The sequence below is a fragment of the Manis pentadactyla genome, chromosome 1 (genome assembly GCF_030020395.1).
Source record: "Manis pentadactyla isolate mManPen7 chromosome 1, mManPen7.hap1, whole genome shotgun sequence".
NCBI classification, from domain to species: domain Eukaryota; kingdom Metazoa; phylum Chordata; class Mammalia; order Pholidota; family Manidae; genus Manis; species Manis pentadactyla.
In genome coordinates, this window is record NC_080019.1 from 21,565,152 (window position 1) to 21,709,330 (window position 144,179).

The window sequence follows — 144,179 nt, forward strand, 5'->3', positions numbered from 1 at the left end:
AAAAGAAACTCACCTCAAACCCAAAAACATGCACAGACTAAAAGTCAAGGGATGGAAAAACATATTTCAGGCAAACAACAGGGAGAAAAAAGCAGGTGTTGCAATACTCGTATCAGACAAAACAAACCTCAAAACAAAGAAAGTAACGAGATAAAGAAGGACATTACATAATGATAAAGGGCTCAATCCAACAAGAGGATATAACCATTATAAATATATATGTACCCAATACAGGAACACCAGCGTATGTGAAACAAATACTAACAGAACTAAGGGAGGAAACAGAATGCAGTGCATTCATTTTAGGAGATGTCAACATGCCACTCACTCCAAAGGACAGATCCACTGGACAGAAAATAAGTAAGGGCACGGAAGCACTAAACAACACACTAGAACAGATGGAACTAATAGACATCTACAGAACTCTACATCCAAAAGCAACAGGATACACATTCTTCTCAAGTGCACATGGAACATTCTCCAGAATAGACCACATACTAGGCCACAAAAAGAGCCTCAGTAAATTCCAAAATATTGAAATTCTACCAACCAACTTTTCAGAACACAAAGGTATAAAACTAGAAAAAAATTGTAGAAATAAAACAAAAAGGCTCACAAACACATGGAGGCTTAACAACATGCCCCTAAATAATCAATGGATCAATGACCAAATTAAAATGTCGATCAAGCAATATATGGAAACAAATGACAACAACAACACAAAGCCCCAACTTCTGTGGGACGCAGCGAAAGCAGTCTTAAGAGGAAAGTATATAGCAATCCAGGCATATTTAAAGAAGTAAGAACAAACCCAAATGTATAGTCTAATGTCACAATTATTGAAGTTGGAAAAAGAAGAACAAATCAGGCCTAAAGTCAGCAGAAGGAGGGACATAATAAAGATCAGAGAAGAAATAAACAAAATTGAGAAGAATAAAACAATAGCAAAAATCAACAAAACCAAGAGCTGGTTCTTTGAGAAAATAAACAAAATAGATAAGCATCTAGCCAAACTTATTAATAGTTAAAGAGAATCAACACAAATCAACAGAATCAGAAATGAGAACGGAAAAATCATGACAGACTCCACAGAAATACAAAGAATTATTAAAGACTACTATAAAACCTATATGCCAACAAGCTGGAAAACCTAGAAGAAATGGACAACGTCCTAGAAAAAAACAACCTTCCAAGAATGACCAAGGAAGAAACACAAAATCTAAACAGACCAATTACCAGCAACAAAATTTAAGTGGTAATCAAAAAACTACCCAAGAAAAAAAAACCCGGGCCAGATGGATTTACCTCGGAATTTTATCAGACATACAGAGAAGACATAATACCCACTCTCCTTAAAGTTTTCTAAATAAAGGAAGAGGAGGGAATACACCCAAACTCATTCTATGAAGCCAACATCACCCTAATACCAAAACCAGGCAACAACCCCACCAAAAAAGAAAATTACAGACCAATATCCCTGATGAATATAGGTGCAAAAATACTCAATAAAATATTAGCAAACCGAATTCAAAAGTATATCAAAAGGATCATACAACATGAACAAGTGGGATTCATTAAAGGGATGCAAGGATGGTACAACATTCAAAAATCCATCAACATCATTCACCACATCAACAAAAAGAAAGACAAAAACCACATGATCATCTCTATAGATGCTGAAAAAGCATTTGACAAAATTCAACTTCCATTCATGATAAAAACTCTCAGTAAAATGGGTATAGAGGGCAAGTACCCCAACACAATAAAGACCATATATGATAAACCCACAGCTAACATCATACTGAACAGCGAGAAGCTGAAAGCTTTTCCTCTGAGATCGGGAACAAGACAGGGATGCCCACTCTCCCCACTGTTATTTAACATAGTACTGGAGGTCCTAGCCATGGAAATTAGACAAAACAAAGAAATACAAGGAAACCAGATTGGTAAAGAAGAAGTTAAACTGTCACTATTTGCAGATGACATGATATTGTACATTAAAAACCCTAAAGACTCCACTGCAAAACTACTAGAACTGATATTGGAATACAGCAAAGTTGCAGGATACAAAATTAACACACAGAAATCTGTGGCTTTCCTATACACTAACAATGAACTAATAGAAAGAGAAATCAGGAAAACAATTCCATTCACAATAGCATCAAAAAGAATAAAATACCTAGGAATAAACCTAACCAAAGAAGTGAAAGACCTATACCCTGAAAATTATAAGACACTCTTAAGAGAAATTAAAGAGGACACTAACAAATGGAAACTCATCCCATGCTCTTGGCTAGGAAGAATTAATATCGTCAAAATGGCCATCCTGCCCAAAGCAATATACAGACTCGATGAAATCCCTATCAAACTACCAACAGCATTCTTCAACAAACGAGAACAAATAGTTCAAAAATTCTTATGGAAACACCAAAGACCCCAAATAGTCAAAGCAATCCTGAGAAGGAAGAATAAAGTGGGGGGGATCTCACTCCCCAACTTCAAGCTCTACTACAAAGCCACAGTAATCAAGACAATTTGGTACTGGCACAAGAACAGAGCCACAGACCAGTGGAACAGAATAGAGACACCAGACATTAACCCAAACATACATGGTCAATTAATATACGATAAAGGAGCTATGGACATACAATGGGGAAATGACAGTCTCTTCAACAGATGGTGCTGGCAAAACTGGACAGCTACATGTAAGAGAATGAAACTGGATCACTGTCTAACCCCATACACAAAAGTAAATTCAAAATGGATCAAAGACCTGAATGTAAGTCATGAAACCATAAAACTCTTAGAAAAAAACATAGGCAAAAATCTCTTGGACATAAACATTAGCGCCTTCTTCATGAACATATCTCCCCAGGCAAGGAAAACAAAAGCAAAAATGACCAAGTGGGACTATATCAAGCTGAAAAGTTTCTGTACAGCAAAGGACACCATCAATAGAACAAAAAGGTACCCTACAATATGGGATAATATATTCATAAATGACAGATTCAATAAAGGCTTGACATCCAAACTATATAAAGAGCTTGTGCACCTCAACAAACAAAAAGCAAATAATCCAATTAAAAAATGGGCAGAGGAGTTGAACAGACAGTTCTCCAAAGAAGAAATTCCGATGGCCAACAGACATATGAAAAGATGCTCCACATCACTAGTTATAAGAGAAATGCAAAGTAAAACCACAATAAGATATCACCTCACACCAGTAAGGATGGCTACCATCCAAAAGACAAACAACAACAAATGTTGGTGAGGTTGTGGAGAAAGGGGAACCCTTCTAGACTGCTTGTGGGAATATAAATTAGTTCAACCACTGTGGAAAGCAGTATGGACGTTCCTCAAAATGCTCAAAATAGACATACCATTTGACCCAGAAATTCCACTTATAGGAATTTACCCTAAGAATGCAGCAGCCCAATTTGAAAAAGACAGATGCACCCCTATGTTTATCGCAGCACTATTTATAATAGCCAAGAAATGGAAGCAACCTAAGTGTCCATCAGTACATAAATGGATAAAGAAGATGTGGTACATATACACAATGGAATAACAGCCATAAGAAGAAAATAAATCCTACCATTTGCAACAACATGGATGGAGCTAGAGGGTTTTACGCTCAGTGAAATAAGCCAGGCAGAGAAAGACAAGTACCAAATGATTTCACTCATATGTGGAGTATAAGAACAAAGAAAAACTGAAGGAACAAAACAGCAGCAGAATCACAGAACCCAAGAATGGACTAACAGTTACCAAAGGGAAAGGGACTGGGGAGAATGGGCGGGAAGGGGAGGATAAGGGCAGGGAAGAAGAAAGGGGGTATTACGATTAGCATGTATAATGTGGGAGGGGAGAAGGGGAGGGCTGTGCAACAGAGAGAAAACAAGTAGTGATTCTACAGCATCTTAGTATGCTGATGGACAGTGACTGTAATGGGGTTCGTGGGGGGGACTTGGTGAAGGGGGACCCTAGTAAACATAATGTTCATCATGTAATTGTAGATTAATGATAATAAAATTTAAAACAAAAAAATTTTAAGTTAAAAAAAAAAAGCTGTGGAAACAAGAAAGTGAATAGAAGCTCTTTGAAGAGAAACCTCAATTCCAGTCCATATAAATGAATGAACATAATTTATTTCTAATTTCTTTTTTAGAAGAATTTAAAAATCAAGTAAAATCCAAATTTCAAGTGCCATATGGCTATCATCTCCTAAAACCTATATTCAATATTTCTTCCATGACACATTCTGCATTAGGACTCAACTCTTCAGTTCCAATTTAAGGCATTCTGTTGATTTGTCTTTTAGATGCACTTTTCCTCATTTCCCTCTTTTCTTTATTCTTTCTTCAGCAAAGTGTCTTAACCTCTTTGCAACAATAAATGATTAATGGTTTTCTACATATGTCAGGAGATTTTACAATACATCTCTACCCCCAAAAAAAATCTATGTTAATATTTCTCAGAGTGGGTTTAGGTTGCTAGGGAGATTTAGGGAATCCAAGCTCATAGTTATCAAGACTTCAAATATAATTTACTAATCATGAGCATGACCCAAAGACAAAATAAAACTATTGAACATTCTCCTCCACTTTTTGGATCTTCCTCCCTTTCTGCCTGTGGATAAAGTGAAGGTTCCTGTGGCCAGGATTCTCAACTGGCCCTGGCTGGCTAGCTCACAACACAGATGTGGGCAATGCATCGTTATTGACTCTATATAAAGAGCCCTGCCCAGTGCTTGGCACGGCTGCAAGGCTGCAGGAGAGCAGAGCAGAGGACAGACACTGGGACGGCTGTGCGAGCAGAAAGGCCCAGAGACTGAGACCAGCTTGCTGCATGCAGACTTGCTCTGAGTGGAAGAGATTCTAGTGAGTGACCTGCCACCAAGGAAATAAAGTTGGGTATAAACCCTTTCACCCCAAGAACATTATACTGTCATTTCTTTTGTCACACTGAATCCATAGCAAACTTTCCCAGGACTGAAACCCATTGGCCAGACTCTGCCCTTTCCATCTTGGAAATGTGCTGTGTTAACCAAATAGAAAGCTAAAGTGATCCATACAGTGCTCTATTCATAAGCCTGGACAGAAGTCAGTTGGCCTGAATCATATACTGTCTGGGGTCATAAGAGACAAGGGGATGTAGTACAACAGGAAATTTTAATAATCCCAGCTCTACATGCAGCATTGTGTGTTACTCAATCATGCTACCTAAGCCTAAATGTAAGGTTACTTGCAGTGTTGCCAAGTCTAGACCAGCTCTAAAAGAAATACAACGGGAGCCTAATATGCAATTTTAAATGTACAATTAGTCAAATTTTTAAAAGTGAAAAGAGGTGAAATAACATGATAATTATAGGTATTTTACATAAACAAAATATATCCAAATACTGTCTGTGGATAAAATGAGTTTCTGTGGCCAGGATTCCCACTGGCCATGGTTGACGAGCTCACTGCACACCTGTGGGTAATACATGGCTGTTGACGCTATAAAAAGAGCTCCGCCCAGTGCTCTGGGCACAACACGGTGGCAGGGCTGCAAGGCTGCAGGAGAGCAGAGCAGAGGCTGAAGTGGTGGCAGTGCCGAGGACAGAGGCCCAGAGGACAGCTGTGCAGGATGACTGTGCAGAGAGGCCCGGAGGATGGCTGTGGGGGACGACTGGGCAGAGAGGCCCAGAGGACAGTTGTGCAGACAGAGGGGCCCAGAGGATGGCTGTGCAGACAGAGGGGCCAGAGGCAGACACTGGCCTGCTGCATGCAGACTCACCCTGAGTGAATGGGATTTTAGTGACTGACCTGCCACTGTGAGAATAAAGTTGGGTATAACCCTTTCACCCCAAGAACGTTTTGCTGTCATTTTCTTTGGTCACATTGAATCCATAGCAAACTTGCCCAGGGCTGAAGCCCATTGGCAAGACACTGTCATTTTGATATTAAACAATCCTAAAAATTAATGATGAATGGTATGGATAAAGTGAAGGTTCCTGTGGCTAGGATTCTTACCTGGACCTGGTTGGCTAACTCACTACACACATGTGGGCAATACATCGTTATTAACTCTACATAAAGAGCTCCACTCAGTGCTCTGGGCAACATGGTAGCACAGCTGCTGCATGGCTGCAAGGCTGCAGGAGAGCAGAGGCTGGAGTGGTGGCAGTGCCAAGGACAGAGGAAGAGAGAGACGGCTGCGGGGGGCAGAGAGGCCCAGAGGCAGAGACCAGCTTGCTGCATGCAGACTCACTCTGAGTGGATGGGATGTTAGTGACTGACCTGTCACCATGGAAATAAAGTTGGGCATAACCCGTTCACCCCAAGAACGTTCTACTGTCATTTCTTTGGTCTCATTGAATCCATAGTGAACTTGTCCAGGGCTGAAACCCACTGGCAAGACAAACAGATAACAAAGATCTGGCACATATACACAGTAGAATATTACTCAGCCATAAAAAAGAATGGAATCTTGCCATTTGTGACAACATAAACAGACCTAGAGGGTATTATGCTAAGTGAAATAAGTCAAACAGAAAAGACAAATACCATATTATTCCATTTATATGTCTTAGAATTATATCTTAGAATCTAAAAAAATAAAACAAACTAGAATTATACTCATAAATACAGAGAGCAAACTGCTGGTTGCCACAGGGGAAAAGGATATTTGAAACAGGTAAAGAGAATCAAGAGAGAAAAACTCCCAACTACAACATAAATAAGTCTCAGGGATGGAAAGCACAGCATAAGGAACATTATAATATTATAGTAACTTGAATGGTAACAGATGGTAAGCACAACTATTATGGTAAGCATTTCATAAGGTATATAATTGACAAATCATTATGTTGTACACCTGAAACTAATATAATGCTGTATATCAACTATACTTCATTCAAAAAATTAAAATGAGATATTTTTATATTTTTTCACTCTATATTCAAAACCCTGTATATATTTCACATGTACATATATCTCAACTCAGATACTAAATTTTTCTCAGAAATACTTGATCTGTATTTATATTTTATACAAACATCCACTTGAAAAAGCAGTTCACATACCCAAGTTGCTTCAAACATGATTAAAGGTTTTCAATAACAGAATTAATCAGTTTTTACACTGAAATTAAAATGAATTAAAATTAAATATTCAGTTCCTTTCTTTCACTAGCCACACTTCAACCACTGAAAAGCCAGATGTGGCTAGTGGATACAATATTAGACAGCACACTAAGTCAGAAGTTGGTATAGATCTCTCATAAGTTGGTATATTCAGATAAAGGGAATGAGATGAGCACTTACAAGGTGTGCCAATAAATTTAGCACACTGAGGGTTAACAATTAATAGAAAAGTTTCATTAAAGCTGCTGGAGTGTCACTCATTGTGCGTTGAATTGTTAGGGAAGTGAAGATACTCACCTTCTGTTTCATCAGGCAGGACGTCTGCAGCAGCCATGATGGGCAGATAGGTGATTTTTTTTGAAAGTTGGGCTCCAGGTCCCTAAACATAATTGCATTAAGTAAATTTCATGATGATAAATACTTATTTTTAGTTATTTCTTACATTTCCTCATGAAAAAAATAGGATGAATGTCTAACACTTTTTATACATCACTCCTCTGTTCTAAGTAAAGCCTTCAATGCCTTCCCCTCCAAAAAGCAGTAATAACAATAGCTAGCAGTGAGTAGGGCTCAGTAGTTAATCAAATGTTTATATACATATTAACTTACTGGTTTCAAATAACCTGATAGGAACTACTGTTCCACTTTTGGCAGATGCAGAAACTAGAGCTCAGAGAAGTGAAATAATTTGTCAACATAAGCAGTTATTTAGTGGCATGCATAGAACTCAAATCCAGATCTTGGGGCCAAAGTCCCTACACAGGCCCACCAGATTTCCCACTGTTTTCCAACTAATATCCACTTTATACCTGGCACATACCTTGCACACTCTTGTCTTGAGCATACAGACTTGAGCTTGGATTTATGCTTGTCTTTATGTTCTGTTACCACATCTTTATTTTTATCCTACCCACCCTTAAAGCATAGGTTCAAGTACTCCCTCCTTCATCATCACTCCCAGCCTCTAGCTGACCTATTGTTCCCCTTTAAACACAGTAGTTATGTTGTTCTTATCTCTCACTTGGAAAATGCATGCTTCTGTGTAAGGAGCTAAAAAAAGAGTGATAGATAAAAATAGAAGGCCTAAATTTTCCAATTAGACTATAAGTACCTTGAAAACAAAACTACACCAGCAGTCCTCAACCCTGGATGACTATTAGAATTGCCTGAGGGAAGGGGGTTAAAAATATATCAAAAGTCTAGAAAGGAGCCTAAGCAACTGTATTTTTAAAAGTTTCCCCCATAACTTAAATGTTCAGTTGGAGGAGTGAACCCCTGCCTGGTACCTCAACCCAGCTCAGAGTATCTCATTCTGGAGGTCCTCAGTAAAGGGCTGGTTAATGGGTTGATTGAGTTAAGCCTTTCCTCCAACATTTGAATTATCATTACTTCCAAAGGATTATCCAAAATGCATCAAATGTTGCCTCTACAGCCAGGGAATCAGTTACACCAATGCATACCACTGCATGCTCACTGCTTTGTAATTACAAGTAGAATACTTAATGTTTTACAGAGTCCCATGGAGCCTCTTGTTCTAAAGCTCTAGGTATACTTTTCAGTTAGCTGAGTAGAGCACTAAACTGTGGTGAAGTATTCAAGACCTGTAAAATAATTTAAGGATTATCTGAGTAAATCCATAAGCTGGCTTGGCCCAATGGAAGTCGTGACTCTGTAGCTACATGCTCTTTAGATAAAAGGCTACGGCGATTTTCCTCTGCTTCTACCCAGAGGGGGGATACTATTACAGTTGGTTTTAAAATACCAAATCTGGAACATCTAAAAATGATTAGTTCTCAAATTGTCAGCATTGTACCATGGGCAAGAGCACAGAACATGTACCTTGTCTGCTCAGTTCTACAAATGAACTGGGATAAATTAAAATACTGCACCTCCCTTAGCAATTAACAATCTTCTGGTCTGGCTTAATTACTGTCTTCTTTGCAGTTAGAACAGAAGAAAATAAAGGCGTTTTGTGTTCTGTCATTTTCTTGTTTTAATCTCCACAGAAATGGACTCTTCTCTGGGGCAATTGGCTCCGCCACCTTAATTCAGTGTGCCAGGAATGTCAGCTGCATTAACTTGGCTGCCAAGCAATACATCCCAGTCCTTTTAATGCAAAGAACTAGCCAAGCATCCTAGGAGGTGCTGGCATGGTAATGCTCCCACAAACCAGAGGTGATGGGAGAGGACTGTGACACAGTGACTGGGGGGGGAAGAAGTCCTTGGAGGAAGAACTGCTTAAGGATGAGCAACACACCAACATAGTATCAGCAGACAGGATCCCTCTCCATTTAAGTCCCCAGCAGACAGTTATGAGAAACTGAGCCACTCTTGATGCACTTATCAATTAAGAAGTGCATTATCTAGTGTCTGAGTTTGGCAAGGGGCAAGCCATCTATTTTGGGAGAAAAGGCAAAAGTATAAAACAAAGTTTTGATGTACACATGGAATACTTTAATTCCATTTCTACATGGATAAAAGGCAAACAGAAGAGGGAACGGTACTTCCCTACCTTATATCCTTAGCTGGTCCTTCCAAAGCAGATGGCTGACAGGATTTTGCTGTGGTGTGACTAAGTATCTTAAGACCAGCCAATTGATACTTGGCAGGACTTGGAAAACAGCTCATAGTCCAGGGATGTAGACAGGCAGTTGCAGCTGTTGATGTAAAGGTGAGAGCAAAGCTTCATTTTTGACCCCCAATTTTCTCCCCACTGTCCCTCCACCCAAATCCTCCTAACATCCAATGTTACATTCCACCTCCCCACTCCTCCATGTTAGCAATTTTACTTATATCCACCCAGTTGCTCAAGCCATAAAACTTTGATTCCTCCTGTATTTTTACCAACCACATCCAATCAATCAAGTCTTTTATATTTTAACTTCAAAATATTTCTGCTTCTCATTTTCCCTCTCCCAGCCATAATCATTCATTCCTGGAATGATGAAACAGTCTCCTAACCACTCTCTTGATTTCTACTCTTATCCTATTCCAATTCATTCTCCACACAGCAGGAGTCATCTTAAATGTGTATTCGATCATATCATTTCCCTTCCATGACTTCCAACTGCATTTACAATAAAACCTATCATCTTGCTCTGGGCTCTTCTTTCTCATACAACTGAGTAAATATGGATGAAAAGTATATGACTGGCATCCAACCATGTACCCAGGACTGAGCCAAGGGGCTTGCTTTCATTTCTCTTTACCTTAGTTTCATTTGCAAAGTAAAATTACTAGGCAAGAGAACCTCAAAAGCCCTATGTGTTTCTATAATTCATTATTTCACTGCTTTTGTATGCAATGCTAACAGGCCCCAAATCTCGAAAATCGACTTCACAGTTAAGAGTTCTAGCCTCTCTCCTATCTCTCTCCACTCTGCTCTGTTCTCTGGAATTCAGGAGCAGCATATCCAGGGAAGTGGCCGAGCGCTGGCCCCCTCTGGTCATGTGCCCAGCTGCAGCCTTCCTCAAGGGCCTCTCAACGCTTGGCCATCGGGGACTCCTCCGATTTTGTCCTCTTCACTGTTTCCCTTCTCTGATACGTGTGAGCCCTCCACCGCTTTCCTCTTCCAAGTCAACAAAGACCTTTAGGTCATTTCCCAGACTTGCTTCCTGACTGACTTCTCTCTGTCAGGTCTCCATGTCCCTCTGATCAGACAGCAGATATGCAGGCACCAAGCACTAGTAATGAGAAAAGAGGAAGGAGGGCAGGTGAGGAAAACAAAACAGAGTAAGTACTAACTAGGTACTAGTTAGATGCCAAAATTAGGCATCTAGAATAGGTAAAAAGGCCTATCAGACAACAAGAGAATTTAAAAATATAGCGAATAATTAAGATTATAAACCAACTTAGTCAGAGAGCCATAAAATGAGACGGAAAGAAGATATTCTATGAATTCATGACCATAAGCTGCACTGCTGGGGAACACATGCAACAGTGGAAGCACACGGAGTAATCCTCCTTTCCTGACTCAGAAACCTCCCTCTGATTCTCTAATTAACTCAGGTTAATATATTTCTCAGAGCCAGGAAGTAGGAAGAAAATGGATATAATTGATTCATTAGGCTATTGCTCCAGCTGACACAAAATTAGAGTTTCAGAGCACCACAGCAAAAGCAAAGCTGGGCTTCAGTCCTGATTCTGCAATCGCCAAAGTGTGTGATCTCAGCCAAACCATTTAACCTCACTGAATTGCACCTTCTTGTCTGCAAGTAAAGGATTTAAAATGGACCCACTATTTTAAAAAGAGCAGCTTCAACCTAAGTTTAAAGGAACTCTTTCGCAGAAGTCAATGAGAAAAGCAGATGAAAGCCTGCTTGTTCTGACTTTAGAGGGTCTCACAGTCTCACTCCACACCACCTGGTCACTGACCCACCCCTAATCCCAGCACTCCAGGAACAGAGAAGTCCAGTCGATGATTTCACAGGTGCCTTCTGCACAAAAGCTTCACTGTTTCACACAATAGTTGTGGGCAAAACTGCAATATTTCCAGAATCTCTCGCCTGGCCTTAGTGCATCTCCATATCAATAGGAGTTTCCACAGGGCAGAGAGAAGTAGTCCATCTCCTTATCGATAGATGATTACAAGGGGCATGAAGAGCAAGCACACACCTGGACTGGAGAGGTTCAGTGGGGCTTTCACAGCTGGGACATGAGACACACAGGCAAATGGGAGTAGACAACTTCTTGTACACAATAAACAGGTTTCTTCCACTTTATTTTTCCCTTTGACTGATTCTGGTTTCAAAGATACATTTGCCCCAGCCTGGGAACACATTTTCCCCAGGAGTTACACCTGGAAGTCGTTGGCAGGACCTCTGAACTCCAAATCTGGATTCATAGGTGCAATGCTTGGGAGGGCTGCCCCTAGAGATGGTGGGGAGATACCTGGAAACCCTCCTGTGGATGGTGGGGAGGCCCCAGTGGCTGCTGCAGGGGGTGACCACCCTGTGGATGGTGCGACTTCACCCAGGAACCTCCCACCTGTGGAGCTTCCACTCAGGGAGCCCATAGTGGGGAATCAGTCTAGGGTAAAACACCTCCTAGATGGGTGGGCCTTCCCCAAAACTGGGAAAGGGTGGAGACACCAGAAACTATGTAATTAGCTCTCCGTGAGATAGAAGACTGCTTAGAGGCCCTGAGTGGCCATGTGGCAGCTGGGATTGTGGGAATTTTTGTTTCTCAAGATAATGGAAAGATTTATTGAGGAGAGAGACAAACTCCAGCATTGCCTGGATGAGCTGGACAATGACCTACGGGAAGCCCATAAGAAAGAGAGACAATTATTGAGAAGATCATGCTCTGAAAGATATGTTAGCAGTGAGGGAGGAGGCAGCCAGAGAATCTGTGCCGCAGGAGGCGATTGGGGAGGGGGAGAAAGAAGTGGTGCCTTCAGCCCCGGAGATGGTAGAGGAGGTATCAGGGAGGATGAGGGAGTGGAGCTGAGAGCCAAACTCTTGCTGAGGCCACTGCCTGAGGTACCAGCCTCTCCCGTAATAAAGGCAGCCCCGTTATAATTAAGAAAATAAAAATGCAACAACCGCAGGCTTCTCAGGGAGAGGAGCAGCTCCCTCCTCAGGTTGTGGAGCACTCCATGCTCCACCCCTACACCCAGGATGAGCTGGTGGATACGCACCCAGTTTCCGCAGAAGCCATAGGAACCTCTGCCTACATGGCTACTGCATATTTGGGATATGGGGGTGGTAAAGATTGTTATGTTGGGTTCTGAAATGGGTAGACTGGCTTCCCTGAAGACTCACCCCTCCCTCCGGCAATGGTTGTTATAAGGTGCCTATCATACCCCAGGTAATCAGGCACTTCTGGATTGGCCTAATCGGGGTGATTTTCCATACTTATCCACTAGCTAGAAAAAGTACACCAAGCTCCAGCAGGTATTAAGGGAGCTGGGCATTAAAAATATCTAAACTATGAACCCCCAGGGCCCAATGAGGAGTTGTTCAACACAGGAATGAGAAATCTGGTGCTCCAGACAGCTCCCCTATCTCTCTTTGGGTCCCTAGTGACTATTCTTGCCCTCCACATAGGGCAACCCATAAGTAAGGTTACTCATACTTTAGCAGATCTGGGGGAGGTTGAAACAATAAGAGCCTGGAAGGAAGTATGGGCTATGACTGAAAGGAGAGGTGCAAAAGGCCCTGTGAAGGTCTTAAGGACCCAGATGTGGGTTGATTTGATAAAGGCAGGAGTAGTAAAAAAAAAAGAAATTGGTGGGCAGCCCAATAGGGTATTGTTAGAACTGTGGAACCAATTAAAGCCAGAGCAGCAGTTCTGGCCACTGAGGTCCAGGACATGGAAGGAGAGGCAAAGCCCCATGTCCGGCCTGTATCCCTGTGGGACTTCCTGAGGGACAGTACTCAGGCACCACGAGGACCCTCGCCCCCACAGGAGGATGACTGGGTGTTGTAGTTTGATTGAGGGGGCATCAAGGTCCCCACCTTGGGGGACGTGGTGGGGACCAGAGACCACATGTAGAATTAGCAATTCATTGGTCTCCCATGAATGTACAACATATGCTGGTGCGGTGGACACAGGAGCTGAGTGTTCTCTGATTTATGGCAACCTGAGCATTTTCCTGGAACCCCTACTGTGATAGATGGCTATGGAGGTAAAGCGATTAGAGTGAAGAAAGCCTAAATCCCATTGGGAATAGGGTGTTTTCTCCCAAAGGAGTCTACTATGTACATTTCTCCCATTCCTGAATATATTTTGGAGTAGATATCCTGCAGGACCTGCCGTTATAGACAGCTGCAGGTGAGTTCAGACTGAGGTATGCGTGATAAAGGCAGTTCTGAGAGGACGTGCTCAGCACATGCCTGTAGCTCTGTCTGTACCTCAGTGGGTGATAAATACTGAACAGTATAAAGTACCTGTGGGATCCAAGGAAATTGGAGAAACTCTACAGGAGTTGGAGACGGTGGGCATCATAAAGCCACCCATTCATAGTCCTCTTAATTCCCTGGTGTGGCCAGTCAAAAAGCCAGGCTGCTCCTGGCATACAACCATGCATTACAGGGAATTGAATAAAGTGACACCCCCTTTGTATGCTGCTGTCCCCTCTATAGCAGCCCTTATGGACACCCTCAGTCATGAACTAGGGACATATCATTATGCTGTGGACCTTGCTAATGCTTTCTTCTCTATTGACATAGCATAGAAAAGTCAGGAACAGTTTGCCTTCACATGGGAAGGCTGGCAGTGGACATTCACTGCCCTTCCACAGGGATACCTCCACAGTCCCACCATTTGTCATGGACTTGCAGCCCAGAACTTGGCCACATGGAAGAACCATAAATGGTGCATCTGTATCACTACATTAGTGATGATATTCATGTCTGATTCTCTTGCAGATTAAGAAGGGGCAGTTCCTATACTGCTGCAACATCTATAGGAGAAAGGATGGGCTGTGATCAGCACCAAGGTTCAGGGCCTGGTTTGTCAGTAAAGGTCTTGGAGGTTGCCTGGTCGGGTAAAACTAAAGTTATCCCAGAAGTAGTCATAGACAAGGTCCAGGCTTTCCCTACCCTACCAATATGACAGTCTTACAAGAGTTTTTGGATCTTTTGGGCTACTGTAGAAGGTTTATCCCACACTTGGTACAAATTCTGAAGCTCCTATACTGGTTAGTATGAAAGGACATCAGGTGGGACTGGGATGAAACATGTGCAGTTACCTTTACCGCTGCTAAGCGAGCAGTCAAAGCCATACAGGCCTTGAGTGTAATGGACTCATCAAGGCCTTGTGAGCTAGATGTTCATGTAAATGAAGATGGTTATGGTTGGAGCTTTTGGCAGTGGCTTGAACAGACACACCAACCTGTTGAATTCTGGTCACAACTATGGAAAGGAGCAGAGATCTTGTAAACCTTGATAGATAATCAACTGGCTGCTGTGTACCATGCCTTGCTGGCTACAGAGCCCATCACTGGAACAGGTCCAACCAAGGTAATTAACCACCTATCCCATTGTGGGGTGGGTGCAAGACTGGATGCAAAGGCTAGAGTGGCATGGCACAGATGCCTACACTGGCCAAATGGGGCACATATTTACAGCAGCATAGACCTTTTCACTAGTCCTTTAAGTGAGGAACTCCAATGCTTATTGGGGCCAGTGACACATACTAGTGGAAAGCAGGAAGAATTTGCTTTTGAGCTATTGGTAGCCAAGAGTCCTTATCATGAGGGAAAAGCCCCTATACCTAAAAGTTCTTGATATACAGATGGCTCCAGTTGTGGGCAGACACCAAAGTGGAGGGCTGTGGCTTTCCATCCTAAGATTGAAACAATATGGATGGAGAATGGAGAGGGGAAGAGCAGTCAATGGGATGAGTTGCAGGCCATATGGCTCATGATCCCCAAGGAGCCCTCCAGTATAGTTGTCTGCACTGACATGGTACCATGCCAACTGGATGGTTGGTCAACAGCCCCTTTGGGGGCAAGACTTGTGGCAAGACCTATGGGCCTCTGGTCAGACTAAGACAATTACCATTTATCATGTGACTAGCCATTTGCCTTTGGCATCCCCCGAGAACGATAAAGCTGACACACTGGCACAGGTGCATTGGCTAGAAGGAAAGCCTGCCTCTGATGTAGCCCAATGGTCACATCAGCATTTATTGCATGCAGGACAAAAGACAATGTGGACTATAGCCCATCAGTGGGGCTTGCTGTTGACCTTTGAAGAAGTCAGCAGAGCCCGGAAGGAGTGCCTTATGTACTCTAAGACGGACTTGCACCAAGTCCTGCAGCAACATGGGACAATAGTAAAGGGGCTGATATTCTTGTTAGGTGGCCTCTGCCCATATCAGAAGGATATCAGTATGCCATAACTTGTGTGGATACAGCTACTGGACTGTTGATTGCTTTTCCTGCATGCCATGCTGATCAGAAATGACCAAAAGCAGCCTAGAGCATCTCTTTGCAACCTATGGCCAGCCACAGGTTATTGAGAGCAATCAAGGCACCCACTTTACTGGACATGCATTACAAAAATGGGTACAGAAATTATGGATAAAGTGGAAGTTTCATGTACCATATAACCCTACCAAGGTAGGTATGATAGAGAGGTACAATGGTTTGTTGAAATCTGACCTGAAGTCAGACACCAATAGTCTATGGGGCTGGTCAGTTCATTTATGGACAGTGCTATGGCATTTGAATAAGAAGCCCCGAAAAGGAGCTTGAGCCCTGTGGACATGCTAACACACATTGCTGCCTCTCCTATACAACTGTATGTGCAAACCAAAGAGGAGTTATTGAAGCCAGGTTACAGCCAACAGAGCACCATCCTGCTGCCAGCCCCAACTGTGTTAAACCCTGGAGACTCTGCTGAGTGGACATGGCCCTGGACATTTTGACATGTGGAGCAGTGATGGCTGACTCCTCTGGAACCCTGGGAAAAGGCCTGGAAATTGGACTCCCATTGTTTCTGGAGTAACAACAGAGTGACCCCATCATGATAGTGTACCCCAAATGGCCAGAAGATAAGAGCATCTCACAGGGAAGTTTTGTTTTATCTTTATGGCCAGTGCATGTACTTCCCATAGCCCTATATATTGACCCATCTGTAACTCCCACAGGAAGGGGGGTGAAGGTCTGGTATACTAGACCAGGACAAGATCCCATTCCTGCCACTGTCCTATCACAGGACCACTCTCTTGCATGCATCCTACCTGATGGACAAGATTTACCAATGCTGGTATCATTAAAACATGTATCTTATCACCCTTAAGGTTATTTTCTTCTACAGCCATTGTCGCTTGGACGTGCCCGCTTGCTGAGTACGCATGGAACTCCCTATTGGTTCAGCTACTGGCTTCTTGTGGAGCGGGCAAGCTATGGACTTAACCTGCATAGGACTTTGAACATAGCTGGATCCTCTGGCTTGAGGATTATCAAGATTTTACTGCTGTTGTTACTGTATGTTATTAGTACGGTTACAGTGCTCCAGTTTTCTCACACAGGGGCCATCGAGGAAGGTGGGAAATGAATAGATGGAGAGGCAAGATTTCTGGAGGGGTGGGCTGTGGGTAAAACTGCAGTATTTCCAGAATCTCTTGCTTGGCATTTCCATATCCATAGGTTTCCAAGGGGTAGAGAGAAGTAGTCCATCTCTATCTCAATAGGTAATTACAAGGAGGGTGGAGGGCGAGCACTCACCTGGACCAGAAAGATTTGGTGGGGCCTTCACAGCCAGGTCGCAAGAGACACAAGCAAATGGGAGTAGGTGACTTCTTGTAAGCAATAAATGGGTTTCTCCCACTTTATTTTTCCCTTTGGCTTCAAAGGTATATTTGCCCCAGGGTGGGAACACATTTTCTCCCTGAGGTTACAGATGTAATGTTCTATCTCCTTGTGGGCTTGCATGGACACTGAAACTAATTAAGAGATCCCAAATATTCCTGGTTTTACATAAAATATTTAAATCACAAAAGAAGCCTATTAATTTCATTTCAGTTCTCAAGTCATTAAACAGGATATGCTAAACTGAGAAGACTCACATTACACTTTAAAAGTATTTCTCTTTTTACCTAAAAAATAAATCACATTTTGCCTCAATGTATAAAAGAAAACTGGTCTTTCTGAACAATATTCAATATGCTATGGAGTTTTTCTACATCTTAAGTTTTTGATATAGAGATGTACAAGGTAGGATTTGGTAATACATAAACATCTACATTGAGGCCACTGAGAATCAAAAATTGCCAACAGGAGATGATGGGTTAGAATTGGTAAGATAAGACTATCCTTCCACAGTGGTTAAGAGGTGTAACTTGAAGGGAAGAGGAAGTGATCAATGTCAGATGGAGCCATACCCAAATAAAGAGATTAACTACCAGAGGGAATTAAAATACTGAATTTTTGCCCCTCTGTCTTCCAAAATTTTAAGCCCAAACATAACACAGACAATATAAATAACTTTCACAAATCAATCAAAAACACAGACAATCCAATATAAAGTAGGCAAACAATTGCGATAGGCACTTTGCAAAAGGGATTTCCAAATGGGAAATCAGCATGTAAAAATGTGCTCAAAATTCATTGTTCATCAAGGAAACACGAAGTAAAACCACAACTACCACATAACCAAAGGAATGGCTTTAACAAAATATTAAGTGTTGACAAGGATACAGAGCTACGGAAATATTCATATACTGATCACCAGAGTGTAAATTAGTCATCTTTAGAAAGCCATTCAGCAGTATCTTCAAAACCTAAATCTATACCTAACTACAAGACAGCCCTCCCACTCCCAACAGAAATTCTTTATAATGTACACTGAAAGGCACATACAATAATCAACAGCACTATTTTGTAACAGGTAAAAACTGGAAGCAACGCAAATGTCCCTTGACAGTAGAGTAGATGAATAAACTTCACTTTATTCCTACAGGGTTTCACAGCAGTAAGAATGAACTACTATATACAAAGATGTAACTGATTCTCACACACATAATCTTGAGAGAAAGAAGCCAACACAAAGAGGACACACAGTCTGCTTTTGTTAACATAAAGCTCAAAAACAGGCAAAACTTGTCAATGATAATGGATACCTTGGGGGAAAGGGCATAGGTCTGAAGGGACACAAGGTAAGCTCTCAGTTGCTGGAAATATTCTACTTATTGGATGGTGGTTAAACAGGCATGTTCACTTCGTGAATATTCTATGAGCTGTATACTTAGGAACTGTGCACGTCTTTGATTATCTGTGATACATCACTTGTAAAATAGCCCACACTATTTTACATTTTTCTCACCTTAAGCTCCCATCCAGTCTTTGAATTCAACCTCCAGAGGCCAACAGAAAGGATCTGGTGGAGGTCATAAGGAGGGTGGGGTTTTTCTTGAGTAAAATGTTAAAAATAACTAGAAGTTATATACTATCATAAATTTTATTTGAGGAAAATTTTGTTTAGAAACATATCAGATACGTGTCCCGGAACAACAAGAAAAAAGGTTATACTGCCTTATTTCTTAAGTACTCTATTTAATCTGAAATGCTTTCAAAATATCTTACGAAGATTCCCATGTCAATACATGCAGTTATGCCTTCGATGATTATTGTGGCATGTTGTGACTGTTTTTCTGGTGGTTTTCACAGATCAAAACAGTGCTGTTATAAAAGTACATTCTCTCAGCTATTAATCAGTCATGCCTTAAATAGAAGACATTAACATTTTATAAATAACAACAAAGAGTGAAAACTTGATTTACAAAGCAGTTCCTGCTGAGATGTTTGGGACATTATATAAACAGTTAAAGACAACAATGAAAACACCATAAAGTTAATTACCACAAATTAAATAAAATACATTAAGAGCCAAAACTGTTAGACTGTGGCAATGAAATTTTGCTGTGCTCAGAAATAGAAATTTGAGAAAAATCATGAAATATTGTAAATCCTGGCATCTATGTTGTATTTCTTCTTCCTCTACGACCTTGCAAATACCAGCTAATATTTATGGGCTTTGAAATGGTTTTGAAGAATTTATATTAAGGGACAGATTTTAAAATTGGAAATAGTCTTTGGAATTGTCTGTCTCCTTGCTAGCCCCTCATTTTACAGGTGAGGGAAAGAGCAGCATGGGGATGTAAGTGATTTGTTCTACTCAACACTGCTTTTGTTAACCAACTGGAACCAAATTTCCAGTCTCCTGACACCTGATAAAGCACAATTTCCCTTGACAGAATTCCTTCCATGAAACAGTATTTAATTTACCCTCATGAAATCTTTCATGCCTTTCTTCTACCTCCTTTTTCAATCAGTCCTTTTTTTCCACTTTGTTCTAATGGGGACAATGTATTACATCATTGTGAAAGGCAAAGGCCTTAGGCTCAAATAGGCCTGGGTTCAAGTCCAGATTGCACCACTTCTTAGTCTTTGACCTTAGGCCTCAAGACACCAATTCATCCCAGTTTGCCTGGGACATTCCTGTTTTTAAAACTGAAGGTCCTGAGTCCCGGCTGCCAACTCAGTCCCAAGACAAGCTACTTACTTAACTCTCTGAACTTGAGTGCTTTCATCTATAAAATATGAATAATAATTTAAGCACTCATTTCCACATCTGTCACTTCCTCTTGGGTCTCTTCTGTGTTGGATACATAAATTTGAAAGATGTTTAAAACAAAGGTAATATGTAAAGCCTAAAGAGAGAATGAGTTTTCTGAGAAACGGGACAAGCAGCATACTCACGGGAGGTGCAAAGTACATAAAAGAAAGAGAACCTTACGAAGGAAGGAGAATGCCGCGAGGCTGTACTGGTCAACATGTACAAGCAGGCAGGGAGTTCCGGGGCATTGCCAAGCATGCAAGGGCTTAGTAATAAATTCTACTATTGAGTCTATAAATATATGTGTATTCTATAAATATTTTTTTAAGTAAGAAGGAAGTGAGGATAAGGGATAGTTATTATATTTTGTCCATTTCATGGGATACCTTTAGAAACATGAAGACTCCTCAAAAAAGCCTACAGTGTCCTCAATGACCATGTCACTGAAAGAGTACCACATCTAGCATTTATATTTTTCTAAGAAAAACTCTGAAAGGAATAACACACTGAACAACAAATATCAAAGCGCCTATCTTATTCTCACCAGTATATGCTTAAAAAAGCTTTTCCCTAAGGTATGACACAGGCATAAGTAAGATAGGGATATACTTTCAGTCATCTTCAAGAACCAGAAACAGAAAATAAATGCAGAGTGGTGATGGGACTGAAGTTGTAGGTGATGTTCCAGCTCCTAGATGCAGGCAGAGCAACCTGGAGGTCAGCTCCAGTAGGATACCCAGACCTTGGCACAATTTCCACGTGAAGTAGGGAGACAGGGCTTTTGAATTCAATGATAAGAGGCAGAAAAAATACAACCCAAACTGTTGCTTGGGGACAAGGGCTTATCATAAGCTCTGTATTCAGGAGGCAGAAGTTACATTCAGGTCTCACCACTGGGACCGATCCACGTCAGCCACTGACTCAGAAACAGGATTGGAAATATCATCAATGCCACAGGGGCAGGAGACCCAGGGAACCAATATAAGACCTGGTTCTGAAATGGGAAATGTAGAGATAACTACAGTACTGTGAATCAAAAAGTGGTGAGCGTAGAAGTGAATAAAATATAAAAATATAAACTTCCATTCTACATAAGCCTGAGAATTATTATAAAATAATTTTTAAATTATAAAACACAAGTCCAAAACAAACATTCAGAAAGACAGCCAAGAAAATCAACAATTGGAATAGTAATTCACTCCATAGGAATGAAAGCAATAAAAGAATATGAGAAAGAATTTTAAATAAATAGGTTAAGACTCCACCAAGAGACATAGGAGGAAATATTCCTTAAAAATATATGAAAATATGAAACAAAGCAGCCAGAAATAAAACAGGGATATAAAAAAAGAACCAGTCAGAGTTGAAACTTTATAATCACTATATATAATAAAATCTAGACTAGATAAAGTGTAAAAGAACCAGTGAATTAGAAGATAATACAGAGGAACTTCCCAGAAGTCAGCAAAAAGAGATAAAGATAGTAAGATGAAATAAAAATTAAAAGATATAAAAGATGGATTGAAAGATCACAACATGTGTATAAAGGACGGTCTAGGAAAAATAAAAGAAATGGAGAAAAAGGAATATTTGAAGTGTCAGTATTAAAAAATGACATGAATCTTGAGGTTGAAAGTATTTTCTAGACGCCAAGCAAGAAGAATAAAAACAAATGCACGTCCAGACATTTCCTATGAGCATCAGGAATGAGGAGAAAAGAGTCATGTGGGTTCCTTGTGCCTGGTTTGTCTTCCCGTTCTCTTCTGAATGCACTCTCCTCGGTCCTTTTCCCTTGCCACTGCATCTAAACTGCTTCGAATGGACTCTGTGATGAACCACCCAGAGTCTCCGGAAGAACACAGCCCCAGCTGCTGAAAACTGTGCCAGAAGACAGCCGTCGGCAACAACCCTTCTCACATTGCATCGGCTGTGGAGTCACTTTGCTCAAAATCATGCTCCTTTCTGGGGCAGCCCACTTTCAATGACTAGTCAACAAAAATATAAACCAGATACCTCATGCCAATCCAGGATGACTGTGAAGGGGAGCTCCCCATGGGGTCTGCGGTATGACTGTATCACAGCCCAGCTTCTCCCTCTACTTCCTGCTTCCTTCCCTTCCCTTCCACAAATGGTGATTCCAAAAGCATTTCCAAACTAACCTCCTGTTCACTGCCATCTCAAGAGTGGCTTTCTACAGGACACAGCCTGCCATCCCTTTTATCAAGATCATTGACAGTTTTCATGCTGTTAAATCTAATTGTCAAATCTGAGTCCTTATCTTAGTTTACCTGTTTATAACATTTTACATATTTATCACCGACTCCTTGAAATAGTTTCTGCATTTTGTTCCTAGGAACCCCTACTGTCCTAGATTTTCTGTTAGCTTCTCTTACCTTCTCCTCAGTCTCTCTTGCTGGTTCCTTGTCATCTCATTGACCTCAAAATATCAAAATGTCCCAAGGTTCAAACTTTGAATCTCTTTTCTTTTCCAACACATGTTTACTTAATTTCCTCCAGCCTCATGACTTTAAATATAATCTCTTTGTTGATGATTTACAAATATATGTTTTTAGCCTGATCCTCTTCCCTTGGCTATTTCCCATTTCCATTTGGATGTCATAAAGGCATCTAAAATTTTACATACCAAAACTGAGTTCCTAACCTTCCTCTGATAATTTTCCCAACCTCAGCAAATGAATCCCACAATTCAAGTCAGTGAGGCCAATCATCTTTGACTCTTCATTTTTCTGTACGAGTTAATCCTGTCAGCAACACTTTCCAAATACATTCAGAACTTGAAAGTTTCATACACCTTCACTGTTACCACTCTAGCCGAAACCATCATTATCCCTCACCTGGATTATTAGACAAACCTCCAACTGGCCTGTCTGATTCTACTCCCTACCCCACCTATCATCTATTCTCAACACAACAACCAAAATTATCCCACTAAAACCTAGGCCAGTCACGTCCTCCATTCAAAATCCACTGATGACTTCCAGTCACAGAGCCAAAATGGGAGTCCTTACAATGGCTCACAGAGCCTACATTATGTTACCTCCCTGACCTTATTTCTATCCCAACCCCTGCTCACTCTCCTAGAGTTACACTGTTTTCCTTGCTGCTCTGGTCAGGCCAAGCTTGCCCCCAACTCAACACATTTGCATTTGCTATTTGCTATGCCTGAAATGGTCTTCCTTCAGATCTCTACAAGGTACCAACCCCTTGCTTCTTGCAGGTGTATACTCAAATGCACCCTCTGCATAAGGACTCCAGCAGCCACCAGCCACCTATACATAATCATGACCCCACTTACCACAACCCTCCCTAGACCCCTCCTTGACTTATTTTCCACCTAGGCACTAATACTATTTAGCATAGTGTATGTTTTACTTATTTATTATTTGTCTTTCCATGGCAGAGACTGCTAACAGATCCCCAAATGTGTTTCTCTTCCTCCTGGGCCCACAGCTGAACTACTTTTCTCAACCATCCTTGAAGTTAAATGTGAACAACTGGATGAGTTCTAGCGATGAGAATGTGGGCCATTTCCAGGCCTGGTCCTTAAAAACCTCCCATGTATTACTCCATGCTCTTTTCCCCTCTTTGGCTGCTAGAATGTTGGTCACCCCCAGGACAGCTGGGGTAAATGGTAAAGAAGGCAAAGCCACAGAGTGGAAGCCTATATATCTCAAGAGCTGTGCAGGAACATCCGTAAGAGACAGTTTAATAAATACAAAATAAAATTGCAAGGCATTAAGCCAGTGATAATCAGAGATTTAGTTTATTACAGTAGCTAGCTTTACCTTATGAGTGTAGGAATTTTTGACTGCTTTGTACATGGATGAATCCCCAGTGTCTAGAACACTGTCAATCAATAAATATTTGAAGAATAATGCATAAATGAATGAAAAACGTAAATTTCCACATAGAGAAAAGATAGCCTATCTAGAAAGGGATGACAGCTTTGACAAACCTCTCATTAGCAATGACAGTTAACAGAAGACAAAAATGTCTTCAAACATCTGAGAGAAAATCACAATGCATATAAAATCCTCAGTCTAAACCATCATGCAGAAGAGAGAACAAATGAGGATTTTTAGAAATTCTAAGTCTAAGAAATCTTACACGCACATGCAAAGATGCCCCTAAGATGAACTGTTAAAGGACGTACTTTCAGTAAGAAGAGCCCACAAGGAATGAATGGAATGCACAGAGATTTGATAATGTTCTTAAATTTAAATAACTGTTACTTACAAAAACTTATACAAGCAGTAAACATGGGTTTTTTCCATGTAGAACTGAAATTTTACATACAGTATCTAGGAAAGAAGGGAAGACACAGAAGGGAGCATTTTCCATGGATTCAGAGTCCAGGGTCCTTTCTTGTTTAGGAAAAGAATAAATATACTGAATAATTTGTAAAGAAAATATTAGCAACAATTATTTCCACTAACATGTAAGGATAACTTGTAATAGAATGTAAATATAATGTCTAGCTTGCAAACTATCAGGAATCACAAAGTAATTATTGAAAACTTTAGCCAAAAGAAGTCAGGAGATGAGAAAAAAAGCAATGAAAAAAAAAGAATATAAACAGAAACCTAAATAAGGTGGTAAAATAACTATAAATTATCAATAAGTACCATAAATATAAACAGATCACACTCATCTATTAATAGACAAACATTATCAAACAAGATAATACAAATAAAATGCAACTAAAGTGTTGGTTATAAAACCAAAAAATGCAGGAAGATTGAGAATTCATGAAAAAGCACTTACCAGCAAATAATTTTTTTAAAAACTGTTGTAGCATTAGTACTATCAAAGACAGACATCAGATGAAAACTTAGTAATAGAAATTAAGAGTTACACTAAATCATGGTTAGAAGAACAATGCTTCAAGAAATTAGGACAACCATGAATTTGTATATACCTAACAAAACAGTTCCAAACTTTTAAGGAATAGAATTACAAAGAAATGTTGATAGAGCAACTATTAGGGAGATTTTAAAGCACCACTATTAGAAACATAGATTAAGTACACACAAAATAGTAAGGATACAGTGTCTCACCTAAGGGTTTCAGGCCTGGACAAGTTCACTAGGGATTTGGTGAGACCGAATATCAACAGAACATTGGGGGTAAAAAGGGGCTCATACCAAGCTTCATTCTCACGGCAGTAGGTCAAGAGCTAAAATCCCATCGGCTTCTGTCTCTGCCCCCAGCCCAGCCCCTGCCCAGGCTCTGCCCTCACTTCCAGGCTCTGCTCTCCTCCCTCCTTCTCTCTTGGTCACTTCGCTAGGACCTCTTGCTCTCCCAGCCTCCGCTCTCCAGGCTCCCTGCTTCTGCTTCCAGCTCAGCTCTAGCGATGTTAATATAGCAACACAGGCAATAATGGCTGATGCCCAATGGGTATGCAAGTATAGCTAGTGCAGGAGGCTAGGTATTACATCAGTGCATGTAAACAGTGGATATCAGGTGAGAATCCTGGCCATGGAATTTCCATTTTCCCTACATATGATTTAACATTAGATACATGCTTGATTTTAATACATATTTTTAGAATCCTATACAAATAGAGAATACACATTCTTGTCAAGCATATACACGGCATTTAAAAGAATTTTCCTTATACTCAGTGACATGAAATATCTCAATAAATGTTAAATATCTGAATAATACAATTGTTACAAATCAACAATAAAGATAGTTTTTAAAAGTGTACTCCTGAATACCTCCATTAAAGAGTATACCAAAATAGATATTATGAAATATTTAGAATGGAGAGTAAAGGAAAACACAACAAATTAAACCTTTGGAATTCAGGCAAAATGGTATTAAGAAGTAAATTTATTGCCTTAATTGTTATTTACTAAACAAAATAGGAAGTACTTAATATAGTTTAACATTCAACTTCAACAGATATAAAGCAAAAAATAATTAAATTCAAAGAAAGTAGAAGAAGGAAACTAATAGACATAAGAACAAAAATGAATGGAATATAAAACAACTGGAAAAATGAAACAGTAGAGACTATCAGCAAAATCAAAAGCAAATCCTTGGTAAACACCGACAAAAAACAGAAGCCTCTACATACCAGAAAAAGAAAGGAAGGAAGAGAGAGAAGAAAGAAGGACAAATAAGCAGTATAGGAACAAAAGGAAAGGTTGAAGAGGATGAGGAGAGAAGCCTAGATTTGGTAGGGTGCTGGATGGATCAAACAGGTCTCGGCAAGGCAGGACAGTGAGGAAGGCTCAAACATCCAAGAGCAGCACAAAAACACTTGAGTCCTGCATCGAAGAAGAAATCACTGAGAATGAGGGAAAAAGACCACAGGGAAGAGCATGAAATGCTTTAAAGGGAGAGAGGCAAGTGAAAAGCAACATAAGGTACACAAATGTTAGCTCTTTAAGTATTTTTCTTTCCAAGTAAAAATCCAACATCACATAAAATAAAATCAATTTAGAATAAAAAGACTTTATTAAGAACTATTCATATAAGATTAAAATAATGTAGCAGAAGGCTGAGAGTGAACTTAAATTGTTCTTTTACACATCTGAATAGCTCAACAGAAATCAAAGTATTGATTAAGAAAAACAGCTGATTTTCTCTGGAAGAAATCCAACTACCCACCAAAGTCTGGTTCCTGATTTTGTGTGGCAGGAAACACCTTTTAGGTATGAAACACTGATCAAATTGCATAATAATTACCAATAAACTCACTGTGTTATAGTTACATATTTTATTTACATATATAGATACAGATATAGAGATAGAGATAAAGATACATTTGACATATTCCTGAGATATATCAAAACAGGGTTAGGTAAAATTGTGAAGTCAGTAAAAAAAAAAAAAAAATCAGTGTTTGTCCAGATACTCCTCTAGAAATGTTCTTCCTCTTAGAGATATCCTTTCCCTTCACAGGGCTCTCAGAATATGTCCAGAGGCTTTTGAAATTTTAATAAGGGAAAATACATCAGGATATTGATCACTTGCCTTTAAGGAATATGTATAAGAAGTTATTAGATATTAGGAGACAGAGATTTTGTTAAGTCTTTGTAAAATGAGCTTCCTAGAATTCCTAAGATCACAAAATATTGAACCACTACTATTCTGTTAATTCCCTGAGCCAAAAATGCCTATGATATATAGGCCAGGATGTAAAATTGAGTAAGAGTGTTCGAAACCAAATGATACATAATTCAGCTCTTCCTTCATACACCTTATTATTCAACATCCAAAAAAAAAAATCATAATTTCCCTTAATCATGGACCTATGCATTCATGTTCCTGTTTTGATCAGTGTCGGTGTTTATAAAATAATATAATAATATAATAACCCAAAGCCACAAGACCAACTCTAAATCCCAACATCTCATTTATGCATAGCAAGCAAGGTTCCCATTTCCTATTCCCACCAACACCCTGTGCGCTTTCCTTCTTCCTCAGTTTTGCTTATGCTGCTTTCTTCACCCAGACATCAACTTCCCTATTTCCCAGAGAGCAACTAATCCTGATTTTTCCTTAGAGGAACATATCAAATGACTCCTCCCAAGTTTTCTCCTTCTCCAATAAGAAGTATTCCTTCTCTCCTAAGAATACAAGTACAAATAGCACTTGCACCATCTCTCATTTATGACACTTGTTCTTTTAAGTCTTGTATTAGGGTTATTTGTGTGCAAATGTTATTTCCCTACTACACTGCAAAAGTCCTAAGGATAATACTCCTGTCTGAATTATCATAATATCCCTAGTAGTTCCTTGAAACATTCTCAAAACATTCAAGTGTCCTAAACATTCAAGTGTTCAAAACTTACTTGTAAAATGATTGTAGCAATAAATTACAGTGATTTTATTAGTAGTACAAAAAAACAGTTCCACAGAAATATGTGCCACAACCAGCTACTGACTTCTTGTATGACATAACCTGTTTTCTGAGGCCTCAATTTCTCAAATACATAGCCTTACACAACAATAGAAAAATCTTCTCATAAAATTTATGCAAAAAGTACTTATATGCTATATAAAGTGAAAATTTCCTACCTTAGAACTAAAGTAAATATGATAAGTACTCCCAAAAGAAACAGATGGGTAGCTTACAGTATAGAACTGAGGAACTGATCTCCAGTAACAAGGCTTAATTATCAATTGGGACAATATATACAGGTAAGGAGAAAACACTTTAAATGAAAGATACAAGAGTGAGAAATCACAATTTTTAAAAAATTGATAATAGGTGGTGTAAGTTTCCCAAAATAATCACGATTAAAGAATAAAAGGTAGATCAATGGAACACAACAGAGAGCCCAAAATAAAACCCTGCTTATATGGTCAATCAATATATGACAAAGGAAGCAAGGATGGGGAAAAGACAGCCTTCAATAAATGGTGTTGGGAAAACAGAACAGCTACACACATAAGGATGAAACTCAATCACTTTTGTCTTATAAACTATACAAAAAAAATAAACTTGAAATGGAATAAAGACCTAAATATAAGACCTGAAACCATAAAACTCCTAGAAGAAAAAACAGGCAGTAAACTCATGAACACCAGCATCAGTAATTTTGTTCTAGATATGTCTCCTCAAGCAAGAGTAATCAAAGTAAACATAAACAAGTGGGACTACATCAAACTAAAAAGCTTCTGCACAGCACAGGAAACCATCAACAAAATGAAAAGGCAATCTACTAAATGAGAGACCATATTTGCAAATGATATACTCAATAAGGAGCTAATATCCAAAAGAAATATAAAGAACTCATAAAACTTGATATCAAAAATCCAATTAAAAAATAACCAGAGGATCTGACTAGACATTTTCCAAAGACAGTGAGAATATCCAACAGACATATGAAAACGTATCTGTTAATCATGAGTCATCAGGAAAGTATCAGTGAAAACCACAATGAGATATCCCTCATACCTGTTAGAATGGCTATTATCAAAAAGATAAGAGATAACAAGTGTTGGCATGTGGAGAGAAATGAACCCTTGTACATTGTTGGTAGAATGTAAGGAGGTATAGCTAGTATGAAAAACATAATGGAGTGTCCTCAAAAAATTAAAAACAGAACTACTATATGACCCAGCAATTCTACCCTTTCTACTTCCCAAAAAGGGTATTTATCCAAAGAAAATGAAAACACTAACTCAAAAAGATATATGCACCCCCATGTTTACTGCAGCATCATTTACAATAGCCAAGATATAAAAGTAACCTAAGTGTCTATTGACAGACAAATGGATAAAGAAAATGTGGGATAAATATACAATGGAATACTATTCAGCCAAAAATAAGAAAGAAATCTTTCCATTTGCAACAACATGGATGGACCTTGAGGGCATTATGTTAAGTGAAATAACTCACAGAAAGACAAATACTATATGACCTAATTTATATATGGGATCTAACAACAAATTTAAAAAATGAATTCATTGATACAGAGAACAGATTGATGGTTGTCAAAGGCAAGGACTGGGGGTAAGTGAAATGAGTAAAGAGGGTCAAAGGATACAAACCTCCAGTTACAAAACAAGTAAGGCATACGGTTGTAATGTACAAAATAACTATAGTTATTAACACTGTACTGTATATTTGAAAGTTGTTTAAGAGAGACCTTAAAAATTATCATTACCAGAAAAAAACATATATATAATTATGTATGGTAACAGACATTAAATGGACTTGTGATCATTTCATATCTTATACAAATATCAAATCATTATATTATACACTTGAAACTAATGTATGTCAATTATATCTCAATTTTAAAAAAGAAGTAATAAAGTTAAGATACACTAAGACAATTTTAAGTAAAACATCAAGAAAAACTGCATGATATTTTAAGTAAAATATAAGAAAACTGTCTAATAGCTTGAACAACATGACAGGAGAAATTCTTCATTGAAGGCGAAATTTAGGAATACGTGAGTTAAAAAGTAATGAACAGAACAAGATCATATTTGGAGAATGATCCTTCTCAGTCAGGCTCACAAGCTTTTCTTCTCTTAATGACAAGCTCAATGGAGGAGGATGGTTTAAAAGATAACCACCAGGATACACTCTGGGATAAAAGTTATCTGCTTCCAAGCTTCATATTCAAATCACCACATAATTACAGCATTGTGTTTCACAACAAACTGTATCAAATTCTTAAAGAAAGTTATCAAGCATTTTATTTCGGCATCTGTGCGGCAGCAATAAGAGACTAATTGCAAACGACATTCTCCCTTGTATAGTCCTCTCATTAGGGAGATGTGCGCATTGAGGATAAAGTTTGTAGCATTTCTGCATTATAAAGGCATCTCAATCTTGCAAGCGCTGCTCCTCTGGCCCTCTCTATAAGGCAGTCAGCGCTGCCAGGAGGAGAATTAAATTTAATTGCCTTATTATTTAATAAGTTTTGGTACAGTTTCACATGAGGGATTAGAAAAAAATTATTTCCAGTTCAGATTAATTTATAAAAACCTATTTAGTTGTAATTCAGGGATAAGGTTCTCCACAGATCTCTACAACCTCTAACAGACAACAGACTCTATTTAAATCACTTTTCCTCATTACTCATATTAGAGGTTCCCAGAGATGTTAATCCCTTTGCCATGCAGCAATTCTCAGTAGCAGCTTTAGTAAAAATGGTAGATTTAAATACATTTATACATGGAATGCATGTACACACACACACACACACACACACACAAACCAGTCCTTACTCTGGTAACACCATCTGAAGTTTGGTAACAAAACTGTCAAGTACAGTCAATGAGTCAGATTTAAATATAATTAAATTTAATCTAATACTGATCTTTATCCTAAAAATATGATGGCTTCCTATTTATATAGTCCATCATCATCACGGTCATCATCAGAAAGCAGTAATTTAGACAATACACCATGCTGCAGGTGTACTGTACAGTATATCATGATTTATACACCAGAATGAATAAAAACATTTGCAGTCATTGCAAAGTTCTATTTGTGCAAGTTGAGTCAAGGTATATACATAAAGGCATGGAAGACATGGGATTTTACAAGCCTCCTTAAAAGGAGGAAAAGAGGTTTGGAAAAGAAAAAGAGCCAAGGTTTTCCTCCCCAAATGGGAACATTAGAATCTCACAAAAATTTATGAAATAACAGTATTTGGTATATGAAGCCCCCAGGGTCTGATCTTCATTATGCTATACTGTTTAAATCATGATTTATTAAAGATCCACAACAATGCTCCGCCCTTAGAACAATCTCAACTTCCTTCTCGATACTTCTTACATAGAGCATAGGGGCTTACACAAGCAAAGGTCTAGTAACTTGTCTCAGTTCAAAGAACTACAGGTGGCAGAGCCGGGATTCAACCCTGGGCCCTCTGACTGGAAAACTCAAGTTTTAAACATTGAGCTTGCTGTGTCTCACAATGAAAGGAATGGAGAAAAAGTCCCACAGAAAGATGCAATGCCTAGAGAATCAGGAACTTACTCTTTTTAATCTGGAAGATTCTCATTCTCTGTAATGAGGAAAAGTAGGTGAGAGCAAAAAGTGCTTGGTGTCAGTGTTAATGTTAAGCAATGTGCCTTATGTACCAGGGAAAGGGTGCATTTTCCTAAAAAAATAAAAATCCCAAGTTGACCTTGTGACCAAAGTTCCTGACGGCAGCACTGTGGGTATTCCACAAGAATGCTGCTGTATGTCCTAGTGCAGAAACAGGACCCACAGACATCACAGCTAGGTAAAAGCTTTACATCCTACAAGTCATTTCTTAGCAAAAATTTAAAGTCCCAAGCCACTTATCTCTGTTCAGTGAAGGTTTGGATGGTTCGCGCAAAATTTTACACTTAAGTTGTTACTACTGTAACCTTAGCTCAAACTCATTAGAGGCATTGCTTTAACACTCCAAACTGAATGTTAAAGAAATCAGGAATTATCACCATAGGATGGTCTTAGAGCGATGTTTGGGTCTGCTACCATCCTAGAAGTGATAAAAGAGGAGTGCAGCTGACAGCTTCTAAACATAGGGAAAAAATAATGTTTCCCTCTACCTAACCCCCTACCACCTCTGAACCACTTTAAACATGAAGAGCATCAAAAAATGTATTTCTCCAAGAACTATACTTGTAAAATTTAGATTATAACTAAACACTTGTGCATTTTATGTGCTGGCAAATGCTGGGATCCGGGCAACCAAGAGAAGGTCAGGATGTTTCTGGAAAAGTGTTTGCCTAGAGTGCTCTTCAGGAGCAATACGGAATAAAGATGGCTTTATCATGAAGTAGGAGCCTGCAGATAATGACCAAGACAAGGTAGTGTGAGAACCATGAGAGAAAAATCAAAGATGAAGTAATTTTGAAGATAAGGAGAAAAAAAGATAAAGAGCTCAGTGTTAATCATTATTTTTATATTCCATGATCTGCTAAAAAAAAAAAAAATCACAGAGCATTCAATATTTTGCAACCATTACTCCCCAAGTGGCAGAATTATTATGAAGCAATCAACCTAACAAAGATGGTTGATGAAAATAGGAAATTTGGTGGGTCCGCATTGGTATGGGATTTGGTTCTCATGTTTGCAAGGTTAAAAAACTCTCCAATTCCTAAATTTAATATCACTGCTTCTATTCTTTTCACTTTAATGGGAAAAATGCTGGAAAAGAAAGGGATTAATAATGACCCTAATAGTAGTAATCATATTTTTTGTTACTTTACCTAGGGCTAATTGAAATATTTTTACCTAATAATATTATTAACAAAAACAAGTGTTAGATTGCAAAGTAATATAAGAAATAATCATATTGTGTAAAATATACAAATAAAATTGTATTTGCAATTTCATGATCTTTCTTATTTTTATTTTCTAATTTTCATAAAAACAACATGCATTATTCATGTAATTTTTAAGAGAGGGAACAGGAAGAAGTAAAATCTAATGAAACAATTTTCATTAACTAACTAAAATCATCTATCACTAAAGGGCAATTTATCCATTTCTTATAGTAACTATCATGAAGCTCTTCATGAGGACAGGCATTACGCAGACACTACTATCAGACCATTAAACCGGATGCCATCTTGCCTGAGAAACCCTGGTACACAAAGATTTTTGTGTTTTTGTTGAAATACTTACTCTGCAACTCCCAATTTTCCAAAGATCCACAAAAGAACATTCTGTTTATTTCAAAATATCTCCATAATGTATTTTTTCATTACATTTAACTATATCCTTAGTATAGTTTGTTCCTGGTATCGGAGTTAGCTCCCATCATTTCAAAATTACACTAGATGAGTCACTTCTAAAAGACATGGCTATAAATAGAATATTCTACCTAGCATTTTAGCAGGTAATATTTCCCAAACTTCACCTAGTTTTAAGAGTGTATTTTGTTTAAGGGCATGTGGTCTTCTCTCCACTTTGTCAGTTGGAGTGAAAATTTCCATACTGTAACTGTATGTTTTAGCTTGGAATATTAAATGATCTGTTGAGCTGTGTCATCATCATTGCTGATCATTAGTCTTTGCATTAGATGACAAGTTAAAGTGGTATTTAAAGAAGTGTAATCTTTATGTGTAAATACTCTTGAAAAATAAGAGAATGAATGGGAATGTAGGAGACTATGGATGTATTAAAAAAAGAGAGGGAGAGACATAAAATGTCCTTTTATAAATGTCTATATCCTAAGGAGATCTGCTTCAGAGTTTAGGCTATCTTAACCTATAAATCTGGCCTAATTTTAGTTATATGGGCCTAGAAAAAAATCTATCTAATGACTACAACTACCAGCCCCATGTCTCAAGGAAAGTAATTCACAGCCCTGATATAAGAAATATTATAAACCAAATTTCCTTGAAAGATAATTCAACAGACGAGGTTCTTTTTAACACATCTTGCATTCTGCTTCAAATTAAACTTTCATTTCCCACACAAAAAATGTGAAGTGGTAAGGAGATTAAACAGTTAGAAATCACGCCTTTAGCAGAGATATAACGTCACAATTACTATGAAGCCTTCTACAATTTGGAAACTGGATTAACTGCAACACCAGGAGGCAGAATGACCTTGCCCACTTCACAGTCTCTGTAATAACAAAACCAGGATTAAAAACGGAAATGTTTACTCACTATATAAATCATTTATAATGAATCACCTGATTTTCTAGCCTATCTTTGGATTGTTACAGGCATAATAAATTACACTGATCAGAAACAACAGGCAACAAGAAAAAAAATTTAAAGTAGAGATACTATGGCAAATATTTCATCTCTTGAAAAATTTCACTCAAGTGCATTTTACAGTTAAACTATAATCCTATTTAGGATCAATTTTCTGAACAGCCCTCAGGAACTTGAGTATCTGTTGCCAAGACTTGTAGAATCCAGTCTATGACATTTCAGTCTATAATGGGATTATCTCAATATTTTCACCGACCCTAATCAAAGTAAGGTTACTCAACAACAGGAGCAGTTCAACACATATCAAGGATCATTAAGGAAAACACTCAGGAGATTTGGCAATTGAATCACATATTTACTGAAGGTTTAAGATATGTGACACCTCTGTGGCACTACTTGGCACTAAGAGGTATGAACAAAACAGCTGACAAATTTAAGCCTTTGAGCACTTTATGTAACTTGTACATCAGGACAATTGAATTCTTTGCAGCATCTGAGACTAAATGTAGAAACATACTTATGGATAACTTAAACTATTTAGGGTGTTGATTTAGATCAAATATTTAACATAGTTTCAAATTTACTCATGAACAGACCTGCTTGGTGAGTAAGCAAGGAAATTCTTTAATTCATAATGAATTTTTATGACAATATACTTTTATTACCTTTATTAGAAATCAGTCATGTTAAGGGATTTTTTTTTATTTCTAATGGGGATAGCATTGGAGGAATTTAAAGTGGGAAATAATCATATTTTCTCTTAGTAGGATGACCTTATTGAGTTCAGTCTTTGTTTGGACATACTGTTCCAGTTCTGTTCAGTTTAGCATTTGGTCTGGTAAAAGTGTCCTGACTTAGATGATATATGGCACCCTATCTTTTAGAGAGATTACTCTCAGATTTAAGGAATGTTCATGTCTTTTGATTCAGTAATGCTTCAAGAAATCTATTCAAAGGAAATAATCAGAGATGTAGATATGTAAATTTGTATGCAAATATGTCCATTATGAGATTATTCAGTCACAAAATGTAAACAACTTAAAGGCCAACAATAGACAAATTATTAAATAAATAATGGTTCATAAATAAATGGAGTACTACGCAGCCCCTAAACATTTGTTTCTAAAAATAGTTGACTGAGAAATACTCAACATATAATTTTGACAGAAAAAATAAAGTACAAAATGTATTTGTAGTACAATCCCTACCCTATTATGTGTATTTCATAAACACACACACACCATCCAGAAAAACAGAAATATGCAAAATGATGAATGGTTATCTCTGGATAATGATTATGAATAATTTTTTCTTCAAATTCTGCTGAATTTTTCAAGTCTTCTTTAATAATGTATCACTCAGAAAAAAATAAACATGACTCCAAAAGCAGAAAAAGAATCAGAATGATGAAAGATATACTATACCACTTAGGAGTTTCGGCAGTAGAGAGGCCAATGTAAGAAAGTAAATGAAGCATATGGCAAGAAGTTTCTTTAACAATAATACAATAACATTTGTTAGTGACACTGATCATTTACTGTGCTGTCATCCTTTTCAGAGGTTACTAATTCAAACAGAAAAAGATGTCTAAAACTGGAATGGATAGTATATAGTCTTACTTAAACTTGTAACAGCACAAAGTCACCTTGAGTATTTAACTGTGGGCACTTTAAAAAGAAATTTTTTTAATGGAACATATTTAAAGGATAGCAACTAAGATAAAATTTTTTAAAACCTTGAATGTTACATGAAAAACACTTAAAGACAGTGGGAATGTTTATACCAGGGAAGTGAAAATTTAAGTGAACATCAGTTTTGTGTCATCTAGTGAACAGCTAATGGTCTGAGCTAAGGATGAAATAGGATCTTTCCACAGGCAGTGAGCTTCCCCTTTCCAACCACTTGGGAATTGTACTGTCCACTGTATACAGGGAATGTCACTGTGCAAAAGAACCTTCACGGCAACCACTTTGGAGTCTGCTGTTGTTCATGAAGATATCCTTCCTAATCTTGTCTGAGAGAGAAGCTAGGCATTGATGGGAATTTAGACTTACTGTTCTCTAATGACCCCTCCAGATTGGCATGATATGATGTTACTATTCCTGAGATTTCATCTGCATTACTCACAATTAGTTTTACTTCAAACTGTAAGATACAGCTGTTGTTTTATCATTTAATGGTCAAGTGATTATTCTCAGCCACTTGACTGTTCATTAGCACTCCCACTAAAGGTGGAGGGGGCCGAGAGGAGTTCATTCAGATAAGCTGACTCTTGTGCATGTTGAAAGTTAAAATGAAAGACTTCATGTCAACATTTAATACCACTGGCCAAAGAGATAAATGAGTATTATGAGAGTGCTCTCTTAACCACTTATCCCTATTAGCTACCTCCCTTAGCTTTCACTATTTCCTGGTTGCTAACTAATTATACAATTAAGGATTTAGAATGTAATTGTCATCTCAGCTTCCGTGAAATGCCAGTCTGTAACAACAATAAATGACAGTGCGGAATTCATCTAGCCTAACTCAGAGTTCTGATTTTACCACAATTGAATATACATTTTGCAAATGACTGATCCTTTGTCTTGCCCTACCTCCAAGGTAAATGTCATTCATTCCAAGAGAATGGACCATAAGTATCCCTAGACTTCATTATTGTAGATTTCTGGATAACTTCCTCAAGCAGAGAGTTTATTTGCAGAAAATAGACTACATTGGCCAAGCAAGAATTTGCTTTTATTATTATTACTATTATTATTACTATTACACACACACACACACACACACACACACACACACACACCCATAAAAATATACCACCTTAACCATTCATTCATAATAATCCCATTTTCTTTCAGTAGGTCCTATTCAATAGTTAATACTGAATAGTAATGCACACTGTTGCTAAACAGATCCCCAAAGCTGTTTCTTACAGAAGTTTATACCCATTAAACAATACCCTATCCCCCCTACCTGTTTGTCCCTGGTAACCACTATTCTACTTTCTGTTTTTAAGAATTTGTTCTTTGTATATATTTTCTCATATTTCTAATATGTTTTTGAAAACAGGGAGAAAATGCACACTAATGTTTCAGCTCACATCAGTTTCTCATAAAATCATAGTCATTATTGAAATACTAGGTTTCTCTGACTGCCATAGCATACATTGCACTGATGCTACTATTGTAACTATAAAAGTTATTTGAAGATAATGGGCATTTTTTCCTTATCACACTTGAAAAGTGATTGTTAGAAAAAAAACTGTAAAAGGCATTTAGTAGTTTTTCTCCTTAGTTCTGTTCAGATATAGCAAGAGTATAACTAACTGGACAACCTGACTAACTTCATAATATACATCACCTCCACAATCTGCAGCAGCTTTGCAATAAAATAAAAATCTCTACTTCCTTAAAAAAATTACATTCAGAAAGATGAAATAAAAACACCTCCAATTTTCTCTTTCCCAAGAGGAAAATATATATAAGAGAGAGGATAGAAAATATTGTTTCCAATTTTTTTTTATTTAGCAAGTTAAGATGCTGTAATAATGAGGAGACACTCATTTTTCTCACCACTAAGTAATCACTTCCACATTATTGGTCAGCTTCATGGGTTTGACTGCTTCATTGCCACTTAATGATCCTGGCAATAAGCCAACATTTTTCTTGGGCTCTTTTTGCTCAAAAAAAAAAAAAAATCCAAGAAGTTACTTTGGCAATGCAGCAACTCAGGTACTTCACTTTGTATTATTCCTCCTTTTTGTGAACATTTAGAAGATAGATTTCTTTCTTTCATTCTACCCTAAATTTAAAGTTTTTTTTAAGAGATAGACCTCTTGATTTTACCCATGTTCTCAAGATGATTAAATGCAAGAATCTTCTCTGAAATAAGTATCTGATTGAATGTTGCTTCTTCCAAAGCAAATGTTTCAAGATATGACCCAGAGTATGTATTTCTCAGACCAAGTAAAAAAGTAATGCCTCAAGTCTTTAAGATCTACAGAAAGGAAGCTAGTAATAACCCAGCAAGTCATGCACTGCAGCTCAACAGAACCTTTAATCTGTGAATAAACAGACAAGAAAATGGATCCCTCAAATGACTAAAACGTAACTACTTAATCTGAGATGAAACCATCATCTCTTAATTTCCATTTTTATATGTTCTTTTCAGGCATTCTATTTTTCAGCACAGGTCATAAACTCACTATATGTTGGACAGGGCTTTTAAGCAAATTAATGATTCTAAGACCATATTTTCCAATTCACAGCAGGTACATTTCTTAAATTATACTTTGCTTGTACATGGTGAAAAAGGTAGTATGTTGTATAGCTGCAAATTCCTCCCATTCAACGTAATTTAAGTTCTGATATCAGCTATGATAATGATGTTCATCACAAAACACTACCACAGGATTAATTACCTATATACGTAACATCATGAATTCTGGGCTAAAAGCACCCTGAGTGAAAGGCACTGGGCTAGGTGGTGCAGGAAACAGGGAGATGGGTAAGTAGCCCTGCCCCCAGTCAGCTGCAACTCACCCAAAATGACAGGTTTAAAAAAAAACTTTATTTTGGGTGACAAAGTCCCGAGTATTATTCAAACTAGGACACTGTGGAAAGTGAGAGAAGTGCTTTTAAAACTTGAGGACAGGGAACAAATGAGTCTGTACAAGGAATACTTATCATGCAGTCACCCTAACTATGGTATACAATGCTTTGTAGTTTTCTGTTTTTCAAAAATCTTATTTTATTTTTTTCCTGGAAACAACGCCATGAGATAAATAACACAACACTATCCCCACTTCCAGATAGGAAAACTAAGGCTCAGAGAAACTGAATAATTCACCTAAGGTCATGTGTTTACAAATGATGGGTTCAAGGATTGAGCTGAGATTTTCTAATTCCAAATCTAATGTCTTTCCCTTATAACAAATTGCCTCATCAGTAACTGTAACCACTAGATATATAATTAAATTCTGCAATCACAACATGTGGGGAGCATCATTCTTCTGATTATAATACCCATATAGAGATACAGGGAGAAAACACTTAACAGGATGACAGTATTACTGTTTTCATGACAAAATTTATGTGGATAAATGAGGGCAGATTAATAAAGGGAAACTGTATGACAAAAGTTGATTTATTAAAAAAAAAAGGGTAAAACTGTTTCAAGTAAAATCAAACTTAAAGAGGAAGCTCCTTACCACTGTTACTATTTGAAGTTGTCTCCTAAGTAGTGATGAATAAATATGGGATAAAAAGAGATTAAAATCTTTTTTTGTTAATAATTCTGTACAATGACAGTGATAATGGCTAGAATTTTTTAAATTATAACATAGCTAGACTCAAGATAAATATTTTAAAAGTCAGTAATATCTCTGTCTTCTGACAATAACCTCTCCTTCCTGTCGATCTCAGACTCCTCCAGACTACTTATTCTGTATAGACTTCTGCCTGGTTTTATCATATTTTTACAATCTTGAACAGAATACCTAAGGTTCTGTTAGTACTATCTGGTTTGGATTATTTCTCCAAACTCCAGAGCTCTCACAAAACAGTGACTTATCTTATATCTCTGACAGTACTTACTAAAAATCTTCCCTTCCAGAACAAAGAGACTGATTCTAAGACAAAATTCTACCATACTCTTAGAGCCACTGGCAGGTAATTCCTGGACATTTTAAAACTGTAAATTTGTCTGTTTCCAATCTTCAAGAATGCAAAACTACTGACATCGAGTATCAGAGCATTCGTTGCAGACAAGGGAAAACGTGTCCATTATATATAAAGACATGTATGTATGTTTTTTTGAAACTATCCAGTTCAATATCAGCTCCCTAACAACCTGATACAACTTATTTTTTATGCCTCTCTTTCAGTCTTTACAATATCTTTATTTCCAAAATGACAGTTTCTAAAAAACTCAAAAATCAGTTGATTCATCAGTGATATTTACAAGGCATCCTTTTAAAGAACTATGGTCACATTAAAATAATTTTCATTTCATTGCTGTGTTGAGCTCTATTCCCTGATACTTTTCACCTTTTGTGCCTATAACAAGCATATGGGACTCTCCTTGGGGGCTTGATGAAGTGAGCAGCATACATGGGCAAAGACCTGCATAGCCTCGAGGAACTGTGCACAGCCTCTAGACCTGAGGGGATCTCCAACCAACAGTCAACAAATAATTGGGTCCCTCCATTATACAACCATAAGGACATGAATTTTGCCAACAACCTGGATGAGCTAGGAAGTGCTTTTTCACCAGTCAAGCCTCCAACTGAGAACGTGGCCTGGCGAATAGTGAATGAAGCCTTGCGAGACCTTGAAACACAAACACATTCAAGTCATGCCTGGAATCCTGTCCCACAGAAACTGTGAAATAATAAATGTGTATGTTCTTTCAGGCCACTTAATTGGTGATAATTTGATAATTTGCTAGGATAATAAAATCATTATTCTTTTAGAAAATAATAAAAGATTGAAGACCCAAGTTAATGTAACATCATGAAGGTCAATGAACAAGAGTATTTTAAGAAGAAATAGGTGATCAATAGTGATAAATTCAGCAGAAAGTTCAATAAGTAAGGAAACTGAGAAAAGGCCATTTGGTTCAGTAATTGGACGAGCGGTACAGCTTCTACAAAGTGGAGATGGAGAAGCCAGATTACAGGTGTCAGGCAGTGAGTGAGTAGTGAGACAGTGGAGAAAATGGTTTAAACCACTTATTTGAGAAATTAGGCTCTGAAAGGTTGGTATCTATTCCCCAGTACAGCTCTGAGAAGAACTGGAAAATTGTTCCAACTTTACTCTTAAAAAATAACTCAGTTACCTGAGGAAATAAAATATCAATGGATAGAGTAATAACAGGCCAACATCCACAAAAGGAGAGAATGGGTTTCTACCCTTATGTAGGAGACTGGAGATAATATGAGATAAAAGAACAAAAATGGATTCACTTTTCCTGAAAGTAAGTGGTCTTTTTCCTACAAAATAAAGTTGCTTCAGAGGATAAGAAAAAAGACACCTTAAAAGTAGTTGATTAAACGTAGAGAACAGTGTGATGAAATTAACCTTACTGTATTATTTAGACTATTTTTTTTTCAAGAGTGCTTTGCATACATTACCCAAATAACTTCACGCTTTCCAAAATCTATCTATGCGTAATTTCAAATTGTTCTTTAAGTATGTTACTGTAGATGCAATGGAAATCCCATCTCCCACCACATCCTCAAGAGTGTTTATCCTTGGGCTTCAATTTTTCAACAAGTAAATCAGTAAGCTGATTTCAGTAAATGTAAAAAATTCTCAGGTGTATCATATTAAAATTCATATCCTAGAGACATTTTTAAGATGACTTTTAAATTGCCAATCTATATTTAGACTCCTTTTTTAAAAAAAACCTCCTGAATAACCAGTAAATTTATATTATTTTTCAGTGAAAATACCTACTGTCATAGCATCATTTATCTATTTGGGAATACTTCAGAATTTCTCGTGCATTTCCCCGAAGGAAATGTTTCAATGTAATCACATGTTAGAGTTAATTTGAAAAGAGGCAGATGATTCTAACGGTTCCATATTTTTGTCTCCTTAGTTTTTCTGCTGTAACTGAATGAAGAGAGTCAAGTGAATGCTCTGAGTCCTCTCTTTACATCCCATATAGTTCACTGACAAACCTTCCATGCAATCCCTGGGCTTTTAGCCTCAACCTGGCATGTTTCCTCAGCATATTTAGCTGGGTTCATGCCCTTAGTAATCTAGTTTTAAAATATAGAGGTGAAGCATTGTATCCGTATCTAAATTTCTTCTTCATTAAAGAACTGGTTGTAATGTTCAGCATTTTGGTCAGTAAGTCATGGTATATGGCTTTCTGGTAATTGATACTTCTCAGGCAAGTATCTGCTCAAATTTATCAGTCATGTACTACAGAAAAGGGCAAGTATTCAGATCAGGAGATAAACATCTTAATCACATATGAATGTTGGAAAGCATCTGTTGATTTGAGCCACTGATTATTTTAAAAAATAGCTCATTAAATCAGTAAAGTTCTTCATATCAACTATCCCTATATAACTCTGATATCTTAGACCAACCGTACTTACAGCATGTCATTTTAATCATTCAGAAAATACATAATTTGGCATTTAATAAAAATCTGATTTTTATTTTATCCTATATCACTGTTTAATATTCACCATCTACTGATTCTTTGTTGCTGGCTTTCCATAAACAAAGAAAACTGGGTCTCTTTCTGAAGCAGCTATAGAGAGTAAAGTAAACTTGAGGTCAACAAAAGAGGAATGCATAGGCTCATGAAATTAAAGTCCAAAGTAAAACATTTAGGCATGCTTGGCTCTAGGGGCCTGAAAATTGCATCAGGCCTTACTTTTCTCTCTTCCCATCAGCCCTTACCTGCGTTGGCTCTACCCCCAGCAAGATCATGACACACAATGAAGAGATGGCTTCCAACAGTTCTAGGCTTATTTTGTTGGAGCTCAGGATATCCCGATTGCCTTAGTTTTAGCAAAAGTCCATGGATAAATTATCACGGGCTCTGCAGGCCTTGGCTTGGCCACATGTTCTGTTTGGTCACGAGTGGGTTATACCCTCCTCTTGAGATATACCCAAACCACATGGAATAAAAACAGATGATGTGTAATTCACTAAGAAATGTCACAAAAATATTACCAAAAGATGAAAAATAAAAATCAGCTGGTACCAGAAACTTGGATTTTCACTATCCAAGGCTATTAGCCACATCATATACAGATCAAACTGTGGCCTCTACAGAAACACCATGATACTAATATCCCTTCATTTTAGGCTGTCTGGAATTCATGTTTTAAAATATACACTAGAAACTGCCATGTTCTTATCTGACAAAATATGTCCGAAGAAGCCAAAGTTCCTAATGAAAACATTCTGTGTTAAACACTACTAATCTTAAGGGGTGAAAAAAAAAAAAAAAGAGATAAGTGTTTCAGATCCATACCTATTTGCTGCACCAGACTGAAGAGTAAAGCGTAAGGCAGATATAAAAGTATCTAATACAAGCAAAAAGCAAAACAAATGACATTTTTGCTGTTTCGCCCAGAAAATCAGTTTAGGAAGAGGCCTCCGACTATCACTCCTTCATCCTTCTAATTGTTAAATCTGAGACCTCTCATCCCCCACCTATAAGCTCAGGCCTACACCAAGATTACATAATCTTATGAAGGTTTCACATGAGCAACACTGTGGTTACTACATTCACTCATGTTATCAAGTCCCCCCTTACACCGCATTGCAGTCACTGTCCATCAGCATAGTAAGATGCTGTAGAGTCACTACTTGTCTTCTCTATGCAATACTGCCTTCCCTGTGACTCCACTATATTATGCATGCTAATCATAATGCGCCTTAATCCCCTTCTCTCTCCTTTCCCACTCCTCTTTCCCTTTGAGTCCTACACCAAGATTTCTAATCTTGAAGAATTTAAGGACCCCAGGTCAGCAATTCTGTATTGACAAAGCCTTGCTGTTGGGCCCCTTACTGACTTTGTTCCCTAAACCTAATAACTGCATTCCTCAAAATAAAAACCCTACTTGTATTGCACTTTCAAGGCTCCCTTGTTCCTGAGGGGTGTTTTTTTGTTGTTTTTTACTGTATGACTGCAACCCTGAATCACCTCCACTTCATTCACTCTGTAAATTTTTGAGAACCTGCTGGCTTTTACATATTGTGCTCTGTGCCATCAATACAGACATCACCATTGTCCTCATATTACAACTACTGACTGTTCCCAGATTTCTCTGATCCCATAGTTTCCCCATCAACTGGGGTGAGTAGTGGCTTACCAGAATCCTCCCAACACCAATCATCCAGATGCCTGCCTTCATGAAAGGTCTAGGAAGCATAAATAACAACCAGGGGCAATGTGCCTTGTTTGTGCCCTCTATGTGCCATACAAAATCTGTCTAGAATTAATAAATAAGTGCATGTTCATGCATATTTTTTTTAGTTACTCCAAGGCAAAATTACAAACAAAAATTGTCTGACCATTAGACTAAGCTAGTGCCTTAGGCTATTGCTAGGTATCTATAGCTCCCTCTTAGTTCCTTTGATATGTTTCTCATGTTCACCTATCTTCCTCTGATAATTTCCTCTTACCTTCAACCTTCTAGACCTAGACCTCACACCCACGAACAAGGATGCCTTTTTACTGCTCAGATCATGATCCTCAGATGCCTGTTCAGTTCTGCCACCACAAGTAAATCTGGACTCTTTACTAGATGGAAATTTGAGGCATCAGAGAGAAGAAAGCTAGAATTGTCCATCTAATTGGGTGAAAACAGACTAATTACATTGTATTGATATTCAATACCAAGCTACAGCTTGATATACAGTATATCATGCCTGATATACAGTACTTCACTATTCTAAAAGAGGTATTCACACATTGTCTCAGCTGAAAGTATCAGAGAACTTCGCTAAAATGTTAGCAAGTTCCAAGCAAAAAGGGAATAGAAACCCAACTAGAGTGCTCTTTGCAAGTGTATAGAACAAAAGTTCTGTCTACTATGTCTTTGGATGCCTCTAAAGAGCTTAATTGCAAGATATTCTGGTAAATGCTTACCCCTATTAATTGCTAATTAATCATCCCATAGGCTGATTTAAGCCCTTCATGGCTTCCCATGTTCTCAGTATAAAGAGAAAAACACCTTGAAAACCCCTAGACTTCCAATTCTACACCACCTTGGTTTTCTTCTTCGCCTTCTTTACAACTGCCCTGCACTGTATTTTCATCTCTAAACCATCATGCTTTCTCCTTCTACAGGGTTTTTCACTTCCTAATCCTTCTGAAATGCTCCTCCATCATTGCTCAGTAGCCAATTCTTACTATTCCTTCCCATCTCAGAGCAAGCTTCTTTTGTTGTATTTACCTGGATGTATAGTTTTCTACCTTCAGAGCATTTATCACAGTTGTAGTTGTACTTCCAATATTAATACAATATTTGAAAACTATTAATCCTCTCCAATGAGGTTGTAAATGTAAGGAAAGAAGGAACTGTGTTTATTTTCAGTCACCACTGAATCTACACCACGAGCATACTATTTACATATAATATCTCAAAGGAAACCACTGGCTTTCAGGAGGCTGGGATATGTTAGTGGTTGGATAGCGAAGTCTTTGAAGTAGAAAGACCTAGATTCAAATTCAACTTCCACATTTTACTACCCCATATAACTTTGAGCTGGTTACCTAATGTCTTAAATCTGAGTTTCTTCATTTTTATAGAAGAATTAATAATAACCTAACCTAACCATACCATAGTCCATTGTGGTAACTAAAAACTTACATAGTAGCCTAACATAAATACACATTTCCTTCCTAAGACCCACCACCATTCACACACATAATGTATTTGGAAGGAGGGTGAATGATGCCTTCAATTTAACTGAAGAATACTGTCAAAATCACTTAAGTATAACCTCTACTATGGACCAGGTACCAGAAAACTTGAATAAAATGTGTTCTCTGATGCAAGAAACCCTGAAGTGTTAGTGGAATGACTAACTCATATAACTTGTAGGGGTAATTAGACAATGATAATCTGGTCCCTCAATTCAAAGATAAATTAAAGACTAAGTGGGAGGGTCCTGGCATAGTTAAGAATGAAATTCTCCCTAGAACATAGATTGAAATCATAATATACCATCAAAATTAACAGTGAAACAGCACAGCTCAGCAACAATAAATTCCACTCTGAGATAACCTCAGGGGTCAGGCCACATGTCAAGGCAAAATATATACACTCATCTGCACATCCCTTTCTCTCTAATATCAACTAAATAGACACCAAATCTAGCTCTTCTACATTTATGGTAATAAAATCTGATGACTTGAGGTAAGTAAACCATCCAATTTTAATGGTCTTTATCTTTTAAATTTATCCTTTCAATATTAGTAGGAAGATAAATATTATGAATTTATACTCCTTAATATTTGTGTATATGTTAGGTCATTGACTTCATTTTAGAAAAAGCAATGGTTATGTCAGATAATCAAATCTTCAGTAATTAAAAAGCAAAGTAACTTAAAGTACAGATAATTTTATTCAGGCACCAGAAATTCCAATGAAATGATTAATAATGAGATTTATGCTTCAAATTTCATTATACATAAGTACCTTTTGTAGATAACACTTATGTATTGACGAAATTTCACTACTCTTGCTGTTTTTCTTCATCTTTCCTCCATTAACTGTAATTACCCTCTTTTTCACCTAGAAAAATTTTTAATGTGCATTCTGCAGTCATGCTATAGAATGGCTGAGAATTCTAAAAGGTTTGTTGCACATCAAAAAACATAACCATACTTCATATGATGCCCTTACTTTACACCCTGGGTGTAATATATAGATGAAGAACCTATAATATAATAAGAAGCAAAACTATAGAATCCCACTCAATCACTTGGAAATTGTCATTACTGCAAACAGTATACATTTAAACTATCACACTGGAATCCTAAATCCTAAACTCAACACAGAGACTAAGTATCAGTAGAAAAACTAATATGGGTTGAAAACTAAAGTCATTTTTTCTTCCACAGCATGAGTGTACACAACTGACATCAAGAGCAGGCTAACCAAAGACTAAACTGATGCAAACAGGATTCCAAGTAAAATTCAGCTTTCTGCCAAAGGTTTTCCCCAAGAGGTGAATAACGTTTTCCATAACTCTTTGGATATTGTAGAATTGGTTTGGTATGAAATACTCTTAGCCACTTTTTTATGTATGATTTAACATTTCTGTTCTCTACTGAACAGTATAGTACTTCCAATATTAAGACAATATTTGAAAACTATCAATCCTCTCCAATGAGGCTGTAAACGTAAGCAAAAAAGGAACTGTATTTATTTTTAGCCACCACTGAATAAACAGTAATTATATCAAAGGGAAGCCCATGTTTATTATTCAATGAAAGATTAACAGTATTTTAATTCACTTTAGAAAATTTTATCATGTGTAAAAATGAAAATATGCATTTTAGGCTTACTTTTGATAGTGTAAGACTGTTTACACAATTATTGTGTAATGCTGCAAGATTAAAATTAAGTATAAAATTTTCAGGCCGGAGCACTTTGTTTTATGTGATGTTAATTGGCAAATATTACAATTAAAAGAGCCCTATCGTAGTTTTCATAAAGCTACCTGTTTGGACCAATTTATCACTAGAAAGTTAGGTAGCCTGGAGAGGAAATAGATTTTTTTTAAATACGTTTTGTCTAATTGTTCACAAAATGCATCAGAGGTGATTTTCAAACAACAGAAAAATTTAATATATAAGTAATCTCCACTTTCGTCTTTGACCCATAGTCAGTTACCTTCTATTATTATGGGTACTCTGTGTGTGTGTAAACAGAAGCCATAATTGGCTGCTGTGCTTACTGTTTTTATTTGCTAGGTCATCTTCAGGGATTAAAAAAGCAAACAATCAAACCAAATCATGAAAAATACAGCAATACTGCAAAATTAAAGTGAGTCAGGTAACAATGCACCTGACTGGTCTCCAAAGTGTTCAGGGAAACAAAGACTTTCAGAAGTTTTCAACCACAGGATAGAAGTAGGCTCCACACTTGGGCCCTTGCATTTCAGCACTGCAGCAATGTTCACATGCAGGACCCTGTCCTGAAAAAGACACATAAATTGCCTATATCCTTGACTGGACGTCCATGACTTTGGAAAATTAAATTTCACATTGATTATTTATGAGGTCAGCACAAATCCCTTGATGGAATTTCAGCCTAATTAAGTAATGTTAAGAGAGGTTTGCATCTCCTTACTAGTTCACAGAAACACTCCACTGGTGTAAGTAGACAGCTACCTTCTGACTAAGGAAAACTTATCTGTAGCATTTTTATCCAGATCATCTACAGAAACTCAAATCTGTTTTTCTGTTGTTGTTTTGAGTTCTCAGTGCTTGGGGTCAGAGCTACCTCAAAATTTCTTCCATGCTGAAGGAAGCAGGAGGCAAGAAACCAGGTATTTCCCCTTTTCAGTCTTTACCTTTAGACACCTCTTTCCCCCACTGACTTTCAGCTCTTTTACTTTACTCCTCCTTTGCTGATGTCTCTCTCCTCTAATTTCACCAGCTTTTAACCCACTCCCCTCTATCCTTTCCTGATTCTTCACTATAAAATCAGGCAAAACTAAAGATTGTTTGAAAGTAAAATTCACCTAAACCATGTATTGTTTGAAATATGGTTGCTGGAAGTTCATATTCAGTTTTTCTACTTTTTCCAGAACACAAATTTGCCACAACAAAACTTTCCCATGCTCTTTTTATAATAATTTCAGTTAGAGTTTCATGTTAGTGGGTTTAAGAATTAGTCACTCAACAAGTATTTGCTGAGTCTGTCTAGTATTCAGACAGTTTATGACAGAATCTGTAAGGGATAAAGAGAGTGAAAAAACCTGTAAGATACTTAAACTTGCTTTTAATGCCCCTAAAAGTCTTTAAAAACCAAAAAGGCAGAGTATAAACATTTCAAAAACAAGGTAACATTCAAATGACATGCTACTACTGAGGTAGGATAGAAGCCTGAGCACAATTATCTTTCTCCCTCTCAAATCACACCGAATGAACCAAAAAATGGAGAACAGGGACTATAATAAAAAGAAGTGAATGGGGTAGGAAAGCAGAGTGGACAGTAAATGCTGAGTGTTCTACAATGTTCAGCAGATTTAGAGACAAGAGAATGCACAACAGGAGACTGTATGTGCAAAAACAAAGTCTGTGGTGGCAGATGAGAGCTGCACAGAAGGTGGGTCTATTTTGCCCAAGGAAGAACCCAGAAAGGCCCTAACAACACAGCCTGGAGGTGGGGAAGGCAAATGCAGGTTGTACAAGCAGTACTGAGGGCATTTGAGGAAAGGGCTGACTACTTACTGAACTGCTGGTTAAGTTCCTCCCACTTTCACTTTCAGACAACTGGCAGAAATGCCGTATGGCACAGCCCATCTTTAATGAGTTTAAATGATTTTTGTTGGAAGGGCTGTATACACTTCAAAGGAAAGCACCAGACTGTCTGTCTAGATGGCACATCTTAAATTCAAGCCTGTCTACCAGTCATCAGGCCTACTCAAGTACACATAGTTGATACTCAACTCCTTCATTCAGGAAGTAGAGGTATTCAAAAGCAGAGGAAAGCTCTGGCAGTGAGTTGTGTTAATCAAATTTCCCCATTACTTGTGAAGTAAGAATGAACAACCAGAAGTTACCAGACATTTGAGAAAAATGAATAGCACAAGAGAAAATCTAAAAAATATTGCATTCATATCATAAAAAATAGTTTCTCTCAGGGGAAAAATGAGTAATTATGAAATAAGATTTTAAGGGAAATTAAAAGTATAATTACTAAAATTAAAATTTAATGAAAGACACTGGGGTGGAGCCAAGATGGTGCCGTGAGTAGGACAGTGGGAATCTCCTCCCAAAAACATATATTTTTGAAAATACAACAAATACAACTATCCCTAAAAGAGAGACCAGAAGACACAGGACAACAGCCAGACTACATCCACACCTGCGAGAACCCAGCACCTGGTGAAAGGGGGTAAGATACAAGCCGCAGCCCGGCAGGACCCAAGGCCCCTCACCCCAGCTCCCAGTGGGAGGAGAGGAGTCGGAGCGGACAGGGACAGAGAGCCCAGGACTACTAAACACCCAGCCCTAGCCATCTGCACCAGAGCGCAGACACAGTGCGTGCATGGGGTGCTGGAAACTAGGGTAGCAGGACAGTAAGACCTTTGAGTGGGTCCCGAAGCCGGCACACTGGGAACAAAGAAAAGCGAGTGCCTTTTGAACGTCTTAAAGGGACAGGGACCCCACAGCTGGACGGAAGCATCCCGGGTCACAGTCCAGCAGCTGGAAATTCCAGGGAACTCCGGGCGCACTAACCCCCTGGGCAACAGCTCTGAGACCCCTCACGGAGGTAAACAGCCAAACAGACCCCGTCCATTACCCCTCCGGGGCCCCGCCATAGCAGAGCAGCAGCCTGAGGCTGGCCACGCCCACAGCAAGGGAGCTTCCTCCATACCTGCCGGGCAAGATACAGAGACCCAGTCTACACGCAATTGCCCAACACAAGCCACTAGGGGTCGCAGTTGTCCCAGTAAAGAAAGGCCAGGAGTGTGTGGAAAAAGTCTAGGCTCTCCCAGCTGACAGACGTGTCAATAGCATACAACTGCACATATCAACATGAAAAGGCAAAAAAATTTGATCAGACAAGACTAACCCAGACAGCTTCGACAGCTTCTACATCTTCCCCTGAGAAAGAACCTGGGGAGATAGATTTAACCAGTCTTCCTGAAAAAGAATTCAAAACAAAAGTCATAACCATGCTGATGGACTTACAGAGAAATATGCAAGAACTAAGGAGGGAGAATACAGAAATAAAACAATCTCTGGAAGGACTTCAAAGCAGAATGGACGAGATGCAAGAGACCATTAATGGACTAGAAAACAGAGAACAGGAATGCAGAGAAGCTGATGCAGAGAGAGATAAAAGGATCTCCAGGAATGAAAGAATTTTAAGACAACCGTGTGACCAATCGAAATGGAACAATATCTGCATTATAGGGGTACCAGAAGAAGAAGATAGGGAAAAAGGGAAAGTGTCTTTGAAGAAATAATTGCTGAAAACTTCCCCAAACTAGGGGAGGAAATGGCCTCTCAGACCACAGAGGTACACAGAACTCCCATGACAAGGGATCCAAGGAGGGCAACACCAAGACACACAATAATTAAAATGGCAAAGAAAAAAGACAAGGACAGAGAATTAAAGGCAGCCAGAGAGAAAAAAAAGATCACCTACAAAGGAAAACCCATCAGGCTATCATCAGACTTCTCAACAGAAACCTTACAGGCCAGAAGAGAATGGCATGATATACTTAATGCAATGAAACAGAAGGGCCTCGAACCAAGACTACTGTATCCAGCACAATTATCATTTAACTATGAAGGAGGGATTAAAGAATTCCCAGACAAGCAAAAGTTGAGGGAATTTGCCTCCCACAAACCACCTCTAGAGGGCATCTTACAGGGACTGCTCTAGATGGGAGCACTCCTAAAAAGAGCACAGAACAAAACACCCAACATATGAAGAAGGGAGGAGGAGGAATAAGAAGGGAGAGAAATAAAGAATCATCAGACCGTGTTTACAATAGCTCAATAAGCAAGTTAAGTTAGACACTAAGAGAGTAAAGAAGCTAACCTCGAACCTTTGGTAACCACAAACTTAAAGCCTGCAATGGCAATAAGTACATACCTTTCAATAATCACCCTAAATGTAAATGGACTGAATGCACCAATCAAAAGACACAGAGTAATAGTATGGATAAAAAAGCAAGACCCATCCATATGCTGCTTACAAGAGACTCACCTCAAACCCAAAGACATGCACAGACTTAAAGTCAAGGGATGGATAAAGATATTTCATGAAAACAACAGAGAGAAAAAAGCAGGTGTTGCAATACTAGTATCAGACAAAATAGACTTCAAAATAAAGAAGGTAACAAAAGATAAAGAAGGACACTACATAATGATAAAGGGCACAGTCCAACAAGAGGATATAACCATTATAAATATATATGCAACCAATACAGGAGCACCAACATACCTGAAACGAATACTAACAGAACTAAACGAGGAAATAGAATGCAACGCATTCATTCTAGGAGACTTCAACACACCACTCACTCCAAAGGACAGATCCACCAGACAGAAAATAAGTAAGGACACAGAGGCACTGAACAACACACTAGAACAGATGGACCTAACAGACATCTACAGAACTCTACATCCAAAAGCAACAGGATACACATTCTTCTCAAGTGCACATGGAACATTCTCCAGAATAGACCACATACTAGGCCACAAAAAGAGCCTCAGTAAATTCCAAAAGACTGAAATCCTACCAACCAACTTTTCAGACCACAAAGGCATAAAACTAGAAATAAATTGTACAAAGAAAGCAAAAAGGCTCACAAACACATGGAGGCTTAACAACATGCTCCTAAATAATCAATGGATCAATGACCAAATTAAAATGGAGATCCAGCAATATATGGAAACAAACGACAACAACAACACAAAGCCCCAATTCCTGTGGGACACAGCAAAAGCAGTCTTAAGAGGAAAGTACATAGCAATCCAGGCATATTTAAAGAAGGAAGAACAATCCCAAATGAATGGTCTAATGTCACAATTACCGAAATTGGGAAAAGAAGAACAAATGAGGCCTAAGGTCAGCAGAAGGAGGTACATAATAAAGATCAGAGAAGAAATAAATAAAATTGAGAAGAATAAAACAATAGCAAAAATCAATGAAACCAAGAGTTGATTCTTCGAGAAAACAAACAAAATAGATAAGCTGCTAGCCAGACTTATTAAGAGGAAAAGAGAGTCACCACACATCAACAGAATCAGAAACAAGAAAGGAAAAATCACGACGGACCCCATAGAAATACAAAGAATTATTAGAGACTACTATGAAAACCTATATGCTATCAAGCTGGGAAACCTAGGAGAAATGGACAACATCCTACAAAAATAAAACCTTCCAAAACTGACCCAGAAAGAAACAGAAAATCTAAACAGACCAATTACCAGCAACGAAATTGAAGCTGTAATCAAAAAACTACCAAAGAACAAAACCCCCGGGCCAGATGGATTTATCTCGGAATTTTATCAGACATACAGAGAAGACATAATACTTATTCTCCTTAGAGTTTTCCAAAAAATAGAAGAGGAGGGAATACTCCCAAACTCATTCTATGAAGCCAACATCACCCTAATACCAAAACCAGGCAAAGATACCACCAAAAAAGAAAACTACAACCAATATCCCTGATGAACGTAGATACAAAAATACTCAACAAAATATTAGCAAACCGAATTCAAAAATAGATCAAAAGGATCATACACCACGACCAGGTGGGATTCATCCCAGGGATGCAAGGATGGTACAACATTCGAAAATCCATCAACATCATCCACCACATCAACAAAAAGAAAGACAAAACCACATGATCATCTCCATAGATGCTGAAAAAGCATTTGACAAAATTCAACATCCACTCATGATAAAAACTCTCAACAAAATAGGTATAGAGAGCAAGTACCTCAACATAATAAAGGCCATATATGATAAACCCACAGCCAACATCATACTGAACAGCGAAAAGCTGAAAGCTTTTCCTCAGAGATCGGGAACAAGACGGGGATGCCCACTCTCCCCACTGTTATTCAACATAGTACTGGAGGTCCTAGCCACAGCAATTAGACAAAACAAAGAAATACAAGGAATCCAGATTGGTAAAGAAGAAGTTAAACTGTCACTATTTGCAGATGACATGATATTGTACATAAAAAACCCTAAAGACTCCACTCCAAAACTACTAGAGCTAATATCGGAATTCAGCAAAGTTGCAGGATACAAAATTAACAAACAGAAATCTGTGGCTTTCCTATACACTAACAATAAACTAATAGAAAGAAAAATCAGGAAAACAATTCCATTCACAATTGCATCAAAAAGAATAAAATACCTAGGAATAAACCTAACCAAGGAAGTGAAAGACCTATACCCTGAAAACTACAAGACACTCTTAAGAGAAATTAAAGAGGTCACTAACAAGTGGAAACTCATCCCATGCTCTTGGCTAGGAAAAATTAATATCGTCAAAATGGCCATCCTGCCCAAAGCAATATACAGACTCGATGCAATCCCTATCAAACTACCAACAGCATTCTTCAACAAACGAGAACAAATAGTTCAAAAATTCATATGGAAACACCAAAGACCTCGAATAGGTAAAGCAATCCTGAGAAGGAAGAATAAAGTAGGGGGATCTCACTCCCCAACTTCAAGCTCTACTACAAAGCCACAGTAATCAACACAATTTGGTACTGGCACAAAAACAGAGCCACGGACCAATGGAACAGAATAGAGACTCCAAACATTAACTCAAACACATATGGTCAACTAATATTCAATAAAGGGGCCATGGACATACAATGGGGTAATGACAGTCTCTTCAACAGATGGTGCTGGCAAAACTGGACAGCTACATGTAAGAGAATGAAACTGGATCACTGTCTAACCCCATACACAAAAGTAAATTCAAAATGGATCAAAGACCTGAATCTAAGTCATGAAACCATAAAACTCTTAGAAAAAAACATAGGCAAAAATCTCTTGGACATAAACATTAGCGCCTTCTTCATGAACATATCTCCCCAGGCAAGGAAAACAAAAGCAAAAATGACCAAGTGGGACTATATCAAGCTGAAAAGTTTCTGTACAGCAAAGGACAGCATCAATAGAACAAAAAGGTACCCTACAATATGGGATAATATATTCATAAATGACAGATTCAATAAAGGCTTGACATCCAAACTATATAAAGAGCTTGTGCACCTCAACAAACAAAAAGCAAATAATCCAATTAAAAAATGGGCAGAGGAGTTGAACAGACAGTTCTCCAAAGAAGAAATTCAGATGGCCAACAGACATATGAAAAGATGCTCCACATCACTAGTTATAAGAGAAATGCAAAGTAAAACCACAATAAGATATCACCTCACACCAGTAAGGATGGCTACCATCCAAAAGACAAACAACAACAAATGTTGGCGAGGTTGTGGAGAAAGGGGTACCCTCCTACACTGCTGGTGGGAATGCAAATTAGTTCAACCATTGTGGAAAGCAGTATGGAGGTTCCTCAAAATGCTCAAAATAGACTTACCATTTGACCCAGGAATTCCACTTCTAGGAACTTACCCCAAGAATGCAGCACTCCAGTTTGAAAAAGACAGAGGCACCCCTGTGTTTATCGCTGCACTATTTACAATAGCCAAGATATGGAAGCAACCTAAATGTCCATCAGTAGATGAATGGATAAAGAAGATGCGGTACATATACACAATGGAATACTACTCAGCTATAAGAACAAAACAGATCCTACCATTTGCAACAACATGGAAGGAGCTAGAGGGTATTATGCTCAGTGAAATAAGCCAGGCAGAGAAATACAAGTACCAAATGATTTCACTCATATGTGGAGTAAAAGAACAAAAGAAAACTGAAGGAACAAAACAGCAGCAGAAGCACAGAACCCAAGAATGGACTAACAGTTACCAAAGGGAAAAGGACTGGGGAAGACAGGTGGGAAGGGAGGGATAAGGGTGGGAAAAAAGAAAGGGGGAATTACTATTAACATGTATAGTGGGGGGGGGCATGGGGAGGGCTGCGCAACACAGAGAAGACAAATAGTGATTTTACAGCATCTTACTATGTCTATGGACAGTGACTGTGAACGGGTATGTCGGGGGGACTTGGTGAAGGGGGGAACCTAGTAAACATAATTGTAATTGTAGATTAATGATACCAAAATAAAATTAATTTTAAAAAATTCAATGAAAGAGCTATAATATAAAGGCAAGATAATCATGGAGTAAAAAGAAATAACAAATTAAAAAATTAGATATAGACATACAGATATAGATGTAGATATTTCCACCTTTATGGTTCTTTAATAAACAATGTATAAGATATAATATTTTAAACTAAGAGAATCCTCAAAGAGGTAAACTCATAATCAAGAAAATATATATTTGATAGAAGAAAGATACAATGGTTGAAGAGATGGAGTATTCAGGAGATAAATGGAAACTGAAAAAGAACTAATGGAAAATTCTAAAGCTGGAAAACACAGTATCTGAAATTTTAAAATTCTTTGGATGCACTTAACTTCAGATTGCACAATGCAGAAGAGAAGTACTAAACTTGCAGAGAGGTCAGAAGTGATTAAGTTTAAACTGGGCTTAAAGAACAGATGGATAACATTTTAATTATCTTGAACATCACTTTCACTCTTGAAACTACCTGGATTTGGATTTGATGATAAATCACATGTTCACACTCACTATTATACATGAAGCTGTAGCTTCTAACCTTCCAGATTTAATTTTGCCAAACTGGTATGAATGACATCATTTATTTCCTCACAGGACAGATATCTGTAGTTAAGATAAAAACTCAAAAGTGGTAGGTGGCATCTTGACTCTAGTATAGCTGTCAGTTTCTCTTTGATGTGATTAAACAAGAATATGTTAGCTTATTTTCTACTCACATATGCTATTCCAAGCCTAACAATTCCTAAAGTAAATAGGTTATATTTCAAAAGCTTTATGATTTAGAACAAGCTTAAAAAAAAAGGGAACACTTGCTTAAGCTAACACGTTTTCAGACCCACAAGGACACAACTACACTGCATTATCCCTGACACATAGTAGAACACAAAGAAAAAGATATGTCTCTGAAAGAAATTTTTCTTTTAATCAAGTTGCAGAATTGCTTTACTGAATAATCCTGTGACAATAATTAGTCTCATAACCCTGATTATTTATTCCCTCAAGTTTAAAAAAATACCTTAATTAAATTGCTTTCCTCTAATTAATAAAAGTGTAATGAATAATATTTAATTGTTTAAACATTAAACAATTATTTAATGAATAAAATATAAGAGCACTATATATGTTTTATGGCACCATTTTATTTTATTTTATTTTATTTTTTTTTTTAGATAATTATTTTTTATTGAAGGGTAGTTGACACACAGTATTACATTACATTAGTTTCAGGTGTACAACACAGTGATTCAACATTTATATACATGATAATTCTAAGTACCAGCTATCACCATACCAAGTTGTTACAATATTTTGACTATATTCCTTATGCTATACATTACATCCCGGTTACTTATTTATTTTACAATTGGAAGTGTGTACTTTTTCTTGGTTGTTGTTGTTAGGGCATCTCTCATATTTATTGATCAAATGGTTGTTAACAACAATAAAATTCTGTATAGGGGAGTCAATGCTCAATGCACAATCATTAATCCACCCCAAGCCTAATTTTCGTCAGTCTCCAATCTTCTGAAGCATAACGAACAAGTTCTTACATGGAGAACAAATTCTTACATAGTGAATAAGTTACATGGTGAACAGTACAAGGGCAGTCATCACAGAAACTTTTGGTTTTGCTCATGCATTGTGAACTATAAACAGTCAGTTCAAATATGAATACACATTTGATTTTTATACTTGATTTATATGTGGATACCACATTTCTCTCTTTATTATTTTTAATAAGATGCTGAAGTGGTAGGTAGATACAACATAAAGGTAGAAAACATAGTTTAGTGTTGTAAGAGAGCAAATGTAGATGATCAGGTGTGTGCCTGTAGACTATGTGTTAATCCAAGCTAGACAAGGGCAACAAAACATCCACAGATGCAGAAGATTTCTCTCAGAACAGGGAGGGTGAGGTTCTAAGCCTCACCTCTGTTGATCCCCAATTTCTCACCTGATGACCCCCCTGCGACTGTGCCTGTCTTAGGTTGTTCCTCCCTTGAGGAATCTTACCCGTCTCTGGCTAACCAGTCATCTTCCGGGGCCATACAGGGAAATGTTAAGTTGGTAAGTGAGAGAGAAGCCTTATTGTTTGAAATGGTTAGCTTTTTATTTCTTTGCATATTTATGCCCTGTGGCTTCTATGCCCAGCATTTGTCTTGAGGTATCTTTACCACTTGGAGGAGTTATGATACTCGGTAAATTTGATATGAGGCACGAATTCTATTTAAGAATTCGTTGTAATTAGGAAGGAAGAAGAAAAGCTATAGAAGTAGCAGGCGGGAGAAAACATGGGAAGATTGATTATTTCTTTGACATATCTTCTTGTAGAGTAACTTCAGCATGTATAGATTTTAAGCTACTACTTAAATTGCGCACACACATTAACATAATAGGAGTATAGTTACATAACCAAAGCATACCTGTAATTACCAGCCATCTCCAGTGAAACCAAGAAAACCAGTTAGGCACCCTAGGCATTTGTGAAAACTTATCAATGATATGATGGTTATTATCTAACTGAATTTGAATAGTTTGAGAAAAATCAGACAAATTAAAACAACCCATTCCTGGGCACTTTTCACATCCCATATGTTCTTTTAACAGTAAATAGTCTGTAGTTGTAAGATTTTGGAGCGCTACAATTTGCACTTCTCCTAATTCTTGGTTGAGTTCCAACAGTATAGATCCAGTCAAATTTGTTGTTTTACTGTATGCACAGGCCAGCTTAGATATCTCCTTCATTCCCATGGCAAGTCCAGGAGCTGGTGGGATGAGTGCATCTACAGCTGTAGCAGTGCGTGGATCTTTGTTGGGGTTTTTTGATGATCATCTTCTGGCATGAGTCTTCCCGAGAGTGCTGATGTTGGAAGTTCACTTTCATATCGTTTCTTAGTTCATTTTCGGGGTAGCCAAATTAGGCTTTGATCCTCTGTATAAACACAAACAGACCCTTTGCCTACACTTTTATATGTCCTTTATATCATTGTGTAGAACTCATTAGAGGTCACCACATAGGAACTGCATTTTTTTTTTTAATCATTAATCTACACTTACATGATGAATACTTTGTTTACTAGGCTCTCCCCTATACCAGGTCCCCCCTATATACTCCTTTACAGTCACTGTCCATCAGCGTAGCAACCTGTTGTAGAATCACTACTTGTCTTCTCTGTGTTGTACAGCCCTCCCCTTTCTCCCACCCCGCTATGGATGCTAATCTTAATACCCCCCTACTTCTCCCCCCCTTATCCCTCCCTACCCACCCATCCTCCCCAGTCCCTTTCCCTTTGGTACCTGTTAGTCCATTCTTGAATTCTGTGATTCTGCTGCTGTTTTGTTCCTTCAGTTTTTCCTTTGTTCTTATATTCCACAGATGAGTGAAATCATTTGGTATTTCTCTTTCTCTGCTTGGCTTGTTTCACTGAGCAAAATACCCTCCAGCTCCATCCATGTTGCTGCAAATGGTTGGATTTGCCCTTTTCTTATGGCTGAGTAGTATTCCATTGTGTATATGTACCACATCTTCTTTATCCATTCATCTACCGATGGACATTTAGGTTGCTTCCAATTCTTGGCTATTGTAAATAGTGCTGCGATAAACAAAGGGGTGCACTGATCTTTCTCATACTTGATTGCTGCATTCTTAGGGTAAATTCCTAGGAGTGCAATTCCTGGGTCAAATGGTAAGTCTGTTTTGAGCATTTTGATGTACCTCCATACTGCTTTCCACAATGGTTGAACAAGTTTACATTCCCACCAGCAGTGTAGGAGGGTTCCCCTTTCTCCACAGCCTCGCCAACATTTGTTGTTGTTTGTCTTTTGGATGGCAGCCATCCTTACTGGTGTGAGGTGATACCTCATTGTAGTTTTAATTTGCATTTCTCTGATAATTAGCGATGTGGAGCATCTTTTCATGTGTCTGTTGGCCATCTGTATTTCTTTTTTGGAGAACCGTCTGTTCAGTTCCTTTGCCCATTTTTTAATTGGGTTATTTGTTTTTTGTTTGTTGAGGCGTGTGAGCTCTTTATATATTCTGGACGTCAAGCCTTTATCGGATGTGTCATTTTCAAAGATATTCTCCCATACTGTAGGGTTTCTTTTTGTTCTATTGATGGTGTCTTTTGCTGTACAGAAGCTTTTCAGCTTAATATAGTCCCACTTGTTCATTTTTGCTGTTGTTTTCCTTGCCCGGGGAGATATGTTCAAGAAGAGGTCACTCATGTTTATGTCTAAGAGGTTTGTGCCTATGTTTTCTTCCAAGAGTTTAATGGTTTCATGACTTACATTCAGGTCTTTGATCCATTTTGAGTTTACTTTTGTATATGGGGTTAGACGATGGTCCAGTTTCATTCTCCTACATGTAGCTGTCCAGTTTTGCCAGCACCATCTGTTGAAGAGACTGTCATTTCGCCATTGTATGTCCATGGCTCCTTTATCAAATATTAATTGACCATATACGTCTGAGTTAATGTCTGGATTGTCTAGTCTGTTCCATTGGTCTGTGGCTCTGTTCTTGTGCCAGTACCAAATTGTCTTGATTACTATGGCTTTATAATAGAGCTTGAAGTTGGGGAGTGAGATCCCCCCTACTTTATTCTTCTTTCTCAGGATTGCTTTGGCTATTCGGGGTCTTTGGTGGTTCCATATGAATTTTTGAATTATTTGTTCCAGTTCATTGAAGAATGTTGCTGGTAGTTTCATAGGGATTGCATCAAATCTGTATATTGCTTTGGGCAGGATGGCCATTTTGACGATATTAATTCTTCCTAGCCATGAGCATGGGATGCGTTTCCATCTGTTAGTGTCCCCTTTAATTTCTTTTAAGAGTGACTTGTAGTTTTCAGAATATAAGTCTTTCACTTCTTTGGTTAGTTTTATTCCTAGGTATTTTATTTTTTTTGTTGCAATTGTGAATGGAGTTGTTTTCCTGATTTCTCTTTCTGTTGGTTCATTGTTGGTATATAGGAAAGCCACAGATTTCTGTGTGTTGATTTTGTATCCTGCAACTTTGCTGTATTCCGATATCAGTTCTAGTAGTTCTGGGGTGGAGTCTTTAGGGTTTTTTATGTACAGTATCATGTCATCTGCAAATAGTGACAGTTTGACTTCTTCTTTGTTTATGGCACCATTTTAATACAGTTTGTCAGTTTTTAAGTCTATATTCTCTTCCCCAAAATATTAATATATATATTTCATGAAACATAACACAAATTCCAAGCAAAAATACAAAGCCATTTCTCCAGAGTACCCAAAAAATAATGACTTACAGGCCCACAATCTTTAAAAGTTGTAAGTTTGTCTTCGCCATTTTCCCACTTGTTTCTTCACTCATCTCTCAGCTCGTACATCTCGTCTTCACAATCCCACGTATTTAGTGCCCTCATGCTGTCCTTTGGATATCAAAACTGAGCCCATTTGGTGCCCTTTGTTCAGGTTTGTCTTACAATAAAGAACCTGAAGGATTAAATTATTTCCCTTTTCTCTCTTCCTGACCCCCATAAAAACTTCCATTAACTAGAAAAAAGCAATTTAATTAAATGAAGCCACACTGGATTGTGAATGATTGAGTAACAGACTACTTCACCCTCCTTGGGATATTTTTATTTTAAAAGAGGGCACTATAATCTAAGTGACTCTGTAATAAATAGAATTTGAAACAGTTCAAAAAAGAAGGGAGACATAGATAGGTTTCTGTCAGGAGATGTGTTCTGGTAGAAGAGCCTTCTGAGAGTCCCTTAAATTATCCCTGTCAGTGGCCACCCCCTCAGCCTCAGCTCCTGAGTAGGAGAATAAAGCATTGACTAAAATGCCCTTTTCCAGTTTTATAAGTGAGCAGCAAAGTACTCTCAAAGGAAGGCATTTGACTTTGAAACAGACTTCAGAAGCTGAAGTATGGTTTATTACCCCTCTGGGTGAACTGAGAAATACAAATGCTTCTTTTAACTTAGAGTCAAATTCCCAAGAGCCTTTCTTAAACACCAAGTATCACTATGACAAAGGTCAAATCCTTTGTCACATGGAAATGACCCTACAGATAACCTTTTTAGATCATTACATGTTTTTTCACTTTTAACTGGGGGATGGGAATAAGCACCAGAAATATATGACAGGCCCTCTTACTGCAAAGACACAAATGAGAATATAATCGCTGAGGAGCTTCTACAAATTTCATGGTAAACTTCAGCCTCTCATACCATCTATCCTACCTTCTAGATCATCTATACAAGCACACATCCACATAACACATACATATCTCAAGTGATAGTTAGAACTACTATTCCTCAAATATTGTTTACAGATTATCCTCTTAAAATTTAGTTACATAACATCAAAACATTTTGGATTAACACTGATAATTAAAATAATGTCATATCTTTATTGTTGGTGAAATGGGTTAGAAGCAATTACAACTCCTCTTTTGCTTTGATTGACAGTGTATTTTTTTCTGCCTTATTCCAGGAATAAAATGTAGAGAAAGGAAACTGTTTACTCTTTGCCTCCAGTTTGATTCATATAAAGTAAAGCTGATCCTCTGCCCTGGCTAATTATAAGTTTTGCCCTCTCCTATGACAAGGTGACAATGCAGATTTCCCTGGTCATGATAAAAGCCTTTAGCATTTTACTTTGTAGTAACAGTTGTAAAAATCAACAACTTGACCCTGGTTATGATTCAATTGCATTAATATCTCCGAGTTCTGAATGTCAGGCTATACTTAGCCTTTGGTTAACTTCTTCACTGCATTAAAAATATTATACTTTGGAGGATGTGAACAGACACTTTTCCAAAGAAGAAATTCAAATGGCCAGCAGGCACATGAAAAGATGCGGCACATTGCTAATCACCAGGGAAATGCAAGTAAAACCACAATGAGATATCACCTCACACCAGTTAGGATGGCCAACATCCAAAAGACAAGCAATAGCAAATGCTGGTGAAGATGCGGAGAAAGGGGAACTGTTCAACACTGTTGGTGGGAATGTAAATTGGTTCAACCATTGTGGAAAGCAATATGGAGGTTCCTAAAACTAAAGCTGGAAATACCATTAGACCAAGTAATTCCCCTCCTAAGAATTTATCTGAAGAAAACAAGATCCCTGATTCAAAAAGACATATGCACCCCTATGTCTATCGCAGCACTATTTACAATAGCCAAGATATAGAAGCAACCTAAGTGTCCATCAGTAGATAAAGAAGATGTGGCACATATACACAATGGAATATTATTCATCCATAAAAAGAAAACAAATCCTACCATTTGCAAAAACATGGATGGAGCTGGAGGGTATTATGCTCAGTAAAATAAACCAGGCGGAAAAAGATGAATACCAAGTGACTTTACTCATTTGTGGAGTATAAACACAAAGCAAAACTGAAGGAACAAAATAGCAGCAAATTCATAGACACTGAAAAGGGACTGGTGGTTATCAAAGGGGAAGGGTTGGGGAGCGTGGGTGGGGAGGACGGGAGAAGGGCAGTAAGGGGCACTATAATTCACAATCACAATATAGGTAGGTGACTGGGAAGGCAGTACAACATGGAGAAGACAATTAATGACTCTATAACATCTTACTACACTGACAGACAGTGACTGCAATAGAGGGGCTGAGGACTTGATAAGTATGGGTGAATGTTGAAACCATCATAAGATTGTATATCAATGATACTCTAATTAAAAAATTATATTTTGACTTAATTTTTAAAATTCACATGGGTGGATGGATAGAAAACTACCAAACAAGAAAGAAAAAGTTGCCATGTCTATACCCAAATGAGAACATTTTAATTGATATTTTTTCCTTTTAGATAAAAGGAAAAATAAATCCCTTTTCACAGCTAAGTAAATGTTCTAACCAGACAATAGTGTGCCGTTTAGTTAAGGTCTGTCTTCTGAAACTTCCCATTCAAAGGTACATTTTAAATAGTGTGTTCCAGGGCAAGTGAGCATACTGAACAAATACATCTAATTTGGATTTTCTTTTTGAAGACATGAACCCAGAAGAGGGGGGAGGAGACAATGACAACTAAATTTTGGAAGGTGGAAAGCTGGGGCATAAGTAGTAATTGAATTACCCAATTCAAGTAATTGAATTACCCAAGGAAGCTCAATCTTAACTGGGCAGTGGAAAAAGCCAAGAACTAACTAGTTACACAACAGTTTTCCCCAAATATTCAGCACCTGGTAGCACCAGTTTCTCTAGAACTGGGGATAAATGTGGGTAGGCAGGTGGGAACCTAAAATAAGAAGGACTGGATAAAAGCTATTTGAGAAGTGGTTAGGTACCTACATGTCTTCCACTACTCCACTTGGCGGAGTGATGCCCCTCCTGCCTGCCCCATTCCACCTTCACCACTCCCACTGAAGTTTGGAAAGAATAAAACAGACGGTCTTGAATTGGGAGGATCCCAAGCAACTGAGGACATGAGAAACCTACTGAAAACAGCAGGATTAAGTAATTCTGCATGTAGGATGCAGGATGTTGAGACATCCTTCCACCCACAGAGCCCCTTTCCTAATGTCAGAAGACTGGAAGCTAGAACTTCTCTCTCCAGAAAGGAGATTAGAACACATTTCTCTAGGGAGTTTGTTCAGCTCAATTAATGGCCCACCCAGGCACCCACAGTAAAGCTCAAATTTGACACTGCTTAAGTGCTCAGAGCTTCCAAACAGCTTTTCAGTCCCCTACTTAGGGAAGATGGGCCGAAATAATTTATTTAAAAAGCAACTTTGAGGCACAGAGGCCATTCAGAGAGAAAAAGAGCATTTTTTAGAATCAGAGCAGTAAGTCAAGATGCCTCATCAATTGATACAGGAAACCAAAGGCCACAGATAAAAAACAACCATAAAAAAGCTTTTAGAAACTAAAAAGCAAGATAGAAGAAATTTAGAAATCAATATAATGTTTACAAGTTGAATTGGTGAAATTTCCCAGGAAGTAAATCAAAAGGACAAAATTTTTTTTAAAAAAAAGGACAGAAGAGATTTGAAAGGTAGGAGACCAGTCCAGGAGGTTGGTTCAACAATGTAAAGCAAAATGTCTAGGAAAAGAAAACAGAGAGAAAATCATCAATAAAATAATTCAAGAATATTTCCTCATCTGTCCAACCAGACCGACTGAAGTTTGAGAAAGAATTGAGCTAGGTGCCCTCAGGTACAGTTTCTCCAGATGTTTAATTTTAAGTAGAAAACAAAGCTTCTAGAGAATATCAATCTCTAAGCCAAATAGAGGGTTTTTACTTAAATTACTAGAATCTTGTTTCAATCATCTTTATACTGAGCTGGAGTAGACATCCACCTCTCAAAGAAATCCTTTAAAAAACTCTTTCATTGGTTAGTCCTCAACAATGTTCTTCTCTCCTTGGAAAAACAAGGAAATCAGCAGGTGCCAAAATTACTATTCCAGAGTCTTTAGCAGAGGTTGCCTCTTGGATTTTCTCACAACCTAACAAAGTACAAAATCTGCTCTGACCCACAGAGAACCCCAAAGCTTCCTTACAAACCTCCCAAGAATTGGAAAGCTGCAGTTCATTAGGAACGTGCTGGGGTCCAGGGCTTCATGAAGAGTTCCCCAATGGAAGGATGCAGTTGAAAAGAATCTTCTGATCACTCTATATTTCTAAAAATACACAGTGAAACTCTCTTGAGGAGCTTCAGATACAGAAAATCAAACAAGGCCTAGGTCTTAGGTTCTTTAATGCTCATCAGAAAAATTTTTGCACACTACCCAAACTTCTCAAATACAGAGAATTACATTTAAAAATTGCAAGACATTCCAAGAGGAAATATTGAACTGCAAATTTCCATCAGATACTGATCAAGTAATTTCACCTCAAAACGATCATTTATGTTGATATTTCCATATTAGAAATCATGTTGGAAGCCTGTAACTTCCTCCCCTTGAAAACATATAATTAGCTATGATTTACTGGTAACAGGGCTAGAAAATGATGATCTCTTATCAACAGAACTGTATTCACAACCTGTTCTGAAAGAACACCCAGTCCTTATCAAGCTAATTATCTTAATTAAGACTATAGGGCAATTACTCAAGATGGACAAGGTAATTTTTATACTTAATCACTCCAGAAAAATAGACTGGTATATTTCTTAGTATGTTTTCTGAACTCCTTCACAGCTTTCTTCATAACAAAACATGTAGGAACCAGGTGTCTAGAACGATGATTCCAACAATCATTGCACCTCTGTTCCATCTCACTTAGGAACAGTTAGGAATAATTTCCCTGAATAATTTCTTTGATCTATCTTTTTAATTTATCATTAGCATTTGACCAATGGACAGAGATTATCAATAGTAAAAAATGATAATGCTCACATAGATCCTACATATTACCACTTGGGAATCTGAATTACTATACCAAAAATCTGGATTTTTCTCATTTGTCATTCAATATGAATCTTTCCAGAGATTAAATACGTCTGTGTCCAAGAACTATCTGAAAATCTGTATCTAAACAACATGATTTAGCAATGGAGTATTTTTTTAAAAGGAGCAAAAACAGAAGTGTCCTCCTACTCCTTGAAAATGGCATGATTTTATCTTTGTTAAAAGCCTCTTCAAGATGCATTGTTCTTTATTGACAACAGTTTTAACAGCTGAGCATTAACACTAAGTCTTTCGAATCTGGCAGAATTCAACTTTTAAATGGAAATTTTCAAGTAGCCCAAGTAAGTAAATCAACTCAGAAAGGTACATGGAGGTATAGTTTATCACTGAGGTTACATGAGGATGCAATGCTACTTAAAAACAGACATTGGCCAGGGTGCTTTCATTGTTTTTTATACAATACAATACAATGTGGTGTATTAGGAACCTTAACATTTTTCCTTCTGGGACCACTGCTTTCCTTCCTATAAGGCACAGAATTCTGAGAGCCAATTGACAACATTCTCCTGTCTTATAAAACAGAAAACATTGTTGACTATTTACCTCAACATCGCTAAGCAAAAAAACTATAAATATAATTGTGAAACCCTAAAAAAATTTATTTCTTTGGACAAATTCCATAAGAAAGAAAAATATGCTCTGCAGAATTTAAAAGCTTTTTAAAAAACATAATGAATACTATTTAACTCAATTGATACTACTTAACTACTTACCTTTTACCTTAGCTCCAAGGAAACTCTTACCAATAAATTCACTGCCCCAAAATCATAATGATCTCACTTGCATGACAGCACTTAATCCCTGTATTCTTCCTTTATTCTTTTTATAATCTTTAATTATTCAACTTTACATTGTTTAAAATTTTTTAAACCAATTCCAAATAACTAACAAATAATTGAGGTAGTTTTCGAGGTCCTGTCAACCCTGTGATTAGTTCCTACTTCTCACATAACACCTGTGTTCATTATACAACAAAAGAATATTCTAGAATCAGAATGTTTCCTTGTGATGTACTAGATGATAATTGGCTATTACTATCACACTGCTTATATCAAGGTGAGCTTTTCTATTCCAGACAAGAGTACAGGCTAAGCTCCTTTGTGAAAAACACCAAATCTGACCACAGAAAATAATAAAATGCCTCACAGAAAAAAGGCTCTATTTTAACATGTAAGATTTAAAAAGAATCAATAGAAGTTGATAGAAAGATAAACATTCCTCCTAAAAATGCTTAATATGACAGTATAAAATTACTGTCATCCATGATGATTAAAAACTCAGTATTTATAAATTCCAAGTATTAAATTACATAGAAAGACTTGATCATTCTCAATGTTGTACTCAAATGCAGTATCAAATGCGAAACTATCAAATGTGGTAAAGTTGCCAGATCTGCAATACTGAAACAACATTGCAGACATCTCTGACTGGCTTAAATTTATAACAGTTGGCTTAGTGTCACATGGGCTACATACTGTGATTTGCACCTTCTTTTAATACATGCTCTGTGATGTCTTCAAAATGGGATATCTCGTTGCTGGTCATTCTTCTTGCCTACGTGGTCAGTGTCAAACATTGGTCCTCAATCAGGGTGATTTTGACCCCCATCCCAGGAACATGTGGCAACGTCCAGAGACACTTCTGGTTGTCACAACTGAGGGTAGTGCTACTGGCATCTAGCTACCCACAAAAATGCACAGGACAAGTTCTCTAACCCCCACAACAAAGAACTGTCCAGCCCAAAATGACGGTACAGGGAAGGGTGAGAAACCCTGCTACAAGGACTTACTCTCAAAGCTCCCACTACTGCGCTATGCCTCAGGTTGCAATAAGGAAGGCGAAAGGAGAACAGGCTGATACACAATTCTTAGTGGGCAGTTTAACCATGAAATTAATCTGCATTTTTAGCACTCAAAGCCAGTACTCACTAATCTCTCATTCCACATCCTTTCATTCAAGAATCTTCTTATGCCACTCCAGACCAAGGCTCAAAGATTCCTCTGTATAATTAAAATTAAGTACAGTTTTTAAAGTCTTCAGGGTCATGTCTATTTTGAATAAAAGCTCAAAGAGAAGCTTAATAGAATACACTTTATCCATCACTAATTCTTCAGTGTCCTCCCTTTAAACGATTTAACTCTTATTCCCCAAGTGAAGCTGATTGTTCACCTGTAATTTTCATGTTTTTATTATAGTTCTGACAGTACTATGAAACTTTACTAAACACAAAGTTAAATTCTTGAAAATGTAGATTAGATGTCCTCAGTATATTAAAACCTGAGCAGTGTCACAATAGAAATAACAGAAATAAAGTTTTCTGATCAGGTGCCCTCTATGAAACATGAGACAGCTAGACAAATTTTAAAGCTGTGCCTCAAATTTATATGCTTCCAAGCTATTCAAATATAAAACAAGAACTTACAAATGGGCAACCTTGTCCTTTGCCAGGCTAATCAATCAAAATCACCAAGGTTAAGTTAACTGCATTTCCCATGGGCACAGCTATACCATCAGAGGCCTGATAATCATGGAACCACTAGAAAAAAGTAATGTGTTTTCCATGACCTTCGTCATAACTCACCAACAACACTGACTTGTAACTTTTCACCACTATGTCACACTGGGCACACTCCTAAACAGATTTCAGACTTTTGGACTTCTAAATGAATGTGCATGTGTTCATCCAGTTATTTTTTTTTACATTAGAACTCAGTATAAAAACTATAAGCATCTGATACCTGAAAAATAGGACAGTGGATAAGAAAATTGAAGAAAAGCAGGACTTAATGTCTTGGTATTTTTCTGAAAATGCAAAGCTGGCTAGAAGCTTGAGTTAGTTCAAATACAGAAGCCTCCAAACTTTTACCTTTTCCGCAATTCTTGGATCTCTTACATCTGGCAATTTCTTTTAGTTGAATTTCCCACACCAAACTGATAAGAAAGCAAGCAGGAATGTCATCAAGGTCGAAATAAAGTCAGAGAAACTTTCAAGCATTCCATTACATAAGTAGTTTTATGTGGCAAGAGGCCTGGCTGCCACAAATGTTTCCAAGACAGGGGAAAGTGGTTAAGTGATGCTGATATCTTTCTGGGCTTTTCAGAGATTAATTGAAAGTATAGCAAATTCCTTCAAGAACACAAGATGAAGGAAACAGGTAATAAGTTGTTGCAGTGATGAGCAGTAGGTCAGGATATATTTACCAAACAGGCACCTTGGCTCCCAAATTTAGAATGAGAGTGAATAAAAATGACGAGATGTGTTTAAAAATATTTAAATGGAGATTTTTTTTTTTTGTCGTAGGACAAGAGGCCAAGAAAACAGAGGTCAAAATGCTGAAGAAATGCACTTTGAAGAATTGCTTAATATACAAAGCTTGAATTGGAATCCTGATGGGAACATGTCCTGGATGTAAAACTTTTGGCTAACTAGATAATCACTAAGAGCCTCAGATTTCTTTCTGTTGTTTGTTTTGTTTTGCTTTGGTTTTGGTTTTGGTTTTAAGCTACAGAATAGAGATTATAAAATCTATCTTCCAAAAGGATTATATGAGTTAATGTATATAAAGAGCTTAAAATGTATGTTATGTGAGAAAGTGTATAACATTGATTATTAACTCTCAGACACTGTAGGTTTTGGGGTCTTTATGTCAGAAGACAAAGAGCAAAGACAGACAGTGGACAAGGGCCAGCATACTAGGTCCTACATACCTTGCTGGCCCTGAATTCCAAAGACAGTCCAGAGGGCAACCATTGTGGAGCTTTTCAGACTGCTGGGTTGGAAAACACAAGATTCTAACTAAAACTGTAGCTAATATGCCAGACACAATAATCCAGCTAAGATGGTTCCATCATTATCTATTGATATTCTCATTCTATTGCTTCAGAAAACAAAGCTCAAAGAAATTAAGGAACTAGCCCAGGTACAGGCAGCAAATGGGGGGTATGGACCTAGATGTACTAGAAGGAAAAGCAAACCCAAGAGTAGGCGGCAATGGGTAAACAGTGGGTTCTGCCTGTTATGCGTCCTGGACACTGGCTTCCCTCCAGGGTGTCCCTTTTGTGCTTGCAAAGCTGGGGTTAACCATTCTTCTAGTCACACCTTCCCTTTAGCACCCTACCTTTCCTCACTGGGCCAGGATCTGATCCTCTAAGCTGGGGTTTGGGAGAAGACCAAAGCTTTAGCACAGAAGCAAAGATAAACAGCAGGACTGGATTCCAGGAGGGTTAAGCTTGAAGGAGCGGGATGATCAGAAGCAAGTATACAACACCAAGACAGCAGCCAGGATCATTTTTGATTTTGGTTTTTGCCAAACAATACTTGAGTGCAAAGGGTTAAAATTGAAGAAGCCAATTTTGACATTATTAGAAAGGGCTAACACAAGATCTGGAAACAGCATGCAGTGTCAGGAAATCAGGAACTAAATATACTCAGGAATGAATTAGAAAAGCAGGAGTAAAAGCAGAAAGTGAAAAGGTCCAGACATTTTGTCTTAAACAAGGGGATTCAGACACACTGGTAAGTGGAGGGAGTGACCCAGGGTCAACCCTCAACCAGTGGTCGACAGAAGCCCATGGATTCAAACTCCTTTGAGGGCACAGTTCTGAGAAGTACAGATGGAATAGTCCCTCACTGCCTATAGCAGTAACCTCAATAACACACCTTCATATTGTTTCTTTTTCCTCTTCCCCTGCCTCACTCTGCCTGCTCTCTCATTCTACAGTGTCTCTAATGAGATAAGAAACTCATGTCTGGATGTCCCATGAGCCATCATTTCTGCTGGTAATTTATAAATTATATTATAAAGTATGTTCAAAAAGACACCATAACTCCTACTTCGCCAGACCCACACACACACAACCACCTCTTGGTATGGTAGCCTTCAAGCTCTACAGAAACCCAGCCAAAAGGCAAAGAAAACCACACCATCATCTGCCCTGTCCTGGAGGAATATACACTGCTCTGGGTGACTCTGGATTACTACAAATGCCATCAGAGCCCAGATCCAATATGGTTAGTGTACATTGCTACAATATAGTTATATACATTGCTTAGCATTGCATTGACTAGGGTATAAAAAAGAGGGAATCATTTGGCTTCTTTAGCAATCCTGCAATTTGTGTATTATTGTGATAAAATAGAATTTGGAGTTCTATCCTATTTCAGTTAACACAGAATCTTTCCTGGAGAGGGAAGACCTTCTCAAAATTGGCAAGCCCTTGGATAGGCAAGTCTACTGAGACAGCCAGGACAGAAACTGGTGCAACAGAAGTTAAGTGTGAATAGGAGGCAATAGATAAAGAGCTCTATGGATTTGATGACCAAGATTTGCCTTACGAGCACTGCAAATGCCATCAGAGCCCAGGCCTAATTCCTCCCAGTTTGCAAAAAGTCTAGGCAGAGAGAATGCTCCAGGGTAAGAGTCATGTCAGAAGGCCCTCCGACCTTGCCTTACCTTGGCCTCCTGCTGAGAGGCCAGCAGAGCCTCTCACCTAAGCAGAATATGCACCCCTAAGTGCTGTTCAACAGCAACAGCAGACTCGACAGCAACAGGAGATGGATGACCTTTGTCAGGTCAAGGAGAACTACCTTGAAACCGCCCAACCAGAGGATTCCCTGATGAGTCTGAACTCTGACATCTGTGATTCTGGAAGAGAACATTGGCATGGATCTATGACCTCCTAAGTATATATTTTGTTTGTTTATACCTGCTGCAAAGACATACCATACATACTTTTACAGATTTCCTCAGATGAAACAAAATATTTATCAAATCTTTAACCATTTTAAGTACTTATTATCAAATGCTTTATATCTGAGGTAGTTTATAATGATATGTATATAGCAAAGGACAAAAATGAGAGGAAATCCAGACAGAGGATAAATTGGGAGACAATAATTAAGACAAAACAAATGCAATAGATAAATCACCAAATAGCCTAACACTTTTAAGGGAGAAGAGGGATGACCGCAAAATTAGGGATCAGGTAATAATAATACAAGCACTTATAGAGTGTTTATATATGCCAGTCAATGTCCCAAGCACTCCTAACACATATTGCTTCAGTTCATCTTCACCACAACCCTGTAGGGGAAGAACTACATTTTTTCGCCTTTTTATAGATGAAAAGGCAGGAAAAGTAAGGTAATTTTACTGAAGGTTACACAGCTTGTAAATAGTGAAGCCAAGATTAAAACCTAGGCAGTGTGGCCCCTCAGTCCATGCTCTCATCTACCAACATACTGTTATTGACCCAAAAAGGGAAGAAATTAGAACACAAAGATTTTGAAAAGAGTAAAAGAGGTTCTCTGAACAACACCATACTAAAAATTCTGAAAACATAAAGATGTTCTTATAAGAAAATGCCTACTACTAAAATTGACGATGTAAAAGGAGAGGAAAACTAATCTAATACCATAGGGGAAAAAAATGAGATTATTTGTCACAGAAGTACCCTCAAAAACCTGCCAGACCCAGTGCTTTCTTACAGTAATTATTTCAAATTTTCAAGGAAGATGTAATTGAGATACTATTTCAAAAATTCCAAGCATAGAAACAAAATTTAAAAGGTATGTAAATTATTTTTGGAATCTCACATAGACTTAGTACTGATAAAAGGAAGACAGAAGCAGAAAACAATGGGTGGATTTCATTTAGAATATAAATATAAGCCTCCTATTAAAACATTAAAAATTCCTATCTAGCAGTTTACTTAAAAATAACATGAAAAACAGGTAGCCTTTGTACAAAGAGTGCAAGAAAAGTTCAACACTAAACTGTCAGTGGAAGTCATTACAGTCAGAGACTAAACGAGAACAGCTGGATCATTCCAAAGGCCCCTGAAAAATGCATCTGAAAAGAAACATCCATAATGATCTATTTTTTAAGCTTTTAGTAAACAAGGGATAGAAAGAAATTCCTTCACCGTGGTCAAAATATTTTTCAAATAAACACAAAAGCAAATATCCTCAACAATGAAACACTAGACTCATTCTCATAAAACATGGAAGTTAACAATCTTCCCTTATTCCATTGTAAACACACCTACTAATAGAGGAGAATAGAAAATCCAGATACATCTACAGATAGTGGAAGAGGGTAATTTCAAATAAATGGGGATGAATGAATTATAAAATGAATATAATTGGGACACCTGCCCTCTGTTTTGGAAAACAGAGACCCTACCTCACACCACAACACAAAAAAAATAAATTTCAGGAGCAATAAAGTTTAATGTAAAAAATCCAATACCATATTTTAAAAATTATAATATTTTTATCTTGAGACTTCTTTCTAGGCATGAACTGAAAATTAACAAATCATAAGGGAAAATATTAAAAGACGTTACATGTAAAAATTACAGCTTTTGTTCAAGAAAATACACCATAAATAAAATTAAAAGACAAAGAGAAATTATTGATAAAAATACGTGTAGAATACATGACAGATTTAATATATTTAGTCAATATAGAGTACTTTTAATAAAAAGATGAAAGCCACAGTTCTTAGAAATCAAAAGACAGACAATTCATAGAAGTACAAATAGGCAATAACTGTAAGAAAAATGTTTGAACCCACTCTAGGCAATAACTATAAGAAAAATGTTTGAACCCACTAATGATCAAACGATAACAATTAAAACAACAAACTGATAATCACTTGTCAAGAATTCATAGGATTGTTAATGTCTAGTGTTGGGGGGATGGCAGTTAGGGACTCAATTCACTGCTTATGACAGTGTAAACTGGTACAATTTTTCCAGACAGAAATCTGGCAATCTACAACAAATTCAAAATATGCATGCCTTCAAACATGGCAATTCAGCTAGGAATGTTTTTAAGGAACAAATCTAACAGTCAATGTATGATATACAAAGATATTCCTGAAGAATTACTTAAAAGGATGACTTTTTAAATTTCATCTCATTTCTTCCTAGCTTTATTAAGATATAATTGACATATAACATATATAAGTTTAAGGTATACAATTTGACGATTAGGTACATGAATATAATTGTAAGGGGATTACCACAAAAGGTTAGTTAACATCTCCATTCCGTCACATAATTACAGTTTTACATATTTGTGTGGCAATAACATTTAAGATTTTTTCTCTTAGAAACTTTCAAGTATATGACACAGTATTATTAATTAGTCACCATGCTATACAAAACAATGGCATATTTAAAACAACTAATTGTCCCTCAATTTATTGGTCAAATTATGGGGTTTCCATACTATGAAGTGTTATTCACTTGTTTGGAAAACTAAGTGGATTGATACTTAGAAAGTTGTTCATGACAAACTATCACTTGATTAAAGTCAGCTAGAAAATAATTAATAACACCATGCATTTTATGCAACTAAATGACCTTTTTCCTAAGTCTGAAAAGGTTTAACCAAAAAAGAAGAACAGGGCTTAGAAGAATACAAACCAAGTTACATAAACATGATTGTCTATGAATGGTTGAATTATGAATATTTTTTTCTTCCTTTTGTTTCTATAGCTTCTGATTTTTTTCAATATCTATATGTCTTGTAATAATCACTTAAATGTCTTACAACCAAAGAATCTAGATTAAAATACCCATCTTTTCTTTCCTATACACTAATGATGAACTAGCAGAAAGAGAAATCAGGAGAACAATTCCATTCACAGTTTCATCAAAAAGAATAAAATACCTAGGAATAAACCTAACCAAGGAAGTGAAAGACCTATACCCTGAAAACTACAAGACACTCCTAAGAGAAATTAAAGAGGATACTAACAAATGGAAACTCATCCCATGCTCTTGGCTAGGAAGAATTAATATTGTCAAAATGGCCATCCTGCCTAAAGCAATCTAGAGATTCAATGCGATCCCTATCAAAATATCAACAGCATTCTTCAATGAACAGGAACAAATAGTTTTAAAATTCATATGGAACCACAAAAGACCCCAAATAGCCAAAGCAATCCTGAGAAGGGAGAATAAAATATCCATCTTTTAATAGACCCATAAACATTAATAACAGAAAACAAATCTGTTTTTATAGCAGAATACTGTTTTTTGTTCCTATAGCAAAATACACCAACCTTCCTAGTATTACTTTTTCATATTTAGGATAATTGATTATTCCCTTCTAAAAATGTAAAATCAAGGGACACAGTTAATACAAAATACTTGATTTTAGCCCTCATATGTTAGCCTTTCAAAAATAAAATTGTAAGTCTTTGCACAGGTCAATTTGTTTTTAAAGTAACATGGGTGACTCACTGTTGGTGTCCCACATATGCTATTGATTGGCTGGCTCATTTTCCAGCGCTGTAGAAAAATGTCATAATCTAATGACACACTAGACTATGATGACAGAGTAATTATTAACTGGGTGAATTAGAATTATAGGAAAGTTAAATAAACATGGGTGAAATAAAGGATCCTGAAATCGACCACAAGAATTGTGTGTAAATGTGGAAGAAAACAGGTTCTTCTGTTCTTAGATGATAGCTGGATACTTCTGCAATTAATTTTTAAAGTTTCAAATCATGTTCTGGAAGCACTCAGCATCAAAACAAGCTTGTTATTTTAATCTCTACATTCATTGAGTCTTTCTCCAAAGAAGCTGCCAAACCCAGCACCAGCTGGCCCCTTGGGAACAAGACTAAGCTAACAGCAGATTTCTTTTTGAACTGTTAATAGATATTAAGAGGATAGAGTTGAACTAATCTAAACCTTTTAAAATGGAATAACAGGTTTACCCTCTTTGAATTGTACAGTAAAAATCTAAAACATTTCCATTTTCTTCCCCATAAATGCTAATCTCTTTTAAGTGTTCTGTTTTTCTCCTGAGCAGTAATTGTCGATAAGGCACCTAGCCATTCTCGGCTTTCCCTTGGCTGGGTCTTCTCCTGTTGTCAGAGTAGTCCTTGGAAGCATTAGTGAAGCCTGGATAAAAATAGGCAGAGCGGCATAGCTTGTGGCACACAAGGTCCATTTTCTTACCTACCTTCCTGCTCTCCATCTACAACAGCAATGAAATGTACATAGCTCAAGTTGATAAAAAAAAAGTAAAAATATGTATGTTTTTTGGATTGCTAGTGAAAATATAAATTGGCCCAACCATTCTGCAGAGCAATACATAGCAACATTCTTTAAAATCTTCATGCCCTTTGACCCAGTAATTATACAGAACATTTTATATTCAACTAGGGTCAGCACAGCATTATTTGAGTCGAAGGAGACTCATTCTTTTGCCAGATCTTTTCTAACTTTGATCAGGTGGTACTCTCAGAATATAGTCACTAGTCTATAAACAATATTAGAGCCACAGTTGACTGAGCAATGCTTCAGCCTAATGATCTCCAATGATTCCCAACCAGAGTCCTAAGAGTTGTTTGGTAATGTGGGAGAAGGCTTGACAGTCCTAGAGGGTGGAACCAGGCATGCTACATGCCTACAATGCCTGTGTTATTTCCATATAACAAAGAATTGCCTTGCCAAAAGTACCAGTAGCAGAAACTGATGCTCTGCCCAGACCCCTCCTCAAAGCCAAAGCACCCACCCCCTAGTTGTTGGGAATATTGTTTGTTTATGGGTCACAGTTATGTCCCTTATTAGGCACTGTCCAAGTTTACTCCACCTCCCTACGGAGCAAACCATAGGTGGTATCTGGCTAATAAAGGATACAAAGGCCTGCCTCCTCTGCTTCAACCTGGGACAACTACACAGGGCCTCCCCATCCCTAAAGCTCCCTATAGGATTGGCTAAGAGGCCTTAGCTGCTATCCTACTGCAAGTCAGATTTTCTCTCTGCCCAATCCTGCCTTCCTAACTTTGTCACAGGAGTTTCTCCTATGAACATATATCACTAAAACTTCTACAGTCAACTCCCCTTAGTTCTAGACATCTGCTATCCACCAAAAAAGGCTTTCTTATCCCCAGCGTTCTTTTCCACACCATTTGACAATCTTGGGATACGTGTCTCTACCACAGCAGATTCCTCCGTTATGATCATCTGTTTCCCGAGAACCCAATTTATGATAATCTCCAGAGATAAACTGCTTTAGTCCAGCTCATTTTCCAGGGTGAAGATCATGTTCAAAGTACACATGCAGCTTGTTTGCACACTGTTCATTATACATACTACATATTAAAAACTGTCAGAACTTGAGAAATTGGAAGAGAACTGAAAAAGACAGAAAAAATACATTAAAATATTTATTGTGGGAGATCATAAGTACCCAAGAAGAAGAAAGCAGAACAATAACAAAAGTATTTAGATTTGACTATATGGATAAATGGTAAATAATGACAGAGCCTTCAAATCAATATTACTAGTCAATGCCATGACAGAAATCAAGAGGACTGCCCAAATATCTGTTTGTGGAAGACTGTCAACAGATTCCCCAACCACTATCAGTCTGCCTAAACCTTTCATATTTACCATTTTGCAAAGGAGCTGAAATATAACTAGAAATTTTCCTCTTAAAACAAAGAGCTGGTGGAATAGAGAGACTTACTGATTCAGGTGAAAGTGAATAAACATGAGCAGTAAGTCAAATCCCCCTCAATTACAACTCATTCCTCTTTCCTCAGAAAACATAGCTAGTTCTGGATATCCACAATCTACCAAAAATGTCTGTCTTATCCCCAGTGGTCTCTTGCATGCCATTCGACAGTCTTGGGAGACATGTCTCTACCACAGAAGACTCCTCCATTCTTATATTAACATAGTTCTTAAGTATGGTATTATAATATTTTTATTTTTACCCTGCCACTTTTACACTTAAATATCTTTGTTCTGTTCCAAGTGAAGAAATTCCCGCTATTATTTTCAGGAATCATGTAGAAAAAAACTCCAGTAATGCTGAAAGTTCCAGTTGTGGCCTAACCACCACCCTTCCCCACCACAAATAAGCAAAGCAAAATACATAGATTTTGAAAGATATTTTTTAATGTAACCCCATTCTTGGAATGCAAAAATAAGTTGAAAATTATTAAGACTTTCTATTTTTGCCATAAAAGAAAAATTGCCTTTTTCGTATTGGCTTTCTTAATTTTCTCAGAATCAAAACCAGTATTTCGAAATGCAGGCAATAAAGCAGATTGAATGAACGGAGTTACTGTCAAAGCCAACATGACCAAAATAATTTTCCCAAAAGCCTCATTTGAGAAGAATTTTATATTTTAATGTGGAAACTCACACAAGTCCTTTCGGTGTCTAAGCATCCCAAAATATTGTGATAAATACTTAACATTTATTTTAAAACATTTTGAAAGATACATTTACCCTATATACATCCAAAAACAATCCTGAAAAGGATATTTTTTTTTTACTTACATTAAAAAAACTTTCTCCATTCAAAGTCTGAGAGGCACCAAACATAAAATACTAGGTTCCAATGTATTAGCTCATGATATGAAAAGATTTTGTCCTATAGCTTCAGGAGAAAGTACTGACTAGAATTTCCTATTAATAATTTTATCATTGTCTTAGTCATCTATATGAAATACAATAGGAAGGAGTCAGGACTTAACTCTTTAGAAGTTGAATAATGGCAGCATTTACTGCCAGACCCCGCTCTGCTACATACACTCTGGTTTTACATCAAAGAGCACCATGGTATCATTTTAGTCATCCTCTGATTCATTGGCCACACTCTCTTCATATTGCATAGGTCATGTGTTTAATTAAATCTGGAAAAAGTAATAAGCATTCTACATTTGGGGGTAGCAATATGGGCCTCCTCCTGTGTTAAACATATCCCAGTTTATAACTAAATCGACGATTCAAAGGCTAAACTAGAAAAGTCAGGACAGCTTGACTTTGTTGGTTTCCCAGTTGTACAGCTTGCAATCTCTCTATTTCACCGAGGTAGCAGGGCACCATAACAGGAACAGATTGCTCCATCAGCAGAACAAAAACTGAACCAACAGCAGCCTTCTCCAAAACTGTGATTTTTTTCCAAATGTGCATGCTCTACTTAGGGCTAAGGTTATTTATTCAAACCCTAATAGAAGTTATTGTAGCCACTAGCTCTCAAAGTTGAATTTAGCGACTGTTTCTTTTCTCTCTTCCCTAAAAGATCTGGTCATATTCCTTGATCTTTTTCCTGACTATTAGGTTCTGAACCAAATATCCTCTTGTATCTGTGTGAAATTGTGATTTGATCACTCTTTTTAGCTTGGCATTGTTCCACAAACACTCACATTAGAAAATAACATTTCCTCAGTAACCTAACAATTATGATGTGGTTCTTCTCCATTAGGTCACTTTTAAGACCAGTTCTATGATTAAAGAAACAAAAGACTGGAAACCCTTGGATCATGAAAATTGCTTTCTGATAGGTATTCTTTATTAAATCTCTATTAAATCATCCCTGGCTTTCCATTGTCTTTATTATGAAATCTAAACTATACTTCATTTGGCTTATAAGCCCTCCACCATCTGCCTTTTACTTACTCTTCCAAGGCCTCATTTCCCCCTTGAACTCGAGCTTCAGCGTCAGAACCTTCTTCCCATTCTGGAAGGCACCAAGCTCCTCCTCCCTGCCTTGGAGTCTGCACACACTTCCCTGCCTAAAAACTCTTGCTCAAAGTATTCCCACCCCTTTTGTTTGCCTACCTCCTTCTCATCCTACTTCTCCTTCTCTGATACGTGTATATATATATATATATATATATATATATTTAATTTGTCAATGTCTGATTGAGTTAATGTTCCCATCAAAACATATATCTGTCTCAAAACATCTCCCTTCCTAGGATATTCCTATAAAGATGCAAATATGAATTTTAAGAGAACTGACAAAGAACTATTTGCACATAACAAACTTAGTGATGTTAATAATATCATGCCCTCCGTGAATATGCCAGGGCAGAGAACAGAGCTCCAAGGTAAGAAATGAAGGCCTGGATGGGGAGTGACCTTCAGGCCCTGATCATTTATCTGTATTAGTGCTACCAAACACGGGACCACAGGTGGGTGCTTTCAACTCTCTGTTATAGGGTAGTGAGGAAACAGGAGTTTACACTAAAGTGTAAATCCACACACTGCTTTCTTCTTTGAGAAAGTCTTGTTGCCAAAAAGAAAAAGTTATCTGAATTAAATAGTGTGTTTAGTGACTGTGCATAGCACTGACAAATAGAAGGCTCTAGAAAAGGAATTAAACATAATAGAAAGGAACATACAAGCAAGAAGAAACTTACTAAATAAAAATTTCTTGTCTTCAATTCTACTTAAGATCAGGCTTTATATTATATCCATAACTGCATTCTTTTTTCTCCTACCTATGGCATTCTAGACCTGCTATGATACTAACTAGGTAAATAAAAAGTCTCTTATTTCAGAAAACATGGTTAAGACACGGACATTATTTTGTAATGAAGGGGCTGCACTAGATCAGTGGTTCTCAAGTGAAGGTGATTTTTCCCCTCAGGTAGCATTTAGCAATATCAAGAAACTTTGAATAGTCTGGGGAGGGGAGGAGGAAGGTGTACTACTGGCATTTAGTGGATAGAGACCAGGAATACTGGTAAACATCCTGTGATACACAAGACTGTCCACTCCCACCTCCCCAAACAAAGAACCATCCAGTCCAAAATGCCAATATGCTGAGGCTAAGAAACCTTGCACTAGATCATTTCTAAAGTCCCCTTCATGTCTAACATTCTCTGCTTCTTTATTTTGATGTTCATACAAATTGTATTCATTTGAGTACTCTAGTGATGAGCTGGCAAAAGTGACTTATTTACCTAAAGTCAGTTTCTGCAATGAAATATATTTAGGCCACGAAGAGAATAGGGTAATATGATTTCAGTATAAATTCAAAAATTGAAATGGTCACAATGCTCAGCAAACTTCCATGTTAGCAATTTATTATAATTGATAAAAAAAAATTAACAAGGGAAAAAAATGCCAAAAATTTCTGCCTAAAATGACTTATTTCTCTTATCAGCTATTTGTTTAATTCAGTTGTAAAAGAAGCTGAAAAACATTCAGAAACCTAGATTCAGTCAGCATCTCTGTCCTGATTTACTACTGAGCCATAAGAAAGATTCTATATTCTGGGATTAATTTTTGTTTGTTTTTACTGGGAAACAGAGATACTACTTTAAGGCTAAAACCAAGAACACTCGACACAAACATAAGATGGTTTATTGTATTACTTAAAGTCTTTGGTTCAATTTCGTGCAGTTAAAAAAAAACACTATTATGAAATCATTTTTACTCTGACATTCTATATAAGTGTTCTGCAAACTCCTTAACACTAAATAGAATGATTATTCCTTTTATGTAGAGTTTATACTGTATAGCAAAATTTACTTTTTGTATTAAGATATGAATTCTTACTGCACATAAAAATTGTTCCTAGACGATTTCTAGTGTTTGCCTACTTAATGATATCATTGTGTTTGTAAGATTCACCAGAAGTCAGATTTGAGGCCCCTATACTTTGATGAAAGAAAGACCAAAAATGCTCACAAAGGATGTCAGTTGTGCTCCTAGAATTACTCCCTTCATTCAGTCTATTCCAGCTTTCTCAGCTGGCACGTGCACACTTGAGAAGAAGAAAAAAGAAGCCCTCTAGCTCCCAGGATGATCTCTTGTCTCTTGTTCTTTTCTGCAGAGAGAAGTGATCTTGTCTCTGCATCTTCCACTATAGTTTTGTTGAGTGGTTCCAAAAGCACTTATCCCCGAATACTTGGCTAGTGCTCTTCAGTGTTCTTCAAAGTCATTAGATCTTTTATGTTCAGAGCCACAAAAAGACAGGGTTTTGTAAGCCTCATATAAATATTAATGACTACAGGTTAAGCATCGGATGCAAAATGGCAATCAGGATTTGTATTTAAACTTAAAGATGCAGGATAGAAATGTTAAGCTCATAGGCAGAACTGCAGACTAGATCTCAAAAGGCATTATGGATAACTGGACTGGTAACAGATAAGTTTCCAAGTATATCATAATGAGTAATAAAATCAAAATAAACACTGGCATACTTGCAAAAGAAGGGATCTTGTCTTGACCAATTAGTAGAATGCAGTATTTAAGAGAAAAGTCTCTGAAATCCCAACTGTGTGGTGAGTAACTTAATCTCTGTACATTTTCATTTCCACCTCCATTTTAAAAGTACTTACTTCATAGAGTTAGTATATCGAACGAGTCCACATGTTAATGTGTTTTCCCAGTGCCTGACACAGAGCATGCCTTTAATATACATTCGCCATTATTCAGAAATATGATTCAGAAATTACTCAAAGGTCTAGACCCAAGGTGGGCAAACTACGGCTGGCCACCTGTCTCGGTGAACAGCTTTCCTGGAACACAGCCATGACTCATTCATTTACATACTGTCTGGGGCTGCTTTTGAGTTCTTGTGACAGAGACCATACGGTCCGCAAAACCTAAAATATTTGCTACCTAGACCGTTACTGTTTCTAAGGATCTGTCACCCTAAAAAAAAGAAGACAATAAACAAGCTGGTAATCATCAAGAAGCCAAGCACGAGTTCCCTCTGCTTACACATGTCCAAAGGTTTTTGCAAGGGCAACCCCTAAAGGGTTTTGATTCGAAAGGGGAAGGGGAGATGAGACTGGTGAGGGAGAGAGAACATGCACATCCTTCAGGGATGAGGGCCAAAAGGCCTTTCTTCTTCAAATCCTAGGCTCTTGGAAATGAAAGCCAGCATTCTGACTGTTGTCTCCCTTCAGTTTTTAAAATAAGACTACTTTGGAAGTGTTCTTGAGAGACTAGAAAATATTGAGGTTAAAAGCACAAACACTGGAGCTAGGTTTGTTAGGTTCAAATACTGGCTCTACCATTAACTAGCTGTGCCACCTTGGCAAATTAATTAATCTCTCTGTAGAAAGGATTAAATAAATTACTAAAAGCACCTCCTTATAACATCAGTAATCCATTTCTAAGAATGCTCACCAGACTGCATTATTTTTAAATTGAGAAAATCACAATGTGCGTCTCACCTCCCACACCCACTTACACACACCTTCACAACCACTGTATCCTGACTCCCTGGTAACCAGTTATGTACAACACTAACCCTTCCTTACATGTGTGCCAGTCCTTTTGGCACAATGCTATCAACTCCCTAGAAAGAAACTAAGGAAGTAAAACCGTGCCTATTTATAATTATAGAAGTATCATTTCAGGTAAGATGTTCAAAATCTCTCTCTTATCTCTAAACATCATTAACATGTTTATTAAAAACAGTTGCTTTTAAGTAATATCTTCTTTTCTATTTAGCTGCTTTTCTCAATTGCTCAGCTATTTCACTACTTCCTTCAAAACTTTGGCACTGCACAGTTAGGCAAACAAGGCAATACAGGAGGCATTGTGGGGAGTATGTTCAGAGCCAGCACACGAAGACGGACGGGGTGGGTTGCCCTGAGCACAGCGAGGTGAGACCCCCTCTAGAACCTGTCCGATGCAAGATGCGCAACATTATGGCTTTTCAAGATATCTTCTCCTTATTCTTTCCATCACTTTGGAAGAACTCTGGACTTTTTCTGCCCAGTCTTTTGTTAAAAATAGTATTGAGTTTGGAGTATCTAAATATACATTTTTTTCAAATAAACAATACCTGAGAGGTATGTAAACCCTACGAAGTCCAAGGGTTAAAACCAAAATACAAGTCAACGCACCGCGGGCCCAGCCCTCCAGGGACCCCAGCGACTGCGGCTCGCCGGCGTCCCGCGTCCCTCGGCGCCTCCCGCGGAGCGCACGCTCTGCCTGCGCAGCGTCGGGCGCCTCACCGGCGTCTACCCAGGCCCCGCCCCCCGCGCAGCTCGCGCTCCTCCCCGCCCGCGCCTCCCGCCCCAGCAGCCACCTGGGGCCAATTCCCTGCGCGGCCGCACGCCCGCAGGTGGTCTGAGCGACCCACAGCTCGACGTCCCACCCCTGGCTGAGGCTTTGAGGACTTGACAACGCCCGTGCAAACACCCGTCAGTGCCCTCAGGGTGTAAATGAGTGTTTCTCAAAGGCAGAAGGCCTTCCCATGCATTGGAAGGTGGACATAGCTACAGATAAAAATAGTGGCCATGCCAAGCTCAGATGTAGCTGTACTGACCAAGGTTACGGACAGTACTTCAGTAGTAGCCTGGTTAGCTCTAAAGTCGTTGTAGGCCTGTGGCCTCTTACTCCGGCAGCCAGGACTGCTAGAAAATGGATGCAAAGAATCTAGGTAAATGCTGGAAATGGGAAGCACAGATCTATAGGTCACTCCTAGGTCAGAGCCCCATCTCTGGGTTCCCTCTTTGGACTAGACACTGGAGGGCAGCCCATTCCCGTGGGCACATGTGGAATTGCTCTCCACTTAAGAGTCATGCATAAAAATGCAACCAGATGTAAAGCATGATTATAATTAATAATACTGTATTGTGTGTTTGAAAGTTGGTAAGAGAACTCTTAAAAGTTCTCATCACAAGAAAAAAAAATTGTAACTGGTGAACTTAAATAATGTTATATGCTAATTATATCTCAGTAAAAAATAAGAGATGTTCAGAAAAGCTTGCAGGGACAGACTGGCTCCTTCCAGCTCTGTGATGCTCTGTTTTCCACCTGCCTCACTGATCATCTCCTCAGTGACTGGGGAGTTGAACATCCAGGAGAAACCAGACAACCTTTCTTATTATTCTAGGTGCCCCATGTTCCAACTTTTAGGCATGTTCTCAGTCCTACCTCACACATCAACCCACTATTTACACCCGCCTACACAACCACCATATCCTGACTGCACAATAACCAATTACATACACTAACCCTTCCTAGGAGTGTTCCATTCCTGCCTGGGGCATTCAGCACAATTCCTTCTTCTTAAAATGAATTTTTAAAAGTTGGGAATACAAAATTAGAGGTGTGAAAACTGACAGCAAGACTTCTGGGGGCCACCATGATCTGTGATCCCTTATTAGTCTAAAGCTAAAACAGAAGTGAAAGAAAAGCCTATCTGAAACTAATAGAGTCAGACTAGGAGTGTTGGGAAGCTGGGGTGCAGGAGGGGTGGAGTATGCTATCTAGGTTTAGTGGCATTCAGGACCTTCAGAAAAGGAGTACAGTGTCCAAGCAGTTGGAAAATCCTAGGCCATCAGTTTAGAGTCCCTCCCTCTCTAGTCTCTCCTCTTGTGAGATTCTGAGCCTCATTCTTCAGTGGGAATGGGTATTATTTTTCTCACCACTCCTCACCAGTCTCCCCAACCATTGCCAATGGCCTGTTATTCCCTCATCAATAAACTCATCCCCAGAATCAGAGTAATTATTAGCCCTGCAGGGCTTCTGGCAGATAAGTGTTAAGTCTCCCTAATACCAGATGTCCACTTGGAGAGGGAGAGAAATAGGAAAGGGTGAGAATTTACCTCATATTCTCATTGCCCACAATGGTTACCTTTGGGCATTTTTAGAACATTCCCATGTAGGAAATGAAAGGCAATATCTAACAAAAATGTATTTTCATTCACGAAGAGCATTTTCCATGAAATATTTATGGTACTGAAAATTTCAATTTAGCACAAAATGACTTTTACTCTTACTCTGAAAATAAATGATTAACCCAAGGATTCCCAAATTTTCTTGGTTCACAGCACCATCAGTATCCCAGTAATCTTCCTACAGCACCTCTAAGGCCAAAAGAAATACCTAACAATTTTATTAGATAGTTAAGTATAATAACTTGATAGGTATTTATATACTAAGAATTTTTTAGCCTTTGAAAAAATAATACACATTAATTGAAAGAAAATATTTGTATTTCATTCTTAAATTTAAAAAATTACTTACGACTGGGATGTGTGAGACTTTGGGGCACAAAAGATTCCCAAATCTTAGGATCAGATTGCACACCACCACCTTCCTTTTCTGTTCCGTACTGATTTTTACATGGTATTTTTCTCAAAGGAACCATCAAAAACACAGCTTTGCAAAGATATGGCATCACTAAAAGGAAGGTAGCATATCCAACAAATGTGAACTACCTCAAGCTAGTAGTTTCTATTTCTGACAGATTTCAACTCTAGCTGTGTGCCTTGAATATTTCAGATATCCTGCAGTGACCTTGTGAGTTCATTCCCGTGCTTCAGGGTGTCTTGGCACACAGTGTGAGAACCACGGGTTTAAGCTCTATGTAATGAAGCATAATGACATGACACTGTGCATAACTTTACCAAACAGGACATTGTGTGTGCATGTGAGTGTCTGAAGTTCCATTTGTGTTTGCGCCTTTTGGGTGCTATGTTGATTTTGGGAGTAATTCATATACCTTCACAGTTAGTTGGTGCTCTCAGAGTAAAATGTCCATCACAACACTACAGTGCATACCTTTTTTAGATCTAAGATCTTTTTACCCCTTCAGGCAGGCATATTTTCTAGGTCCCAGGCTTCATTTTCTAAACCATCTACTCAAGGATAAGAATATTAAGGAAAGAGATTATTAATTACTAGATAAAGGATTACTCCTTGTATATATCTAGAATGTGGGATTGTTTTGTCATTTGTGCCAATCAATCTGAATTATCAAATTAAAACAATGTTATGATGTCAAAAGCTGATTTTAGAATTCTATGGCAGCTTATTTTGAAGAGAACCATGAAAGTGAAATAAATATGTGAATGTATTCACTAATTCTGAATTATCACATCCCTAATTCATGTACAATTTTGTGAGTTTGAATGTCTTGTACATAAAAAGGAAAGATCATATTTATCTTAAACTATAAGTCAGAGGATATCATGCAATAGCTCTTCATGCTGTGATCATGCACATACTCAAAAAAATATATTACTCTTTTTCAGAGATACCAAGTACGTTTGAATTAAACATGTCTACATTATGACTGGATCATTTGTAGCAAATACAAATGCTAAATCATAAGCAATTCAAAGGGGGTCTAAATTTCTTGTTTCTAAATTAATCCGAACAATCTATATTTCAATGACTAAGATTTTATAAAACTGCTAGAAGGCTTGCATTTCTTTCATTCCTCCAAATGATCTTTTGAAGCATTTACTGGTTGATATAGCAAACAGATTTTATATTTATAATTTCACTTCTGGCCTGAGCACAACTGTTTTTCTGTTTACTCTCCAGGATTACTCTAGCTCACTGGTGCTGACTAATTCTTTGAACAAGTAAATAATCCAATTATGTAATTACCATTTTTCTATGCATAGAAAAATGTGATAGGATTTAATTGGTCCTACTGTAGGCAGTTATGAAATCTCACACCAGTAGAATCCATATTTGTAAGTATTTTATAGCAGATAGGGCAAGGAGTGTTTACTAATATGATCCTCCTTGCTGTAACCTCCTTTAAACCCTTTGAGACTGTGTATTCTGGGTGTTGATTTCTGCCTCCAGAGCTGCTGCCTCTTGGGCTTGTCTCCCACTGGTCAGGAGCTGGAGGTTTCTCAGAGAGACTGTGTTATAAAAGAATGGAAACAGGTATTCAGCTCAATCCTATTTTATTTCTAACATTTAAAATCAGAAGTGCAAAATGAAATTGGAAGATTCTCCAAGAATGTTACATTAAGTAAAATTTAAAAAAAAATACAGAACAACAACAAAAAAAAAAAAACAAAGAGGTGTCCTGCTTGCAAAATGCTCCCCAGGGAGGAGGCCTCCTATAACTTTCTTAGAACAGTGGCTGACATATAATAAGTAGCACTATGTAAGATTTAGTTATTTTCATTATTTTTTATTGTTATTGCTGTCTGACTTCTGTGTCCCTTAAACTCATGAAAGGCTGAGATGGCAAGAATTAATACAAAATACCTTAGATTATTTCAAAATAATATCTCTGTTGTTCGAATAGTGGTAGAAGGAAGATAGCCAAAGCCAGGGAAGAAAGTTGTTCCCTACATGCCCTCCCCCTGAAACAACCTTATGTTCCTTCATAAAGATCACTGTCTGTCCTAGCAATTCTTTTGTAGAGACCAAGGGAGACCGCGGTTGTTCAGCTCATACATCCATGTACCTCTTCAGCATGGGGAGACCCCAGAAACAAGTCTCACCATGAATCCAATTTTTTGGTATGTCTTCCATCCCTAGCACCCCAGGAATAGATGGGAAACAGATCCATATCTTACCCTGTTCCTTCCCACAATCTCTCCACTGTCACCCACATCTAGAGCATTCCAGTCATTCACTAAGGTCCTCTTCAGAGTAAGACTCCCTCTCTATTTGGTGGTAGTTCCTTTTCTTACAAGTAAGAAGTCCTTCCTACATCTTCAAACTCAAAGGACACTGGATACGACTTGCAAAAATACACAGGCCCACTTTCCAGTATGAAATGTCAGTGGCCCATCTTAGTCCCCTGAATCACTACCTCACTGTTCTTGTTCCCATGGGGTCAGGAATACTGCCCAGCAAATCGTACCTGAGTAGGGGCCTTCTTCTCCAGCTCTAATTTCTATCAACCAAGATCAGGAGAAGAGAGTCAACAGTTAGCAGTAATTATTTTAGTGACTCATCTTGATTTGTCTTGTCTTGATTTCGGCAGTGTCTTTAATGGTGGGTGGTAATAGAAAAGTAGCATTCTACCATTTTACTAGGCAGGGCTAAATATTGCAGTACTGTTGGTCTCTTTCTTAAGTTATTTGAAAAACACTTGTATATCTCAGAGCTGCAATTTGCTAGTCCACAGCACTAGGAAACAGGATTGTCTAGGCCAGCGGTTTTCAGACTTTTCATTCTTAAAAGCCCTATACTCTTTAAAGTTATTGTATACCACAAAGAATTTCATTTATGTGGGTTACATATAATGATATTATTGTATTAGAAATTAAAACTGAGAATTTTTTGAACCACAATACAATATAAACATACATTTCATTAGCCACTGTAACAATGACATTATCACCATACCCTTATGAAGAAAGGCTACTTTTGAGTTTGGAAGTGTTCTCAGACCTAAAGACTTTGATACACACACATCCCCATCATGCGCAAAAAGGTTTTGTCTTTTCAGAAATCTTCAGGACTAAATATAAACATTAAAATCACCTTCTATGTATCCCCTTTTCCTAATACATCTTGGAGAAATAATGATGTTTGGAGCATTTTAGTAAGGCTACAAACCTAAAAGTCTTCCCTCATGAGTAGTTACATACCAGGAGCTTAAAGGTCACCTGCAAAAACCTGTCCAAATCCAACTCTATCTCAATTCACTGATGTCCACCAAAGTAGACATGATCTCTGAAAATCCACATCCATATTCCATGCACCAATTCTCTAACAAAGACACAAGCATTGCCCCAAGATTAATCTTTCTCCCAATATTTCCAGGGTCTGGAGTCAAAGTATATCTGGAGACCCTAGCTCCATGGACCACTGCATGCATTTCCTTCTTACTTTCCCTACCATTCGTAGCTTTTTCTTGCAATGTACAAGGCTTCAAACTCACCCATGTACACACCACAACCCACAAAGCTAACCTTCATCCACTCCATTCCGGACAACCCTCCAGTGGTCACCCCACAGGCCTAGGGAGGCTCAGAGTAGTCTGCCCTTAGCACACCCAGAGCAAAGAGACCATGCTGGCTCTGGGAGCAGGCTTTGGCCATTTGGACAAGGACATCCAGGACAGCCCAAGTGTAGTCTAGAATGTGCTCTGCCTTGGCACATGCCCTAAACACCCTGAGAGGGGCACCTGCAGAAGAGGCCTGGAGAGGAGTCCCCCAGCCTTGAGGTCCTAAGCAGGAACCCAGCTGCCCAGCTTTAACAATAATCCCAGCAATGGTTCTACCTCTGTGAGTGGGAATAGTGGTTGTAGATATATACTGCACTCCTTATAATCCTGGAGATTCCAAAATTAACCAAAGCATTCTTAAAACTCTGTTCTCTTTTAAACACCATATTTTGGAAAGTTTATTTCTTAACAAACTAATTAGTGGAGACTAGCTTTTCCCCAAACTTCTTCCAGTTTTTCTGGGGCTCACCAAAAGGTTGTCTCATATATGCCACAAATCTGTCAGTGGCATCACCACTCTGTCTTCAACTGGTCAGCAGCCACCATGCATAAAGCCAGGGAGAGAGGTTCCACTCTCCACATTGCCGCTGTTGGAACTCCAAGGTCCAAGCCAGGGGTGCCGACTACAGAGACTCCTAAGACTTCCAACCTTTGGTATCTCAGGTTTATTATGGGGATCCTTGTGGAAAAGAAGAACATGACATCCTGTCCAACTCTGTCACATTTTGTCACCTGAGTGCCCGAACAGCTCTGTTTATGCCTCGAATCTCAAAAAAAAGTCTCTCATATCATTCTACAAATTTCTGGACTACTCTTCGCTGACTGTAAAGCTCAAACCCAGTTCCACACGCTGAAATAGGGGCAGACCATAAATAGGTCAGACACCATACTACTTGTCCCAATCCATTTATTTAAACCCCTCATGTTTCTCATAAAACACAATCTGCGTTCATGTGAATGGATATAAATAGATATAAGGTTCAAGGAATGAGGTAAACAGAAGATGTGTGCCCTGGTATTAAGGTATTAACAAGTGCAATTCACAGCCTGGTTTTGGACGAATGAAACCCTTACAATACATATTAACAGCAAAGTAAAAGCCACTGTGTCCAAGTATTTTAGGCTTGAAAGAATAATAAGAATGTCTGGAGACAGCTGACCAATAGCTCTTAGGGTTTCCTCTTATATTCGAGTTACACCACTTCTACTTCTTTCAGTGCTCCTGCCACCCCCAGATTCCTGGAATGTGAAGCTCCCCTGCAAATGCTCTGGCCCACGTGGGGACAAAGCCTTCAGAAGCACGTGCTGAGATCAAATTAGACATGCTAGAGGTTTATTGGGGGAAACACTGGTGAGGAAAAAATGGAGAGGGTCTCCAAGGAGGCAAGGAGAGCCTCAGACACTGACACAGGTCTGTGCTGTGAGGAAAGCAGGAAGGAGTGAAGGAATCGCCCTAGCTCAAGCCGCACTCTCCTGCCTGCCCCTCCCCGTGCCCATGTTACAAGCGGAGCCTGACTACTTGTTATTCAGTCTTCCCTGTAGGTGGATTGTCTCATACCCACACCCTGACACTCACTTTCTCCCCTGGAATCATCACTTGGTCACTCTTATGACTCTTGGCTAGAGAAATCTCCATTTGGGGAAACCATACAAATTTTTCTCTGCACCTTAGGGAGGACAAATATGGATATTTTCAATACAATAAAATATAATGACACAAATAAATTTGCTTTTGTAATTCCTACTCATCCAACATCAAATGCAATGGTGGATTTTTTCCCTACATATATGTATAACAGCAATATTATTCACAGCAGTAATAGTATAACTACATTCATTCGGGTTCCTAGACCCAATTCCAATGTCCATAAGTATGTGGGAGAGGGTCTTCCCACACATACTAATACCAAGCAATTCATGAACACCAGCAGGGTGTTGGAGAACTCAACTCAATTCTGATGCTGTCTGCCTGGAGACAGCACCAGGTTCGCAGGCTAAGGGCTCCATCCCACAAAACTGCCCTCCACCCCCACTCCAGATGCCAGTCGCAAGCCCCAGGCAGTTCCCTGTGCTTCTGACCTACCGGCTCCAGATTGGAGGTTCCAACTACCCCCTCCTTAGGTCCGATTAATTGGCTAGAGCAGCTCACAGAAGTCAGGCAAACACTTATGGTTTACCAGTTTAATAAAGGATGCCATAAAGGGTACAAGTTAACAGCAAGATGAAGAGACAGAGGGCAAGGTCCCAAATAAGGGAGCTTCTGTCCTCATGGAGCCTGAGGCCTGGCTCGGTGGAGGCATCTGGCTCCCAAAGTGTGGACGCTCTCTGGCAGACAAGCAGGATCCAACCGAGCAGAGCAGGCAGAGCAGAGCAGAGAGAGCAAAAAAAACTCTTCTCGGGGGTTTTTGTGAGGGCTTCATGGCATAGTCATGATTGACTAAATTTTTGGCCATTGGCTGATTCAACATCCAGCTCCCACCCTTGAGTGGGGTCCAAAAGTCTCTCATTAACATGACAAAACACCCATTTCACCTTTAAGATTCTGCAGTGCTCTCAGGAACTGTGGATAAAGACCAAATATACCTGAGAAGTATATATTTGGTCATATGAATGACCAAATATGTATTTTTCTTATGATTCATTTTATCACGTTTCAACCCCAAAGATGACAACTTACTACTAATTAGACTAAAATCACTTTTAGATGGATCTCTGATTTAGATTGTCCAGGACTCCATCTCCTGTCCATATTTTCAATAATAAAAACAGTTAATTAAGAGAAAATATAACAAAGTGTCCTGAGTCTCCTTTACACTAGACTGAGTGCTCTATATGGGGTGATCCTGATGGCTAGTACATTGGATCAATATGGTGATTAAAACTTCGAGGCTTTTCATATAATTATGTCAGGGTAAGAACAGTAATCAGCAATGAATCACCAGTTCTGAATCTGAGAAAACAAAATTATAACACTGCTTAATGTTTGGTGCTTTGACTAGGGTCAAAACTTCAGTGTTATTTATGGTGAAATAGGTTACGACAGTTGGTCACCTTTTAACAGGCTGGCAGCTGTGGTTATTAGATAAGTCAAGTCATCTTACAGAACTCAGCACATAAGTTCTGGAAAAGTCCTAGACATAAACATCTTGAATCTACTTCTTTTATATGATCTTGCAGAATTCTTTAAAAGAAAAATGGATTAAAATGACCATGAAGAAGTGAAAAAATGGAAAATTTCTGTTAAGCTGTACAATTACCGTGATTACCAAAAAACTTATATCTCTCAACAGTGACTATACAATGAAAATGAAAGATAAACAAGCCACACATTTTTAAAAGCCAGGAAAAAAAGCACTTTTAAACCTTTTTTAGATGTAATGAAGTCACTTTTTTTACTAAACACACATGAAAAAATGTCTAAACTCAGTCAAAATTAAAGAAATAAAATTAAAACATTGGCAGAGTATTTCTTATTCCTTTGTGAAGTTACTATTTAATAACACATTGTATCAGTCAGTGTGTAGATAAACAGACTCTCCTATATATTCTAATGAGAATGTAACTGAAACATTTTCTCTGGAGGAAAAACTGACATCTATCAAATTTTAAATTAAAACCCATAGAGCACCAATTCTACTTCTACGAATCTATCTCACAGATATGCAAAAAACCTATGTTTGCAAGATATGGACAAGAGTAATCGTAGCAAAATTGCTTATAGTTTTTTAAAAAAGATTTGGAAGCAATCTAACTGTTCATCTATCCAAACATATGCATATACAAATCTGCTTGCAAATGGTAATATCTGTAAACTGTTCTTCATATTACTGTTTTTCATAAAAATGTATCTTAGAAATTATTCCCTTTCAGTACATACAGATCTGCCTTATTCATTTTAACAACAATCCTTCATTTTTCTGATACCTGTCTTTTCTGTTAATATTTCTTGAGCTGCTCCATAGTGCTTTATTCAAATTCTCTCCCCCATTAAAAAAAGAAGGAAAAAAACTTCTCATTCATACTTCATTCCTCTTCATCTGAAGTCCTGTCTCTCTCTTCCCATATATGGATAAACTTCTCAAGAGGGTTTGTATACTTCCTCAACCATCAGCCATTCTTCAACATTCTCACCCGTCCCTACCCCCATCCTCCCCAAAAAATAGTCCAACATAAGATCATCAGTATAGTTCATGTCGCCAGATACAAATGGAGTTTTGTTTTCCAACGAGTGGTCTCATTCATCCTGAATATAACTCTGCAGGCCCTCCCTAGCTTCTGTGATGGAAGGCTCTCATGTTTTTCCTTCTACTTTGATAACCATTTGTTTTCTGCCTTCTTTCTGACCATTATGTCTTAGAGTTGTCATGTCTCAGTGGTAGACCATGTCCTTTCCTTACTCTACCCTTTCCCTAGGTGAGAATATACTAAGGTGTCAGTCAGGACCCATAGCTTTATAAGGCCTTTACCTGTTAAACCCACACCTCTCCTCTGAGCTCCAGAACTGCATATCCAATTTCCTATTTGACCAGCATCTCTCTTTGATCATCATGTTTTGGAAGTATTAAAAGCACCTCAAATTATCTCATAATTTTCCCAAAAAAATCTAGGTTTAATTTACAATTTTCCCTATGTCACTGAAGGCTACCATAATTTATCCAGTGGCAAAAGCCAAATACCTCAGAATTATCTTTGATACTCTCCCCTCTTCCTGAACCTGTCAAACAAAACCATACCTCAATCTCTTACATGTCTTTCAAATATATCCACTCCTTTCCATCTCTTCCACAGCCACAGCATGCCCTGATACTATCTACCACCTCCTTTAGACTATAAGGTGAGGGCCATGCATGAGGTCATTTTTTGTGTGGATGACTTCTAATATTTTCCTAAGAGCTCTGTCATCCACTTTCACCACCCTCCATAACACAGTGTCACACAGCAGCTGGTGATCTATTCAATAGAAACACCAAGGGTGTCGCCACTCTGCCTACAAACATTAATGGTGCTCTTGGAATAAAGACAAAATGCTTTACTGTGGTTTATGTGCCCCTGGCCCCCTTTCTAGCAACAGCTCATACATTTTCTATGCTCAAGCATGTTTCCCTCCTTTAATTCCCATTTTGCGATGTTTCCTTCCACCAAGGGTCTTTACACAGACTGTCCCTCTGTTCCTTGTCTAATTAATTACTATTTATCATTTGTCATATAGATGTGTCTTATCTTCATATACTCAAGAGCCTCTTTCCTGACATTCCTGACTAGATCAAAGCCTTCTTTTAAAACATTGCCTCTGCTATTTAGTACTTGTCACAGTTGCAATTTTATATTGATTAATATAATTATTTTATTACTATATACCACCTCCTTTAGACTATAAGGTGAGGGCCATGCATAAGGACATTTTCCATTGCAAAGAATGTTTCCCCATTCAAGAGTGTTTCCTGCTACATGATTAAATTTCAACAAATAATGATTTAATGAATTCCCCAAATCAGTTGTACCCAATAAAGCAGTGTTCATTATAACTCATTTCAACTAGATTGGAGACAGAATGAGATTCAAGAAGATAGATTTTCTAGGTATGAGAGGCAATGTCTCCAAAAGCATTAGAGAATTCTGGACTATTTCAAGAATGAGTGACCAGAACAAGAGTGGGGCCAGTAATTGATAAATGGATATTTGGGGATATCAAGTAAAAATAGGCAAATGCTTTTCAGTTTGTTGAGTTAGAATTTGTGGTGATATCCACCACATCAGACATTCAAAGATAAATACCCCTGGCTGCCTCGCAGGAACTACTCAGGCTTCAAGCCACAATTTCTAACTGCTCTGGTTACAATGTGCCTTATGTCTCTGTCCTAAATGCAAGTCCTGGCTAGCTCTTCTGTGACTGGTTCAGCACACCTTTATTTCCTCTCTCCATCAACCTCCTTCTCACAAGCTTTCATTTACATTTCACATTTTACTTTTATTCCTCTCTGTTCTTAGAATCCTAAGGGGCTCACTCAGAATGTTTTAGCTCCACCCCTCACTACCACTTTTAATTCTACCAACGCATAGGCAGGCACCACACAGACTACAATTCCATCTTAAGTAGGAATACACAGGACAGGCAAGTGGAGATATCTAGCAGCCTGATGAGGATTTGATATCACCAGTAGAAAGATTTGTTTGGTTACTGAAATGTAGAAAGGAGAGTTTGCCAGAAAACATAAGAAGTCAAAGAACTGAGACTCAGGAAACAACTCCTTTCAGGGAACAAGTAGAAGATAAACATTGTCCATAAAGCCATTCTTCACAGAGATAGTAAACAAGTCGGTCTCTAGAGAAAAATTCATCAAAGATTTTGAGGCCCCACTGTGTAACTGATGAGAAACTACTTGTATTAAAGAATGTAAGCATCGTCACATCATTGAAAGTTGTGTGTTTTCAAGTTTCCCTGGGAAAATGGGAAGATGGAGATTTGTATTGAGAAGTTTCATTTGAGAGTGCTATTTAGTACACCTGTAAAAAAGTAAAGGAAATCTTGAGCTATAATACAGTTGCAAATGATCCCATGGGTAGCTCTGGAGCTTGGATGACCCTTCAGAGATGTCCTGAATTGAGACAAGGGGATCTGGCCTTTGGAGCCCCACACAGTTCTACCATAGGATGTCAACTGTGGTTGGAAGGAGATGTAACTTCAGGGGAGTAGTTTCATCAACTGAAGTGAATTCCCATAGAAAGACTCAGCTGTGAGCCACCAGCAGTCAACACCCTCAGCAAGTGGGGGAATAAATCATTCAGTTTTTGAAGGGTGGGTCAACACAGTGCATCTCAGCATCTACTATGGAGAAATATTCAATGACGTCTTTTTCTTTTTTGCTCCTTAACATTAGAGAGGAGGTTTCGTTTTTGTCTTTTAAAAATAGCATTATTGAGAAACAATTTACATATCATAGAATTCACCGTTTCAAGTATACAACTCAGTGGCTTTTAATATATTAACAGAGTTGAGCATCCATCACCACAACCAATTTTAGAATATTTTATGACCCCCAAAAAGAAACCCCACACCCCTTAGCTATCACCCTCCCAATAAACTCATCTCCCCCAGTGCCAGGCAACCACTACTTTCTGCGGCCATAGATTTTGCCTAAACATTTCATATTCAGTGAAGCCATACAATATTTGGTCCCTCTTGAATGGCTTCTTTCACTTTGCATAATATTTTTAAGATTATTCTTTGTTGTAGTATGAATTGGTACTTTAATTCCTTTTATTGCCAAATAATAAAATTGTATTATATAAATATATCACATATTATTTGTTCATTCATCAGTCAATGGACATTTGAGTTCTTTCCATATTTTTGGCTATTATGAATAATGCTGCTAAGAACATTAATATACAACTGTTTGTATGAATATATTTCTCATGGGTATATACCTACATAGGCAAAATGGAAGTTCTATAGCCAGGATCCTCACCTGAGCCTAATCTACTCTCCCACTGTGTATGTGCAATGATGTAAATACTTACCCTACTGCTCAGGCGCATGCTTGCACACCTGTTGGCAATAAGCTATTATTGCCTGTGTTGCTGTAAAAAGAGCTCCACCCAGTGCTAAGAGCAGAGGAAAGCAGAGGCTAGAGGCAAGAGCAGAGCCTGAAGTGGAGACAGAAGCAGAGGCAGAGGCAGAGATGGGCATGCTGTATGTAGATTGCCCAGAGAGAGAACATGATCCTAGCGCTCAACCTGCCACCATGAGAATAAAACTTGGTATAAATTCTCTTATCCCTATATTTCTTGTTGTTATTTGGTCTCACTGAATCTAGAATGAACTTGCCTGAGGCTGAAACTCCTAGGTGCGACAACCTAGGAGTAGAATTTGGATCATATTCTAACTCTACACTTAAACATTTGAGGAGCTGCCAAACTGCTCTACAAAGCAGCTGCACCATTACATTCCCACTGGCAGTCTATGAGTGTTCCAATTTCTCCACATTCTTGCCAACACTTGCTATTGTCTCTTTTTATTACAGCCTTTACAGTAGGTAAGTGGCTGTGTAGTGATAATTCATTGTGGTCTTGATTTGCATTTCCCTGATGACTAGTGAGGCTGGGCACCTTTTTGTGTGCTTTTTGGTCATTCATATATCTTTTTTGGAGAAATATTTAGTCAGATCTTTTGCCCATTTTTTATTTGGGCTATTTGTCCTTCCATTACTGAGTTGTAAAAGTTTTTAAATATTCTAGGTACAAATCCTTTATCCAGATATGATTTACAAAAATGTTTTTCCACTTTGGATTATCTTTTCACTTTCCTGATGGTGTCCTTTGAAGCACAATAGGTTTTAATTTTGATGATGTCTAGTTGATTTATTTTTTCTTTTGTTGTTTCTGTTTTGATGTCCTATCTCAGAAGCCACTGCCTAACCCAGGAATAAGCTTGTAGAGCAGGAAAGTAGAGAGAAAATGTAGGTAGGGCGTAAGATGCTGTCTTACCCCAAATTCCATTTAGGAAGTTTTACCCCAATTCAAATCATTTAAACACATATTTTATTTTATGCCCAAATATTTGAGTAATAAAGATACACACACACACACATATGTATTCACCAAACACTCAAAAAATGAATCAGTGATTAAAGTACTTGACTATTAGAAGGAGTCAGATGGAAGAGGCAAAAATTTGGGTCTACAAATGGATAAAAGTTTTAAAAACTGGAAGGTGAGCTGGATCTTGCTGGGTATGTAGGATTGAGAATATAGGAAGAAAAAGGAGACCCTTTCCAGATCAGGTGAATAGCAAGAAAAAAACACAGAAGAGAGGATGATCATATCAGGTGAGGTCAATCAGGTTGGAATAACAGCATTAAACCAATCAGTGGAAGAAAAGAGATGTCATCAAGGCCAAAGAAAGAGTGTAACACAGAGGGTAAGAGCCAAACAAACTTACACATCGTTGGGGCAAATCTCAGAACTAGAATTAATCTCAGGACAGGTCGTAGTAACAAGAGTCTTTGGTAGTTACACAAGAGTCAGTGGGAATTGTGTGAGGTTCTGGGACATCTGTCTACTTACAACAGGGAAAAAATGCCTGCAACTGAGACTCAAGGAAGCATGATGCTACTCTGCAGCGTGACAGGAGTAGAAGAATTATACGGATTGGAGATCAGAGTAATACACCCCATTCTCAAAGGAACAATGATTTCATACAAAATAACTGGCTGGTGCATGGTGAGGGGCAAAGCTGAAGAACCAGGCCAAGGTGTAGTGCTATGACTAAAGGGTTATCAGGAACATTTAGAGAGCTTGTCTCAGTGCCCCAGGTCTTGGGCTCTGGTGGGCAGTAGGACTTAATTCTTTTTTAATTTCAACATTATATTGAAGTAAAGTTGACAAAGCTGTAAGGTATCTAAAATGTATATCATGATGATTTGATACATGTAATATTCTTAATTCTGAACCCTATCTGCTAATGGTGCTGAAGCTGCTGATACACTTATTGGCCACATTGGGTCTGTACAGCACATGGAAGAGCTTTGGATGCCCCCAGTGAACACATCTACAGGGGCTGAGGAGAGAGAGGCGGGAGAAACGATTCACAGGCACTAATAGCACAAAATGAGAAATATTGTAAGATGGGGTCATATCCTGCAGGATTTTGAAAAGCAAGCCAAGAATTTGGGACTTGACTCAGAATCAAAAGGTCACTATATGTTAATCCTAAGGGTATTGTGGTACCATAATAATATGATAGAAGCAGCATCCGGCAGTATTAATTTCAGACTTTCATTCAACTATTGCAAACTTTAATTATTCGCTCAAGTCCTCTTTAAAGTGAAAATACCTGTTCCCATAGCTATGATGCCCACACATATTCCCCCACTGTATTCCTGTTCATTCTGTGCTTTTTCAGAAACATGGCGGCCTACTTAATTTAGAGAAAATGACCCAGCGCCCAAGCCCAAGAGGATATTTCATCCTTAAAAAGCTCAGTTACACCAAAACTGTAATGTCAGAGAATTCAATTGACTCAAGGTCAAAGCCAGAGTATCAAAGTCTGACCTTTATGCCATAGCTGGCTGCTGCTTTATATGGGGTGATATATGAGGAACTCGAAAATTTCAGCAATTATGTCCACCACCAGTCTTCTCTCTACCACAGCAGATCCGCTAACAAGTCATCAAAAGTACCTCTACCCCTGATATTAGCAGTGGTGACACATGTGCCTCCATTAGAGCGAATTCTAGCTTATTTTTCTTCCCAAGTCTGCTCCTCCCTTGGTCTTCACCATCTCTGCAAACGATAATCACTGTTAAGTGGGACAAATATGAGAAAGCCATCTTTGACTTGCTACCTCTGTTATATCAAATCCGTTATTGAGGTCTTGTTGATTTTTTTTCGTATCACAAATCTGACCACTTTTCATTACCACTATCTCTGTCACCCTAGTGCAAGCTCCATCTTCTCTCACCATAGTTCCTGAAATAGCCTGCACACATGACCCCTTGTTTCCCTTCTTTCCTCCTGTAGACACTGCTAATTATCTATGTAATTATGTAGTTATCAATTCTGCCCTTCTTTCTCATGAATGGAACCGTCATTGTTTTCAGGGATACAAAGTAAGCAGGTCAATATTCACCTTCTGAGCTGCTCTTGTAGCAAAAGTTAGCTATTTGACCCAGCTCTGATCAAAGAGAAATAATCAGAATAATCCTGAGTAGAATTTACAAAAGAGCTTTTCGGAAAGGGAAGACTAATAAGACTAATAACCACACACTTTCAGCCCTTTTCTCAACTACTTTTCCCTTCCAAGAATGTGCTCATAATATCCAAAAGTGAAACAGCCGTATTGCAGCCAAGTGAGAAAAACCATATGCAAAGGATGGTGCACAGGGAAGTTGAGGAAGCCTAGATCCTTGCTGATATCACTGATCCAAAATTGGACTGACAGCCTTACTCTCAGGTTCTTGTTGTGTAAGCCCTCGCTTATTTTAGGCACTGTTTGAAGGGTTCTTCTTTGTTCTTAGTGGAGTGCATTCCTGGTAGATAAAACCCTGCTTTTTTTCAAGTTTCTAGGCATGGGCAGCATAAGCTTTGCAAAGAGCAGCTTCTCATCAAACTCCGAGAAAATCCAAACTCCTTATGTGGCCTGAAAGGCCCTTAATTTGGCCCTGCCTATCTTTCTGAACTCAGCTCCTTTCACACCTCACTTTGGTACACTACCCTTTCTGCCAGTAAAACAATGTATGTTGTTTTGAAGTAAAGGTGAATATCATAAAAAGATAACCTTCAGGGATTTTTTCTGTCTGTTCAACTAATCTCCCAAAGGATCAACACATTCCTATTATCCCCTATTTATATTTTAACCATCTTGGTACCAATCTATAATCTCGTCGCCCATGTGCTTATTGTTGGTTGTATCAGGAGTTCATTTATTTTAGTGCTGAGTAATATTTATTTGTCTGGATATATCACTGTTAGCTTATCCATTCACCAACTGGAGTTATTATGAATAGAGCATCTATGAATATTTGAGTATTAATCCTTGAGTGGGTGTGCTGCCAATGGGTTACAGCCCTGGGCAAGTTCACTATGGATTCAGTGTGGCCAAAGAAATGACAGTAGAATGTTTTTGGGGTGAAAGGGTTATACCCAACTTTGTTTCCACAGTGGCAGGTCAGTCACTAGAATCCCATCCACTCAGAGCAAGTCTGCATGCAGCAAGCCGGTCTCTGCCTCTGGGCCTCTCTGCCTGCACAGCTTTCCTCTGGGCTGCTTGGCTCTGCTCTCCTGCAGCCTTGCAGCCATGCCACCGTGTCACCCAGAGCACTGGGCCGGGCTCTTTATATAGAGTCAATAGGTGCGTACTGCCCACACTTGTATAGTGAGCTAGCCGACCAGGGCCAGGAGAATCCTGGCCACAGGAACTTTCATTTTATCCACAGTGGGCATGTATTTTCATTTTCTTTGAGTAAATACAATGCTTTTTCTAAAAAATATCATCTTAGCAGTTTTTTACAGCATAATTATTTTTAAATTCATTCATGAAAATACACATATAAATATTTCATTCCTTTTAATTGCTGATATATATAATTTATTGTATGCACATATCACAATTTGTTTATACATTCACCGGTGAATGAATGAACTTCAGATTGTTTCCAGTTTGGGTCTATCATAAATAAAGTTGCTGTGAACATTTCTGTGCACATTTTGAATGAACATGTTTTCATTTGGTAAACACCTAGTAGTAGAATAATCAGTCACATAGCACTTTCATGTTTAAGCTTTTAAGAAAGTGATAAAATTGGATTTACCCATTTTTCATTCCCACCAGAAGTGAATGGAAACTCCACTTGTTCTACAACCCTACCAACAATTGGTAGGGTAAAGTTTTTATTAACTGTAACCATTCTAGTGAGTGTGTAGTGTGGTCTTAATTTGAAGTTCCCTAAGAAAAAATGATCACCTCTTCATGTGTTTATATGCCATCCATATATCTTCTATAGTATCTTTGCCTACTTTTAGGGCATTGATATTTTCTTATTAATGAATTGTAAGAATTCTTTACATAATCTAGAAATGAGCCCTTTGTTGGATATATCTGTTACAAATATTTTCTCCTAGTCTATGGCTTTTATTTTCATTTCACCAATATTTTCTGAGGAGTAAAAGTTTTACATTTTAATGAAGTCCAGTGTATTGATTTTTCCCCTTTAAAAAATCTTCCCCCCAAAGAGGACACTAACAAATGGAAACTCATCCCATGCTCTTGGCTAGGAAGAATTAATATAGTCAAAATGGCCATCCTGCCCAAAGCAATATACAGATTTGATGCAATCCCTATCAAATTACCAACAACATTCTTCAACGAACTGGAACAAATAGTTCAAAAATTCATATGGAACCACCAAAGAACCCGAATAGCCAAAGCAATCCTGAGAAGGAAGAATAAAGTGGCGGGGATCTCACTCGCCAACTTCAAGCTCTCCTACAAAGCCATAGTAATCAAGACAATTTGGTACTGGCACAAGAACAAAGCCACAGATCAGTGGAACAGATTAGAGACTCCAGACATTAACCCAAACATATATGGTCAATTAATATTTGATAAAGGAGCCATGGACATACAATGGGGAAATGACAGTCTCTTCAACAGATGGTGCTCGCAGAACTGGACAGCTACATGTAAGAGAAAGAAACTGGATCACCGTCTAACCCCATACACAAAAGTAAATTCAAAATGGATCAAAGACCTGAATGTAAGTCATGAAACCATAAAACTCTTAGAAAAAAACATAGGCAAAAATCTCTTGGATGTGAACATAAGCGACTTCTTCATGAATATATCTCCCTGGGCAAGGAAAACAAAAGCAAAAATGAATAAGTGGGACTATATCAAGCTGAAAAGCTTCTGTACAGCAAAGGACACCATCAATAGAACAAAAAGGTACCCTACAGTATGGGAGAATATTTTCATAAATGACAGATCCGATAAAGGCTTGACATCCAAAATATATAAAGAGCTCACGCTCCTCAACAAACATAAAGCAAATAATCCAATTAAAAAATGGGCAGAGGTGCTGAACAGACAGTTCTTCAAAGAAGAAATTCAGATGGCCAACAGATACATGAAAAGATGCTCCACATCGCTAGTTATCAGAGAAATGCAAATTAAAACCACAATGAGGTATCACCTCACACCAGTAAGGATGGCCACCATCCAAAAGACAAACAACAACAAATGTTGGTGAGGTTGTGGAGAAAGGGGAACCCTCCTACACTGCTGGTGGGAATATAAATTAGTCCAACCATTGTGGAAAGCAATATGGAGGTTCCTCAAAATGCTCAAAATAGACTTACCATTTGAGCCAGGAATTCCACTTCTAGGAATTTACCCTAAGGATGCAGCACTCCAGTTGGAAAAGACAGATGCACCCCTATGTTTATTGCAGCACTATTTACAATAGCCAAGAAATGGAAGCAACCTAAGTGTCCATCAGTAGATGAATGGATAAAGAAGATGTGGTACATATACACAATGGAATAACAGCCATAAGAAGAAAACAAATCCTCCCATTTGCAACAACATGGATGGAGCTAGAGGGTATTATGCTCAGTGAAATAAGCCAAGCGGAGAAAGACAAATACCAAATGATTTCACTCATCTGTGGAGTATAAGAACAAAAGAAAAACTGAAGGAACAAAACAGCAGCAGAATCACAGAACCCAAGAATGGACTAACAGTTACCAAAGGGAAGGAGACTGGGAAGAATGGGAGGGTAGGGAGGGATAAGGGCGGGGAAGAAGAAAGGGAGTATTATGATTAGCATGTATAATGTGGGGGGTGGGGGAAAAGGGAGGGCTTTGCAACACAGAGAAGACAAGTTGTAATTCTACAACATCTTACTATGCTGATGGACAGTGACTGTAATGGGGTTTGTTGGGGGGACTTGGAGTAGAGGAGAGCCTAGTAAACATAATGTTCTTCAAAAATATATAAATAAATAAATAAATAAATGTAAAAAAAAATCACTGAACCCTGTTGGGACAAAAAAAAAAAAAATATCCCCCAAACTCAAAGCTTCTAGGATCTTCTATTGTGTTTTCTTTTAGAGATCTTAGTGTCCTAACTAAATCTAAATTTAGTTTAGTTACTTCTAACACTAAATTCAATTAATTTTTTAATATGGTCTAGCTAAAAGTCTTAGGTTTTTATTTATGTTTTTGTCTGTTTTTTGTTTTTCTTGCTTCTTTGCCCATGGCTAGCCAATTATTCCATTTCCACTTATTGAAAAGATTGTCCTTTCCTCCATTGAATTGCCTTGGAAAATGTGGAAAATCAGTTGACCATAATGTGTGGGTCTATTTACAGATACTTCATTCTTTTCTAATGATTTATTCATCTTTATGCCATTAGCACACTGTCTTGATTACTGTAAATTTATGATGGGTCTGTTCCCCAAAATTGTTTTGGCTGCTCAAGATTAAATTGCCATGTAAAATTTAGAATCTGCTTGTCAATTTGTACTAGAAAGAAAAAAATACTATTAGAATTTTGAATGGGATTGCATTGAATCTATAAATTTGGAAAGAATTGGCATCTTAACAATTTTGAATATTTGGCTGCATGAATACAGCATATCTGTCCATTTATTTAGTTCTTCCTTAATTTCTCTCAAGAATGTCTAACAGTTTTTAGCATACAGATCTTGCACATTTTTTGTCAGATCTATCCCTAATTATTTCCTGTTTATATACTAGAAATGGCAATTTTTTTCTTTTCAATTTCCAATTGTCCTTTGCTATTATAGAGTAATGTAACTGACTTTGTTTTTTGGTCTTGAATCCTGTATCTTTGCTAAACTGCCTTTACTAGCACTGACTGGAAAATATTGAATGAAAATATTGAACAGTTCAGTAGCGCTGATGAAGAGTATTGAAATATCAAAGAACTGAAGAGAATGGACATCCTTGTTTGGCTCTTGATTAAAGAGAAAGTATTTGGTTTTTACCAGTAAGTATGATGCCAGCTGTGGTTTTTCACAGATGCTCTCTGTCAGGCTGAACTTCCATTATATTATATATTCCAAGTTTTCTGAGAGTTTTTATCAGGAATAGATGTTATGTTTTGTCAAATGCTTTTTCTACATCTCTCGAGATGATCATTTTGGGGAGAAGAAGACCCTTAATATAACGAATTACATTGACTGATTTTTTTCAATCTTAAATCAACAAACTGCAGAGGTAAAACCAAGTGATCCTGAAGTATTAGCTTTTTATAGTATTATCCTTTTATATCATTGGAGTCATTTTAACAAAATTTTTAAAAGAATTTTTGCATCCATGTTTATGATCTAATACTAGTTTATACTAATCTGTAGTTTTCTTTACTTAGAATATCTTTTTGCCTGATTTTTACCATCAATACAATGCTGGTCTAGAATGAGTTGAGAAGTTTTCCCTCCTTTTCAATGTTCTGAACAAGTTTATGTATAAGTGATTTCATTCCTTCATTAAAAATTTGCTAAAATTCACATACAAAGCTACGAGGGCCTGGAGGTTTCTTTTGTAGGAAAAATTTTATCTAAACTTCTATTTCTTTTATAGATTTAGGACTATTCAAGATGCACTTGAGTGCACTTGGTAGTTTGCATGATTCAAAAAATTTGCCAGTTTCTTCTAAATTGTTCAGTTTATGGTCATCAAGTTATCATAATATTCTCTTGTTATCTTTTTGTGCACAAAATGAGAGTTCCTGTGGCCAGGATTCTCACCTGGCCATGGTTGACTAGCTCACTGCACACCTGTGGGCAATACATGGCTGCTGACTCTATAAAAAGAGCTCCGCCCAGTGCTCTGGACACCACACGGTGGCAGGGCTGCAAGGCTGCAGGAGAGCAGAGCAGAGGCTGGAGTGGTGGCAGCACCAAGGACAGAGGCCCAGAGGATGGCTGTGCAGACTGAGGGGCCCAGAGGCAGAGACGGGCTTGCTTCATGCAGACTCGCTCTGAGTGAATGGGATTTTAGTGATTGACCTGCCACCTGGAAGTAAACTTGGGTATAACCCTTTCACCCCAAGAATGTTTTGCTGTCATTTTCTTTGGTCACACTGACTCCATAGCGAACTTGCCCGGGGCTGAAACCCATTGACAAGACACATTTACATATATGTAGAAATGATAGGGATGTCACAGTTCCCATTCCTGGTATTTGCATTTCCTCTTTTTTCCTGATCAATCTGACCAGATGCTTGTCAATTTTATTGATCTTCTCAAAGAAACAACTTTGAGTTTCATTGATTTTTCTCTATTGTTTTTGTGTTTTCTGCTTCAATCTTTATTATTTCCTTTCTTCCAGGTTAAATGCTTTTTCCATTCCTTTGATACCTTTGAAGAGGTCGCTCCACTGTCTTTGGGATTGCACTATTATTATCTTTGTTCCTCAGACTGCTTTTGAGATTTTATCATCATAGGTTTTAAGCAATTTGGTAATGTTATGCCTTGGTATCATTTTCTTCATGTTTCTTGATCTTGAAATTTATTGAACTTGGTTCTGTGGATTTACAGTTTTTATCAAAATTGTAACAATTTTGTCCATTATTTCTTCAAATGTTTTTGTGTCCCCTCCCTTGTGCAGAGTCTCCAATATTACTTACATCAGGCTGCTTAAAGTTATCTGCAGCTCAGTGATGCTATTTTGGCCCCTTCTTTATTGGTGGATTTGGTGGTGGGGGGGGAGGTCAATCTTTTTTCTCTGACTTTCATCTCAGATAATTTCTATTGCTTCATCTTCAAGTTCATTAATTTTTTATTCTGCATATTTTAATCTACTGTTTATCACAAGTGTTGTGTTTTTCATCTCAGACATTTTATGTAGCTTTTGAATATATGCAATAGAGCTATAATTGTTTTCATGTGCTTGTCTACAAATTCCATCATTTCTGGGTCAGTTTTGATTAATCAATTTTTCTCTTTATTAGGGGTTGTATTTTCTTGTTTCTTTGTATGCCTAGAAATTTTTGATTGGATAACAGACATTATGATTTTACTTTCTTAGGTGCTCTATATTTTTTGATTCCTTTAAAAAATCATGAGTTGTTTAGAATTGCTAGGAAACTTATCCTTCAAGGCTTGCTTTTAACTCTCATTGTGTAGAACCAAAATAGACTTTAGGGTTGTAAACATAGTAAGAGTAAGGAGGCAAACATAGTAAGAAAACAACTCACTTGCTGTCTGGAGAGAATTTGTAGCCTGTGGTGTTAGGCAGGGGAGTCCAGAATGATTCCAGCAGTGTCCTGGAGTTGAGGAGATGTAGCTGAGGGTCAGAAAGGCTGACAAGGCTCGGGTTCACGGAGCAGAGTACTAGAATGCAGAAGGGTTGTAAAGGAGGAGAAGAAAAAAGGAACTGAGGAGAAGGAGGAGGTAGAATCAACAGAAGCCATCTGTTATACCCAAAATCTAAAAATTTACTACCTGGCATTTTATAGAAAAACTTTGCCAGTCCTTAGTCTAGGGCTATCTTGCCGCATTCTTGAGGCAATAGCCTGATGAGTTACAAGAATTACAAGGTTTTCTATGCTGGCTGATAAAAATGTGAACTACTCCTTGCCTGTTGTTTCTTCTGCTCCTTTTGGCTTGTTCTGTCTGTGGCCTTGACTAATTTTCTCACATATATATTCTGACAGTACTCTTCTGAAAACTCAAGCAGGCCCACTGCATACTTCTGGGGCTGTCTCTCTGAGAAGCTTTCTGCATTCTAGTACTCTGCTCCGTGAACCCGAGCCTTGTCAGCCTTTCTGACCCTCAGCTACATCTCCTCAACTCCAGGACACTGCTGGAATCATTCTGGACTCCCCTGCCTAACACTACAGGCTACAAATTCTCTCCAGACAGCAAGTGAGTTGTTTTCTTACTATGTTTGCCTCCTGTCTCTCAAGGATCACCCTCCTGCACTGCCTAATGTCCAATGTCTAAAAACCATTGTTTCATATATTTTGTCCGGTTACTCTATCTTGGCTACAAATGAAAGTCTCTATTATTTCTCTTTCAAATCTGTTTCTCCTAGTTGAAGAATATTGAGAGATTGCAAGGAAAGTGCTTAAAGAAAAAAAAAAAGTAGTTCCCATTTTATTCTTTGTAACCACTTTCCCACATACCATTATTTTCTCAGTACTGTGCAATCAAAAAAATAGAAATTAATTGGTTGCTGATACTGTAATTTTTATCTACAATATGCAATTTTAAATTTTGTGTTGATCAACATTGTCCAATTATTCTCTGTGAATTATTTTATTATTAAACACCATAAAACTTGAACATAAAAAAGTAATGCATTCCAATAAAATGTTTTATATTTTGGTGTTCTATAAAAATGTTTAAGTGAAAAGAAGGTTCTGGTACAAAAACAAAGGTGAGAGAGTAATTAGAAAACAGTGTTTACATAGAAATTAGCTTTGATCTAAAAATTCCCACTGATCTAACACCAAATTCAGTGGTATCTTTTTCCTTACATATATGTATAACAATAACAACATTATACACAGCAGTAATAGTAGTATAACTCCATTTGGGTTCCCAGAGCCGATTCCAGTATGTGTAAGTATGTGGGAGGGGGGTCTTCCCTGGTGTCCGAGAACTCAACTCAATTCTGATGCTGTCTGCCTGGAGAGGGCACCGATTCCCAGGTTAAGGGCTCCATCCTATAGGACTGTTGTCCACCCTCCCCACCTCACCCCCGATTTCAGACACTGGTTGCAAGCCCCAGGCAGTTCCCTGTGCTTCTGACCTACCGGCTACAGACTGGAGGTTCCAACTACGTCCCCCTTAGGTTTGATTAATTTGCTAGAGCGGCTCACAGAACTCAGGAAAACTCTTATGGTTTACCAGTTTAATAAAGGATGCTGTAAAGGATACAAGTTAACAGGCAGATGAAGAGAGACAGAGGGCAAGGTCCCAAATAAGGGAGCTTCTGTCCTCGTGGAGACTGGGGCCTGGCTTTGTGGCCCGTAGAGGTGTCAGGTTCCCCAAGCCTGGAAGCTCTCTCCAACCGAGAAGCAGGATCCAACTGAGCAGAGCCGGCAGCGTGGAGCAGAGAGCGAGAGAGCTCTTGTCATGGGTTTTGTGAGGGCTTCACTGCAGAGTCATGATTGACTAAATTGTTGGTGGTTTGCTAATCCAGCCTCCAGCCCCCACCCTTGGATGGAGGTCCAAAAGTCTCTCATTAACTTAACAAAACACCCATTTCACCTTTAAGACTCTGCAGTGTTTTTAAGAACTGTGGATGAAGACCAAATATACCTGGGAAACATATAGTTGGTCACATGAATGACCAAATATGTATTTCTTATAACTCTTTCTATCACAGTACCTAAAATAATTTCCAAAGATACAGAGGTGCAAAGCCCAAGGTCAGAGTACAAGAGTCCCCTTATGGGTGAGAAATTCTACATTCCAACACCAAAAGGGAAAATTAGTATAGTTTATTACCTTTCAGGTACAAATATGCTTATCATTAGAACTGTAGTTTAGGTTGAAAAATCTCGAATCTATCACTCTGGCTACCTAATATGTTTAATTACATGCAATGCAGAGTATTCTTTCCAGTGTTTAAAATGTCTGAATAGTCTTAATCCTCTGCAGGACCTCATTCATTAGATCTCCTATCCCAACCTTTCCACCATTTTTTTCAAGATAGGTATAGACCCCAACAGGCACATGAAAAAATGCTCCACATTGCTAATTATCAGGGAAATGCAAATTAAAACCACAATGAGGTATCACCTCACACCAGTAAGGATGGCCAACATCCAAAAGACAAGCAATAACAAATGCTGCCAAGGATGTGGAGAAAGGGGAACCCTCCTACACTGCTGGTGGGAATGTAAACTAGTTCAACCATTGTGGAAAGCAGTATGGAGGTTCCTCAAAAAACTAAAAATAGAAATACCATTTGACCCAGGAATTCCACTCCTAGGAATCTACCCAAAGAAAACAAGATCCCTGATTCAAAAAGACATATGCACCCCTATGTTTATCACAGCACTATTTTCAACAGCCATGATACAGAAGCAACCTAAGTGTCCATCAGTAGATGAATGGATAAAGAAGATGTGGTACATATACACAATGGAATATTATTCAGCCATAAAAAGAAAAGAAATCCTTCTATTTCCAACAACATGGATGGAGCTAGAGGGTATTATGCTCAGTGAAATAAGCCAGGTTGGAGAAAGGCAAGTACCAAATGATTTCACTCATTTGTGGAGTATAACAACAAAGCAAAACTGAAGGAGCAAAACAGCAGCAGACTCAGACTTCAAGAAGAGACTAGCGGTTACCAAACAGAAGGGGGTGGAGAGGGTGAGTGGGGAGGGAGGGAGAAGGGATTAAAGGGCATTGAGATCGGGAAGACAGTGTAGCTCAGAGAAGAAAAATAGGGACTCTGTGACATCTTACTGCACTGATGGACAGTGACTGCAATGGGGTATGGGCAGAGACTCGATAATAAGGGTGAATGTAATAACCACATTGTTTTTCTTGTGAAACTTTCATAAGATTATATATCAATAATACCTTAATGTAAATAAATAAATAAATAAATAAAGGGCATTATGAGTAACACACATAATGTAGGGGGGTGCACGGGGAAGGCAGTATAGCACAGAGAAGACAAGTAGTGACTCTATAACATCTACTACACTGATGGACAGTAACCGCAATGGGGTGTGGGGGGAGACTTGGTAATATGGGTGAATGAAATAACCACAATGTTGCTCATGTGAAAACTTCATAAGATTGTATATCAATGATACCTCAATAAGAAAAAAAAAGGCCTAGACCACTAAGGACTTAATCTTTGGTAGAACTAACATTTGTCCCATACTCTGTGTGGCCTCTCTGCCCACCAACAGTTAAATAAACCACATGAAATTGAATCCAGAGGTTAATTTATAGTGTCAATAAATTTGTTATCTCCAGGGAACTCCTGACTACAAAATCATTACCTAATTAAATTAAAGGGTAAAAACACAAAAGTCTTCTTAATTCAGGTCACAATAAACCAAGCAATGAAGAGAACAATGGCAGTCCATTAAATATCTCAATAGAAAAAAAAAATCCTCAGGTCCTTAGCTGTTTTTATTAGATAGCCCTAAAGCCCTTAATTTATTGTTGTGGACTTAAAATTTGCACTTTTTTACCATGAAAAAGATTTTATTTCCAAAACAGTCCATTAAAATGTGAATAATTAAATTTCCACATGAAAAAATTCATTTGAAAATAGTTTTGTTGCTTATTACAATAGAAAGGGCATTTCCTCAGATATGGAAAATATGAAAACCCTGTTTTAAAATGTTGATTTAGAAACTGAAAACCTAAATCCTTAACTATGTACATGTACATAAATTTATATGCTTGTAGTCTATAACAATGAACTGTATTTACAAAAAAGGTTTGTTCATGAAATTTTACATTATAAGAGCTTGCAACAACACAATGTATTATTCTCATAAAAATTATAAATTTCCTAAAAAGCTAACCATTTCAAACAATAAGGCTTCTCTCTCACTTACCAACTTAACATTTCCCTGTATGGCCCCGGAAGATGACTGGTTAGCCAGAGACGGGTAAGATTCCTCAAGGGAGGAACAACCTAAGACAGGCACAGTCGCAGGGGGGTCATCAGGTGAGAAATTGGGGATCAACAGAGGTGAGGCTTAGAACCTCACCCCCCCTGTTCTGAGAGAAATCTTCTGCATATGTGGATGTTTTATTGCCCTTGTCTAGCTTGGATTAACACATAGTCTACAGGCACACACCTGATCATCTACATTTGCTCTCTTACAACACTAAACTATGTTTTCTACCTTTATGTTGTATCTACCTACCACTTCAGCATCTTATTAAAAATAATAGAGAAATGTGGTATCCACATATAAATCAAGTATAAAAATCAAATGTGTATTCATATTTGAACTGACTGTTTATAGTTCATAATGCATGAGCAAAACCAAAAGTTTCTGTGATGACTGCCCTTGTACTGTTCACCATGTAACTTATTCACTATGTAAGAATTTGTTCTCCATGTAAGAACTTGTTCGTTATGCTTCAGAAGATTGGAGACTGACGAAAATTAGGCTTGGGGTGGATTAATGATTGTGCATTGAGCATTGACTCCCCTATACAGAATTTTATTGTTGTTAACAACCATTTGATCAATAAATATGAGAGATGCCCTAACAACAACAACCAAGAAAAAGTACACACTTCCAATTGTAAAATAAATAAGCAACCGGGATGTAATGTATAGCATAAGGAATATAGTCAAAATATTGTAACAACTTGGTATGGTGATAGCTGGTACTTAGAATTATCATGTATATAAATGTTGAATCACTGTGTTGTACACTTGAAACTAATGTAATGTAATACTGTGTGTCAACTACCCTTCAATAAAAAATAATTATCTAAAAAAAAAAAAAAATTATAAATTTCCTTAAGGAATTCTACAAATGTCTAATCAAGTAAGACAAAATATAAAGGAATGAATGCATTTAAGGGGAAGGCTTTAAATTATAATTTATTTTAAACTTAATACATGGAATAAACCAAATCCTTTAAGGAGTTTTCATTTTAAATATTTTCTACTACATTCTAAGGAAATAAGGCAGTACAAAGCCAAGGGAATTACAGTACCCCTATGAACATAATACTGATTTCTATTAAGTATACACTACCAAAAGCTAAAAAAAATTTGAGAATAGCAGGATAATAAACAGCTTACTTGCTGAAAGCTGCCAAACAAATTTCCCCATGGTGTTTGGTTCTCAAAAACCTCTAGAGACATGAAGCAGAAAAATTTTTTTAATTAAACACAACATGTAGCTCAGAAATATTTATGATTTGTCTTTTCTGGCCCTTAAAAGTAAAAACAAGAGAAAGAGAGTGCATGTAGGAAGAATTTGCCAGTTGTGCTAAAAGAATCTGGTGGCAAAATTATCCATCATAGGAGTTACCACCAATAGTTACCTGGAACATCTGTATTTTCAGGAGAGATTTTCTGAAAAGCATACATGAATGCATTACTTTTCTGGAGTAAAACAGCTTATAACAACCAGTTTTGTATAATGGGTGTAACATCTCTATATTTGTGATTTGAAAAGTGCATAGGACAGTTCCAAGTAGAATGATTTTTAAATACATTTAGAGGGCTTTGCCAAGCAATGAATTTTAAATACTTGGAAATTACCGATTCCAGCTACCTTCCACAGGATATTTAATACGTCATCCACAAGAAGCACCTAACCAGTGCCCGGCCCAAAAGAGATGCTCAATAAACATAATTTCCCCCCTTCTTCCCTCTACCCACTCCTTCCTATCACGTGCTTTGCAGTGGTTTCCCTGTGGTGCTTCAGGAACCCTAGCCAGTGATGGAGTGAGGTGAGGGTGAGGTCAAGCAGGCTGGCCTTCCCCATAAGTTCTATTTTTATCTGCCTTACATACTGGCATCCAGTTAAGCTCATATTTGACTAAAGGGTTCTAATTATACTACTAGGAGAAAAAGATGGTGTCTATCCTTCGGAAGTGAAATTCTGTCCTAACCTCTCTCTTTGCAGAGTGGTCTCATGTCGTCTTACTGTTTCAACTACCCTCTATACACTGATGCCGAGATCTCTATCTTACCTCCTTCATCTCCATTATCACCAGGATCCAATCACTCACAAAGGCCTGTGAATCCTAAATATCTCTTGCCCCGCTCCACTCCTACTGCTTTAGTTCAGGTCCAGATTATTTTTGTATGGATTGGTGCAATAGAATGGAGAATTCATCCCAGCAACACTATGTAGGCTGCACTGGGAGGGGAGAGCTGGGATCCACAGTCTAGACGTGAGGAGATGAAGACTTAAAGGGTGGTAATGAGAAGGAAAAGGTAAGTGAAAGTCACTAAACAGGAAAATCCAGGACATGTTAACTGACTAATCATGAGGGGAAGAGAGAGAGTAAGCAGTCAAAGTGACTCTAAAATTCCTAGGCTAAAGAAATTGGAAAATGACTACAGAGTTAATCACAGAAAAAGGTGGAGTCATTAAAGAAGATGCAGGAAACTGACTTGAAAGTAGAAGAAAACCAGTACTTCATGGCACTAAGAATAAAAATAGGAAAAATGTTACCATCAAGTATACATTGTATGGTTTTAACTTTATCTATTATATTTATATATAAAATATTATTATATTTTATCTATTATAATAATAATTTTGTTAACCATTATTACTATTACTGTTCCTACAGAGAAATACAAAGGCCGTGAGGGAGTGATCAATAACATGAAATGTTGTAGACATGAAAAAGACAGGAATACAGAAAAATGTGCAGTACATTGGCCATGAGGAGACCATCAGTGACTTCACAGAGGGAAGTGAAATGGAAGCCAGTCTACAAGCACCTCACACCATGAGCCCATGAAGAGAAATATGGGTGGTAATGGATTTTAAGAAGTATGGCAGATAAAGAAAAATTGGGAAAAAACGTATTAGGATAAGATACTGCTTAAAGGGATTATGAACCACCTAAAATTTAAAACATTTTAGAAGAGAGAGTAGAAAAGAACCAACCATTTTATAAAGCAAGAAAATTTGTCTCCAGTGTTTCCTTTATAAATAAATCGCAATAGCAGACAGCAAGCTCTTGGATCAATAACAAATGTAGAGAAATCTGTGCTGATGCGACAATGACCATATGCCTGGCTTTTGGATATCTGTTTCTGAGTCACTGGCCAACAGATCAAGGGCAGGAATATTGCAAAGATACCTATCATCTTACTGAACAATGCAAATAATGTCACAGGTCTGCTACCCTTCAAGGTAATGTTTCCCTTCATACTTTCAATCTAACTTTTTAATATCTTTTTTAAAAAATAGATTCTACATGAATTTTTTTATTGAGACAAAATATTTAGAATATGGCACCATCAAATAAGGAACATGAAGTCAAATGTCAGCACAAGCTTTAATCACCAAAATGGCCAGATGACTGACAGCATATCTGAAATTCAGCATTTATGAAGTTATCTCCTGAAGGAATGCACACTCTCAAATTCATCAGAAGTCAAAGCGAAATTGGAATAAAGGGTAATAACCTCAAACATATGAAGTTTACTGACTGGCCCTTATCATTTCATAAATAGAGAGTGCTTGAAGCCTGCCCTTAATAATAGCCTGCCAAGAGCTTCTAAAGCAAGTGGGAAGGAATGGGGTAGCGACTTTGCAATCCAAGGAGGAGATACTGTATACTTGGAAAATTCCATTTAAGAAACCCAGTTCTAACAAATCCCCTTCCCAGATTCCCATTCTAGAGACTGAAAAGCAATAATTAGAATGGGTGGGCTGAGAAAGTTGACTAAATACAGATTGACAGATAGGCCTACCAGAAGAGGCATCCCATGAACTTCATTATTCCAACAATAATGTGTTTATTTACATAGCCAAGTGAGTATATTGTGTTCGGCAAAGCTTTTCAATAAGCAGAAACATGCTGCTAAAAGAATAGCCCTCCACCACAAAGAACTTCTAATTTAAAGATACAAAAACCAGTGTGACAATTATTCTGTAATCCCCACTTTAGAAAACAGTGAAATAGTTTTCTTCATGAGCCTTGCAAATCACAACCATAGCAACGTAATATGTGCAGTCCTGTATGGGTCCACTTCTTTGCAGAACAAAGCCAGGAACACAAGAATTCAAGCTTCTCCATCATAACTAAAGCAAAACTGGACATGGGATAGTTTTGTATCAAAGTTAAATTTCAGAAATTCTAAAAGCAAATCTCAACTAACAATCATTCATTACATGCCTGCATCTTGTTATTCTGTTCATATGGATGTTAGAATTTTCTGGCCTGTTATATCCCCACAGTGATCAAGGAAACTCACTGATTAGAGGTGATCATTTAAGTGTGTATGTGTGTGTGTGTGTGTGTGTGTGTGTGTGTGTGTGTGTGTTTTATTTGGATTTTTTTTTCAGATTCTAAACTAAAGAAAATTTATGGAAGAAAATTTTTCTTACTATGAGCAGCCCCTGAATGAGGCTAACAGCGGCTCTGGAAAAGCACTATGTCCAACAGTCTACCAATTTGTAACACACATCCTGCATAACTCAAAAAGTGCTGATGTACTAGCTGAAGCAAAAAATCTAGGAATAGGTCCCTTGTAATTAAGTCTGTAGCCTTGATGGGTCTTAGCTTTCTCACATCTTAAATGAACAGATTGAACTAGGTAGGTTCAAATCCTGGCTCTGCCACTTAATTTCTATAATCTTGAGCAAATTACTTAACTTTTCTATGCCTCAGTTTCCCCATTTGTAAAATGGCAGCTGATAATAGTGCATACCTCATGAAATGAATTACTACATGAAAACAACTAAAACAGGACCTGTCTGTTAGTAACTGCTCAATAAGTGTTCTCTATGGTGATCAAGAGAACTCATTAAAACACCTCCCAGCTCCCAGATCTGTGATTGTATGAACACTGTGAGCCACATATGTTATGTTGACTTTACTTATATATTAAATATTAGAGCCAAAAAGGAAATCATTTTGATGAAATATCACTTTCTAAATATTTGGTGCCATCCTGTTGGAAAGACCAAATAAATTATAGAGTCTTCATAAGGTATTTTTTAACCAGTACCTTCTATCTGATCAGAGTTATACTCTTAAAATAAAATTGAATGCTATTTCCATTAGAAAAAAAACTAGTCAGAGTTGCATCTGAAGTTTGCTTTTCTTCTTATAATTCTCCTTTTGTGGTTTCTCTTTTCTGAGGTTGCATAGAAGTAGAACTACCACGGTAGTTCAAAAGAGTATAAAATGGGTAGGTCCTGTAAGCAACTGCTAAGGAAGACATTCTTCATGTCTACATTAACAATGTTCATTAAGAGAATTAGGGTAAAAGACCTAGTAGGTGAGCCTCTTTTTAAGGGACCTAACACTTGGGAAAAAAAAAAGCATTGTTTATGCATTTCAAATTAACTCACACATTCATTCATTAGATAAATAACTATTGAAAATGTTAAGCATTATTCTAGAAACCACAGATACATAAGTAAATGCACTGCCCCTTCCCTTAAGGAGCTTAAAGTTCCATGGGAAGATGGTCACATAAACCATTAAAACCATTACAATACAGTAGGACAACAGAAGTTTTAGAATTATGTATAAGATCCAATTGGGAACATAAAAGAAAGAGAAACAATGTATGCCTGGAAGTGTCAGGCAAAAATGCACAAAAGAAAAAGAAATTGGAAAAGAGATTTCCTCAGCCTGAGAAGGATGAGAGAGCGTTCCAAGCCAAGAGCATCTGCCCCAACTTTCAGGCATGAAAGAGCCTGTTTGACACGTTCAAGGAGACTGATCTTGCTACAGGGGGAAATAGGGATGGGGAGTCAGAGCTAGGAGAGAAAACTGGGGCCCCTATAGGAAACAGAGCATGCTGGCTAGAGAAGTCAGGATTTATTCTACAGTTGGTACACAAAGAACTATGACAAAGGGACCAATACAAACTGATTCCAACTTTGGAAAGATCACTCGAGTCACAAAACAAAGCCTGAGTCAGAGCAGACGCAGAGTAAGAACCTTTGGCTGGAAATGGTGAACACCTAAAAGAATGCAGTGGTCAGGGTAAGCAGAAATAAGGGAATGCTCAAATGCATATTTAGGGGCCTGAAGCTACAGAATCCAGTAACTGAACAGACACAAGTATGGGAAAGGCAAGAAACAAGAACAATGCCAAACTTCCTATGTCGATTAAAACAAAAGCTCAGGGCTGGAAGAGGAGATTTGTTACTTCAGGTGAGGGCACCGGAGTACCTGTGGCATTTCAGGTACAGATGTTGGATCTGGAGGCCATAAGAGAGATTTGGCTTAAAGGTAGAGCTTTGGATTTAACAGAAGGGGTAGTTCAAGCAATGGGCACGAATGCGTTTGCACAGCTAGAGTGTAGATGAGAGGAGGGGGGCCCGGAAGGCTGTCGCGGAGGAGGCACGTGGAGGCAGCGAATTCCCTCAGGAGAGGCTGGAAGTCGGAGACCACCGAGAGGGGGCGCGAGTGGGCTCAGGACGGGAAAAAGCACAGAAAAACATGTCTACTGGATTTGATAACGAATGAGCCGTTAGTGGGTTTGAGGGGAGTGAGGAGGGGTAGCTGGGTTCCATGGTTGAGGATCAAATAGGAAGGACGCAAGTGCAAGTAAACCGAGCCAGCTCGCTAGTCTAAACGAACGCGTGGGCCCCTTATCTTACCCACACTGCGAACACAGTCACGCTGTCAGCTCACTTGCTGAAACCAGGCTTGTCCTGAGTAGATGTTTGTGGTAAGCCGCTATCTATGTTGAGTGATGTTAAGGATACCAGGAAGTTCCCTTTTGCCTTGCAAAGATCTTTCCATCAATTGACTAATGCCTGAAAATCTGACAGAAGACAAAGCCTTTCTTTATACAGTGATAAGAATTAAAACTTAAAATGTAAATTCTAGAAGAAGTAAAATACGGACAAAATCAAATTTGTCCTGAAAACTACCCCACTTGCCCCTTTTCTGGGAAGAGATTTGGGCAGGGCAGGGGGCCGGGAAGAATATGAGGCAGCCCTGAGACTAGAGTGGACAGGAGAGACTGAAAGAACTCAAAGCAAATGTTATGTCATCCCAAACTATATTTAGTGCTATCCCCATCTCCCATGGTTTTAGAGGTCACATTGTCATGAGCACAAGCAGGAAGATTCCTAACATTTGGGAGAATTACTTTCCCTGGTTGCAGAGGGAGAGAATTATCCTGCTTAATAATTTTGCATTGTCTAAACTCTAGATAGCTTTAAATAAAAAGTCTACCCTTATTCTCCAACCCACATACTCATTTTCAGCTTTTACCTAATAATCTTGACACATTTCATTTGGTTTTAGGGTCTTTTTTTATATATCCCTTTAGCATTAATTTTTTAATTGCCAAGAAAGGTTTTTAAGGTCTATTATGAGGATTACGATATGGAACTATTAAGCTTCAACATATATACTGACTTTCAGGCATTTTTGAAACCTGTCATAAAGTCTTAACTTTTTAAAATACTCCACTACTTTCATGAGCCTTCTAAAAAAACCACTCATCAGAGTCATTTAGAAAGAAATATGACATTAAAAGGAGGTAAATTTTCCACCTATTATGCTGTGATTTAGTAGTGCTCTCCCATTAAGTCTAAATCTGTCTTCCAACCAGTGTGAAATAGTCATGATTTATTTGAGCCTGATGGTAAAGATCTATTAAAACAATAACTTGAAAATAGTCTTCATGTTAACATGTCACTTGCCAAAAAGATGAGGGCAGCAATTCCACAGTAGGTTCTGGGTCTATCTGTATGAAGGAAATGAGCAACCTAAAGATGCGTGACTCCTCGGGCACGGAGAACGCCCCTCTCAGAGGATCACAGAGAACCAGTGAAGTCCTGGAAAGAGCTTGCTCCAAGTGGACGTCTCAAAGCCCGTGCCTGATTTACGCACCATGAACCATTATCACAGACCAGCTCTGCATTTTAAAAAACAGATGTAGCCGGATAAAGAAATCGAGAAGAATGGCTTTAAATTCTTTAAAGTGGTGCATGGCGGAGTGGCTTGCTGGTAAACAATTTAGACATTCTGAGAATCAAATTCATGTCCTGCAACTCATAACAGTTACATTAGTTAAGGCCCCAGACCACACAAGCTGTAAGGAGAATTTTCACTAAAACAACATCTACCAAACTCTCTGACAGCCCTTTGCAAAGTTAAGGCTTTTCAGATACTGGAATCCAGCAATGACTTTCACCAAAGGTCCTCCTTTTCTATTGCTGTATTCTTATTTGATCATGAAACTTCTCAGAGGCCAGTTCTCATTCACCATCTACTTTTTCTCAGTACAAGGATATTCCTTGATTTATTGCTTCAACACTCCCCTGAAATGGCTCTAGTTAAAGTAACCAGTCACCTTCCAATTGCTAAATCCAACTGTTTTCAGTCTTCACCTTTCTAGTCTTCTACAGCGTGTATCAATGTTGTCTCTTCCATTGCTTTCCAGAGCATCGTTTACTCCTGTTTCTTTATGATTTCAGCTACCATTCTCTTGTGAGTCTGCAGTTTTCGTCTCTAGCCCGTCACTCCCGAGATCCAGATTTGCAGGCCCACCTTTACATTTCACAGGTTCTTCATACACACCATGACCAAAACTTATTTCAATTTTGCTCCACCCCTTCCCACTTCAGTACCTATTATTTCTATTTTTCTTATCTCAATTAATGATGCAATATAATGAGTCATAACAAATACATATTTGGTCATTCAGATGACCAAATATATATTTCTCAAGTATATTTGGTCTTCATCCACAGCTCCCGAAAACACTTGGAGCCTAAAAGTTGAAATGGGCATCTTGTCATGTTAATGAGAGACTTTTGGACCCCACCAAGGGCGGGAGCTGGAGGTTGAATGAGTCAATGACCAATGATTTAGTCAGTCATGACTATGCAATGAAGCCCCCACAAAAACCCCTGAGAGGAGCATAGCTCTCTCTTAGATCCTGCTTCTCTCTGGAGAGAGCGTCCATGCTTGGGGAACCGGAAAGTTCCCATGTGCCACTGAGCCAGGTCCCATGCCCGGAGGATAGAGGCTCCCTTATTTGGGACCTTGCCCCATGTATCTCTTCATCTGTCTGTTAACTTGTATCCTTTATGGCGTCCTTTATTAAACTGGTAAATTTCAGTGTTGAGTTCTGTGAGCCTCTCAAGCAAATTAATTGAACCTAAAGGGGAGGTCGTTGGAACCCCCAGTCTGTAAGCCAGTACATCAGAAGCACAGGGAACTGCCTGGGGCTTGTGACTGGCATCTGGAGTTGGCAGTGGAGGTCAGTCTTGTACGATGGAGCCCTTAACCTGGGAATCTGGTGCTGTCTCTCATCAGATAGCATCAGAATTGAACTGAGTTCCCAGGCATCCTGCTCATGTTTAAGAATTGCTTGGGGGGAGGTGGAGCCAACATGGCAGCGTGAGTAGGACAGTGGGAATCTCCTCCCAAAAACATATATACTTTTGAAAATACAACAAACACAACTAGTCCTAAAAGAGAGACCAGAAGACGCAGGACAGTGGCCAGACTGCAGCTACACCAGCGAGAACCCAGCGACTGGTGAAAGGGGTAAGATACAAGCACCAGCCCTGCGGGACCCGAGCGCCCCTCCCCCCAGCTCCCGGCGGGAGAAGAGTAGGCAGAGCGGGAGGGAGACGGAGCCCAGGACTGCCGAACACCCAGCCCCAGCCATCCGGGCCAGAGTGCAGACACAGTGCATGCCCAGGGGGCCCTGGATACTGGGGAAACAGGGCAACAAGACCTCTGAGCGGGTGCCGAAGCTGATGCCCCTGTGACAAAGAAAAGCGGGGGCTTTTTGAAAGTCTTAAAGGGACAGGGACTTAACAGCTTGACGGAAACAACACAGGTCATAGTCCAGCAGCTGGAAATTACAGGGAAAACCGGGTGCACTAACCCCCTGGGCAACAGCTCTGAGATCCCTCACGAAGGTAAACAGCCAAACAGCCCCCCGTCCATTACCCCACCGGGCGCTGCGAAAGCAGAGAAGCAGCCTGAGACAAACTCTGCCCACAGGAAGGGAAATTTCTCCCTTCCCGCCAGGCAAGACACAAAGACCCACTCTACACGCAATTACCCAACACAAGCCACTAGGGGTCGCAGTTGTCCCAGTAAAGAAAGGCCAGTAGCAAGTGAAAATTTTGGCCCTCCCAGCTGACAGTCAATAGCACCTGTCAACATGAAAAGGCAAAAAAAATATGATCCAGACAAGACTAACCCAGACAGCTTTGGCATCTGCTACATCTTCCCCTGAGAAGGAACCAGGGGAGATAGATTTAGCCAGTCTTCCTGAAAAAGAATTCAAAACAAAAGTCATAACCATGCTGATGGACTTGCAGAGAAATATGCAAGAACTAAGGAAGGAGAATTCAGAAATAAAACAAGCTCTGGAAGGACTTAAAAACAGAATGGACGAGATGCAAGAGACCATTAATGGACTAGAAAACAGAGAACAGGAACGCAGAGAAGCTGATGCAGAGAGAGATAAAAGGATCTCCAGGAATGAAGGAATTCTAAGAGAGCTGAGTGACCAATTGAAATGGAACAATATCCGCATTATAGGGGTACCAGAAGAAGAAGAGAGAGAAAAAGGGATAGAAAGTGTCTTTGAAAAAAATAATTGCTGAGAACTTCCCCACACTAGGGGAGGAAATGGCCTCTCAGACAACAGAGGTACACAGAACACCCATGACAAGGGATCCAAGGAGGGCAACACCAAGACACATAATAATTAAAATGGCAAAGATCAAAGACAAGGACAAAGTATTAAAGGCAGCCAGAGAGAAAAAAAAGGTTACCTACAAAGGAAAACCCATCAGGCTATCATCAGACTTCTCAACAGAAACCCTACAGGCCAGAAGAGAATGGCATGATATACTTAATGCAATGAAACAGAAGGGCCTCGAACCAAGACTACTGTATCCAGCACGAATATCATTTAAATATGAAGGAGGGATTAAACAATTCCCAGACAAGCAACAGTTGAGGGAATTTGCCTCCCACAAACCACCTCTACAGGGCATCCTACAGGGACTCCTCTAGATGGGAGCACTCCTAAAAAGAGCACAGAACAAAACACCCAACATATGAAGAAGGGAGGAGGAGGAATAAGAAGGGAAAGAAATAAAGAATCATCAGACCGCTTTTATAATAGCTGAACAAGCGAGTTAAGTTATACAGTAAGATAGTAAAGAAGCTAACCCTGAACCTTTGGTAACCACAAACTTAAAGCCTGCAATGGCAATAAATTCACACCTTTCAATAATCACCCTAAATGTAAATGGACTGAATGCACCAATCAAAAGACACAGAGTAATAGAATGGATAAAAAAGCAAGATCCATCCATATGCTGCTTACAAGAGACTCACCTCAAACCCAAAGACACGCACAGACTTAAAGTCAAGCGATGGAAAAAGATATTTCAAGCAAACAACAGAGAGAAAAAAGCAGGTGTTGAGATTCTGGTATCAGACAAAACAGACTTCAAAATAAAGAAAGTAACAAAAGACAAAGAAGGACATTACATAATGATAAAGGGCTCAGTCCATCAAGAGGATATAACCATTATAAATATATATGCACCCAATACAGGAGCACCAACATACCTGAAATGAATACTAACAGAACTAAACGAGGAAATAGAATGCAACGCATTCATTCTAGGAGACTTCAACACACCACTCACTCCAAAGGACAGATCCACCAGACAGAAAATAAGTAAGGACACAGAGGCACTGAACAACACACTAGAACAGATGGACCTAATAGACATCTACAGAACTCTACATCCAAAAGCAACAGGATACACGTTCTTCTCAAGTGCACATGGAACATTCTCCAGAATAGACCACATACTAGGCCACAAAAAGAGCCTCAGTAAATTCCAAAAGACTGAAATCCTACCAACCAACTTTTCAGACCACAAAGGCATTAAACTAGAAATAAACTGTTCAAAGAAAGCAAAAAGGCTCACAAACACATGGAGGCTTAACAACACGCTCCTAAATAATCAATGGATCAACGACCAAATCAAAATGGAGATCCAGCAATATATGGAAACAAATGACAACAACACCACTTAAGCCCCAACTTCTGTGGGACACAGCAAAAGCAGTCTTAAGAGGAAAGTATATAGCAATCCAAGCATATTTAAAAAAGGAAGAACAAGCCCAAATGAATGGTCTGATGTCACAATTATCGAAATTGGAAAAAGAAGAACAAATGAGGCCTAAGGTCAGCAGAAGGAGGGACATAATAAAGATCAGAGAAGAAATAAATAAAATTGAGAAGAATAAAACAATAGCAAAAATCAATGAAACCAAGAGCTGGTTCTTTGAGAAAATAAATAAAATAGATAAGCCTCTAGCCAGACTTATTAAGAGGAAAAGAGAATCAACACAAATCAACAGCATCAGAAACGAGAAAGGAAAAATCACGATGGACCCCACAGAAAATCAAAGAATTATTAGAGAATACTATGAAAACCTATATGCTAACAAGCTGGGAAACCTAGGAGAAATGGACAACTTCCTAGAAAAATACAACCTTCCAAGACTGACACAAAAAGAAACAGAAAAGCTAAACAGACCAATTACAAGCAACGAAATTGAAGCGGTAATCAAAAAACTACCAAAGAACAAAACCCCCGGGCCAGATGGATTGACCTTAGAATTTTATCAGACATACAGGGAAGACATAATACCCATTCTCCTTAAAGTGTTCCAAAAAATAGAAGAGGAGGGGATACTCCCAAACTCATTCTATGAAGCTAACATCACCCTAATACCAAAACCAGGCAAAGACCCCACCAAAAAAGAAAACTACAGACGAATATCCCTGATGAACGTAGATGCAAAAATACTCAAAAAAATATTAGCAAACCGAATTCAAAAATACATCAAAAGGATCATACACCATGACCAAGTGGGATTCATCCCCGGGATGCAAGGATGGTACAACATTCAAAAGTCCATCAACATCATCCACCACATCAACAAAAAGAAAGACAAAAACCACATGATCATCTCCATAGATGCTGAAAAAGCATTTGACAAAGTTCAACATCCATTCATGATAAAAACTCTCAGCAAAATGGGAATAGAGGGCAAGTACCTCAACATAATAAAGGCCATCTATGAAAAACCCACAGCCAACATTATATTGAACAGTGAGAAGCTGAAAGCATTTCCTCTGAGATCGGGAACTAGACAGGGATGCCCACTCTCCCCACTGTTATTTAACATAGTACTGGAGGTCCTAGCCACGGCAATCGGACAAAACAAAAAAATACAAGGAATCCAGATTGGTAAAGAAGAAGTTAAACTGTCACTATTTGCAGATGACATGATACTGTACATAAAAAACCCTAAAGACTCCACCCCAAAACTACTAGAACTGATATCAGAATACAGCAAAGTTGCAGGATACAAAATTAACACACAGAAATCTGTGGCTTTCCTATACACTAACAATCAACCAACAGAAAGAGAAATCAGGAAAACAACTCCATTCACAATTGCATCAAAAAAAATTAAATACCTAGGAATAAACCTAACCAAAGAAGTGAAAGACTTATACTCTGAAAACTACAAGTCACTTTTAAAAGAAATTAAAGGGGACACTAACAGATGGAAACGCATACCATGCTCATGGCTAGGAAGAATTAATATCATCAAAATGGCCATCCTGCCCAAAGCAATATACAGATTTGATGTAATCCCTGTGAAACTACCAGCAACATTCTTCAATGAACTGGAACAAAGAATTCAAAGATTCATATGGAACCACCAAAGACCCTGAATAGCCAAAGCAATCCTGAGAAAGAAGAATAAAGTAGGGGGGATCTCACTTCCCAACTTCAAGCTCTATTATAAAGCCATAATAATCAAGACGATTTGGTACTGGCACAAGAACAGAGCCACAGGCCAATGGAACAGACTAGACAATCCAGACATTAACCCAGACATATATGGTCAATTAATATTTGATAAAGGAGCCATGGACATACAATGGGGAAATGACAGTCTCTTCAACAGATGGTGCTGGCAAAACTGGACAGCTACATGTAGGAGAATGAAACTGGACCATTGTCTAACCCCATATACAAAAGTAAACTCAAAATGGATCAAAGACCTGAATGTAGGTCAAGAAACCATTGAACTCTTGGAAAAAAACATAGGCAAAAACCTCTTAGACATAAACATGAGTGACCTCTTCTTGAACATATCTCCCCAGGCAAGGAAAACAACAGCAAAAATGAACAAGTGGGACTATATTAAGCTGAAAAGCTTCTGTACGGCAAAACACACCATCAATAGAACAAAAAGGAACCCTACAGTATGGGAGAATATATTTGAAAATGACACATCCGATAAAGGCTTAACGTCCAGAATATGTAAAGAGCTCACACACCTCAACAAACAAAAAACAAATAACCCAATTAAAAAATGGGCAGAGGAACTGAACAGACGGTTCTCCAAAAAAGAAATACAGATGGCCAACAGACACATGAAAAGATGCTCCACATCGCTAATTATCAGAGAAATGCAAATTAAAACTACAATGAGGTATCACCTCACACCAGTAAGGATGGCTGCCATCCAAAAGACAAACAACAACAAATGTTGGCAAGGCTGTGGAGAAAGGGGAACCCTCCTACACTGATGGTGGGAATGTAAATTAGTTCAACCATTGTGGAAAGCAGTATGGAGGTACATCAAAATGCTCAAAACAGACATACCATTTGACCCAGGAATTGCACTCCTAGGAATTTACCCTAAGAATGCAGCAATCAAGTATGAGAAAGACCAATGCACCCCTATGTTTATCGCAGCACTATTTACAATAGCCAAGAATTGGAAGCAACCTAAATGTCCATCGATAGATGAATGGATAAAGAAGATGTGGTACATATACACAATGGAATACTACTCAGCCATAAGAAAAGGGCAAATCCTACCATTTGCAGCAACATGGATGGAGCTGGAGGGTATTATGATCAGTGAAACAAGCCAAGCAGAGAAAGAGAAATACCAAATGATTTCACTCATCTGTGGAGTATAAGAACAAAGGAAAAACTGAAGGAACAAAACAGCAGCAGAATCACAGAACTCAAGAATGGACTAACAGGTACCAAAGGGAAAGGGACTGGGGAGGATGGGTGGGTAGGGAGGGATAAGGGGGGGGAGAAAAAGGGGGGAATTAAGATTAGCATCCATAGTGGGGTGGGAGAAAGGGGAGGGCTGTACAACACAGAGAAGACAAGTAGTGATTCTACAACATTTTGCTACACTGATGGACAGTGACTTTAAAGGAGTATATAGGGGGGACCTGGTATAGGGGAGAGCCTAGTAAACAAAGTATTCGTCATGTAAGTGTAGATTAATGATAAAAAAAAAAAGCAGTTCCTGTGTGGTGACCTCCAATGAGTTCTACACAATGATATAAAGGGCATATAAAAGTGTAGGCAAAGGGTCTGTTTGTGTTTATACAGAGGATCAAAGCCTAATTTGGCTACCCCAAAAATGAACTAAGATATGATATGAAAAAGAACTTCCAACATCAGCACTCTCGGGAAGACTCATGCCAGAAGATGATCAGCAAAAAAAACCCCAACAAAGATCCACGCACTGCTACAGCTGTAGATGCACTCATCCCACCAGCTCCTGGACTTGCCATGGGAATGAGGAAGGAGATATCTAAGCTGGCCTGTGCATACAGTAAAACAACAAATTTGAGTGGATCTACACTGTTGGAACTCAACCAAGAATTAGGAGAAGTGCAAATTGTAACACTCCAAAATCTTACAACCACAGACTATTTACTGTTAAAAGAACATATGGGATGTGAACAGTCCCCAGGAATGGGTTGTTTTAATTTATCTGAATTCTCTCAGACTGTTCAAGTTCAGTTGGACAATATCCACCATATCATAGATAAGTTTTCATAAATGCCTAAGGTGCCTAACTGGTTTTCTTGGTTTCACTGGAGATGGCTGGTAATTACAGGTATGCTTTGGTTACATAACTGTACTCCTATTATGTTAATGTGTGCGCACAATTTAACTAGTAGTTTAAAACCTATCCATGCTGAAGTTACTCTACAAGAAGATATGTCAAAGAAATAATCAATCTTCCCAGGTTTTCTTCCGCCTGCTACTTCTATAGCTTTTCTTCTTCCTACCTAATTACAACCCTTAAATAGAATTTGTGCCACATGTCGAATTTACCGAGTATCATAATTCTTCCAAGTGGTAAAGACACCTCAAGACAAATGCTGGGCATAGAAGCCACAGGGCATAAATATGCAAAGAAGTAAAAAGCTAACCATTTCAAACAATAACGCTTCTCTCTCACTTACCAACTTTACATTTCCCTGTATGGCCCCGGAAGATGACTGGTTAGCCAGAGACGGGTAAGATTCCTCAAGGGAGGAACAACCTAAGACAGGCACAGTCGCAGGGGGGCCATCAGGTGAGAAAATGGGGATCAGCAGAGGTGAGGCTTAGAACCTCCCCCCTCCTGTTCTGAGAGAAATCTTCTGCATACGTGGATGTTTTATTGCCCTTGTCTAGCTTGGATTAACACATAGTCTACAGGCACACACCTGATCATCTACATTTGCTCTCTTACAACACTAAACTATGTTTTCTACCTTTATCTCGTATCTACCTACCACTTCAGCATTTTATTAAAAATAATAATAATTAAGAGAGAAATGTGGTATCCACATATAAATCAAGTATAAAAATCAAATGAATATTCATATTTGAACTGACTGTTTATAGTTCATAATGCATGAACAAAACCAAAAGCTTTTGTGATGACTGCCCTTGTAATGTTCACCATGTAACTTATTCACTTTGTAAGAATTTGTACTCCATGTAAGAACTTGTTCGTTATGCATCAGGAGATTGGAGACAGACAAAAATTAGGCTTGGGGTGGATTAATGATTGTGCATTGAGCATTGACCCCCCTATACAGAATTTTATTGTTGTTAACAACCATTTGATCAATAAATATGAGAGATGCCCTCACAAAAAAAAAAAATATATATATATATATATATATAAACACACTTCCAGTTGTAAAATAAATAAGTAACCGGGATGTAATGTATAGCATAAGGAATATAGTCAAGATATTGTAACAACTTGGTATGGTGATAGCTGGTACCTAGAATTATCATGTATATAAATGTTGAATCACTGTGTTGTACACCTGAAACTAATGTAATACTGTGTGTCTACTACCCTTCAATAAAAAATAATTATCCAGGAAAAAAAAAAAAAAGAATTGCTTGGTGTTGTATGTGGGAAGACCCCTCCCACACACACGCATGCATTGGAATTGAGTCCATGAACCAGAAGAATTGTACTATTGTTGTGTATACTATTATTGCTGGGTAGGAAAAAAAAATGGTGGTACTCGAAATGTAAAAACCTGGAATAGTCTCTGCTTCCTCCTTTTTCCTCACCCCTGACACCCAAGTAAGTCATCAGAACTAATTAGGTCTATCACAGCAATGCTCTGCAAATCAAATCTCAGTCCTGTAACATTGCCTCTGCCTTAGACCAACCACTCCTTATCTGTCCAATGATTGATGAAATAATCCCTCAAGTGGTCTCCCAGCCAGCAGTTTCCACCCATCCTGCAAGTATTTACACACCCAATCCTAGAAGCAACTGCTGTTCCTGTCACTTCCCAGTGTAAAGATCTCCATTGCTCTACCTCAGCTGCCTTCAGATGAAATTCAGACTCCTTAAACAGGTATACTAAACCCTTAGCCTGGCCCCAGGCTACATCTCCAGTCTTAGATACTGGAGCTTTCTTCACAAAACACCTATATGCAGTCATAAGGACTTCTCATTTACTCATCTAAAACTTTAAATAATTTCCTCACTGAACGACCAACACCTATTTGTCCAGCTTACCACTACTTTGACACAATGTAGCTAATTCTTTACTCACTGACACTTCTGGTCCCTCTGAAACACCCCTCCCCATTTATTCCAATCTATTAGCATCCCTGTGAGCTGAACGTCCATCCAAACCTTCCTTGACTTGGGTCCTTGATATTTCCTCATCACTTTCACCCTCCTGTTCTTCTTACTGGTCCTATAAATCCCAGCTCTGGGTCAATCGAAAGTATGAATTCTTCACCCCTGTTGCCTGGAGGTAATCACCATTAACAGTTCTGCTCTCAGAAACAAGTCCATTAAATTTTATGAAAATAACTTATACTACCAGTATGTATGTTAGGCAGAAAATAGATATGAGTGGGTGGAGGGAGAATAGGCCAGTAAAGCCTGCCAAAAGGGACTCAAAGAGTTAACCAGATAAAACCAGAGAGCCAGAAAGGACTCACAGTTAATGAGTTGAAGTTGCAAAGGCCAGGAGTGACATAGAATGTCTGAACATTCCCCAGATAAACAAAAGTATCTGAGCACAGCCCATGTCTTCACTGTGCCAGATCATGCCATTGTAAAATCTACTGAGCCTGCAAAAAAGGCCCAGCTTTTTCTTTAACTTAACCTATATGCTATTTTTCCTCTTCTTCCAGCCCCTTAACCAAGTAACTTTATAACCAGGGCAGGACCTCAGAAGTGTCAGTAAACCTATGTGGACAAAGAATGCTGAGATCCAGGCCAACACAATCACCTAAATAACCCTATTCTTAAGACAAAACTTCAAAGGAATTATGAATCACCTGTATACACTGGGCCTTAGGCTGACCCTTCCCAGAAAGCCCTATAAAACCCCAGACCCAAAACCCTTAAGCATGCCTCCTCTCTAAGGTTGCCCACACTCCCCTTTCTTCGAGTGTGTCACTCTCTCTTGTCCTACTTCAGATAAGTAGGGAGGGGCTGCTGAGAGCTCTGACTTGGGCTTGCAAGTTCCCTGGTGAACCTGAATGGGACTGCAATTGTACAATCCTGCTCCCTAATAGCCTGCCTAAAAATCTCTTTTCTTTGCCTTTGGGAAGTTCTCAGAACATAATCTCACTCCATCCAGTGCTCTGCAGCTCCTCCAAATCCTGGGGTGGTAGGAACTTAGTTCCCATGCTGTGCAGATTCAAGCAGACACTGGACACCAGGGGACACTGCCTTTAGGAGTTGTCAGGGGATGTGCCCTATGGTGAGCAGAAGTTCAATGAGCTTCCCTTTCCTCCCTCTATTTTCCCTTCCTCTCTGCTTTATTCAAGTAAACCTGCCTTTGTCTACCTTGACTCTGGGCCACTCTTCCCCTGAAGTGTATTCAAATAAAACCTTAACTGTGCTGCATTACTTGGTCTCTGCCCTTCAATTCTTTGTTGCTACAGGGATGAGAACTGAGAACAAACTCAACCCCCAAACAGCATCATTCTGCTTCATAAGAAATGAATGAAATGGAAGATACTCAAAATATTTTCTGATGCTGCCGTAAGAGAGAGCTTTTTGGTGGGAAGTTTTGCAGAGATGATTTCTTTGTCTAGGAAAAGCTTTGTCTTGGTCAATGAAAAGTTTGAACCCAGAAGCAGGATTTTAGGAGAGGTGGTGCACAATGTGGCTTTCTTTTCCAGCCAGTCTACGTTCAAGTCTCATCAGATGAAATCCTATTTATTGGCCTTTTCAGATGAGTTTCTGACTCATTAATTGCTTAAAACTCAAAGAGATTAAATAATAGCACGAACTTACATTCTTCTTTTGGCTTTCTGGCAGGGATATGAAAAACATTATTCTTTGAATAAAATAGCAACTTAACATAAAGAGGAAGATGTGGAGTATTTTGCTATTGTTAAGATCTGATACCAATTTCATCCAACACATAGTAGTCCAACCTGGGTTCCAGGTGGGGACTGAACATTACCAACAAGCGAGGCTTATAAAAACAGAAGAAGAATCCTTTCTACCCAGCAAGGGGCTTCATATTGGAGCCTTCCTTAAAGTGAACCAAAAGTCAAAGAGTGTTAGTACGTCTGTGATGCAGTTCAAATAAGAACAGGAAAGGCCAAGGAGTAGCATAAGGAGTAGCAAAGAGAACTAGTGTCTGCTACAGAACACTCTAAGAACATAACAGAAGCAAACCTGCTGTAAGCAACAGAAAACAAATGTCAGGAGGGATGTTGAGGTACTTCAACCACATTTCAACAGCTGAGGTTCAAGAGGCAGAATCAGGTGGTGGGAAGACCCCATCCCTTTTTTAGGTCAGTGGTCTGGAAGAATCAAGTGTGGCCTTGAAAACTTTGTAAAGAGCTTTCTTATATTCACTGTACCATGCAACCTCTGAGCACCTCTGCTTGGCATCTATCCCCCTGGCTGGCCTTAGCAGTTCCCAGCCATCTGTATTTATGTGGATTATCATAAGAACCCATTTTCTTGCCTCCTTAGGGGATGTCAAGAGTATTTTCTTCCAGCAAATAGTACATGAATCCTGATTTGCATCTTAGTTTTCTTTTCTCCTGCCAACATCTGGTTTAGCCTGTTGGCCAATCCAGAAACAAAAAGTAGCCTATTTTCACACATGATCACTTGGTACCATTTTGAAAGTCCTAGTTGCAGTGTCCATTTAGAAGGCCTAGGGACCACCAGCATGTCAAAGGGGGAGAAAGAAGGAAATCATTTATTTGACTCATGTTCCTGGCAGCATTAATTTATGATTCTTGGAAACTTTTGGCAGGAAAGTAGGAGAAAGGCTTTCAAGAATTCATAGAATCATTTTTTAAAAAAAGAAGTAGGGGGAGAGGGATGTACAGTGTCATCTAGTCCAGTTCTATCAATTCATAGATTCAGAAAATGATGAAAAGGAAAAGGGAAAGAGGATAGTATTCCTGCTGTTCCAGTATTAGCCAATTACCTTATATTTGTCAGTTCATCTATCCTTAAAAAAAATGAAGTAATGATATCTCCATTTCACAAAGATGGAAACTAAGGGTCAGGAGGATTAAGTAAGTTTTCTGAGGGCACACAGCTAGTAAGTGAAAGAGCTAAGATTTAATCCAGATTTTTCTGGACCCAGAACCTCTTTCCACAAAGTGGTGCTGAAAGTTTAAAAGATTGTCCTGGGCAATGTAACTAGTTAAAGGAGGGCAGCTAGGTCTCTTGACACCCAGTCAATGTGCCACTACAGCTTAATTTTTTAATTAAAGACAGATGACACTGTGAATCAAATTATCCCATTCATTCCATGTGGTGAACATTTGCTTTTTACTGGCCCAGCACTAATCTTCCTCACCTTCCCTCCAGCCCCTGATTCACATGGCCCCAAATTTACCATTTGTACTGAATCACCGACCCTTGCTTCACAATTTCCTTTCTCATTTCCTCCCCTCTGAAAGTGTCTGTTCTTTGTTTTACTCCCTGACGACCCAGGTGTCTTCTAAGGAACTGATACATTCATTTAAGGAATATGTTAATAAAGGCTTAAAGCTTTTGTGGACTGTAACTATCCTGACACCATTTACAAGTTAATATCTGGCTACAATGTAGTAATTCAAGGGATTCAAGTAGAGGGAATTTCAAGCCTCAAGCTTAGTCAAGGAAGGACACTTTAGAGGCTTGGGGTTTTTTATCTGAAATTTTACAGTGAGGTTAATACCTTCTTCCCACAGACCTGGCTCCAAAAGTAAAATGCATTATTAATCACTATGTATTTTTTGAGTAACTACAATGTACTCAGCACTGTGCTAGAGCTCAGAAGAAATGAAAAGTGAAAATGAAAGATTTCAGACACCTTTCCTCACTTTAAGTTGCTTACATAATAATATTCACAAATTAGACACACAAGCATCCAATAACCTACTAGATATTCACTCCTTGATGGACTCCTGGAAGCATCTCAGACTGACCATTTCTACCTTTCCCCAGTAAAATCTGCCTCTACTTCTGCACGCATGAAAACCTACATATCTATTTTGGTTCATGAACACCATCTTCCAATAACCTAGACATAACCTATCGGTTGTCCGGTCCTGTCAATTCTAGGTCAGCCATGTCAGTTAACCATTCCAGTCTTCCCTTTCCTACTGGCTGCTATGATGTTCATGCCTTGATCATCTCTTCACTTCGCTGTTGCAATGATCTCCTCATCCACGGTCTCTTCCTCCTCTTAGCCATCTAATCTACACACTGGTTAAGTTTACTCTTCCTTAAGTACGTCTCTATACACATCACTCCTCTGATGAAACATCACTGGCTCTCCATTTCCAGGAGCAATTTATATTCCTCAGCCGGGCACTCAAAGCCCTTTATGATTTGGACCAATCCTACCTTTCCAGTCCTATAGCTCTCATTAAATTCCCTTTGATGACCCAGGAATTCCACTCCTAGGAATTTATCCTAAGAATGCAGGCGCCCAGTTTGAAAGAGACATATGCACCCCTACATTTATCGCAGCACTATTTACAATAGCCAAGAAATGGAAGCAACCTAAGTGTCCATCAGTAGATGAATGGATAAATAAAGAAGAGGTGGTACATATACACAATGGAATATTACTCAGCCATAAGAAAAAAACAGATTCTACCATTTGCAACAACATGGATGGAGCTAGAGGGTATTATGCTCAGTGAAATAAGCCAGGCAGAGAAAGACAAATACCAAATGATTTCACTCATCTGTGAAGTATAAGAACAAAGCAAAAACTGAAGGAATAAAACAGCAGCAGACTCACAGAACCCAAGAATAGACTAACAGTTACCAAAGGGAAAGGGACTGGGGAGGATGGGTGGGAAGGGAGGGATAAGGGGGAAAAAGGGGCATTATGATTAGCACACATAATGTGGGCAGGGGGCATGGGGAGGGCTGTGCAACACAGAGAAGACAAGTAGTGATTCTACAGCATCTTACTGCACTGATGGACAGTGACTGTAGCAGGGTATATGGGGGGACTTGATAATGGGGGAAATTTAGTAACCACAATGTTGCTCATGTAAATGTATATTAATTGTACCAAAATTAATTTTTAAATTTTTAATAAAATAAAATAAATTATCTTTGATAAACCTTGTTAAACTATTTTCATTAAGCCAATTACTGTTTCTCATAAGAATTTCTGCTCCCATACCTCTGTCTGTCTCTTTCCCTGGCGATCCTTCATTCCTCCTCTTTCCTACCCGCCGGATTGTACCCGTTCCTTAAGGACCCACAACCACTTCCACCATGAAGCAGGCAGAAGCCACCAATCTTTCTCTAAAAAGTTCATAGGACTTTTTCTGATTATCTAAAAAGGTATCTATCAGCCTCTACCTAGTGTCACAGTTATTAGCTTATGTGTCTCACCCTTCTCCTGGCCTATAAACTCCTTGAAATGCAAAACTAACATTTAAGCCAATAGAGTTTAAGTGCTTTGGTGGTGGGGAGGAGGTAAATACTGCTTTCCATGTGGGGAAATTAGAGACAAAAATAAGGAAGGGATAACCTTTGAATTGAGCCTTAAAGCATGAGGAAAATTTCAATGCAGGAAGACTGAAAAGTTCTGTTCGTGAGTAGGGGAGATCTAGGAATAAGGCTAACTTATAGATGGTATGTATAAAGGAAAGAGAGGTGACCAGTTCAGTTAGCTCAGAGTGTTGGAAAACTTGCTTCCAAGTTCACTGATCAAATACCATCCAAATACTTTAAGTACAGAGTGTCAGGAAACTTGCAGAGCTCTTAACCAACCAACTTAGACACCTCTAAGGAAGCAAACTTTGACTAATGATCTGTAGAATATTTTGGGCTTCTTGCAACTTTCAGGAGTGGCCAGAAGGAAAACAAGGGAGTAAGAATGACCAGTACCTCCTGACAGTGTTGCCAGATGACCTGCCAGGCAAAGAATCACTGCAGCTTACTAGGAGAAACGTTGAGGGAAGAAGAATAAACCCTTCAATGAGACGAGGCCAAAAGGTCTAACCTGCCCTTTATCTAAGCCTGAAAATGATTCTATTACTAAGCCCATATAGAAGAATGTGAATTCAATTTTTTTATTTTGGTATCATTAATATGCAATTACATGAGGAACATTATGTTTACTAGACTCCCCCCATCACCAAGTTCCCCCCACATACTCCATTACAGTCACTGTCCATCAGTGTAGTAGGATACTGTAGAGTCACTACTTGTCTTCTCTGTGTTGCACAGCCCTCCCCGTGCCTCCCCCACTACATTATACATGCTAATTGTAATGCCCCCTTTCTTTCCCCCCCTTATCCCCTCCCTTCCCACCCATCCTCCCAGGTTCCTTTCCCTTTGGTAACTGTTAGTCCATTCTTGGGTTCTGTGAGTCTGATACTGTTTTGCTCCTTCATTTTTTTCTTTGTTCTTATACTCCACAGTTGAGTGAAATCATTTGATACTTGTCTTTCTCCGCCTGGCTTATTTCACTGAGCATAATACCCTCTAGCTCCATCCATGTTGTTGCAAATGGTAGGATTTGTTTTCTTCTTATGGCTGAATAATATTCCATTGTGTATATGTACCACATCTTCTTTATCCATTCATCTACTGATGGACACTTAGGTTGCTTCCATTGAATTCAATTTTTATATTGCTATATATTGTTCTGTAAGTTTTCTTTGAGTACCTCATTGTGAATACAAGGAATCCTTATGGAATATTTATCACACATCTACCATGCTTTAAAGCTTGTATGCTGCCTCACTGCATTGGTGTTCCTTCAATTATATTGTGTTACTTCATTTCAAGAGTGGGTCTTGAAAGTTCTCATCACAAGAAAAAAAGTTTGTATAACTAAGTATGGGGATGGATGTTAACTGGACTTATTCTGATGATCATCTTGCAATATATACAAATATCAAATCATTACATTGCACACCTGAAACTAATATCATGTTACGTCAATTATACCTCAGAAAAATTCTTGAGACCGAGCAAATAATGGAGGAAGGGCAAGGAGGTCACATCACGGCGGCTGCCTCTAGGGCTCTGAGGCAGCAGATGGGGGTGTCCCTGGTGCAATACAGGGAGTTACCACAGACAGGAATACGTAGTTTAGATGGAAAGGATTGGGGTTGGAAAAACCGAGGTATAGTGATATGGAGTGACTCTTTCTATAAAATAATAGCCACAGAAAGGAGTTAGCCAGAGGAGGAAAGAGGATGTTACCTAAAATGAAATTCCAGTCTTCCTGCTGGAAAAGCTACAGTAATTGGGGAACAAGTCAACAGCCATAGAGGTTGGCAGCCTGGCAGTGTAAAGGCTGGAGGCTTTGCCTCGCAGGACCTGAGCCTCCCACTGGTTTCTTCACACTGCCTGTGAGCTCATGGAAATGACACAAACCCAAACAGAACAGGGGTTCTGTAAGAGCCTTAGCTTCTAACATGTAATCTGCACGCTTCATCTTTAGTGTGGCTGCTTCTGTTTTCTCTGATAGTTTCATCTTTCCCAAAATTTTTATAGGGGAACAGGAAGACAATTGGGTTGGAAGACTGCTCCAAAGAGCAGATATTCCCAAAAATGCTGAGGGGAGAGCTTTATCCCAATAAAAAGCAGTTTACATCATCTAGGAGCCTGAGGGACCCCTGCCAGAGGAAGGTGACTGACCCAAGTGAAGATACAGTAAAGCATTGTAAACAAAATCTTGACTTAACAAATGCCCTTACAATCAGTAGCTTTATTGAACAATAGTCTTCTAATGTGTTCTGATAAACAATGGACCACAAATTTAACTTCAGATGTTACCCCACTATAAGCATTCAGCTCTTATTAAATATTTTTAAGCTAGAGAACAAAGACCAAGTTATTAAATTCCATTACCAAGTGTTAAAGATAAGCTGTCTAAAACCCATTAAAATATATATGCTTGAACGCTCCTTCATTTCAAAAAGTTGGAAAACAAAAAAAAATGAAAAACTTTGCCTCACTAAAAATATCCATGCCAAATTAAAAATATGTATGGGGAAGTTGTCACTTAATAATAGCTGGGAAAATTCTTTCAAAAGACCTGAAACCAATATAACAATAATTATTACTCGCTTGAAAGCTCCAAGCTTAGCATGACTCCTATATTTGTGGGAGTTTTAGGTGATCACATTTGATTCTGTCTCATTTCACAGCAAAGCAATGTCATATAATGATGTTATCAACCTCAGAAAAACATATAACTCTTGTAACAGGATATCTTAATCCTGCTAAATGAGTGGTTTGTCACTAATTTGCTACAGCACTAATTTTATCAAAGTACAAACACCTTGTATAGCAATCCACCTGCATTTACTAGGATTAAAATCTAGGCCTTTTCTTCAACAACACTGCCACCTTCTGTTTAACATGGACTTGACTTTTATTTGTATGCCTCCAAGAGTCGTGAAATTTACTTTGAATTTATATATAGTTAAAGTTGGAAGATACCATAAAGAATACGTAATCGGGTCCCCACATTCTATAGAGGACGAGACTGAGGCCTAAAGGCAGTAAGTTGTGTGCCCAATGTCATATAGGCATTTTGCCTAAATTAGAACTCACAAGTTTTGATTCTCTCTAGTTTTATTCACAGTAACATATCTACTATTACATCTAACAGAGTGAATATATCAAGAGCTGAACACTAGTTTTTTCCAAGTATGGGATATGCTTATTTATGTTACATAAATCTTGTGCCATGAGCAAAAATTTTATTTTCAATTTTAAAAGATTTGTGTTGTTTCAGTGTGTGGCCTTAAATAGAAAAAATCATTCCAGGCCAGAAAAGCAGGTGATAACTAAAAATTTTTCTTTTGCTGTCCTTCATTCTCTTCTCCTCAGTTATGAAAACTTGTGTAAGACAGGGCACAATACCACTGCTAATGGTAAGGTTCTAGAAAGACAAGGGACAAGAAATACATATATTTAAGAGTAATTAAACAAGAACTGTTTTGTGAAACTTTATAAATTTAGTAAATCTATAGATACATTTTTAAATAGGCAATTTAAACTTAAGAAACTCTCCAATTCACCAGTAAAATTCCCTGTATGTGAAGTTTCCTTTGAAGCAAGGTTTCTATTTATGAATTCAAGTTTTTTATAGATGTATTCTGATTTTCTATTACTTTTTTAGTTCATATTTGTAATTGATGTGTCAAGTATTTGTTCATTTCATCTAAGTTGTCACATTTATTGGCATTGTTATCTTTCTGGTTTCTAATGCTATGAGAGAACCAGTAAATTTAAATCACTCTTTTCTTCTAGTAAAAGTATGCAAAGATATTAATGTATACCTAAGACCTGCTCAGCTGCATTTTTGTATATATTATATTTTCAAAACATTTCAATCCTATTTTCTAGTTTCCTTTTCTTTTTCTTCTTGGACCCATGTGTTGTTTTTTTTTTAGAGGACATTGTTTATCTTACAAATATTCCAGGATTCTCAAGATTTTTTGTTATTAATAACTTAATTTAATTCACTTGTGGTCATACAACAACCTACATAATTTCAGTCCCTTAAAAGCAATTGAGAATTGTCATATAGTCCAGCAACTGGTCTATCATAGAGAAACTTCCATGTGCAGTTGAAAAAATTTCATGTTCTGCCATTGTTTAGATAAGTATTCAATTAATGACACTTAGATCAAATTGGTTTACTTATTTTTTACATCTACCAACCCAATATTCAAGGATATATTTCCTTCTTAAAATTTGTTTCAGTAGTTTTTAGATTACTGGACTCACCCTGGAATGTTACCAAACCAGAGCTGAATATCATTGCCTAAGGCAATAAATCAGTTTGAAAACTGGAGACCACATGATTTCCTAAAGTCACTTACTATTCTGAAATTTTATGATTAAGCACACTATAAAATGTAGATTAGAAATCTTTATGGAATGGTCATTGGAAATTTGTTCTAAAATATAAGATCAGTAAAAATACAAGGTAAAACTAAGAAGTATTCATACTTTTACAAAGTAGAATAAAACTGGATTTGTACAATAGTCAATGCATTTAACCTCAAAGTTTAATTCTAGTTAACCTAAGTTACATGAATAAAAATTAAAGAGTCTTTGTTCCAAAACCAGTGGATTATTATGATGTTTTACTTTTTCTAAAGCCAATTAGTCTTTAACTTCTGTATTTACACCATAGCTTCTTGTATAACATATGCCATAAAATCTGGACTGTAAATAAGGATTCGAAATTAGTGGGCTGCCCTGAAATAGTACAGACACTGAACTGGGTATCCTAAAGAAAAATGCCTTCATTTCTCTATCATAGGTTTACTTGACTACCCTCCGCATTCATGGAGGTGGGCCTAAAAATAACTGCAAATATTCACGCTCCTTTCCTCCTATTGAAAGCCAAGAACGTTGAGAGTCCATAAGTCTACAGCTAGTTTCTTTCCTGTCTCATCCTTCCTCACCAGCCCATACTGACTGCACCTGCTAGAGCACTGAAACTATCATTAAACATCTGCAGAAATCATCATTAATTGAGAAATACTGAGGAGTGGATGAATATCAGAGAGGAATCAAAGTAAAGCAGCATGATGGCATCAGAAGATTATGAACTATGGACATGAACAAAAGAATCATGTCTGGTTTTGAATTCTAAATCTTTCATTTAGGAATTGTGTGACATTAGACAACACATAAAGAATTAGAGATTAACTTAATTTGTTAATCATGGTATCTATATATATCTGCATGAAGTTTCCTTTGAAGCAAGATTTCTACTTATGAATTCAAGTTTTTTTAATATATATAGATTTATTCTAATTTTCTATCATGAACCTTTTTTAGTTCATATTAGTAATTGATGTCTCAAGGATTTGTCCATTTAATCTAAGTTCTCAAATTTATTGGTACAAAGTTATTCATAAATATCCTCTATTATATTCTCAAAGTCTATAGGACCTGTAGTGGTGCCCCTCTTTCAATCTTGATACTAGTGATTTATCTCACTTTTTTCATGATTATTTTGGTCAGAGGTTTATCAATTATACTGGTATTTTCAAAGAATCAGGCTTTGGTTTTATTGATTTTATCTAATGTTTGCTTGATTTTTGTTTCATTATTTCTTCTCTTTATTATTTTCATCCTTCTACTGACTTCGGGTTGTTCTTTTTCTAGTTTCTAATGATCGAATTAGAGAATCACTAAATTTAAACCACTCTTCTTTTCTAGTAAAAGTATTTAAAGATATAAATGTGTATATATGTATATATATATAAAGATACAAATATATATATACATAAAAGCATTTAAAGACATAAATGTGTGTATGTGTGTGTGTGTATATATATATATATATAATAGCTGTCTGAGAAAGCCAGTGAAGAGTCACAGTAAAATATAGGATGGAGGAAACTGACAGCTGAATTTATGTATAAACTAAAATCATGACTAAGAAGAATGCAGAAGGTAGATGAGTGATGTATAAAGAATGGAAGGTGAAGAATATAGTCACCAGAGGAAGGAGAATAGAGCAGAGATATGAAAAGTAACTGAATCACATTAATAGCAGAGCCTTGACAAAAAATCAGTAGACTCCTGTTGTCCAAATGCTCAGACCCCAGAGATACTGAGCCCACCTCTAATTCTGGTTTCCTCCTGCTTCTCATATCTTGCTTGTAACCTCCCCTCACTTCAAATTACCTGATATGAATTGGTTGTGTTTCAAGTCTTTTCAATCAAATTAGTAGACAAGTATAAGAAGATTATACTCTCTGCTACGTCCACGGCACTCTTAATTGTCTTGGATAAGCCTCTGACGGTAATTTATTTGTCATTGATCTTTTCCTCATAAATGATAGCATAGTGATAGTAATACAGTTTAATTCCTGGCTTTTTGGATTTCATTTTAAGTAGTGTAAAGTCTCTCAGGTGAAGGGCTGATTGAATACAGAAATATAGAATTTAGATTGACGATCAAAGCTAAACTGTCCATATAGACCAAAGCCAGTTCCACAAAGGGAGGAATCCCAGCTACTGTTGTTATAACTGTTTTGAAAAATTCAGGTACCATTGGTCTTAGAGCCCTAGAAAAAAAATAATTACATTTGCGTCAAGTTTCATACTTAGTTGTATGTTAAGTTGACAAATCCCTAACTGCAATATACAAAATAAAAATGGACAAATCTGATGAAATTGTGTACAGATACAATATCCAAACTACCAAGTTAGAGAAATAAAAAAGATAAACTAAATATAGCAGAAATGCCAAGAGAAGAGAGGGAAAGAGCAGTGGAGAGAGAAAATTCTAGAGGTTAAAATTATGATCCAAAATCTATAGACAAATACATTAGGAAAACTACGAAGAAAACTGGATGGTTAGACCCAGAGAACAAGCTAAAAAATGGAGACTAAAACTCCATCCATTACCCTCTCGGGCTTCTGTATGAATAAGGCAGTAAAATGTTGTGCTCAGTGTTATAATAGATACGGCTATAAAGAGAAATTATTTGTGGTCAATGTCAAAAACAGAAATATTTAGCTCAGGGAACCCTACACTTTACCCTACACTTTTGTCGAATCATGTTAATGCTCTTAGGTATTCGCCTGTGGGATGCCTGAGAACCCTGGACCTGTGCATACTCTCTCCTAATTCCCACTACAACTGGAGGGTCGCATGTGGCCTTGTTTTTTTTCTGGAGATTATCCTATTTCCCCAAGATATACAATGCTTTGAATTCTATGTAAATAACAAGTAAAACCACTGCAAGCTTATATGTAGCTAGTTGTGACTAACTCAGATTCTGACCAGTTGTCTTCGCCCCTCTCCCTTCACACTGGAGTCCAAGGTCATTCTGTAGGGAGATGTCACTGACAGGCTTTGCCCACACCACCTCCATAACCCTCAGTACTACCAGATCTCAGAATGTAGTGCTCATACAAGCAACGTTATCAATGGATGTCAGACACGGTTATATGGTACTGACATCAGGGCTGAATCAACTTTAACCGAACATAACCACCACCCACTTCATGGTTACTGTGGGGAGATGCATCCTGTATCCTAGTCAATGAGCCAAGATTCTAACTTCTGGAATATGCAGGTTAGGGGCTCCATGCATATGTGCATAAGTGTGTAATACGAAAGAAAGACTTCAGGATTTTCCCTGGGAATACAGGCAGAGCATTTACAAACTCTAAGGGGGAAAATTGTTAACTTTTTTAGCTTTCCTTCACTCAGAAACACTGCAATACTACATTTGTTTTGGGAAGTCAAAGACTTTACCAAAGTTAGAGAAATGCTGTTTTTATACGTTGCCTAAAGGGAAGTCCAAAAAGAAAAGTGCCAAGTATTCGTGTCATTTTAAATGTTAAAAGTTTTTGTAATCTATTATAAAGTTTAAATGACAGTGTGAATAAATATTTTAATGGCAATGGAGAGAAAAATTCACTTGTGGGGAGTCTACTAAATTAAAGTGATTTTTAGCACACTCTGCATTCTCCTTGCTTCAAAGAGAAATAATAACTCAGAGACCAGCCCTTTTTTATTCCTCTGAGAGGCATAAAGAACAATGACTGAAATGACTTTGAGAGGAGAAAAAAACTGACAGCTAGCAGGGAGAATGGATACTGCTGTGAGGAGAGGACTTAGAAGGAAAAAATATATCTTGTGTAAAGGAAGTAAAAGTGGAGAGGGAAACGGAGAAACAAGCACAAAAGAATGGGTGGATCAGGGGAAATCAAAACTACTAAGAAACTTTTGTATTCAAACATAAAATATAATGGGCACCTACTGGCTAGAAATAAACTCCAAGAAAAAAAATGTATTACTTCTAGTGCCTATATAAAAATATGTTTATATTATGAAATTCTATTAGTCTACTCATTATTTCCAAATCTAGCATCATGACTAGAAATTGTCATATTTACTGTATTTACCAATTATCCTTAGTTACTAAAAACTCCAAGTTGCATTTCATTAAGAAAAATAATTCCTTAGGAAGCAAAGTCCGGACTTCTTTAAGAAAACATAACTTGCTTCCTTTTTCCATTTAATTGCAACAATTCCTATATGAGAAAATCATCAAACCTTGTAAGTTTCCTTTTTAAGCTTCTAATTGTAATGTTACAGCCAACATCCAACTAGAAATTTGGACATTAATTAGTTGCCCTCATCTGAAATATATTTCTTCTTTTTTCCTGAAGTAAGCTGAGAACAACAATCAAGCATAAGTTTTATAAAATACAACCTTAACTAACCCCATTGTAAGTACTAACAGGAATCCCAAAACTCAGCTCAATAATGCAGTTAATCTTTTACTAATTGTAAAGAAAACATTCCCATTGGACTGGTTTCTTCCTTTCCTCAGAAACTTGTAATGCAGATACCTATTTGCTGCATTAAATACCAACAAATTGCACAAATCCAGAGAAACATCATTCACTTTGGGGCCCATATAAATGGTGCCCCCTGGAGTTGTGCAGTGTGTAGGCTGTTAGAC

The 144,179-nt window shown here is 38.1% G+C and overlaps 1 long non-coding RNA gene across 1 annotated transcript; it reads right to left on the reverse strand.

Moving 5' to 3' along the window:
* Positions 1 to 7,445: 7,445 nt before the first annotated feature.
* Positions 7,446 to 83,891, reverse strand: LOC130679680 (uncharacterized). The gene is made up of 3 exons (XR_008993217.1): positions 83,813 to 83,891; positions 9,639 to 9,783; positions 7,446 to 7,505 (listed from the first exon to the last, which is right to left on the reverse strand). It is a non-coding gene; the product is annotated as an uncharacterized LOC130679680 (long non-coding RNA).
* Positions 83,892 to 144,179: the final 60,288 nt, after the last annotated feature.